The 114,018-nt window shown below is 37.6% G+C and overlaps 1 protein-coding gene, 1 long non-coding RNA gene and 1 pseudogene across 3 annotated transcripts; 2 read left to right on the forward strand and 1 right to left on the reverse strand.

The window, feature by feature from the left end:
* Window positions 1-11,727: 11,727 nt before the first annotated feature.
* On the forward strand, window positions 11,728-85,207 carry LOC148851924 (uncharacterized). The gene is made up of 3 exons (XR_016099627.1): window positions 11,728-12,396; window positions 66,986-67,049; window positions 84,781-85,207. It is a non-coding gene; the product is annotated as an uncharacterized LOC148851924 (long non-coding RNA).
* On the reverse strand, window positions 13,325-87,665 carry LOC148851925 (histone deacetylase 9). 2 transcript variants are annotated; one of them, XM_088946757.1, is made up of 14 exons: window positions 87,317-87,665; window positions 81,290-81,402; window positions 81,063-81,180; window positions 64,682-64,756; window positions 64,336-64,555; window positions 60,574-60,637; window positions 35,192-35,284; window positions 34,978-35,086; window positions 34,790-34,839; window positions 34,614-34,704; window positions 25,742-25,812; window positions 24,908-25,006; window positions 14,002-14,068; window positions 13,325-13,842 (listed from the first exon to the last, which is right to left on the reverse strand). In XM_088946757.1, exons 1-14 carry the CDS (start codon window positions 87,351-87,353, stop codon window positions 13,757-13,759), a joined length of 1,293 nt encoding a protein of 430 aa, XP_088802883.1. In that variant the 5' UTR covers window positions 87,354-87,665; the 3' UTR covers window positions 13,325-13,756. The 2 variants fall into 2 exon arrangements, with proteins under 2 accessions (XP_088802883.1, XP_088802884.1); XM_088946758.1 differs by having other exon boundaries at window positions 81,271-81,402; window positions 87,317-87,477.
* A 683-nt stretch (window positions 87,666-88,348) lies between these two features.
* Window positions 88,349-93,118, forward strand: LOC148851926 (putative disease resistance protein At1g61310; annotated as a pseudogene).
* Window positions 93,119-114,018: the final 20,900 nt, after the last annotated feature.

The raw sequence follows: 114,018 nt of genomic DNA on the forward strand, positions 1-114,018 counted from the left end.
CATGGTGCGTGGTAGAGAGAACAAGTAATAGAGAAGGATGTAAAAATAATACCCTTAAAATTATTCACACATTCACTCCCCATTTTGTGATTTTAATTAGGAAAATTACATGTACATAAAAGGGTACATTACAGAGATAAGTATCCTGAACTTTGGGGTAGTGACTAGTGACATAAGGGTCTGAACTTCCAAGTGCTACAGTCAAGTACCCAAAATTTTTAGATATTATATACACTAAATTCCAATTTTGTTATAACTTGTAAGGATATATACATAGGGGTGGTCATAGGGTGGTCATGAACTGAACTTTTCATGAGCTATTCAAGCTCGACTCGTGAAAATCTTGATTTGACTCAGCCTAAACTGAGCTTCAAGCCCAATAAAGATTATACGTATAGAAATAACTATTTTTTATAGTTCTTAATTTTTTATATGTCAAATAGAAAGTAATTTATATATTTTATCTTTATAAAACATTTGGCTCATAGTCGAGAAGCTGAGCCAAGCTTGAGCTTATGAACTTTTGACTCGAGCTCAAGTCTAATACTTTATTGGCGAGCCGAGCTTGAATAGTTACATATTCAATTTGGCTCGGCTCGAATCCACCCCTAGATATGCACAAAAAAAAAAGAAAATGAACCTCATTAATTGATGTAAATTGTTACATGACATTCTTGCTTTGAGTTGAAAGATCGCAGATCAAAACCCAAGGGGAAACCCATTCCATTGGCTTTCAGCTTATCAATTCTTCATAAAAGCCATCAAAATCTTCAATTTATCAATTCCATCAGCTCTTCAAGTCCTATACTTCAGGGGTAATGACATTCAAGGGCTGAACTTTCAAATGAACAAGGAGATCAATAGTATTAGAGGAATATTTAATAAGATAAATTGGATTATTTATAAGGTTAATTACTTATATATACTCTGTACATTTGAGAAACTACTTATATATACCCTTAATATAATTAACTTTCAAAGCCTATTTGTATATACTTTTTAATATGCCCCCACAACAGAAATAGGCCATCCGTTCCAGGAAGCGTTTAGGGCCACTTCATTTTCACATTAAATTCTTTTATTTTGGGTTTTACTTTTTTCTGCTTCTGATATTATTTTACTTCATTGGTTATTCATTCAAACAAAATAAGGTAAAATTAATTTAAAACAAAAACAAAAATAAATCAGAATTTGCATCAGTGCACTGAAACCAAACCAGGCCTAAGGATTCAAGCATCCTTCAAAGCATTTCACCGACAGATAGCCTGGAAAAAAGAACCAAGCCTACTAGGATGCTAGTAACATGTCCATCAACTGGGTGCTACATTTGCTGCACTCCCTTGCAACCCTCCAATTAAACATGGATACACCAGCTTTATATTAAAATTCGAATCATTACATGGTATGTTCTTTTATATCCAATACAAGGGAAAAACCAAATAACCATCACAAAAACTTTGATAGACAAGTTCATATGTTATTAGCCCTTTATGTTTATTCCTATAACACTAGATTGGTGTTCAGAATTCCCACACTTTTTCATTACACTTCCATTCTGCCTGTGTCTGTGATAGGTGTCCTACTACATGTGTGACCTCAGGAACTAGTAGGTAACCATACTGAGTAACTGAATAAGAATACTAACACCCATCAATATGTGGAGCCCAGTATTTAGGAGAAGTCTAAATGAGTGGGAGGTTGGTTCAATGGTGTTGCTGTTTCAGACATTTCAGAATGCTAACTTAAACAGGAATCAACAGGATGAAGGGTGTGGGGATGAGATGATTCAAAGATCTTCTCTGTGAAGTCTTTACAGGGGTTTGTCTCAAGATAGCAGTTTTCCTTGGTCAAGGATTTTGGTGCTCACTGATCCCTTCAAAACTCTCTTTCCTGCTTTGGGTGGCAGTGAAGAAAAGGTGCTTCATTCTGGAAAACTTATTGAAGAGAGGGGTGACTCCAAATTGTGACTTCTATGATAGCTGTAATAGAGACAGTTGATCACCTTTTCCTTAATTGCAAGTATGCTGGTGAGGCATGGGTGAAGGCATTGGATTTGTTTGGGGTTCAAACATGCTTCCCATAAACATAAGGATTTCTTGGAAGCTTGGCATTTAGGAAGTTTGAGTCGAAAGGGCAAAATTTTGTGGAAGATGGTCATTGCTGCACCTTTGTAGGCCATTTGGAGTAAGAGGAATGCTCATATATCTGATCACAAGAGTAGTGACTAGTGAGGAAGCAATGATGGTTAAGAAAATTATAGGGATGTTTTTAACTAGGGCATCCATGCACAAACTGTTTAAAGGGAGAACATACAATTCTTTTTTTATTCTGATACTTTATTTTTGTAAGAAAGGAAAGGCAAAACAGGTGTTCAGTTTTGTATATTCCCATTGTACAGATCCTTGGTATACATAATCTCTTTTTCTTCATAATAATGTAATTTCTATACTTCATCCTTGTCTCAGAAAATGTATGCTAAACGCCCAAAACTTGTCCCATAAATACTTCCAACCCCAGCCATGCAATGTCTTAAGCATGTTTGTGGAACAGGTGTCCACACATTTATTAAGTGCTCTCTCAGTGTACTTTCCAAGTTTGCCTACCAGTTCCAGTCTCCATTTACAGATTTACACACATGTGATGGGGCACCTGACTGAATGGAAGTGCAGAAAAAGAGAATGCATTGCATTAGATGACTATCTGCAATAAAATAAAACAAATTTACCACCAAGAGAGAGTTAGAAATTTTCTCCACTGGGGCAAAAAATAAGTATTCAACAAAATAAATGAAAGCTCTTGACTCTACAAGGAGGTCCAGTGTTTGTGAAAAAACAAGAATCCTGCTGGCTACCCAATGTTTCTCCATGTCCCCTTCCTTTTCATGGCATGTTTGAGCAGAGTAGGTCTATTACATTATTTTCCAACATTTTTTGATACACGAAATCAAAGAAAATCAAGGGATGTTCAAGGACCGTCAATCATGTAGGAGATGTGCAACATTATAATAACTCATGGGGCAGCTGACAGGGACAAGGTAGGGTTCCCTTTAGTGCAAGAGAAGAAAGATCATAGGGGGAGTTCAGTAAATGGAACAAAGCAATGGTGGCTTCTACCATCTAAAGTGTTTTTTTTTTTTCTTTTTTTGTCTGGTCGTCCATTTCTGGACAGAATCTTGGCTAGATAAAATCTAATCCAAAGGGACAGCTAGCCACTTATGCAGTGAAGTTCTAGAGACAGTTAGCATCTTACTGTTACATCTTAAGTTCTCTTACAGTATTTCGTAAAAAATGGTAGGACATTTTGCAGTCAAGGGTTGCTTCCCTTCCACAATTGCAGAATTCTTAAGAGGGTGGTAATTGAGAGAGATGAGTAAGCAAGGGGAAGTAGCATGGAGAGTGTTACTTGCAACAGCTTTTTGGTCTTTATGGAAAGAAAGAAACACTAAGATTTTCGAAAACAAAGTCAGTACTAATGATGTGATAATAAGCAGAACTACGGGTAAATGCTTTGAAAACAAAGTCAATGCTGAAGATGTGGAAATAAACAGAATTATGGGAAAACGGTTTTATTGGTTGGCAAGTCACAGGATGTTTAGAGGAAAGAATACAAATACTTTTTTTTCAATTTTGGAAATTGTAAATAAACAGGGCCTGATCTCTTAAATATATAGTGAATATGTATATTCCTTGACCACAGTAATCTGTTGTACATAGGTTTATAGGCTTTTTGAGTATTAATAAAATGCATTATTTTACCTTACTCAGAAAAGGGAAAAAAAAAAAAGTAATAGTGCTCTGGATGTGAGGCCAAGGCAAGATAGGGTCCCCTTATAACATGTTTACCATATAATGACATATGCCGATACTTGCTTGGCTCCATGTCCAGACCACCATTTTTTAGTTTTTATTCTTTTTTGATATATCAAGAACTATTCCATATGTCCAGACCACCGTTACTTAATTTACCTTAGTCCATTCATCCTGCAAACAAGGAAGCAGAGTACAAATTTAAAGGAGCTAGACAGAAGAACTGCTCATTTTATTGATTAATTGATTCGTTTACAAAGTGCAGATGATCAAAAGGAAAATGAAGGAAAAACTAAAAGAACTTCAAAGCTAAAATTCTGCAAAAATTGGAAAAAAAAAAGTCTTTCTTAAGTTTAGCCACGTAAAGAACTGCTACTATACAAATGTGAATTATAAAAAAATATGAATAACATATATAAGTGAACAATAAACAACTTATCTATACAGAACTGAGTCACCATCTGTGGCGTGGAATATCAACCATGATGGACCCCCAATAAACAAAAAAGAAGTTGTAGAATTACTTCAGAATAAACAAATATATACATTGCATGAAATATCGCCCTGACAGACGTTATCACTATTTCAGAAAGCTAACTCTAGGTATAATTGCAAATCCTGGAGCAATAGCATCTCTATTGCATCACGAGCAGGGATACCAGCAGAACATGAATCGGTCATGGCAATCATCTTCATGGGGTTCTCATCGGGCATTCCAGCCAGGTAGTTCGTTGAGTGAGATAGGTCGCTGCAGTTCTCGATCGGCAAGGATGTAGGTGTGGGCAAGACCTGATGGTGATGATCGAGAATGGGATGAATCTGATCAAACGGCTCCAATGGATCAACAGAGCAGTTTTGTTGCTGTGCTTCAGATGTAAATTCAGTCCTCAACTCGGTTTCCGTCAGATGAAGTCTTTTCTTTCGCTTCCTTTCATCCAAATCCTTCAGCATAGACCGCACTACTGATAGCTTCGAGTCCAATACAGCAGAAATCTCTGTTAGTTGTTCCGACGAAAACCCATCCATCTGATCGTCTATGGCACTCTGGACATCAGTAAGAAAGTCGGAGAAATCGACCTTCCTCAGTTTCCCGCCGCGATTGTCCCCTTCGTTGAGGCCCTTATACCGGTTTATAATACGTGTGATTTCACATGGACCCTCCGGCCATATCTGGGGCTTCTCCAGGTTTTCACCCTGGTAAGAAATCATCAGGGCATCAATACCGCACAGAGTAGACAACTCATATGTCTTCTTCTTTAAGCCCCGCGCTCTATTCAAAAACGTTGATGAATTTGTGGACACCATTTTCTGAAAATCGCAATCTAAATTTGGAGCAGAGCAACGAGAGCAACAAGAGCAACGTGAGCAACGATAGCAACGAGAGCGAGAGATGAAATGGTAGCAATTAAACTTACACAAGAACGAAAACGCGGTAGTAACCGACTTTTAAAGAAACTATCGGTACCCGTGCGATGTACGGGATTGGGTAAAAAAAGTAATATAATGCATTTATAAATACTTCTAATTAAATACTGTAATTAATAATATGAATTAATTAATTAATACTGTATTTCAATAACATATTAATATTATACTGTAATTAAAATTATGTTGTAATTAACTAAATGCAAAAATACTACAATTAATTAAATATATACTATATTAATTAATTAAATGAAATACTGTATTATTCTAATACTTTTAATTATTATTATTATTTTATTCATTTAAGAAACATGAAAAAGATGTTTAAATATTTATTTTTTATGTTTTAATAATAAGCACAAATTTCTAAAGTGGATAACTGCATCTTAGAATACAGTATCTCAAGATACATTGTTTCTGTATTTCTTTCTGGTTCTTTGTATTCACATGCTTATTTAACTTATTTCTTCCTAAAGATATTTGAGAATCCTACCATTCTAAAATTTCTTCATATGAGAATTGTTCTTTTTTCTTCTCATTCAGGTGGTTTAGTTTAATTATTGAACTTTTATATGTGTTCATGTTTCAAAGATATATTAGAATTTTGGGTCTGACCATTCTATACTATAGATGGATAGGGATATTTTTATCCTGTTCTATACATAATCAAGCAGGATTAAACCATAATTTATAGTTTTGGCCTTCTATTGATGACTAATTGCTGGATTATAATAAGAAATGGTGGTCAATGAAATGCTTTGAACCAGAAGTAATAAACAAAATTGTACCTTAATAGTTTGATTTATTTTTAGATTTAATAGGAAGAAAACAAATGATATTGGTAATAGAGTATTTCTTTCTTGACTATGAACAGCCTAGATGTGGCCTACTACTTTGTTTGTTGAAATGTCTTAATCTACAATTTGAAACCAATTTTCACGGATCATGTTTGATAAAGAGTACTTGTGATTGGTGTTTGGAGTTTAGGATTTGTTCTTTTATTAGTGTTGGGACCGGTTTAGGTTTCTTTTTTGACATTTGCCTGTAGCTCATATATGATATATATAGTATATCCATTTCCCTAGTTTTTGTCCCATCTTCCTTATTAGAATTATTGGCTCACTTATTCACTCTTCGAGTTGACTTAGGAGTGTAGATTACACTAAACTCTAGTTGGGTTGCATTTACTCAAAAGTGAATTAAGTGTTTGGGTCATATAGGACTAGCTAGGAGAGGTAGCAATAGGTTAGATCACATTCAATTTGGTCATGGATCCAATAGGAGGGAGGAGATGAAAATTTTGCTCTTTCTATTATTGCTCATAGTACTTTCTATCAATTGGTCATGAACCATTTGGTTGGTCCATACGAAAACTTACGGTATGGTTGAAAAAACTGGGCCCCACTTTTGTCAAAGTTGCAAAAAAGTGATTTTTTGTAACCATGCAACCCATTTGGTGGTATTCTATAACCTATTGCTTTTAGTTTTTTAAATTATGCGAACCCAAAAGAGAGTATCATGCTTGCATGAGTTTGGGTGTGGGCCAAGCAACTTGCCACCTGGGTATTATTATATAATACATAAAAAAAGCTTCTTAGTACCATAAAGCAGGGGAGATAATTGCAAGACCATGGGATTTGTGGTCCTGGAATCAGAACTTTGGAGGTTCCTGATTCCAATTAATCAATGCTTGCATTATGTTTTAGATCAGAACTTTGGAGGTTCCTAAAAGCTGTAATGGGGAAGCAAGATTCAAATTTGATTATCTATGTGGTCGCCTGGTAGTATGTCTGCCCCTGTATGATAAAAATAGTATTATAGTTAATCTAACTCTTATTTATCTTGATCTAATGAGTTATTTAAACATTGATCTTATAATTCTAGTGCTAATAGCAGTATTTTTGCTGCTAGTGAATGTTAATCCTTTTTCAAATTGTTTTGATCAGCATTCTTTTGTCAAATATTCCATTAGTATTGAATTTATGAGAAATTGTAGGACCCACCTAAATTAGATCAAAACTTTTAATAATTGGGAGCAATTTTTAGACCATGTCAGGAGATCTTCTAACTCAGATAGAAGATGTCTCTTGCATTGAGAGGATTTCAGGCGACTATGTAGCTAATCCCAAATAGTTTCTTATGGTGGCCATTAATTTTTTATGTTTTGGTTAGTTATGGTGGCCGACCAATCTTATTCTGGAATTCATAAATCTTGAAGCTGCAGACTTCAAGACTTCCATTACTTTTATATTGGTATTTGGAGCATTTCTTGCTCCCACCTTTGATCAGTTTTCATTCATTTGTTATTGCATTGATCATATCTTTAAATCCTTATGTTAGGGCTGTTCACGGGTCGGGTTGGGTCGGTTTAGTGAGATTTTTCCAATCGACCTAACCTGATTGGGTTACCTGAAATTTAAACCAAAACTGACCCTATGTTAAGTAAAACCGACCTGGTCAGTTTGAGTCAAGTTGGTTCGGTTTGGGTCGGTTTTGGCTCTAAGTTCAACCATGGTAATAAATTGGTAGATTGGGCATCAGAAAAGTAGCTAGCAACATCATCCAGCAAGGAAAGCACATAAATTAAGAGAAAACAGGCCAATAACTTTGTAAAGCACATACAAAGTTGAGTTTATGTATCAAGAAAATAGAAAATCAAACTGTATTAGAGAAAGAAGACTGAAATTTGTATATTTCAAGAAACCTTCTAATCTAAGTAAAAAAGGACACCTAATTCTAATTGTAATTAGTTGCATATTTGGTGTAAAAGACCATAGAAACTAGGATCATTTGATTCTTTACTTTAAACTTGTCCAAAAAAATTCCTTGTCTAGTTGTCTTACAATACTTGCCATTAATGTCAATCCTAACTAGAAGACTAGAAATTAAGTTAGGTTGTAACTAGGATAGAGACAACTTAGTTAAGTAGGAACTAAGTATGTTGTAACTACTAACTAGGAACTAACTACTAAGTCGGTTCGGGTCAGGTCGATTTCGGTTTTCACACATGAAAACCAAAACCGACCGGTGCTGAAGAAAACCCGATCGACTCGGATTGGGTTAGTTCAGGTTGGTCGGTTTGGTCAGTTTAGTCGGGTTGGGTCTTCTTATGAACAGCCCTACCTTGTGCTTTGAAACAAATAATGTGGTTGTGGACATGTGTTTTAGCATCTGTATTTACTTAGTAGTCATTTATTCATAATAGATGAAATGATACTTAGCCTTTTTAAGGGAGGAAATAGAGGAGCAGGAGTTGCTGCTAAAATTTCTTTTGCAGCTATAGCAAAGGAAACAAGAAGCTACTTATAAGCTACATGATACCATTTGTTATCTGTCTTTGACATTGACGAAGTTCTGAAGCAACAGAAGCTTAAGAAAAAAAAAGGAGGTTTATACCTAGATGTGAACAAGGATGTTTTTAGCTACAGGCTATGACAAAAATCCCTTTGTTTTTCTTTTTTTTACTTTTGAACCTTCTAAACTAGCTGCTTCATTTTCTGTCCATTGCTAGTATGCCTTTATGGATGCTACAAAATATTTTGAGTTACTTTTGATATTCCAATTAATTACTTAGAATTTGGCCCATGTAACTTTAGCTACTATTCCTTTGCAAGTTCAACCAATATGTTAAGTGGATTTGCATTGGAATATGTGCTACATTATTATAGAATTTGATTATTTTTTTTAAGTTCTTGTACTATTTATATTTCAATTGGATATTGTATTTGAACAATGTATTTGGGATACTTTAATATATAATCTTTGAATTAATAGATTTCATTTTAAATTGATTTTTTATCAAATGGTTTTTCTATATTAAATAGGTATGAAAATGCTAAATCAATAAACAATTCAGATATCACCAAATGTCAGAATTAACATGGTATAATTGTATAAATAAAAATGAGAAAAAAAAGAAATATAAGCTGACGGTCATGGAACCGCTTTACCCACAAACAACACCTAAGGTGGCGATCATTTAACACCTAAGCTGGCGGTTCAGACTGCCACCTAAGAATATAAGGGAATTTGGTAGAAATCTAAGGCAGCGATCTTTTGGTATCTAAGCCGGCGGTTAAAACCACCGCTTGATTAATGCTAAGCTGGCGGCTCGGTATGACCGCCGCTTCAGAGCAATTTCGACCGGCCATCTAAGGCGGCGGTCTTTTGCATCTAAGCCGGCGGTCCTAATATAGGGTGGCAGCTGATAAGGGGGCGGACACTTGACCACCGCCTTAGGTCTAAGTCGGCGGTCTAAGGGCCTAAACTGGCGGTCTAGGCTTTGACCGTTTTTCCTGTAGTGCCTACAGAAGAGTCTCTTGCTCCTCCCATCATTACTAAGGTAACAAGTCAGCCTTCCTCTAACCCATCTACTTTTTTCCCAGACCTTGATCTTCCTATTGCTCTCCGCAAGGGCAAGCGGAAGTGTACAACCCATTGTATCTCCAAATACTTGTCTTATAGCCTTCTATCTCCTACCTACTACTCTTTTCTTGCTTTTGTTTCTTCCCATGTGATACCCTGATCTGTACTAGAAGACTTATCTAAACCTAAATGGAGGGATGCTATGATAGATGAACTGGATGCTTTGCATAAGAACCATACCTGGGATATTGTTGACTTGCCTAAAGGGAAGGATCTAGTAGGTTGTAAATGGGTATTTGCCATTAAATATCACTCTGATGCTTCTATTGAGAGGTTTAAGGCCATGCTGGTTGCTAAAAGCTACAATCAGATGTATGGTATTGACCATTTAGAGACATTTGCTCCTGTGGCTAAGATGACCTCAGTCTGGGTTTTGTTATCTCTACCTGCTACTTTTGATTGACCTCTCCCCCATTTGATGTTAAAAATGCCTTTTTGAAGAAGATCTACATGAAGAGATCTATATGTCTTTACCTCCAGGGATGTATGGAAAGGAAATGCAGGGGAAGGTGTGTAAACTGTAGAAATCCATTTATGGTCTCAAACAGTTTCATCGGGCTTGGTTTGAAAGGTTTAGGGTTGCTCTTGTTTCCTTTGGTTATATACAAACTCAATCTGATCATACCCTGTTCTTGAAAAGAAGTGACTCTCTGGTGACTTTTCTGATAGTTTACGTTGATTATATTGGAAGATTGTGTGTACTTGTTTTGACTAAAACTTCTCATGACAAACTTATTTTTTGCTCTTAGGAGTTTTGAGCAGCTTAAACAATGGTTTTGGAACATATGCATGGATGGAGGAATGTAGATGAGCTTCACTTATCCTAATGAAAAGAAAGCTTAATCTTTGTACGGTGGGGACAAAACCCAATAATGAATGTAAATCCTTGGAGGGATTGCCCACCTTGCTACAAGTTCTTTCTTTTTTTTTTTTTTTGGAAAATGTAATGTAATTTTATTAGAAATAACAAGGTTGAAAAATAAAAGGGCAGGCTCAGCAAACTTAACCCAGCCCCAACAAATGTAACAACTCAATTACACCAAAGCTTTACAGACTATAGATAATCAAGATTGGCTGTTGAGCAAGGTCCCCTGTAACTACAGCCCAAAAACCCAATCTTCCAATAGCAGATCTGATCATCTCCTTAAACTGATGATGCTTGCCTTAGAAAACTCTCTTGTTCCTTTCAGTCCAAGCAGTCCACACCACTACTGTAGGAATCGGACCCCACAACATCTTTCCATTTTCACTTAAACCCCATGGGATACCAGCCAGTTAGGTTCTCTCTCAAGGTCCAGGGGGGTACCAAAGCCAAACTTACAGCTCCCAGGAAGTGCAGTGAGATCTCACACTGTAGGGCAATGGATATATAAATGATCCAAATTCTCTGGCACCTTCGCACAAAACTGACAAGGTTAGTCTTGTATCTGACTACCTCTCCTAAGCAGGCAATCCTTCATTAGACCCTTCCCAAGGGCAGCAGACCAAATAAGGTCTCCAAATCCACTTACAAGGAAACATGTCTTGGCCAGCAGAGAGTAAACTCTTAACATTGAACTAACGGAGAAATAGCCACTCTTCTCCCATTTCCAAAGCCACTCATCCTCCTGTCCCACCCTAATAACTCAATTGTTTGAAACTTGGAGCAGCTCCAGGACACTATCAATTCCGAATACTGAGGATTCGTTCAAAATCTGGGGTTTCAACCCACGATTCCATTCTGTCATGGATAAGACTGTTATGACTTATGAGTAATTCCTCTTGGACTAAGAGAAAAGACCAAATTAAGAAGCAATAAGTGGGTGGAGTTATTGTAAAGAGATTGGGCCGAATGGGCCCTAGTATCTTTTCTTGCAGTATGTTTTTATTTATTTGTTAGCTAATGGGCCTGTTATTTCCTTTTGCTAGTTCTTCTTATGTTACTGCCTAACTTGCGCCCATTCAAGAGTAAACTTGTAATTATGTTAATATTGATAGGTGGGTTTAGGTCACTACATATGGAAGGACTTTTCTCAAGATATGCTCGGCATTAGAAGCTTATTAATCTCTCTGTGAAAGATCAATGTTAATGTAGCATATTGATTCATCATTTCTTCTACTTGGCCTCCATCTCCTTCCAAGACAGAACCCAGTAATGAGGGTCGTGGCCTAAGTTAAAGAAATCCTAGCGATTGAAACATCGGAGACCTGAAACCCCTTGCACTACCTTTTGAGCACAGACACAGAATTATTACAAGCTTCAGGTTCTCCACCATCTCAGTTTAGGCGAGACTGAGAGAAAGCTTCGTTGTTGGGGAGACTATTTTGCAGATTCCCTCAAGAGCAAATGGGGTTCTTGCCTGAAAGGGACTTTGAGAGTTGGATGAGATTGGACATCATCCCAATGATCTCAAATGCTAAGACACCAGAAAGCTAACTCTAGGTATTGCCCTGACAGACGTTATCACCATTTCAGAAAGCTAACTCTAGGTATAATTGCAAATCCTGGAGCAATAGCATCTCAATTGGATCACGAGGAGGGATACCAGCAGAACATAAATCGGTCATGGCAGTCATCTTCATGGGGTTCTCATCAGGCATTCCAGCCAGGTAGTTCGTCGAGTGAGATAGGTCGCTGCAGTTCTCGATCGGCAAGGATGTAGGTGTGGGCAAGACCTGATGGTGATGATCGAGAATGGGATGAATCTGATCAAACGGTTCCAATGGATCAACAGAGCAGTTTTGTTGCTGTGCTTCAGAGGTAAATTCAGTCCTCAACTCGGTTTCCTTCAGATGAAGTCTTTTCTTTCGCTTCCTTTCATCCAAATCCTTCAGCATAGACCGCACTACTGATAGCTTCGAGTCCAATACAGCAGAAATCTCCGTTAGTTGTTCCGACGAAAACCCATCCATCTGATCGTCTATGGCACTCTGGACATCAGTAAGAAAGTCGGAGAAATCGACCTTCCTCAGTTTCCCGCCACGATTGTCCCTTTCATTGAGGCCCTTATACCGGTTTATAATACGTGTGATTTCACATGGATCCTCTGGCCATATCTGGGGCTTCTCCAGGTTTTCACCCTGGTAAGAAATCATCGGGGCATCAATACCGCATAGAGTAGACAACTCATATGTCTTCTTCTTTAAGCCCCGCGCTCTATTCAAAAACGTTGATGAATTTGTGGACACCATTTTCTGAAAATCGCAATCTAAATTTGGAGCAGAGCAACGAGAGCAACGAGAGCGAGAGCAACGAGAGTGAGAGATGAGATGGTAGCGATTAGACTTACAAGAACGAAAATGCGGGAGTAACCGACTTTTAATGAAACTATCGGGAACCGTACGATGTACGGGATTGGGTAAAAAATGTGAAATAATGCATTTATAAATGCTTCTAATTAAATACTGTAATTAATAATATGAATTAATTAATTAATACTGTATTACAATAACATATTAATATTATACTGTAATTAAAATTATGTTGTAATTAACTAAATACAAAAATACTACAATTAATTAAATATATACTATATTAATTAATTAAATGAAATACTGTATTATTCTAATACTGTTAATTATTATTATTATTTTATTTATTTAAAAAAATGAAAAAGATGTTTAAATATTTATTTTTTATTTTTTAATAAAAAACACAAATTTCTGAAGTGGATAACTGCATCTTAGAATTCAGTAATAAATATTTATTTTTTATTTACTTTGCATGCACGGAACAGGACTCCAGCTATGATACCGTAATCCAAGAAACTGATGACCAATCAACCAGGATCATCTAATTAGACAGTGTTACGTTGATCCCTGACTCATCCTCCCCTGATCGTTGTGGTCAAGAATATGGTCCACGCTTCATGTTCTCCCTAGGTATCCAAACTCTACCTTACATAAATATGGAAATAATTAAACTAAAATACAACACTGAAAACATTATCCATATTGCATTTGGAGGGAAGACCTTTTTTTTTTCTTGCACTAGAGTGTGTAACTGTATCCTTGGGAGATATAGCAACTTGGCTAGCGCATCTTGCATTTGGGAGAGGGTTTCTCTCTGTTCTGATTCTTTTTCATAAATTTCTCTGATCAATAAATAATACATGAAAAATTCATGCATCATCCATGCTTTGATCATTGTCATTGTCACCTTCATAATATTCATCATCTCGCTGGATTTTCTTGTCTTGTGTGTGCTCTGCAGCAGCATCAAAGTTTTTGAAGTTAAGAACAAACAAATTTGGGCAGTATGTTATATATGAACATGCAGTGGTATCCTTGCTTAATATATATTAATATACAGAAAAGAAACTATACTGAAGAATAGCAAAAGAATTTATTATGGGGTGTTACTTACGATCCACTCGTTCATCTGGGTTCTGCTCATCTTCATCAAAATCTGGGATATAGAAATCAGGTGGAACCTGCAACAATCATTATCATCATTCGTCAACTATGATCAGCCACATTCCATTTTATTCTTACACTTTTCACTGAGGTCTAGTTTTATTATAGCTGCCTTTTACTTGTGCTGGTCTGCAAATTAATGGAGAGAAAAAGAACATATACAATCTTGCAAAGACAAGGAGGGAAAAATAAAGATCTAGATCGTGTTAAATGCATCAAAAACAAAGATAAAATAGTTTTAAGTAAAGAATGAAGAGATTAACAAGTGAAGTTATTTTCAGGGATCATTGAATGAAGAGCATGGAGGACCAGGGTTGGGTTGCTCCATTGTGACCTGGGTGACCAGGATTCAAATCTTGGAAACAGCCTCTCTGTATGTGCAGGGATAAGGCTGCGTACATCTGTCCCTCCCCAGACCCTGCATTGGTGGGAGCCTGCACTGGGCTGCCCTTTTTTTATTGAATTAATAACATGTTCGGAGCAAAAACCTTTGTTTTTTTTTTGTTAAATTCAGAAACAAGGTTAATTAGTTTTTGTATTTTTGTTTTTTCCTGTTGTTGTACACTCCCCAAGTTGTTTAATAAGATTATCAAAACAATGAAAATGCTTTCTGAGTGGAGAAAAAGTAAAATGCTTCCTATATATAACAAAAAATGTGATGATACAAAGTTATAATAATATTTGAGGCATTAAGCTTATAAGACATACAATGAAATTTCGGGAGATGGTGTTTGAACCACAATTAATATATGAAGCTAGTGTATTAAAGATCTAATTTGGTTCCATGCTAAGGAGTTCAACAACGGAAGCATATGGTAGTTGAGTGTATTAAAGATCCTTTTTCTTAGGAGATTAATATTAATTTCAGGAAGAGGAAAGATCACTCAATGTTCATTGATTGAGAAAAAGCATATTATAGGGTCCTGTAAAGTAAATTAGTGAGTTTGAGGAAAGAAAGGGACTTCAAGTAGGTGCATTGATATCATTAGGGATATGTGTTAAGGGGTAATAACCAGTATGAAAACTCAGGAAAGGGAGACCAAAGATTTCCCAATCACAATTGGGTTACACTAAGGATCGGCACTTAGCTCCTATCTTTTGACATTATCCATGGATAAACTGACTAGGCATTTACAGAAAGTCTCATAGTGTATACTATTTGTTAATGATATAGTATTGATTTATATGATTAAAGATGGATTGAATTGAAATCCAAAACAATGACACATACACAGACTTATGACTCTTAATTTGGTTCCTAAATCACTATCTTATCTTGAAACCTTTTGATTTTAAAGCATATATCCATTGCTTTGGATTTGTGTGTGTGTACTTGTTTCGACTGAAACTTCTCATGACAGCCTTATTTTTTGCTCTTAGGAGTTTTCAGCAGCTTAAACAGTGGTTTTGGAACATACGCATGGATGGAGGAATGTAGATGAGCTTCACTTATCCTAATGAAAAAGAAGCTTAATCTTTGTACGGTGGGGACAAAACCCAATAAATAATGAATGTAAATCCTTTGAGGGATGGCCCACCTTGCTATAAGTTCTTTCTTTTTTTTTTCTTTTTTGGAAAATGTAATGTAATTTTATTAGAAATAACAAGGTTGAAAAATAAAAGGGCAGGCTCAGCAAACTTAACCCAGCCCCAACAAATGTAACAACTACTCAATTACACCAAAGCTTTACAGACTATAGATAATCAAGATTGGCTGTTGAGCAAGGTCCCTGTAACTATAGCCCAAGAACCCAATCTTCCAATAGCAGATCTGATCATCTCCTTAAACTGATGATGCTTGCCTTAGAAGACTCTCTTGTTCCTTTCAGTCCAAGCAGTCCACACCACCACTGTAGGAATCGGACCCCACAACAGCTTTCCATTTTCACTTAAATCCCATGGGATACCAGCCAGTTAGGTTCTCTCTCAAGGTCCAGGGGGGTACCAAAGCCAAACTTAACAGCTCCCAGGAAGTGCAGTGAGATCTCACACTGTAGGGCAATGGATATATAAGTGATCCAAATTCTCTGGCACCTTCGCACAAAACTGACAAGGTTAGTCTTGTATCTGAATACCTCTTCTAAGCAGGCAATCCTTCATTAGACCCTTCCCAAGGGCAGCAGACCAAATAAGGTCTCCAAATCCACTTACAAGGAAACATGTCTTGGCCAGCAGAGAGTAAACTCTTAACATTGAACTAACTGAGAAATAGCCACTCTTCTCCCATTTCCAAAGCCACTCATCCTCCTGTCCCACCCTAATAACCCAATTGTTTGAAACTTGGAGCAGCTCCAGGACACTATCAATTCCGAATACTGAGGATTTGTTCAAAATCTGGGGTTCCAACTCACGATTCCATTCTGTCATGGATAAGACTGTTATGAGTAATTCCTCTTGGACTAAGAGAAAAGACCAAATTAAGAAGCAATAAGTGGGTGGAGTTATTGTAAAGAGACTGGGCCGAATGGGACCTAGTATCTTTTCTTGTAGTATGTTTTTATTTATTTGTTAGTTAATGGGCCTGTTATTTCCTTTTGCTAGTTCTCCTTATGTTATTGCCTAGCTGGCCGCCCATTCAAGAGTATACTTGTAACTATGTTAATATTGATGTTTAGTAAAAGGATTAGAGAAGGGAGGGAAGAGACATTTGAACTCTTCTTCTTCCTCCTCTTTTCTCCATCTTCTTTCTCTTGTACTGCTATTCTCTTCTGTTCTTCCTTTTTTTCTCACTATTTTTTCCAAGTTTACATCAGTTTTAGAGGACTGATTCACATCTTGGTATTAGAGCAGGTTTCTTTCTTCCTTCTTTTCTTCTTTCTCTTTTCCCATACACCCTTCGATTAAGAGAGTGTATGGAGAGATAGATTCTCTTTACTTCAGAGGATCTTTTACCTAGTTGGTAGAGGGTTTAGAGAGTTTAAATCTGGCCAGATATTGCCAAGAAGTGGTGATGTACTGTTTCGGCCCAAAACCCTAGCCGATTAGAGATTTCTGAAGTTACAGGTAAAAGTGAAGCGTTGGGTGTGGCGCGCTGTGCTTGGGAGGTGTCTTTTGACATCTAAAAGAGGGCGGTTCAGGTTTGGAAAAGATTGGGAAGCTCTGGTAGGAGCGGCTGCATCTTCTCTCTTTCTCCCCAACAGCTGGACGCAGTGAAACCCTAGTTTTTAAGCATCTGGGTATTGGTTTGACTTCAAGTAAGTTTATAAAGACCAGATTTCTGGTTTTCTGATTTTCGTTTGATTAATTGAGCAATACGGAAGTGAGTTCAAGCAGGTTTCAGGTTTCGGGCTTGGCTCGGTAGATTCTGTTTTGACTGGTGTGACCACAATTAAGATAGATTGGACAAATTATCTTGCTTGGGCACAGTCTATAAAGATTTATGTCTGTAGTAGAGGAAAATTAGGGTACCTCACAAGCAGTAAAGTGAAACCCGAAGAGACAGACCCTGAATTTGAGAAATGGATGCAGGAGAACTATACTGTCATAAGATGGTTGGTCAAACTCTATGCAGCCTCATATAAGTCAACACTATCACTGGATGTCCTCGGCCAAGGAGATCTGGGACAATGTTATTGAAACTTATTCACAGAAGTTGAATGTGGCTAGAGTGTACAAGTTGAAAAGTGATGTGATCATGTGAAGAACCTAAGACAAGGGGAGAAGAGTGTGACAATCTACTATTCTACACTGAAATCCTTATGGTAGGAAATTGATGTTATGGAGACAGTTATATGGGAGAGTAAGAATGATGCAAAAATATTTAGAAAGCTGGTGGAAAGAATCGGGGTTTTGAATTTCTTACTGGACTCAACCCTAAGTTTGACATCATTAGGCAGAATATTCTGACCAAAGATGAGGTTACTCTTGCCCAGGCATATGCTATGGTGAGCAGGAGTAGGCGGTAGGTTCAGTTATAGAGTCCACCTATGGAACGCATTGCACATGTTGGAATAAAGTCGAAGGGTCCAAGTGAGAAGAAGGAGCAGGTATGTGAATATTGCAAGAAATCGAGGCATACGAAGGACACTTGTTGAAAGCTTCATCCTGATCTTCTTCCTGACCGGTTTAAGAACAACAACAATTTTAAGAAGGGCAGTCAGATAGGAAAGCCTAAGATAACTAATGTTGCCACAGTAATAGAAGGAAGAAGTAAGGAAAGTGAAGAGGAGTCAATCATTGAACAGTTAGCATCAATGAAGGCAGAATTTGAAAAGTATGAAAGGCTGTTAAATCACTTGGAGGCTACTGTTTCTACATCTCACTCTTCAGGCAACACATCATCATCAATAGCATTTGCTCACTCAAGTATTTGTGCTTTTGCAAACCATGCTTTAGTTTCAGGTAATTATAAAATCCCTTGGATCATTGATTCTGGTGCATCAAACCATATAACCAGCTTGTCTAACCTTTTCTGTTCATACCACCTTCTCTCTGGTAAAGAGAAAATATCCCTTCCTGATGGGTCATTTGCTCCCATTTCTGGCAAAGGGGATTTAAAGACGTCTGACACCCTTTATTTATCCTCTGTCCTTCATGTCCCTAAACTTAATACAAATCCTTTATCTATTAGTAGATTAACTAAATCCATGAATTGTAGCATAACCTTCTTTCCCAGTCATTGTGTTTTTCAGGACCTACAGTCTCGGAGGATGATTGGGAGTGGCCATGAGGCGAATGGAATATACTTGCTAGACACACCTGATAGAGCTCTTGGACCACCTCATGGAGTTGCCTTGGAGTCAATCTTGTTAGAGTTTGTTGACAAAGTCATGTTATGTCACTTTCGATTTCGTCATTTTTCTTTTTTTGCTTTGAGTCATTTATCTCCAGATATGTTTAAGGGAGTGTCTTTATCAAGTCTTCATTGTGAGTCGTGTGAACTGGCAAAGCATTGTAGACAATGTTATTAGTAAGCAATAAAAGATTTATTTCTCCTTTTTCATATTGTTCACTCTGATTTGTGGAGGCCATATCATTTGCCTACTATGGGGGGTTACAAGTACTTTATCCTTTTTATTGATGATTACTCTCGTTACACTTGGATTTATCTCATGAAATCCAAGGATGAAGTACCAACTATTGTGCAAAAATTTCATGAAATCATTCTTACCAGTTTAACACCCGGATCAAAGTATTATGTTCTGATAATGATAGAGTATTTTGAGAAAACCCTCTTAGCCTATCTTGAAACTTTTGGGGCTATTCATCAAAGTTATTGTTCCTACACTCTGCAACAGAATGGAGTGAAGGAAAGGAAGAATCGGCATGTGGTTGAAGTTGCTAGATCCCTCCTTTTTGCATCCCATGTTCCTACAAAATTTTGGGGAGATGTTGTCTTTACTGCTACCTTTTTTATTAACCGTATGCCTTCCCGGGTTCTTGGCTTCAAAACCCCCTTTAGCATTCTCTTTCCGGATGAGGAAATCTTCTCTCTTCCTCTCTATGTTTTTGGGTCCACTTGCTATGTGCATGTTCACAGCCATCAAAGGCACAAATTTGAACCTAAGGCTCGTAAATGTGTTTTTTTGGGATATGCCCCCACACAGAAGGGATATTGCTGTTTTGATCCGGTTAGTGCCACCCGCTTTGTATCTCGGGATGTCAAATTTGTTGAGTCTACTCCTTTCTTTAGTATTCCTCCTGAGGGGGAGAAATCTAAGGAACCCTTTGCTATGTCTCCAGCAGTTCCTCTTCCTGTTCCTTTTGAGTCATCTCATGAGGTGTCCACTTCTCCCACTGGGCCTACCTATAATATTCCTGTTCCTCCTCCTCCTCCACCTCATCCTCCTGTAATTCCTCCTCATCCTGTTCTCCAAAGGTGGTACCAAAGGCACAGATTCAGACATGGGCAAGTTGTTTCCTCTCCTACAAAAGAGCCTCTTGATCCTCCAATCGTTACTGAGGTAAACGGTCAGCCTTCCTCTGACCCATCTACTTCTTTCCAAGTCCTTGATCTTCCTATTGCTCTCCGCAAGGGCAAGCGGAAGTGTACAACCCATTGTATCTCCAAACACTTGTCTTATAGCCTTCTATCTCCTACCTACTACTCTTTTCTTGCTTATGTTTCTTTCCATGTGGTACCCAGGTATGTACCAGAAGCCTTATCTAAACCTGAATGGAGGGATGCTATGATGGCTGAATTGGATGCTTTGCATAAGAACCATACCTGAGATATTGTTAACTTGCTTGAAGGGAATGAACCAGGGGGTTGTAAATGGATATTTGCCATTAAATATCATTCTGATTGTTCTATTAAGAGGTTTAAGGCCATGCTGGTTGCTAAAGGCTACACTCAGATGTATGGTATTGACCATCTTGAGACATTTGCTCCTGTAGCTAAGATGACCTCAGTCCGGCTTTTGTTATCTCTACCTTCTACTTTTGATTGGCCTCTCCACCAGTTTGATGTTAAAAATGCCTTTTTGAATGGAGATCTACATGAAGAGGTCTATATGTCTTTGCCTCCAGGGATGTATGGAAAGGAAATGCAGGGGAAGGTGTGTAAACTGTAGAAATCCATTTATGGTCTCAAATAGTTTCCTCGGGCTTGGTTTGAGAGGTTCAGGGCTGCTCTTGTTTCCTTTGGTTATACACAAACTCAATCTAATCATACCTTGTTCTTGAAAAGAAGTGGCTCTATGGTGACCTTTCTAATAGTTTATGTTGATGATATCGTGGTCACAAGTAATGGCACCCGAGAGGTCAGTAAACTTAAAAGATTTCTTAACTCTGAATTTGAGATCAAGGATTTAGGAGATCTCCGATAATTTTTGGGCATTGAAGATGCTAGATCTAAGGACAGTATCTTCGTTTCTTAGTGCAAATATGTCCTTGACCTCCTTGCTGAGACTGGTAAACTTGGTGCTAAACCAGCCTCCACTCCTATTGATCCCAATCATAAGCTTTCTGCTACAGGTGGTGAACTTTTATCTGATAGGGGAGTGTTTCAGAGATTGCTTGGGAAGTTGTTATATCATTGCATGACTTGGCCGAACATTTCCTATGCAGTGAGTGTTATTAGTCAATTTATGCATTCTCCTAGAGATACTCATTTAGATGTTGTAGAAAGAGTTCTGTGTTATTTGAAAGGTACTCTAGGGAAAGGTATTCTATTTGCCAAACATGGACACATGAAACTGGAAGCATACACTAATCCTGATTGGGTAGGATGTATTGATGATAGGAGATCCACCTCGGGTTACTGTGCTTTGGTGGCAGGGAACATTGTTTCATGGAGGAGTAAGAAACAGTTTGTAGTTGTCAGATCCTCTACTGAAGCAGAATACAGGGCTATGGAACATGGTGTGTCAGAATTACTGTGGCTACGATCCCTTTTAGAAGAATTGGGGGGTTGACTATGAGAAGCCAATGATGCTCTACTGTGATAACCAAGCAGCTATCAATATTGCACATAATCTTGTTCAACATGATAGGACTATGCACATTGAGGTTGACAGACATTTTATACGGGAAAGAGTTTCCTCGGGATTAGTTTGTTTGTCATTCGTCACCTCAGAAGAGTAGTTGACTGACATTTTGACCAAGGGAGTTCCGAGAGGGAAGCTGACCCACTATATAAGCAAGCTGGGTATGATTGACATCTATGCTCAGCTTGAGGTGGAGTGTAAGCTAATGGGCCTGTTATTTCTTTTTGCTAGTTCTCCTTATGTTACTACCTAGCTGGCCGCTTGGCCCGCCCATTCAAGGGTATACTTGTAATTATGTTAATATTGAGGTTTAGTAAAAGGATTAGAGAAGGGAGGGAAGAGACATTCAAACTCTTCTTCTTCTTCTTCCTCTTTTCTCCATCTTCTTTCTCTTGTACTGCTGTTCTCTTCTTTTCTACCTTTTTTTCTCACTATTTTTTCCAACTTTACATCAGTTTTAGAGGACTGATTCACATCTGTTATGATTGAGATCAAAAGAGTCTTTTCCTTCCAGTGTGACCACTCAACACAAGTTTAAAAGGTAGCCCAATGCACGAGGCTCCCGCCAATGCAGGGCCTGGGGAGGGTAGATGTATGCAGCCTTACCCCTGCATATACAGACAGGCTGTTTCCAAGATTTGAACCCTGGTTACGCAGGTTGCAATGGAGCAATCCAACCATTGCTAAATGTTGTATTGAACCCTCAAAGACTTCAAAACCTGAACCAATAAGGAAGAACTTAAAATTTTGTCTAATCAACACTTCTTCTTCTTCTTCTTCTTCTTCTTCTACTACTACTACTACTACTACTTTTTTCTTTTCTTTTTTTCCTATAACAGGGTTCAGCCCCTATATTTTTCAAATTTACTTTTCCTTCTTTTTTTCTCTCAAGAATATGTTGATTTTCTATACTTTAACATGAACTCTATACTTTTCTTATGAAAATTATGAATGATTATTAAGGAAATATGGTTATGGTACCTAGGAAACTACCCTAGGATCTATGTTTTCTACATAAAAAATCCATCGCCTAGGCAACTAGGTGACAAGGCGCCCCCTAGTCGCCTAGCCTCACCTTGGCGCCTTGAAAACTATGGCAGCGACCTAACTTTGAATCATTTAAACTCAAGAGGTTTCCATCTACCATCATTTTCCTAATATGTAACAATCATGAAGAAGATACAATACATCTACTTACTGATTGGCAGTACAACAGAGTTTATTTGGCTTTTCTTCTTTACATTGTTTTAGGTCACAAAATCAATTCCATCCAACCAAAGGAAATATTCACCTTGTGGTCTAGAACAGAAGGTAGTAAAAAAGCAAAAGTATTAGGTTGGAACATCATCCCTTATCTTGTATGCCTGGGGTATTTGGAGAAAAAAGAATAGGTGCATCTTCGAAGGCAATGTTTAAGCTAGAAACAAATTAATTGCTGATATTGTGTCACTGGCCATGGACTGGGTGCTAGCACATTCAGAGTCCAAAGAAATGAAGAGGGATGATTTTATGGAATTTATTGGATATTTGTAAGAGACAACATGCTTTTTTTTTTTCTTTTGAAGAAAGAGAAAATTTTCATCAAGCAAAAAAGGGAGGGATGTACAGGAGAAGATGTACAAGATCAAAGGCCTTGAAAGATAAAAAGAGCAATGCTGACATTAAGCATTTGGAAAAGTATTTTCACTGTACAAAAAAATCCCTTCCCAACCCAGATTTAGCAAGACTATCTGGCAACCTATTTGAGTTCTCTGGGGATCCATCTGAAGCTGAAGTTGAGAGAAGAAACTAACTCAAGAATTTCCAGCAGAAAAGGGGAGAGATTCAAATGACCAGAAACTTAGGCAGTGGCCCAACTAATGACATCTCTTAAGTCCCCTTCCACTACTAAGGATGTAATCTGCTGATTTCTAGCAATTATAAGACCTTCCAGTAGAGCACAGATCTCAGCACCTGTGGCATCCAAGGCTGAGGTGGGGCCAATGAAAGCCCATAACAAGTCACCATTAGATCTACGCAAGAGGCTATCAGTTCCAGCTTTTAGGGGGCATCCTGATTTTTAGCAATTCTTAGACCTTCCAGTAGAGCACAGATCTCAGCACCTGTTGCATCCAAGGCTGAGGTGGGGCCACTGAAAGCCCATAATAAGCCACCATTACATCTATGCAAGAGACAATCAATTCCAGCTTTTGGGAGGCACCCTGAGGCCTTCTGAAGCTTCCATCAAAGTTTAGGATGGTCTTTATTCTTCCTTAGCAAGAGAGGAATACCAGGCTGGTGGCTAGAAGTGTATTATAACTCTACCCAGTTTCTCTGCAAGTCACCATGGTATACTTCAGCAAAAAGACTGTTGTTTACCATCCAAGAGTTGAGCAAGGTAAAGATGCAGGATCTTAGTGACTCCAAGGAGGATGAATTGTTTTCAAAAATGTTCCTATTTTGTAGTAGGCCGCTGGTAATTGTAAGTGGTTGGATATGAACCGATCTGGGTGTGAGTTAGAAGCTTAAGACCCAGAAACAACATGCTTAAAGTCTAATGTTTTTGCTTGATGTGGCTAAGATTGATGTCTTGCAGATCAGTGAAAAACTCTTAATCTGGATGTAATCTTTTTTCTTTTAATGAAACTTTCCTTATTATAAAAAATAGTTTGTGACGGTGACTAAGGATATTTACTGACAGGAACAATTTTTTAGCTCCATAAATTTTGCACATGGAATCCTGTTTTTATCAATGTTTTAAAACACGGAGGTGTGAAATGAGGTATTCGGCGTGAGGGGTAGTTCAGATTTGAGAATGTAAGATCCGTAAGCCACATTAAGAGGAGGGGATGAAGAGGAAGGGAAGGAGGATCTCATTTTTCTTTATTTTTAATAAAATATTTTATATTAAGAAGAATGAAGATGCATATCACTAGTTGAAAAGGGGGTCTGGGGGGCAGAGCTCCCAGCCCACTTTCTTTCCCCTTATCTTTTCTTCCCTTCTCTTCCCTTCCCTTTTCTTTTCCTTCTTTTTCTCTTTTTTCTTCTCTTTCTTCTTTTTCTTTCCCTTCCCTTTCTTTCCCTTTCCCTTTCCTTTTTTTTTTCTTTCTTTTTCTTTTTTCCGTCTTTTTATATGAGGTGTGCATGAGGCACATGACACATTCGACTCTAGCATGCCTCATGAAAAAAGCATGAGGCGTATGCTTCAGAGGTGTCAACGCCTCTGGCATACACCTCAGGGAATTTTGGGGGTGCCTTCGCCTGGAGGCGTGCCTCCAGGTGTAAGCCTCCCATGCCTTTTAAAACACTGGTTTTTATCTAACTGCATTACAACTCAGTATCAAAAGTAACACAATCAAACACAAATAGGAAAGGGGTATATTGCATAAGCAAGGACAGAGAAGAAAATTGGAAAAACCTGAAACTCCCATTCTTCACATTGTGACCTACCTCTTGCATTTGTACACTTGGAGCATGTTGGATGCAACGAAGATTTTCAAAGACTTGCATTTTGATTGTGCCAAGATAAGATTTGCTATTTAAATTTTCCTGCTCCAGAACAAACAAGTAAACAAATTAACGTGCCAGTAGTCAAAACTGTTGCTAGGCATCACAAACTATCTTAAAACAATGTTTATGAATTTAAATAAAACTGTGCAAAGTGAACCTTATTTCCAATTGAGCCAATAACCAACTTGATCAAGATTCATATTCTAAAATTTTCTTTAGGAGGAATTCTAACAATACGGGCTCTCAATCCTTTATTTGAATTCAGCATCTTCAATGCCATGAATATGGTATGACACATGGGGCCCAATGTATTGTCAATTTTGTGGACCAACATGATTTGCCAGATCAAAGTGATCAAGGCACCCATATTCATTTACAGTGTTGTAAGGATGGTAGGGCCATCTTTATGTTCCCATGGGCTGTTTGTAATGTGGGCCATTTCCTCTTACTTCTAATCCCATATGGGCCTGAGTTTGTGCGCTTAAGTTGTTATTTATATCTTTCTTTTGTGGGGACAACTTATGGGGGAATTTCTGTCTTTCTTTTTCTTGTGTAACATGCAAGGGTTTGATGTGGCTGGGGTCTAAGAAGCTGCTTCCACTTTCTTCTTTCTCTTCTACACTTTTCTCCCTTCTTTTCCTTTTATAGTTGCAGGCTAAAATTGTGTACATACAGATTGACCAACTCATGTCGATAGCATTGCTGATTCTTAAATATGAATGTAAACATGTAGAAGCAATTATTTCCAATAAAAAATAAAAAAAAATTGCCTACTAGGTTGCCATTTGGAATCTTCAATGAATAGTCTGGGGCGAAATATTTGATATACTCATTATCCGGTATTTCTGTAAGAAAGATGAAACATGCAAAATGAGTTTCCAGATCCAAACCAAAATTAAATGAAAAATGACAAACAAAATGAATTATGCATCAGCAGAAATAGTAATATGTCAGGAGCAGTTCTCAAGTGATAAATTCTTCACAAAAACACACAAAGAAGACAGAAAAAAGCAACTAGCTGATGGTCAATTATAAAAACTAATATAACAGAGAGAATGTGAAAGTGAAGCTAGTCTGCCTTAGAAGTGTAAAAAAAAAGAGGTGACCATAAAATTTCAATTGTAAGAAATCTACAAGAAAGAGACTCATGCAATTCAGGCAAAGGCCTCTCCTTGTACTGTTAGGTTGAATTTTACACCCATCCTTTTGTAATCTTCAAGCTTCATTAATAAAATTTCTTTTTACTGATTAAAAAAAAAAATCAGGCAAAGGCCTCCTAGTTCAACATTCCCAGATTTCTTCAATATTTCTATAGCTACAAATGCAATTGCATCTTCAATAGTCAAATTTGGCCCTAATGGTATTTCTTGTAAGTTGGAATCTACACTTCATTAGGAACTCGAGAGAGGTTAGTATGGCAGATTAGAAGCACTTAGCCTCATTTTCCTTCTCCTTTAGAATCTAAAATTAGGATTTAGATTCCGATGTGTCATTCATGGCTAGAAAAATCTGGTTCTTAACTGATATTCTTGGATCCAAAGTATCAATGCCCTGAATCACTCAATATGTGATTTTTCATTATCAAGCATATTGATACTTTGAACCATAGTTGAGAATGAACAGTATAGGTGCTTGGAAGTATAGACCGTAGTTTTGAAGGCGCCAAGGTGAGGCTAGGCGACAGGGGGGCACCTTGTCACCTAGGCGATGGATTTTTTATGTAGAAGACGTAGATCCTAGGGTAGTTCCCTAGGTACCGTAACCATATTTCCTTAATAGTTATTCATCATTTTCATAAAAAAAGTATAGAGTTCATGTTAAAGTATAGAAAATCAACATATTAATGAGGAGAAAAAGAAGGAAAAAAAAATCCAAAAAATATAGGGGCTGAAGCCTTATTTTTGTTATAGGAAAAGAAGAAAAGAAAAAGTAGTAGTAGTAGTAGTAGTAGTAGTGATAAGACAATTTTAAGTTCTTCCTTACTTATTGGTTCAATTTCTAAAGTCTTTGAGGGTTCAATACAGCATTTACCAATGTTTGTATTTATTAAACCCTAACAAATAAGAAAATAATAAAAAGAAATTAGTATATAAACACAAAATGAATATTTTAGTTTAATAGTGCCTATTTTATAATTATAATGTCAAAAAATAAAAAATAAAAAAGTATTTTATGATACATAGTACAAAACTGCTTGGCGATTAGCGAGACGAATCACAAAGGGCGCCTTGTCGCCTACGCATCACCTTGACAACTATGGTATAGGCATCATGAGGGAAGTCAAATTTTTGGCTGGGAGATAACAACAACAATTGGACTCAGCAGTCAGCCAACAGTATGGCTTATGCCTTGCCAACAGTATGGTTGATTGTACCCGCACAGGTGCATCTTATGTAAGGAGAATGGCGAGAGCTGCTATCACTTATTAGTTTCCTGTCTTTTCGTATCAGAAATCTGGTGTTCGTTTTTCTCTCTTTTTGGTTGCAGGTGGCCCTCCCCTCCAAGTGTACAGAGCTTGTTTAACTCTACTTCACTAAGGGGTTTTAAAAAAAAAGAGGTAAACTTTTGTGGAGATGTGTAAGAGCAGCTGTATGCTGGACAGTGTGGGAGGAAAGAAATCAAAGAACCTTCCATGAAAAAGAAACAAACAAGGAAGCCATCATTGAATTAATCTCTGTTAGGGTGGTTCATTGGGTCAAGACTATGAAGCTCTTTGAAGGTTATTCAGCAGGAGATATCATTAGAAATTGGAAAGAAGTGGCTTGGTCTGCTCCCTTGAATACTTCCCCTATTCCAGCTTGGACTCCTCCAGCTATGGGGTTCACTAAATTGAACTTTGATGGCAGCGGCGAAGGAAACCCAGGCCCTTCAGGTATAGGTGGAGTTTTCAGGGATGAAGGTCAAATTATTGCCATGTTTTCAGGCCCTATAGGTTGGGGGGATTATCTGAGAGCTGTAATTTTGGCAGTTTTGGAAGGGATTAAAAGAACCCAGCAGCTGAATATTAGAAAACTGCTGGTGGAAGGCGACTCTAGGCTGGTTCTTAGTTGGCTGCAGAAGGAAGATTTCGGTCTGTGGAAGTTCTCAAATATAAAAAAAAAAAAAAAAAAAAAAATTAACCAGCTAACTCAATACATGGAAATTCAGGTTCAGTGGTCCAAGAGGAGTGCTAAACCTCTGGCAGACTCTTTGGCCAAACAAGGGGTGGGAAGAGCTAATTTCTTTTGGGCATTGTTGTAATTTGATCTCTACTTTTAGGGAGGGTTAAGAGAGTTTACCCCTCCCTTCCTATTGTATCTCTCTCTTCTATTCCTCTTAATAAAAGTTTCTCTTATTGATCAAAAAAAAAAAACATAAAATATGATACAAACCAGATGTATTGGGCACAAGTGCATAGGTAGCAGGTGCTATCCTTTTAAAAGGGGTGATTGGCACAGTCTCAAATTTGCACCTCATTCTTTTCTAACAAACTTATTACAAAAATAGCCAATTACACCGTCCAGATTAGATATGTAATGTCATGGATGCATACTCTCCAAATCAGAATTCAGAAATCAGAAGTAATTCGTGAGACATACATTTTTTCTTCCTAGTTATAAATAGTAGGCGATCAAGACTACAATCAGCCTTGAACTCTAATAGATTTTAGATTAGGAACGGTAGAAGAAAAGTAAGAGAAAGAAAGAAAAGAGAGAAGAATTGGAGAACACAAAGGTTTGAAAGAAGGGACAGATTCTAATTGATCTGCCGCCGCCACTCTCTTAGTATTTATAGGTTATGTTCAGTACATAGGGGAAAAGGACAGATCTGCCCTTAGTACTTAGATGACAAATAATGCAAATAAAAAACTGAAATAAATAACAACTGAAATAACAAACTGACCACCAACTAACACTAACATGACTGAAACAAATAATTACACATTCTGTCCTACAAACACAGTGGGGACCACAGCTGTGGGGCCCACATCAGTGTTCTCTACTCTCCCCCTCAAGTTGGGAATAGATATTTATCATTCCCAACTTGGATAGGTCTGCCTCTAACTTCTTCCTTGGTACAGCCTTGGTGAGGATATCTGCGAGCTGCATGTTGGATGTGATATACGGGAGACACACTTCTTGTGATGAGACCCTCTCTCGCGCAAAATGTCGATCAACTTCAATATGCTTAGTTCTGTCATGCTGCACCGGATTGTGGGTTATATTAATAGCCGCCTGATTATCACAATACAGCATCAAGGGCTTCTCATAATCAATACCCAACTCTTCAAGTAGTGATCTCAGCCATAGGATTTCAGCCACTCCGTTAGCCATTGACCTGTATTTAGCTTCAGCACTAGAGCGGGAAACAACACTCTGTTTCTTACTCCTCCAAGAGACAAGGTTACCTCCCACAAGGGCACAATATCCAAAGGTAGACCTCCTGTCATCAGCACTCCCAGCCCAATCGGCATTTGTATAGACCTCCACCTTCATGTGATTATTGTTCTTGAACAGTATACCTCTACCCGGGCATCTCTTCAAGTATGCTAATATTCTCTCTGCCGCAAGAAGATGAGTAGTTCTAGGAGAATGCATGTACTGGCTGACAACACTAACTGCATAACTGATATCTGGCAGAGTGAGGCAGAGATATAGGAGCTTTCCAACCAACCGTTGGAACATAACTTTGTCTTCAAGAGGCTCCCCGCCCTCTGCACTAATCTTGTGATTCTGTTCAATGGGTGTATCAGCAGGTTTAACACCTAACTTTCCAGTTTCCGCCAACAGATCTATAACATATTTTCTCTGAGAGATAAAGATCCCTTGTTTAGATCTAGCAACCTCAATACCCAAAAAGTACCGTAGTGCACCAAGATCTTTCACCTCAAACTCTTGATGAAGGAGCTGTTTGAGGGACTCAATCTCACTACTATTATTTCCTGTCACTACAATATCATCCACATATACAGCAAGCAGGGTCAAAGAGGAGTCCACCCTTTTAATGAACAGCGTATGATCTGACTGGGCCTGTACATAACCGAATTTTCCAAGGGCTAGCCTGAATCTATCAAACCAAGCTCTAGGTGACTGCTTCAAACCATACAATGCCTTATTCAGTCGGCAAAACTTCTTACCTGTCTCTGTATCATAGAATCCAGGAAGCAATTGCATGTAGACCTCTTCCTGTAAGTCTCCATTCAGAAAAGCATTTTTAACATCCATCTGGAACAAGGGCCAAGAATGACTTGCTGCAAGGGATAATAAAACTCGGATGGTGGTCATCTTGGCTACTGGGGCAAAGGTCTCCAAGTAGTCTATACCATAAGTCTGGGTGAACCCCTTTGCAACCAGTCGGGCTTTGTACCTTTCAATGGAGCCATCAACATTATGCTTCACAGTAAATACCCATCTACATCCAACTGGTTTCTTTCCTTTGGGTAGGTCAACTAACTCCCAAGTATTATTTTTCAACAGGGCATCCATTTCAACTTGCATTGCATCTTTCCACTCTGGAACTGATAAGGCTTCTTGCACTGTTCTTGGAATAGGGACATTGGCAATGGAAGTGAGATAGGACCGGTAAGAGGGAGATAGGCGACCATAGGATAAAAACAAGGAAATGCAGTGAGCTGTAGATGTGGTGCAATGTCGTTTCCCTTTACGGACGGCAATAGGGAGGTCAAGGTCATCCGCAGGAGGGGAAGTGGCAACAGTGGAAGGTGTCTCAATGGGCCCTAGGACTATAATACCTGGATCTGGAGCCACAGAAGAAACTGGAGCTGGCCTGGACTGTCGATGACTGGGATCAACCTGCCTGCATCGCCTGTGATAGACTCTCAATTCCTGATCCCTCTGACCACCCTCACCATTACAGCCTTCATCACCCAATGGAATAGGTAAAGGAACAGCCCCACTCCCACTGCGCTTCCCCTGAGGAAAGAGACCCAAATCCCCACTCTCACTACTCTCCCCCTAAGGAGAAACCCTAGAATAATAGGGTGTCTCCTCAAAGAAGGTGACATCCATGGAGACAAACTTCTTCCCTGAAACAGGATCATAGCAGCAATAACCCTTTTGAGTTTGTGCATAACCGAGGAAAATGCATTTGGAGGCCTTAGGTTCAAACTTGGAATGATGGGGCCCGAGAAGCTGAACGAAACAGGTACAACCAAAGGTTTTAAGGGGAACGGTAAACAACTCCTCGTCTGGGTATAAAAGGGAAAAAGGGGTTTTCATATCAAGAACCCGAGAAGGAACCCGATTAATGAGATATACTACCATGAGGATAGCATCACCCCAGAAGCGAATAGGTACATTGGGGGTAAACATAATGCTTCTAGCCACCTCCAAGATGTGCCTATTCTTCCTTTCGGCAACCCCATTCTGCTGTGGTGTATGAGGGCAAGTGCTCTGGTGAATAACTCCATGATTAAAGAGGTAAGAGGTCAATGGCTTAGCAAAGTATTTCTTTGCATTATCAGATCTAAGAACTTTGATTTTGGCCCCAAACTGGGTTAGAATCATCTGATGAAAGTTTTGGGTCAGATTGGGAACCTCATCTCGAGAATGCATAAGATAGACCCAAGAAAAACGGGTATGGTCATCAACAAACAACAAAAAATATATGTACCCACCCATAGAAGGGATGTGATATGGCCCCCAAACATCAGTATGCACAATATCAAAAGAATTATTACTCCTTTTATTACTCAAAGAATAAGATGTTCTACAATGTTTGGCAAACTCACAATTCTCACATCTCAACTTTGACAACTCAACAGACTCAAATAAAGCAGGAAACAGACTCTTCAAGGACCGGAAAGATAAATGACCTAATCGATTATGCCAAAGCATAACCAGACTCACAAATTGAGAAACAGAGGACTTCTCATCCACTGCCTCTTCCCAACGAGAACTCTCTCCGAGCAGATAGATCCCATTCGTCTCACGGCCAGTCCCAATCACCTTCCTCGTCTCCAAGTCCTGAAAAACACATCGGTCAGGGAAGAAGGTTACTGAACAGTTCATATGTTTGGTAATACTACTGACTGAAAGTAGGTTAGTATCAAGCTTAGGAACATGCAAGACAGAAGATAAAGAGATAGTATCCGATAACTTGGTGTCACCCTTGCCAGAAATGGGAACAAGAGAGCCATCAACAATGGATACTTTATCTCTACCTGAGGACAAGTGATAAGTAGTGAACAATGATGGCAAGCTAGTCATATGGTCGGATGCACCTGAATCTATTACCCAACAGTGTTCAGTATTACCTGGAGCTGAAGCATGGTAGGCTGAGGCTCGAGTACCTGAATGTGCAAATGCAAATGTGGCAAGGATTGATGGTGACTGAGATGGCTGAGTTGAACTCCCAACTTCCTTTTCCAACTGTATTAGGGTAGCCCGAACCGCGGCTAAGGTCTCTAGGGGTGTGCCTTTTGTGCTTGACGAGGATGCTGAATCAGTATTCACAGCCACATGAGCATTATCCTTCTTATTTCTCAATTTTGCTAGGACCAAATGAGGATGCAGCTTCCAACAAGTATCTTTTGTGTGCTTGGGTTTCTTGCAATGTTCACATACCATGTCCCGTTTATCTTCCTTCTTCCTGTCCCTTCTGGATCACCCCTGACTTAGGTTTAACAGCTGCCAGGGCTGGGGAAAGGGGTTGAGGTCGCATCATGACTTTCCTCCTGGTCTCTTCACTATGCACCAAGGAGTATGCTTGAGAGAGGGTCACACTATCTCTGGTCAGTATCTGTTGCCTCACAATGTCATAATCTGAATTCAGGTCAGCTAGAAATTCAAATACCCTATTTGTCTCGACTTGCTTTCTGTGAGTCTGTGCATCTTTGGGACTCTCCCACTCAAGAGTCTCTAGATGATCAATTTCATGCCACAGGCATTTCAAGGTAGAGAAGTAGACAGAAACTGGTTTCTCTCCTTGTTTAAGACTATTCACTTCACACTTCAGTTCATAGGCTCTAGCAACATTAAGGGGTTGGGAATAGGTTTCTTTCATAACATCCCATATCTCCTTGGCTATCTTTGCCCACAAGTAATTTCGGCTGATATGTGGCTGCATAGAATTACACAGCCATGTCATAACCAAGTAGTTCTCTTGAACCCACTTGGTATGCATTGGGTCCTCCTTGGAAGGTTCTTTCAAATCTCCCAAGAGGTAGCCTAGTTTTCCCCTTCCCCCAATAGCCATCATGGCTGCTTGGGCCCATTCCAAGTAGTTTGACCCATCAAATCTCACAATTGTAATCTAAAACCCAGTTTCAGATATACTACCATAAATGTTGTTCCCAAAACTACCTTCTCCCTGATTTTTAAACTCCATTTTTGGTCAAGAATCAGTAGTTACGAACTGTTAGGGTTACTACAACAGAAAACAGCACTTGGACAGTCGATCACAATCATAAATCAGTATGGAATCAATGCAGGTCTGATCTGAAACCAATCTGTAATCACGGTATATGCATGAAATTAGTGCAGATCTGATCTGAAACCAATCGGCAATCACAGTATATGCATGAAACCAGTGTAAATCTGATCTAAAACCAATCGGCAATCACAGTACCAAGTAGTCCGTACAAGTTTTTCACCCCCTAAAAGAGCTCGAAACCAAAAAATAGGTCTGAAACCAGCTTAGAGAGCAACCTGAGATGCTGGAACAGAATTAGGGTTTTAATCGTAGGTCTGAAATAAGTGCTCAGCCGCACTTTCCAAGCAGTCCGTACAGTTAGGTCTTGTCGTAGGGTCAATGTGAAACCCTGAAATTGATCACCTTTGAGAGAAAACCCTAAAACAAGCACTTTCCAAGAAGATAAAAGAGTTCGGCCCAACAATTAGGTTTGCCGCAAGGTTAATGTCAAACCCTAGAATAGAGAGAAAACCCTAAAACAGTTCGGCCGCTCCTTCTAGATAAGTCCAACCTATCTTGACTGGTAGCAATCTCTAGAAAATAAATAAGACTTACCCAGAGAATGTTGTTCGCTACCTTCCAAGGTTACCTGAACCCTAGCCTTCTCTGATTCTTCCTGATTACCAACACTCTGCAAGCCGTTGCAAGTCTTCAACAGCTGCTAAACTCTTCTGGTAACCTCCAAGAATCAGCCAATGAACACTTCTTCATAAACTTCCAGCCCTAGATAGTTCTCATGTGATCAGCTGGACTAGGCTCACATGAGAAACCCTACATAGGCTCTGATACCAAGTAGGCGATCAAGACTACAATCAGCCTTGAACTCTAATAGATTTCAGATTAGGACTGGAGAACACAAAGGTTTGAAAGAAGAAGAACTGGAGAACACAAAGGTTTGAAAGAAGGGACAGATTCTAATTGATCTGCCGCCGCCACTCTCTTAGTATTTATAGGTTATGTTCAGTACATAGGGGAAAAGGACAGATCTGCCCTTAGTACTTACAAGACAAATAAAGCAAATAAATAACTGAAATAAATAACAACTGAAATAACAAACTGACCACCAACTAACACTAACATGACTGAAACAAATAATTACACATACTGTCCTACGAACACAGTGGGGGCCACAGCTGTGGGGCCCACATCAGTGTTGTTTACATAAATGAAAAAAAAAATCATTGGAACACCATCCAGATTAGAAGACAAATTAAATATAGTAATGTTATCATACCATTAGGAAGCTCTGTATCTAAAAGAGCACCAGTTTCAACAGCCCAGCAACGAGCCACATTCTCTTTTGTGTACCCTCCACCTCCAGTAACCTGAAATAAGAAAGTTCTACTCTTTATTCCCAATGGAACACACATCTGAATAGTAACAAGGGAGTTGTACAAAGCACAAACTTACCAATAAAGGCAAATTAAATTTCTTAACGAACCTTACACATTCAGAATGCCCTGCAGAAATATAAGGATGGCACCATCATGTTAATATCAAAAACTTAAAAAGAAGAATTTCAACAGTTACAGCACAAATTAGACATATTATCTAAAGGCTATGGTAACAAAGAGAACAAATTACAAGGAGAATAGCACCATCAATGGAGAGATTGAAGCAGCCTAAGCGGTCTCCAGCAAGTGAATCAGCTCCACATTGAAGAACAATAACACCTGGTAGATATGTTTCAACAACCTTGGCAATAATCTACATAATTGAAGTATTGTAAGGAAAAGACCATAACTATTCCACAAATACTGAACTAAAATCATGTATTAACCCATAGCTAAGATGTTCTGAATCACAACTTACTGTTTTAAAGAGTCGAGTGAAGCTTGAATCATCTATTCCATCCTTCAGTGGGACATTTATAGCATAGTACTTTCCTTCTCTTTCTCCTATTTCCTTTGAAACAAAGATAATCTCAATGATCAGATTGTTGTTTCAAATATTAGCAAGCCAATATGAAGATAAATTGAGAGAAAACATGGAAAACATGTGTGCATACAAAGAGGACTAGGGTTTTCCCATAGAACATCTAGCAGTTTGGGTTACACTTTATACTCCTTTGTTCTTTTTATTTTTTGATGAATAACGAGAAGTTTTATTAATAGAAATACACAGATAAGGTTCCTAAAAAGAGGTGTGAGATACAGCCTCAAATCAGAACAGAGAATTACAGCTGAGGCAAAAACATGAGTCCTATGCACTCCTTGTTTAGCTAGTGAGTCTGCTAACCCATTTGCAGATCTTCTTTCCCATTGGAAATGGACAGACATGTTTGTAGTTAGCCATCTGAATCTTTGAAAAACCCCTTTATAGGACCAGGCTGCTGTTTCTGGCTCTTTTAACCACTGGATCTGCTAACCCATTTGCAGATCTGCTGTTTCCTTGTAACACTGCCTGAATTTATGCATTAACTGAATTCTCTACTTCTATAGGGCTAGAAAAAAGAGCGATGATGAGCCCCTCTGCATTTCTAAACACTCCCCCAATACTGGAGGGTCCTGGATTGCCTAGGCTGCTACTATCAAAGTTGAGCTGAATGATACCCTACTCAAGAGGTTTCCATTCTACTAACAGCTTGCTTTTCACACTAGAACTTTTGGCAATTGCTTCCCAATTTCTCCATAAGTCATCAAAAGAAAAAGGAGAAAAGAATTCCAAAGTCTTCACCCAGTTGATGGCTCTATTAAGTAAGCACTCCCAAACATTGACCTCATTATTTTCCTTCTCATAAAAAATTCTTGAATTCCTTTGCTCCCAAACAGTCCAAACCAGTGCAACTCTAACACACCTCCACATCACCCTACCTCTTTTCGTAGGCCACCTAAAGGTTGTAGTTTCAAATAGATTGCTAATCTGCAACAGCAATGTCCACCTGGACCCAAAGAGACTAAAAAGCTTTTCCTAGAGACCTACACCAAAGGACAGGATATTATTAGATGGTAACAACTTTCTCCATTTACTTTGCAAAGGACACACCAATTGGGGGATATACAAAGACAAGGTCTTCTCTTTTGCAGGTTGTCCAAAGTGTTTAGTTTCTCAAAAGAGACCTCCATAGTCCCAACAGAGAGCTCCCACTTTAGGAGGAATGGGTTTAGACCAAATCTCTTTGCATGGGAAAGACTGAGAGCTAAGGTCAAAGCACAAGGAGGAGAAGAATGAGGTACAAGAGAAGGTACCCAAAGAGTTAGGGGACCAAATACGTGCATTTGGTTTAGAAGGGTCCAAGCAAATAGGATCAAGCAAACTAAGTAACTGAGCGGTCTGGTCAAGCTCAAAATCTCTCAAATCTCTCCTGAAACCCAAATCCCAGCTGAATCCAGAAGACAAAAAAAATGGGACAAACCTTTGAGCTGGTTCACTTTTAAAGCAAGAGAGGAAATACAAGGAAGGAAAAAGGTCCTTGAGGGTTGAGTTACTTATCCATATATCCTCCCATAAAATAACCCTATCCCTGGCACAAATGTCATACCTGATTAAGTTTAAGAAATGGGGAAGAATGCCATAGATTGCCTTCCAAGGAGAATTCAACATAGCCCTTCGAGAAATGCCAGCATCCCAACCATTGCCTTCTGCTCCATGTATACTTCCTACAACTTTACACCAAAGTCTTTCCCTTTCCAAAGGCCATCTCCAAAGCCATTTCTCAATAGGGCTGAGTTTTTCTTCCCTAGGTTACCCAATTCCAGACCCCCTTGCTCCTTTCTCTTGCATACTAATTCCCATATAACCAAATGATCCTTCCTTCTTTCTTCGGGCTTCCACAAGAAGTCTTTCATCATCTTTTCTACTTTCACCACCTCCCTTTGTGGCATCCTAAAAACAAAAGGATAGTAAACCGGGAGATTCACTAGGGTGGATTGGATTAAAGTGATTCGACCCCAAGGGACACATAATTTCTCTTCCAGACCGCCAATTTCCTAGAACAACTTTCCATCACTGGTTCAAAAAACTTCCCTCCCTAGGGTTGGCTCCTAAAGGTAAACCCAAATATCTCAAAGACCAACTAGATGTCAAACAACCTAACGCCTCAGCTATCTCACCCAATTCCTCCTCCAGATTCAGCCCTACTACACAACTCTTTTGAAGGTTGATTTTTAACTTTGACAAAACCTCAAACAGCTTTAACCTTTCAACTTACTTGCTAACCGAGGGTCCCCAAACTCACAAAAGAGGATAGTGTCATCTGCAAATTGTAGATGTGTAACAATGACAACCTCTCTTCCAATCCTCCATCCTCTAATCAAATTCAACCTATCCTCTCTCAAGATAAGTCTATTGAAAACATTTATTATCAAAATAAAAAGGAAGGGAGAGAGGGGATCACCTTGTCTGAGTCCTCTAGTAGCTGGAAAGAAATCTCTAATCACTCCATTAACCAGCACTGAGTAATGAACATTTGTCAAACAACCTTCAATCCAACCACACCACCTATATCCGAAACCAAAATTCCTCAAGGTTTCCATCAAGAATGACCAATCTAGTAAATCGTAAGCCTTCTCCTGATCTAATTTACGAACAAAGCCTTTCTTTCCCCTTCTCCTGGAATCCTCTACACATTCATTAGCTATTAGGACTTGATCAGTGATTTGTCTACCTTGGATGAAAGCCCCTTGCGATTGAGTTATTAGAGAAGGCAAAGCTACTTTTAACCTCAAGGAAACCACTTTGGCCATAATCTTATCAGCAATGGAATTTTCTTTCATTAAATGAGAAATAAAATCATTAGAATTGATTCTGGACATCAATCCAGCATCCCATTCATTTTGTATTTAGAGACGGAACCTCCTGAAAGCAAAAATCATGCACATGCCCTAAGAGCATGGCATCCATCCATACATCGAGAATATATCCCCATGAATTTAACATACAAGTATTGGAGGTACTCCCAATGTGCAGCTGAATGCTGTGCACTCAGGGTATGTGCACGATTTTTTTCTTTCAGGAGATCTGGACTCTTGTATTTAGCCCATACTACAGTTCTGCCTAAAAGAGCAGTTTCCTGTAAACCCTTTGCTGTGCTAGGGTGTCAGCTAATCCATTTGCAGTTCTTTTCACCCATCTGAATGTAACTTCCAATTCTCTAGATATCTTGGGTAGTCTGCATTACTTTGGATGCAATCAATATCTGAACTATCAAAGCTGAGACATATGCTCATGCATACAAAGATAGAAAGAAATGGACAAGCAAAGATCAGTAAATATCAGGAAATAGTGACCAGAAGATTAAAACAGAACAGATAGATATAAGTGCATGTATGTTAACTTGCTAATTGAAGTGTATATATTGGCAGAAGCACATATTTACATTTGGAGGGTGGGGAGTTGACTAATTCCATTAGGATTAGGACATGCTTCTAAAAAATATAAAACACAGGTTGAGTTAATTTTCACTCTCAAGTTGCTAATCCAAAACTCGAACACCAGTGCATCACCCCAACTTGATGGTTTGGGCACCAAGCAGCATAATAATATCTTTACTTTAATTCATACAAGATATCTGTTACTTAACAGAAAAAAAAAAAATAAAAGGAACATAATATCTTAATAAAATCCAAATACAATATAAGAAACCTACTAAAGCTCTCTTACCTACTCTTATTTGGAAAGAATTAATAAAAGCCAACAAAGCCAAAGAGACAATCCTAAAAGATTCAAATACAGGGAAATATTTCTAAATATGTTGAAAATCATAATCTAATAATATAAAAGGAACATCTCAAGTCAGTGTCATCAATTGATAGTCTGGATCATTTCTAAAGGAACATAATATTTCTAAATACGTTGAAGATCATAATCTAATAATTACCTCAAAGGATGCCCCAAACTATCACTCCTCCACTAATGTGGGAATTGGAGGATCAGAGTAAAACTATCCCTCCAAGGTTTACTCCGCGGGTTTACTCCAAACCTCCACGGTTACCTTTTCCTGTGCCTCATTCTTCAAGGCATTAATTCAACCCTTTGATAGTCTGGGTCATTTGTACCCAGTAAAGGAGGTTTGGAGTAAACCTATCCCTCCAAGGATTGGAAGTTTCTATTAGGAAGTCTTCCTGTAAAGAATAAATACGTGTGATCTATTCCAAAGAAAATGACCAAATTGGTGCTTATCCCCACACTGGTGTGTTCTGTGCAAGGCTAATGGAGAAACTTGCTTTCATTTATTAATCTCTTGCCCCTATGTAATCTATATTTGGGAATGATTTTTCTCGTTGTTTGGGTGTAGGTGGACTCCCCTGCCTAATGTGCAAAGCTTGTTTGCCTCTACTTTCTTTAGTTGGCCAAACAAAAGGGGACGAATAATGTGGAAAAGCTTAGGCTTCTTTGAGATGGACCATATGGGAAGAAAAGAATTCAAGAATTTTTTTCAAATAAGGAAAGAATCAGAGAGGCAATAATGGAAAATGACATGATTAGAGTGATTCAATGGGTAAAATCTTTGAAGATCTTTGTTGATTTCTCATCAGGTGGTTTTATGAAAAACTGGAAGGAAGTGGCTTGTTCAGACCATCATAAGTCTACTACAAGGCTCCTTATGGTCTCCACCTGTTAGACAGTTATGCCCTTTAGCTCCAATCAGATTGATGTACCTTTTTGACATTTATTGTAAATGAATAAAGTACATAATTGATTCATATCATTGTGGTGTGTTTCTGTGCAATACCCTTAAACTGGATACTTATGAGACTCGTGTTAGTTTAGAATCTTCACAGTCGTTGGATAGATCTGGGGAGATTTATCCTGCCAAGGCTGACAATGATGTACCGCCGAGTTGGTTGGGGTGGCTTGTCTCAGCTACCAGGGTGAGACCTGAGGTACATGCAGTGTGGGTTTTCTTGAAACCCTGAACCGGACCAAAATTCCAGAATTGCCCTAGACCTTGGAGATAGATGGGCAAAACTGGAATGTTACACCTAACCCCTAGACTCGATTATGATACTGCATTAGGTGTCGGATTGGGCTATCTTTGATATGCCAATTAGTGAAATCCTTAGAAGGGGTCAAAACCTGAGTATGTTGGGACAATCCGAGAATTCACCTGAGTGGGTGATCATAGTGACAGGATCAGCCCCTTTGTCAAACAAAGTGAATGATTGGGGATGCACTCTCTCTAATGGAAACCTAAACTGCCGGCAATTGATTTCAACTGTTGAAATTGGTTTTGCAAAATATATTTATATAAAGATATACATATTGTTGGAAAACGTGGGATTACTAGTGTAGATGTATATTTGGTAGTTAGCATTTATATTTGGTAGTTGTGTAAAAATAGAATTGTGTGAACATGTATTCCTAGGATTGTGGAAAAATATAATCCCTTAAATATGGGGATTCAAATAGTTAGTCCCTTAATTATAAGGATTGATTTAGAAAGTTTTTTTCTATTTATTGCAGCAGCTTACTGTATAAATATACCGATTGGCAATGGAGTGAAAGCAGATCAGCTTTCTACCATTTCAAACATGGTATCAGAGCTCTAGGTTTGCCAACCTTGAGATTTTTTTTTGGCCTTCATTGCCAGTTTTTTTCTCTTCGTGTTTTTTCTGGTCTTCAGTGTTGATCTATAACCAGAAGTGTTTCTTTATTCTCCTTTATTCTGGTCAGTTCTTCCCTTCTTTATTCTCCTTTCCTGCTGGCCTTATTCTTCCTCCATTAACAATGTCCGACGTGACTGCAACAAGTGCTCCCGTCCAAAGCCGTCGTGGAATCATGCTTGAGCCTAAAGATCCCAAAGGTTCAGCCATGGTGGCAAGGGGAGGAAATTACAGTGGTTCAAAGGGTGAGAACAATCACAACTTGGCTCGTGACACAACCACCCGTGACTCTAACGATAACCTCTGGTGCACCTATTGCAAGAAGCCCAGACACACAAAAGATCGCTGCTGGAAACTTCATGGGAAACCTCCCACATCCAGCAAGGAATGGGGAAATCGAGGAGTTTTGAAAGCAGTTCAACAGGCCCATAATGTCTCCACAATCCCGCAGCAAGAACACTCAAGTCAGGGGCCATTTAATGATGAAGAAATTGAAAGGCTAAGGAGTTTCCTGAAATCCTTGAAACCAGGAAGTGATTCTACCTCTCTTGCTCTCTCAGGTGAGTCTTTATCTCTAGGATTATATGTCTCGGCTAGTGTTTTTCCATGGATTCTTGATTCTGGAGCTACTGACCACATGACACCCTCTTCACTACATTTTCTCACCTATACACCCTGTCCTAGTAATAGAAAAATTTCTATTGTCGATGGTTCTTTCACCACAGTGGAAAGGATTGGGAATATTCAAATTACTCCATCCCTATTACTTAAAAATGTGCTTCATGTTCCTAAGTTATCCACTAGCCTTATCTCTATACATAAACTCACCCAGGATGTGAACTGCAATGTTGTGTTCTTTCCTTCTTACTGTGTATTTCAGGACCAGGTTTCGGGGAAGAATATTGGACTTGCTAAGGAAAGGGATGGACTCTACTACCTTGAAGCAACCAGCAAACCATCTCACACTGTTATGCATGTCACACACGAGTCATTCTTATCTACCTCCAATAAAGATTTAATTTGGCGTCATCACTTTCGTTTCGGTCATCCTTCATTTCCTGTTTTAAAAACAATGCTTCCCTCCTTGTTTAAAGGGATTGATGTTGAAACCTTTCATTGTGATGTTTGTGAACTTGCTAAGCACAAAAGGGTTTCTTTCCCAATCAGCAATAAAAGATCTTCAACTCCTTTTTATTTGATTCATTCGGATATATGGGGCCCTTCTCAAATTCCCAACATTACTGGTTCTAGATGGTTTGTCACCTTTATTGACGATTGCACTAGGGTCACATGGATCTTTCTTCTTAAGTCTAAATCTGATGTGGGTACCATTCTTCCCAACTTTCATAATATGGTCCAAACTAAGTTTTGTGTGAGAATTAAAAGGTTTCGATTTGATAATGCTACAGATTATTTTAATCAGAATTTGTCCCCATTTTTTCAGAAAGAAGGCATTGTGCATGAATCCTCCTGTGTTAACACTCCCCAACAGAATGGGATAGCTGAGAGGAAAAATGGCCATCTTTTGCAAACAACCCGAGCCTTTCTCTTTCAAAACCGGGTACCAAAACAATATTGGGGGTAAGCTGTCCTTACTGTTGCATACACCATAAATAGACTACCATCTAAAGTTCTTGACAACCGAAGCCCAATACAAGTCCTTTCTCAATTCTACCCTGATATTCGAACCTCAAATAATCTCACACCAAGAATTTTTGGCTGCACTGCCTTTGTTCATGTCCATAATAAGGGAAAATTGGATCCACGAGCAATCAGGTGTGTCTTCTTGGGATATTCCCCAACTTAGAAAGGTTATAAATGTTATCATCCAGCCACCAAAAAATTCTACACCTCCATCAATGTCACATTTGAGGAGGGACAATCCTTTTTCACTCAACCTTATCTTCAGGGGGAGCCCTCATTAATGGAAGATAAGGCCTCGGATCTACTCTCCCTAGATGTATTACCTTCCTCACAGTCATCCAACCGTCAAGAATCACATCCCTCTGAGTCACAATCCTCTGAGCCCCACATTCTCGAGTCTCAACAAGAGTCAAACAACCCGACCATTGAACCAAATTCAGACACTGTTAACCCCACCAATGATGTGCATGATGATGTGAGATATATGTAGGTTTACTCTAGGAGAAGAAATCCAGATCCTCAACTTGTGCAAGTCCAAGATTCAACTCCTAATCCTAGAACTGAGGGATATTCAGAACCTGAACCTGCACCTTCACAATCTGAGTATGAGTATGACCTACCTATTGCACTGAGAAAAGGAACCAGAGAATGTACCAAACGCCCATTGTACCCTTTAGCCAAACCTGTGTCATTCCAAAGATTCTCTAAATCCCATAAAAGTTTTCTAGCCAGCCTTAACACCATTCCAATTCCTAATACTCTAGCCGAGGCACTTTCTAATAAGGAGTGGAGAAAAGCCATGAGAGTGGAAATGGAGGCACTAGAAAAGAACAACACATGGGAAGTTGTGGATCTACCAAGAAACAAGAAGATTGTAGGTTGTAAATGGTGTTCACAATTAAGTACAAATCTGATGGGTCGTTAGAAAGGTACAAAGCACGACTAGTAGCCAAGGGATATACACAGACTCATGGGGTAGATTATCAAGAGACTTTTGCCCCAGTAGCTAAAATGAATACATTAAGGGTGTTGTTGTCTTTGGCTGCCAACTATAATTGGGATTTGCAACAGTTTGATGTAAAGAATGCATTTCTCCATGGTGATCTAGAAGAGGAGATATACATGGACATTCCACCGGGTTTTGGAGAAGGCTATTAAGGGGAACAAAGTTTGTAGATTGACGAAAGCACTATACGGTCTCAAACAATATCCGAGAGCATGGTTTGGAAGGTTTACAAAGGTGATGCTTAGTACAGGTTACAAGCAAAGTCTAGGTGACCACACATTGTTTATCAAACACACTGCCTCAGGGGGAGTTAATGCACTATTAGTCTATGTGGACGATATAATCATTACTGGGAATGATAAAAAGGAGAATGAAGCATTGAAAAACTGCCTTGGCAGAGAATTTGAGATAAAAGACTTGGGGAGACTAAAGTATTTTCTCGGAATTGAAGTTGCACATTCTAAACAAGGCATCTTTATCTCTCAACAAAAGTATGTTGTTGATCTTTTGAGAGAAACAGGAAATATGGCATGTAAACCAGCTTCCACGCCTATAGATCCCAATCATAAACTTGGAGAAGCTAGCGAGAATGCAAGTGTAGACAAAGAGATGTTCCAAAGACTGGTTGGAAAACTCATTTATCTTGCACATACACGGCTAGACATTGCATATGCTATAAGTGTAATAAGTCAGTTTATGCATAATCCTAAAGAAGTTCATCTGCAGATTGCTCATCGAATTCTGCACTATTTGAAAGCTAATCCAAGGAAAGGAATTTTATTCAGAAGAAATGGGGGACTGGCTCTTGAAGCATATACAGATGCCGATTATGCAGAATCTCCAGTAGATAGACGGTCCACTTCTGGTTACTGTACCTTCTTGGGAGGAAACTTAGTAACTTGGAGGAGTAAGAAGCAAAATGTAGTTGCTCGGTCAAGTGCAGAGGCAGAATTCAGGGCTATGGCACAAGGAGTGTGTGAATTACTCTGGTTGAAGATAATTTTAGAAGACCTGAAGATTCCACGAGAAGAGCCTATGAAACTATATTGTGACAACAGTCATCAATATTGCTCACAATCCTATTCAACATGATAGGACGAAGCGCATCGAAATTGACCGACACTTTATAAAAGAGAAACTAGACAGCACGTTGATTTGCACTCCCTATGTATCTACAAAAGGACAACTGGCCGATGTACTTACTAAAGGGCTCAATAGTACAGACTTTCGAAGAATTATAGCCAAGAAGGGAATAGAGGATCTCTATTCACCAGCTTGAGGGGGAGTGTTGGAAAACGTGGGATTACTGGTGTAAATGTATATTTAGTAGTTACCATTTATATTTGGTAGTTGTGTAAAAATAGAATTGTGTGAATATGTATTCCTAGGATTGTGGAAAAATATAATCCCTTAAATATGGGGATTAAAATAGTTAGTCCCTTAATTATAGGGATTGATTCCCTTAATTATAGGGATTGATTTAGATAGTTTTTTTCTATTTATTGCAACAGCTTACTGTATAAATATGCCGATTGGCAATGGAATGAAAGCATATCAGTTTTCTACCATTTCAAAAACATATATATATTATGGTTTCAAAATGTTGCAAAAATGTTTTAATTCTCGGGATCCATGTGAGTAGAGAGTGTAGCACTGTACCTTGCAGCCGAGGGAGAGGTCCTCTCTTGTCGAGCAGTGTTTGATCATTATGGGCTGAGAGGTTAAGTTTAAGACCATTGAGGGTAATACCTGATGGGATAACCTTGCATCTGCCCACAGTCCTTGGGTTTTCATAAGGTGGCTGGACCCAAGGACCATTTAGTGTAAATGTTGGGCCCATTAAGAGCCCATGGTGATGGACTCAGGGGTTCACTATCTCCTACAGTGAATTCGGCCAGGCCTTGTAACAAAGGTTGGGCTAAACCCGTGTGGCTGATGTGTAGATCAATGTTTGGGTCCCACGCCATACAAGGATAGCCAACTGGGCAGCAGGTTAAGAGGACTAGTGAGCACATAGACCTAATGGGCCTAAAGCACATTCGGACTAGCTTAACAAGATTAATTAAATAAGGAGCGGTTCTGGGACTTGGATCAACTGATAGGATAAGGGATTATCCCTATCCACTCAAAGAGTCCAAATCCAAATAAAGATTTGGATCAGGAAACTCCTAATTTGATTAGGAAGGTTGATCTTTATCTGCATATAAGATAAGGGATTATCCTTATCTCTTAAAGAGAGTCCAGATCCAAATATAAGATTTGGATTAGGAAACTCCTAATAGGATTAGAAGAAGCTCTCTTTAAGGCTATAAATAGGAGAGCAGGGCGGACTTCCAAAAAGACTCACAGTCTGCTGAATAAAGAGAGAAGACAACTCACAGTTTGACTGCTCCTATCTTCTGCTCTTTTCTTCCTATTCTTGCCGCCCCTACCCAATTCGATATCCACCTGTGGGAGTGATTAAGAACCGTTATTGATATTGCTTCTTGCTAGAAGAGGCAATCTGAAGTTATGCTCACCAGCCCTTTACTACATTCTTGCTGAAGAATTCGGTTCTTGTTGAAGAGTCATCTTGTTGATTCTGCTTCACCTCACACTGTGTCATCTTCAATGGGAGAAGATTTTGGTTTTCTCCTTGGGCGTGAACACCTTCGTTGGGAGTTACTGTTACTCTGTATCAGGTATATCCCTCTCCTCCCTTTTGGTTTTAGATCTGGTCTGGTTGGTTTCAAGATTGATCCTTGAAAATGCAATTTTCTAAAATAGGTAATGTGATTCCCAAATGGGAGAGAGAAATTTTTTAAATTTTCGCCCAACCTTCCTGCAGGGTTCGGCCATCCATATGATGGATCTCTCATCCCTTCAGTGGTATAAGAGCTAGGTTCAAATCTTGAACCAAATTAAACCAGATCCGGATCTACGCAAATGGGCAGAAGGCGTTCTACCCGATTTGCGCAGTTAACGTATTTATGGGAAATTGGTTCCCAGTTTTGGGCGATTGATCTGAAATTAAATTGTTGACAGGTGTATTATATGTATTGTACACAGGTTTAGTGCCCGCAGGGGTATTTTTGTAATTTCTGTAGACCTCTTGTGTTGTACGGCCAGTATGGTATAAATACAATGCTTCACTTGACTGAAGCACCATCTTTTGAGGCCTTAACTCAGTAGCCTCCTCTTCTTCTCTTCTTCTTCCTTCTTTCCTTTCTTCTTCTCCTTCTCCCGCTCAACATGGTATCAGAGCAGGACCGTCCAGGCCTAGAAAACATCCAGTTGTGGTCTCTCTCCATTGCTGCGTAGGAGCTATAGTCCTGATGCTCGAAGACAAGGAAGAGGAAGCATCCTCTAGTGCTACGGTTAGTCTCCACTGCCGAGTAGGGTTCTGCTACAAGAAAGCTGGTTGTTCAACTTCCTAGCGCAGAAAAGGGTTCTGCAACAAGTTTTTTGTGCTGGTAACTAGAGTTGCTCGGCTAAGAAGATTGTAGAAAACCATCCCAGATGTACGGAGGAGGGTTCTGACCTAAAGAGAAGTTTGAGTCCATGACTGTACTGCCTATTCACAATTCGGGTGACCTAGGTACTGAACTGATTTTTTTTTTTTTCTGTTATGGTTCTCTTCTTGCACTTTTTTCGATGGACTGTTAATGTCCCAAAATCTGAGTAGGGACTGTCCCCCTTGCTCCGATTGAGTGTTGCTCTATTCAGCTCTCTAAGGGACTGTTGATGAACCCTAAACCCTAAGTGACTGTTCGGCTGCCCTGGAAAGTGGATATCAGCCGATTAGGTGTGGTGAACCACCACTCGTATTGTTGTTCCTACTGAGTTTTTTTTCAGCTGAGAAGCTGCATTAAAGTTGTAAAACTGTAGATCATTCAGACCTGGTTACACTGCAAGTGCAGTTCGTATATTGTTTTGTGGACTCCTACAAAGTGTAGGTGATACAACCTAGTACTGTAGCTGCAGTGTTTATGCTTGGTTCTCTGTGAAACCGAAAATCAGCAAGTGCCCAGTTGTGGACTATAGCAGCTCTGTAAGGCAGTGTGCTTTTTGGTTGTGTACTTTTAAACCTAGAATCATGAATAGTGAAGATTCAGCTACATCTGGAATCTCCACAACGCTGAATGGAATGAGTGGGAGCAGTGACCTATCCTTCCCTATGGTTGTTGTTCCTCTTGATGGGTTAAACTACCTAGAGTGGTCAAGGGGGATCAAGCTATACATAACTGCAAGGGGAAAAATAGGCTACATAAATGGAAGAATCAAAGAACCACCTTCTGGAAATGCAGAACATGATAGATGGGATCAGGAGAACAGTATGGTTATGTCATGGCTTTTGATCTTCATGCAACCGCAAATAAGGAAGAACTTCATGTGGACTGAAACTGCAAATGAGATTTGGAAACAGGCAAAATCCACATATTCTGAACTTTGACACTATGCCAAGATTTATCAACTACAAGCAGTTTCATCTACTTGTAAACAGGGGGAGAGGAGTTTATCAGTTTATTACTCTGACTTGACAACTGTTTGGAAGGAGTTGGACCATTACCAGAATATTGATTAGAAGTGTGATGAAGATGCAAAATTGTATAAGAAACTTGTCTCACAGCAAAGAGTGTTTGCTTTTTTACATGGTCTCAATCCTATCTATGAATCCATCAGAGTACAAATTCTAAGTTCTAAGGATCTTCCTTCAATTCAGGAGGTCTATGCTCTTGTCCAGTCTGAAGAGAGCAAAAGAAACTTGATGAACAGCACCGGAGGGGATGCAATTGTGTTGGCGGCAAAGGGGGGTTCCTCTACTAGTGGTGGACCTTCTTCCAAGAGAGGGGATTTCCAGAAGAAAGCAGAAGATAAAGAAAAATTGTGGTGCACTAATTGTCAGAAGCCCCGGCATACCAAAGATACTTGTTGGGATCTCCATGGGAAACCAAAGTGGGCTCAGGATTTACCTAAAAAGCAAGGCTCAGATGTAATTAGAAGACCCGGGCAACAAGGTACCAAAAAACACCACATGGCCAACATGGTTACTCGGGAGAATCAGCCCTCCACTTCTGCTGTGACTCAAACACCACATGGCCAACATAACTACTCTGGATCAGACCCAAGGGAGGATATTGTAAACTCCTTCCGTGACCATTTGGAGCTTTATGGTAGAGCAATTCGCCAGTTGGATGCTCCTCCCACCACCTCTTTTGCATCCACATCAGGTAATCCTGCCACAGCTTTCCATGTTGCTTCTCACGACCTTGACTCTCCATGGATCATTGATTCTGGAGCGTCAAAACACATGACTGGTATGTCCTCTTACTTTCAAACTTATCACCCTCTTTCTGGAAGAGATAAAGTGAGACTAGCTAATGGATCATACACTTCCATAGCTGGTCAAGGAATACGGCTGGCCTTCATGTTACAGAGTCTATGAATCGGTTCAGAAAGAGTAAAATGTATTTGTGGCATTGTCGTCTGGGTCATTTGTCCTTTGAGTCCTTGAAAGTTGTTTTCCCAAAACTGTGTAAGTCAGTGTCTGCTTCTAATTTTTCTTATCAAATGTGTCAGTTAAGCAAGCATTGTAGAACTCAATTTCCTCAAAGAAATAGTAAATCTGAGTTTCCTTTTCACATTGTCTATTCTGATGTGTGGGGCCCTGTTACTTTACCTTCTGAGAGTGGCTACAAGTACTTCATTACCTTCATTGACGATTATTCTAGATACACTTGGGTATATCAAATGCGAACCCGTGAGGAAGTACCAAAAATTATCCAAGATTTCCAGCGGATGGTCTTCACCCAATTTCAGACCGAAATTCAAATATTTCAATCAGACAATGCAAAAGAATTTTTTCATAGTGACCTCACGGAGTTCTTTGCTTCACATGGCTCACTTCACCGGAGCTCCTGTGCCCGCACGCCATAACAAAATGGTGTGGCTGAACGGAAGAACCGACACCTTCTTGATGTGGCACGGGGTTTACTACTCCACATGAATGTTCCCAAACGATTTTAGCTTGAGGTTGTCCTTTGTTCTACATACCTCATTAACCGAATGCCCTCTCGTTGGTTAGAGTACAAAGCCCCACATCAGCTTCACTTTCCTAAGGCCCCTCTTCTTTCTATTCCTCCTCGTGTTTTTGGTTGTCGGTGCTTTGTCCAAAACCTATCTCCCACCCGGGGGAAATTGGACTCTCGTGCTATCCCGTGCATATTTCTTGGCTACTCATTCTCAGAAAGGGTATCGTTGCTTTGGTCATGTTTCTCGAAAATTCTATGTCTCCATGGATGTTACCTTCTTTGAGGATGAGCCCTTCTTTCCTGTTTCTCCTCAGGGGGAGTGTAGGCATGAGGAGAAACTGGTTCATCTTCCTCCTCTTCCTACTCCTTCTCCTTCTCCCCCTTCTCCTTCTGATCCTCCACCTTTCCATGTTTTTTCTCGTCGTCGTAAAGGCCAACCAGGTTCAAGTGTTGTGGAGAATCCAGAAGCCGTACCTCAAATGCCATCAAATTCCTTGGGGAAAGATCATACTCACGCAGGTAACTTGACTCCCAACCTCCCTGTTGCTAATGATCTTGACCTTCCCATTGCCCACAGGAAAGGTGTTAGGTCGTGCACCACTAAGCACCCCATTTTCAACTTTGTTTCCTATGAGAACATCTCACCTTCATTTCGTGCTTTTCTTACCTCCATTAACAGTATCACTATTCCTAAGAATGTGGCAGAAGCTCTCTCAGTACTAGAATGGACGAAGGCCATGAAGGAAGAAATTGATGCTCTTCATAAGAATGGCATGTGGGAACTTGTTGATCTCCCTAAGGGAAAGGATCCAGTTGGATGTAAATGGGTGTTCACTGTTAAGCATGGGGCTGATGGAACCGTGGAGAGGTATAAAGCTCGTTTAGTGGCAAAGGGTTTTACTCAAGTATATGGAGTTGATTATGCAGAAACCTTTGCCCCTGTTGCCAAAATAAACTCTATTAGAGTACTTTTTTCTCTTGCTGCCAATCTGAATTGGGATCTACATCAGCTCGACATCAAGAATGCCTTCTTGAATGGTGACCTTGAAGATGAAGTTTATATGGTTCAACCCCCCGGTTTTTTGGCTCAAGGAAGTGAACAAAAGGTGTGCAAGTTGAAGAAGTCTTTATATGGGCTGAAGCAATCACCAAGAGCTTGGTTCAGCAGATTTCATATTGCAGTTCAGTAGAGGGGATACAAGCAATGTCAGTCAAATCACACACTGTTTGTAAAAAGAGTAGAAGGCAAAATGGCTGCCCTAATAGTATATGTGGATGACATAATTGTTACTGGTTACTGGAATGATGAAATTCAAAGTTTGAAGGGCTTCCTTGCCACTCAGTTCGAAGTGAAAGATCTAGGACCCGCCAAATACTTCATTGGAATTGAGGTTGCCCGATCAAAAAGGGGTATCTTCATCTCCCAAAGGAAATATGACTTAGATTTGCTTAATGACACTGGAAAGTTTGGGGTTAAACCAGCTGACTCTCCCATTGACCCCAACCATAAGTTAAGTGACAGCCAAGGTGAACCTCTTAAGGATGTGAAGCAATTTCAGAGGCTTGTAGGGAGATTGTTGTACCTCTCTATGACTCGTCCAGACATAGCATATATTGTTGGTGTCCTCATCCAGTTCATGCATGCACCTAGGTCCACTCATCTTGAAGCAGCGGAGAGAATACTGCGGTATCTTAAGAAGTTCCCGGGTGCTGGCTTATTATTCCAGAAACATGGACATTTGAGAGTTGAAATTTACACAGATGCGGATTGGGCTGGATCTCAAAGTGACAGAAGGTCTACTAGTGGTTACTGCACCTTTGTAGGGGGAACCTTGTTACTTGGAGGAGTAAGAAGCAAGCCGTGGTAACTAGATCCAGTGCTGAAGCTGAGTACCGTGCAATGGCACACGGAGTAGCCGAAGGTATGTGGATAAATAATCTATTAGGGGAGTTGGGTTTTTCAGTAGATAAAGCCATGACTCTACTCTGTGACAACAAGGCAGCTATAAGTATCGTTGCCAACCCGGTACTACATGATAGAACAAAGCACATTGAAGTTGACAAGCACTTTATCAGAGACAATCATCATAGGCGAAGTATGCACTCCATACATCAGCTCTGAAGACCAACTAGCAGACATCTTTACAAAAGGGCTAAACCATTCCAGACACCAAGGTCTCTGTGACAAGTTGGGCATGATTGATATCTATGCCCCAACTTGAGGGGGAGTGTTGACAGGTGTATTATATGTACTATACACAGGTTTAGTGCCCGCAGAGGTATTTTTGTAATTTTTGTAGACCTCTTGTGCTATACGGCTAGTATAGTATAAATACAATGCTTCACTCGACTGAAGCACCATTTTTTTAGGCCTTAACTCAGTAGCCTCCTCTTCTTCTCTTCTTCTTCTTCCTTCTTTCCTTTCTTCTTCTCCTTCTTCTCTTGCTCAACATAAATCTTTATAAATCTGATTAATGTTTAGAACTGTTCTATATGTTTTCTTGATTTTTGGGTTGTTTGTATGGTCGAGATCGAATTCTATAATGGCGCAAGAAATCTGCGCACCTGCTGTTCTATTCATTCTTGGTTTGTAATTAATTATTTTTTAATTTTTAGACGGAATGTATAGGAATTTAAATCTGATGTAATATTAATAGAAAAATAGGTTTTCTATTTTATTTCATTCGATGATGAAGCAGAAAGTGCAGAGGAGAAATTTTCGCGGATTTGGGTTCAGCCATCTGCGATTTGCAGTTTCGGAAACTGCATACTGCGATCTAATCTTTGTTTTGCAGGGTAGCAGTCTTACGAACAGCCCTTCTACTGATTCTTGATTGTCTTGTATCAGTTATTTAATTTCAAATCATCATTCTTGAATTGAATCTTGAATTAAACATCAAACCCTAGACCCATTCGAACCAGATTGGACTAAACTGGTTGGACCGAATCTATGGTTCGATGGGGGCCGTTCTCAGCCCTAAATTTTCATATATGGGTCCAAAAGTTGATTAATTGCAAGATGCAATTCGGCTCACATCTGTAAAACCCTGTTTTAATCAATTAAAACTGCTTTATCCCAATTCAGCATAAATACTATATGGGCCGAACTGCTCTTTGCAGTTTAGCCCATATACCTAGATAATATTATTTGATAATATTATGGGCTTTACATATGGGTTTTACGGTTATTTAATTGATTGGATCAATTATGGATTTCATGCATGTGATGTATGGATGTATGATGTGCTACGTTCATGGGCCATAAACACTTAGCCCATGCTGATTCGATAGTGGCTCTTACGCACACCATGGCTGAATGCATATCATTGCCATGGTGTCCTTAAGATCATTGGATGATCTCCCTGCATGGTGGGCCCCACACCAACTTCCTCCCCAAGAGGAACCGTGCGGAACCCTATCCGTTAAGGGCCCATCTAAATCTGGCTTTATGAAAGCCAGTGGGAGCCACTTTGGTTTGACTTAAATTAAACTAGGGCATAATTATTCGTTCCCTCCTGAAAATATAAGTGCATGTGATAGGGAGATTCATATGATGAATTCTCTAAAGGCCTTCCATCATTACTATGAAGGTTGACTGTATTGATGGGTGGGGATGCACCATAAAATTGGGCTATCCATCTGCTAATGCAGTTGGCTAGATTGCTTCATGAGATGATAGGGGCGTCATAGACTGATGTGGGAGGGGCCTATCCTAAAATGGAAGGCTCTCACGGTACCTTAGCGTTCACGAACATGATGGGTGAGCACTTACTGGACAAAAAGGTTTAACCTAAAATGGCTATGAACCTTGCCTGACAGCGGCCAAAGGGAAAACTCATAAGATGAGTGGATAAGATCCTTCACAAAAGGTGGTGGGGTTATGTAGCTGAAACAGTTGGCTCCATGCACCCTATGTGATTTCCCACATTTCCATAGACACGACTGTCTCCGTCACTGAGATTGGAGGGAATCTCAGAGATGCCCAAAATGGAAATGGAACATAGATTAAAAGCCATATCTATGTGATGACATGAATCAATTAGGTTGTGGACTTACAAATCTGCGTTGCCTTTACCAGAAATGGCAAACGGAAACTTCACGAAGCTGTTGGATGACAACAAACTCAAGGGCCCCAATTATGCTGACTGGTTCTGAAACCTTATGCTGGTCCTAACGTCCGAGAAATTGGACAAAATTGCTAAAAACCCTGCGCTGGATCTTCCGGGTCACAGGGCTTCTGAGGCCAGACGAAGAGAGTATCAAGAATGGGAAGAGAAAAATTCTCTTGCCCGGTGTTATATTATAGCCTCTTTAGATAATCCGATACAACGACAATTCGATAAGATCAAAGTGTCCAAGGACATATTGGATAGTCTAAAGACTATGTATGAGGAGCAGAACCGTTCTACTCGTCAGGTCTTAAAATTGTTTATGACCGCACAGATGACCGAGAACCAACAGGTTCATGACCATTGTCTAAAGATGATGGGTTATATCAATGAACTAGAGGCTCCCAGGTCAGGCTAGACCATGACACCAAAATTGATGCTGTCCTCAATTCTCTGCCTCCCTCCAATCAGCTCATCACGAACTATAACATGAACAAGCTAAACGTTAGCCTTCAGGAACTCAGCAATATGTTGCAGAGGGCTGAAGAACTGACTAAGAAGGATAAGCTAATAGCCATGCTTGTTGAAGGTGGAAAATCAAGCAAGAGAAAGCGGAAGGCTATAGGGAAGGCTCAGAAGAAAAGTAGCAAAGCTAAGAAGCAGAAGAAGGATAAGGCATCGGATGCCTGTCACTTCTACAAACAGGCCGGCCACTGGAAGAGGAACTGTCCTCAATATCTAGAGACTAAGAAGAAAGGTAATTTTGAATCTTTTATCATAGAGACCAATTTGTTGGTCACTTCTGCTTCTTGGTGTGTTGACTCCGGGGCTTCAACTCATGCGTGTAACTCACTGCATGGATTCAAGATAAGCAGAAGACTGAGTGACGGAGAAGTGACACTGTACTTGGGGACTTCTGCAACAGTTGCAGTTACAGTCATAGGAACTGTAGAATTAGTTTTCAGAGAAGGAACTATTGTACTTAAAGATTGTCTTTTCGTACCCAATTTAAGAAGAATTTTGATTTCTGTCTCAAAATTGTACGTGGATGGTTATTTTATCCTATTCAATAATGTGATTACTATTAAACGGAACAAAAAATCCCTCGCATATGGAGAACTTGAGAACGGTCTCTATGTTCTCCATCATTCTCTTGAAACAAACCTTACCAAAACTACGTCGGAAATAATCCCCAAGAAGAGGACTCGTGATACAGTTAATCCCATGTGCCTGTGGCATTACCGACTTGGCAACATTAATGCAGATCGTATCACAAGGTTGGTAAAGGATGGTCCTTTGGATTTTCTGACTGTAGAAGATCTTCCAACCTGTGAACCTTGCCTTCAGGGTAAGATGACGAAACGGCCATTTATCGGTAAGCCTGAAAGATCTACAGGCACACTTGACCTTATACATACTGATGTATGTGGTCCCCTGAATGTTAGGACACGTAATTAGCATGTTTATTTCATAACCTTTACCGATGATTACTCACGGTATAGTTATGTGTACCTAATGAGACATAAGTTTGAATCTTTTGAAAAGTTCAAAGAATTCAGACAAGAAGTCGAGAAACAGTTAGGGAGAGAAATTAAGTCCCTTCGATCAGATCGAGGTGGCGAGTATCTCTCCGACAAATTCAGGGACTACTTAAAGGACAATGGGATAGTATCACAACTAGCTCCTCCTGCTACACCACAGTTAAACGGTGTCAGAAAGGAGGAACCGGACCTTGTTGGATATGGTCCGATCAAGTACCCACATCCTTTTAGGATTACGCATTAGAGACTGCGATTTACATGCTGAACCAGGTTCCAACCAAATCCGTTCCTAAGACTCCATACGAGCTACGGACCGGTAAGACACTAAATGTAAGACACTTGAAGATTTGGGGTTGTCCGGCACATGTTAAAAGAACGAGTGCTGACAAATTGGAATCCAAGGCCAGTCGTTGCCTATTTATAGGCTACCCCAAAGGCTCTGTGAGTCACTTATTCTATGATTCAAAAGAGCAAAAGGTGTTTTGCAGTCAAAATGCCCACTTCTTAGAAGAAGATAACATCCTGGATAATCATCATCAGGAAGTTGTTCTTGATGAGGAGAGCCCAGGGGTAGTGGGAGATGTTCCACCAGCTCCAAAAAATAACCAACCTAGGAGATCTAGACGGGTTTCCAGGCCTCCAGTTCGTTTCGGCAATGACCAAGAAAGTTACTTGGTTGAAGTCACAACTAGTGAGGAGGATCCCGTGACTTATACGGAAGCTATGTTGGACATAGATTCCTTGAAGTGGGTAGATGCCATGAGAGCTGAGGTGGACTCAATGGAGACCAATGGAGTCTGGACTCTAGAAGATCCGCCCCCTAGGGTAAAGGCAATTGGTTGCAAATGGATCTATAAGAGGAAGAAGGGCCCCGATGGTAAAGTTGAGACCTACAAGGCTCGTCTTGTGGCGAAAGGGTACACTCAGAAAGAGGGAATCGATTATGAGGAAACCTTCTCGCCTGTGGCCATACTTAAATCCATTAGAATCCTGCTAGCTGTAGCAGCGTTCTATGTCTACGAGATTTGGCAAATGGATGTCAAAACTGTGTTCCTGAATGGAGACCTTATTGAAGATATCTATATGCAGCAACCGCAAGGTTTCATAACTGTAGGTCAGGAACACATGGTATGTAAACTCAACCGATCCATATATGGAATTAAGCAAGCTTCTAGGAGTTGGAACATCCGGTTTGACTCTACAGTCAAACAGTTTGACTTTGAGCAAAATCCGGATGAGCCCTGTGTTTACAGGAAGACCAGTGGTGATAAGGTTACGTTCTTGGTTCTGTATGTAGATGACATTCTACTCATTGGGAATGATGTAGGAATGTTAACTACGGTGAAAGTGTGGCTTTCACAACAATTCTCCATGAAAGATCTTGGAGAAGCCTCCTACATATTAGCTCTTCGACTCTATAGAGATAGATCAAAGAGGATAATAGGATTATCCCAGTCTGTTTACATTGTCAAAATAGTCAAGAGATACAGCATGGAGAAATCCAAGAAATGAAATGTTCCTTTCAGGCATGGAGTCAATCTCTCCAAGGGTATGTCTCCCAAGACTCCCGAAGAGATTGAAGGCATGAAAGAGGTTCCCTATGCCTCAGCCGTAGGGAGCATCATGTATGTCATACTGTGCACTCGTCCTGACATTTCTTAGGCAGTGAGTGGTAAGCAGATACCAATATAACCCGGGGCAGGAGCATTGGACCGCTGTGAAAAACATACTAAAATACCTTCGAAGGACAAAAGAGTTTTGTCTAGTATTCAATGGTAGTTTACCACAGATCCAGGGGTATACTGATGCCGATTTCTAGTCAGATCCAGATGGTAGAATGAATACATCTGGTTACATCTTCACAATGGGGTCCTGAGTAGTAAGAAGAACAGTCCACAACCCAAGCCGAACACATTGTCGTAAGTGAGGCTGCCTAAAGAATGAAGGTGTTCATTCTGGAATTTGGAATTCAGCACATCACCCATTCCACTGTTGTGTGACAACACTGGATCTACGGGAGATTGATGTTAAAAAGGTAGCATCAGCAGAGAATGTGACAGACCAATTGACTAAGCCACTAACATAGAAAGTGTTTGAGAAACACGTGGAAAGTCTGGGACTTCGGCTTGTACCCGATTGGACCTAAGTGCAAGTGGGAGCTATTAGACAGTTATGCCCTCTAGCTCCAATCAGATTGATGTACCTTTTTGACATTTATTGTAAATGAATAAAATACATAATTGATCCAAATCATTGTGGTGTTTTTCTATGTAATACCCTAAAATTGGACACTTATGAGACTCATGCTAATTTAGAATCTTCACAGTCGTTGGATAGATCTGGGGAGATTTATCCTACCAAGGCTGACACTGATGTACCGCCAAGTTGCTTGGGGTGTCTTGTCTCAGCTGCCAGGGTGAGACCTGAGGTACATGCAGTGTGGGTTTTCTTGAAACCCTGAACCAGACCAAAATTCCATAATTGCCCTGGACCTTGGAGATAGATGGGCAAAACTAGAATGTTACACCTGACCCCTAGACTCGATTATGATACTGCACTAGGTGTCGGATTGGGTTGTCTTTGATATGCCAATTAGTGAGATCCTTAGAAGGGGTCAAAACTTGAGTATGTTGGGACAATCCGAGAATTCACCTAAGTGAGTGATCATAGTGACAGGATCAGCCCCTTTGTCGGACAAAGTGAATGATCGATGATGCACTCTCTCTGATGGAAACCTAAACTGTCGGCAATTGATTTCAACCGTTGAAATTTGCAAAATATATTTATATAAAGATATACATATATATATATATATATATATATATATATATATATATATATTATGGTTTCAAAATGTTTGCAAAAATGTTTTAATTCCCGGGATCCATGTGAGTACAGAGTGCAGCACTGTACCTTGCAGCCGAGGGAGAGGTCATCTCTTGTCGGGCAGTGTTTGATCATTATGGGGTGAGAAGTTAAGTGTAAGACCATTGAGGGTAATACCTGATGGGATAATCTTGCATCTGCCCACAGTCCTTGGGTTTTCATAAGGTGACTGGACCCAAGGACCATTTAGTGTAAATGTTGGGTCCATTAAGAGCCCATGGTGATGGACTCAGGGGTTCACTGTCTCCTACAGTGAATTCGGCCAGGCCTTGTAACAAAGGTTGGGCTGAACCCATGTGGTTGATGTGTAGATCAATGTTTGGGTCCCACGCCATACAAGGATAGCCAACTGGGCAGCAGGTTAAGAGGACTAGTGAGCAGATAGACTTAATGGGCCTAAAGCCCATTCGAACTAGCTTAATAAGACTAATTAAATAAGGGGGCGGTTCTGGGATTTGGATCAGCTGATAGGATAAGAGATTATCCCTATCCACTCAAAGAGTCCAGATCCAAATAAAGATTTGGATCAGGAAACTCCTAATTTGATTAGGAAGGTTGATCTTTATCTACAGATAAGATAAGGGATTATCCTTATCTCTTAAAGAGAGTCCAAATCCAAATATAAGATTTGGATTAGGAAACTCCTAATAGGATTAGGAGAAGCTCTCTTTATGACTATAAATTGGAGAGCAGGGCAGATTTCCAAAAAGACTCACAGTCTGCTAAATAAAGAGAGAAGACAACTCATAGTTTGACTGCTCCTGTCTTCTGCTCTTTTCTTCTTGTTCTTGCCGCCCCTACCCAGTTCAATCTCCACCTGTGGGAGTGATCAAGAAACGTTCTTGATATTGCTTCTTGCTAGAAGAGGCAATCTGAAGTTGTGCTCACCAGCCCTTTACTAAATTCTTGCTGAAGAATTCGGTTCTTGTTGAAGAACCGTCCTGCTGATTCTGCTTCACCTCACATTGTGTCATCTTCAGTGGGAGCAGATTTTGGTTTTCTCCTTGGGCGTGAACACCTTCGTTGGGAGTTACTGTTACTCCGTATTAGGTATATCCCTCTCCTCCCTTTCGGTTTCAGATTTGGTTCGGTTTGTTTCAAGATTGATCCTTGAAAATGCAGTTTTCTAAAATAGGGAATGTGATTCCCAGATGGGAGAGATAGAAATTTTTGAAATTTCGCCCAACCTTCCTGCAAGGTTCGGCCATCCATATGATGGATCTCTCATCCCTTCACCACCAGCTAATGACAAGATTAAGCTTAACTTTGATGGGAGTAGTTCAAGTAACCCAGGTCCTTCCAGCAGTAGAGGTGTTAAATGGTGAAGGCAGAAATATTGGTTTATTCTCAGGTCCAATTGGTGTAGGGGACTCTTTAAGGGATGAAATTGTGGTCGTTATGGAGGGAATTAAAAGGGCAAAGGATATAAACTTAAGTAAGCTGATTATAGAAAGTGATTCAAAGCTGGTAGTGGAATGGCTGTGAACAGAAGAAGCGGGACTCAGGAATTACAATAGTGAAAAAAGGAAATTCAAGTGGCTGACACAAGATATGGACGTGAGACTTAGACTGCATTTGGCATTCCTTATTTTAAGGACTTATCTCCTTTTTGCAATTAAAAACTCAGTGTTAATAGGAACATTTTAACAGCAAAAAGGTGATAATTCCTTAAAGTAAGGAATGCCAAATGCAACCTTAGTTGGGTTAAAAGAAGTCAATTGTTTTGGGCTCAATTGTAATTTCTTAAGCTTTTGAGAGTTTAGAAAGTCTACCTCTCCTCTTTTATGTATTCATTGTACTCTGATTTATATTTGCTGTTATTGATCAAAAAAAAAAAATTACCTCAAAGATGATAAAGATATCAGTTACAATAAAAACACCTCAATGGTCACCTAAAGCAGAATGTCCACAGAATTTGCACTGTCTACGATGTGTGAAGTAAGAAAAGGGTTGGGGCAAAAGCAAGTTAGCATCCACCATGCTGTAATAGGAGATTTAATTATGCTATAACTTTATTATTTGGGCTACTGCATAGGATCATCAAAAATCAAGAAAAAATAAATAATAAAAAGTGGATTCATTGATGACAATTTCCAATGCATTCATAAAATGGTTTCTTGGTGAAAACTTATGAAAACAAGAATTTCAAAAGTTTATAGCATATCCAACACCTTACATTTCTTTTTTAACTTTTTAATGGGCAATAGGTCAGTGTTCATCTGTCAGTGGTTAGGGTTGATAAATGATAAGGAGAGGTTGATCCCAGGACTCAGGTTCAATTCCTCCAAGACCTTGATACCATCATCAACTAGCATCTTATGAATTAACAAAAGCTTTACAACTAAAGAAGAATGATACATTAAATAGAACATAAAATAGACATTGATTTGTGCACATATCACTATTATGGTTTTATCAAGAAACAGTGAAACCACCCAAGTGTAAAATCTAACCTTAACATCACCTGTTCCAGGAAAGAATTTGTCCCCATATTTGTGAAAACTAACAGTCATCACCCTGTCATGTAGAACTGTGTTAATCCAAACCAGAGAGACGGCAAGGGGGAAAAATGAAATCCTCTCATACTTCAAAAAAAAAACTACATAAATAAAATCATATTCATTCATGAGAATCATAGATTAGGGAAAAAATATTCTTTTTGACAGAATGCAGATATGATGAACAGCTAGCAAACATTTGGATGTGCCAATTAGAGGACTTTTAGTCTATTTCCAACAATAGTGTCCCTGATGTAAGACAGAAAGAAGAAACATCCTATTAGGGTGAACATGGTGGATAAACAGGAAGAATTAGGGACCTTAATCATGAGAGAGAGAGAGAGACCTGGCCACAATTAGAAATCATTAAAGAAAACATTTATTCATCAAAGAAACTCTTCTAAATTTTGGTTCGTATGATAGTGGGAGCTGGGAGCTCTATTCCAAAGAAGGCAGAAATTGTGGCCGGCAAAGTCTTATATTTAGTTAGGATCTGGCCGGAAAAGCTGCCGTCAGCTTGTAGATGGAAGCAAGAATTCCCAGGAGGAGAACAATACTATTGAAAGGCCAAAGGTTCAGAGATCTCGAGAACAATAGTCCTTGAAGAAGAAGGAGAAAACTTTGCTTCAAAGGATAGCAGAAGGAACTGCTCAGTCAGCCTCCTGTCCCCTAGAGAGATGCAGGTCAGAACGCCTCCTACCAGGACTGCCAGAGAAGGAGAGAATGATGGGGGAAACAGAAGCATTGATAGCCATCCGATTGATCTTCAGTTGAATGGCCAGGATTCGAGAGGACAAACAAAGCCCAAAGAAAGTTTTCAAAATTCAAATTGGTTTAGGGAAGAGGGTTTTGCTGTCAAGAAGTTAAAGCTGCTAGTTAAAGAATGCCTGGCAAAATTACAGGTGGCAACCCCAGGGGCAGACAACCAAAAGGAAAAGGAGGATGCCTGGGTGGGGCCAGGCCAGGTGATTCTTCTTGCACGCCTAAGAGTTCGGGGAAACGGATGGTGGATACACACGCCCAGGCAAACAACCCAAATTGTTTCCCATGTTGTCTCCTTTTCCCCTTACTCCCAGAGTTTTTGGATGCGTGTGTTTCGTTCATAATCTTGGGCCTAGAATGGACAAGTTAGAAGCTAGATCCACTAAGTGTGTCTTTCTTGGCTATTCCAGGACTCAAAAAGGGTATAAGTGTTATAACCCTCATTCTCGACGTTCTTTTGTGTGTTCTGATGTTACATTTTTTGAGTCTATTCCTTTCTTCTCCAAGTCGGATACTTCTCCTCTGTTGCCATCACCCCCTCTTCCAGTTCCGGTTGAGGATCCCGATCCTCTTGTTCCGGTTGACCCAGTCTTCGCCTCCAGTGCAGCTACCTGAGAGATAACCACATATCCGGCAAGTGTATACACATCGTCAGGCATCAGCTCTTCCCCTAGCTTCGTCACCATCAACAGATCCGGCAATTGATCCCACCCCAGCCCCAACCCCAAGTTTTGACCTTGATCTTCCTATCGCTTTGCGGAAAGGTAAACGTAATTGCACTCTCTATCCCATTTCCAATTATGTTTTTGTATCTCACCTTTCGGCTTCCCATCGATAGTTTGTTTCTATGTTATCCTCTGCCTCTATTCCCAAGGATGTCCAGGAAGCCCTCACTTCTCTAGGGTGGCTCCAAGCAATGGAAGAAAAACTCTTGGCCCTGACTCATACTCATACATGGGACCTCACCACTCTTCCTCCTAGTAAGCATGTGGTCGGATGTAAGTGGGTGTACATGGTTAAATACTTACCTGATGGGAGTGTTGAACGGTTGAAAGCTCGGTTAGTTGCCAAGGTTATTCACAGCAGTATGGTATTGATTACATAGGCACCTTCTCTCTGGTTGCCAAAATTAGGTCAGTTCGTGTTCTGATTTCTCTTGCTGCTATGTTTGATTGGTCTTTGTTTCAGCTTGACATCAAAAATGCCTTTTTACATGGTGATCTTCTTGAGGAGGTGTACATGGAACAACCACCAGGGTGTGTTGCTCAGGGAGAGGATGAGAAGGTATGTAAACTTAAGAAGGCTATTCATGGATTTAAATAATCTCCCCGTGCATGGTTTGGGAGATTTAGTGAAGTGGTGAAGAAGTTTGGAATGAAACAGTGTCAGGTTGACCATTCCGTATTCAGCTATGAATCAAATGCTGGGAAGATTATCTTGGTGGTATATGTAGATGACATTGTTATCACAGGCAGTGACAGACCAGGAATTGACAGGTTGAAGACTTACTTGCATGATCACTTCCAAACAAAGGATCTTGGCAAATTAAGATACTTACTAGGGATAGAGGTTGCAAGGTCCAAGAGTGGTATTAATCTGTGCCAAAGGAAATATGTTCTTGATTTGCTAGAAGAAACAGGGTTGTTGGGTGCCAGACAAGCTAAAACACCTATGGAACTAAATGTTAGATTGGGTAGTGATACGGGTGAGGAGTTTGAGGATCCGGGAAGGTACAGAAGGCTAGTGGGTAAGCTTAATTACCTAACCATCACTCGACCTGATATCTCATTTGCGGTCAGTGTAGTGAGTCAATTTATGCAGAATCCTAGAATCCCGCACTGGGAGGCAGTCCTAAGGATTGTGAGGTATTTGAAGGGTGCTCCAGGTCGTGGTTTGTTGTATAAGAGTGGAGGAAGCCTTGAGATAGAGGGATACACGAATGTTGATTGGCCTAGGTGCATATCTGACAGAAGGTCCACTACAGGGTATTGCACTTTTCTTGGTGGTAACTTAGTGACATGGAAGAGTAAGAAGCAGATAGTGGTAGCAAGAAGCAGTGCAGAGGCTGAATATAGGGCTATGGCTCACACGACATGCGAACTAGTGTGGTTGAAGCGTCTACTAGAGGAGATGGGATACTCGATTGACACTCCTATGAAGCTGCAGTTCGTATCTCCTCTAATCCAGTGTTTCATGAAAGGACGAAGCACATAGAAGTGGATTGCCACTATGTATGTGAGAAGGTGCTTAGTGGAGTGATAAGTACAGCATATGTGAACACAGGAAATCAATGGGCAGATCTGTTTACCAAAGGGTTGAATCGGGGAAGAGTGGACTACATATGTAATAAGCTGGGACTATATGAAAAATACTGACCAGCTTGGGGGGAGTGTTAGAGCCGGCTGTACAAGGGTAGTACAGTCCTTTTATGTTTAGTTATATATGTACTGCTCAGCTGATGTGGCTCTCACTTAAGTGAGGGCACAATGGTAATCCTTGTATATCTTAGAAGAGTATAAATAAAAGAAGGGCCGACTAGAGGGATTTAATTTTTGCTCTCTAGTTCGGCTGTGACCTTTTCTCCTTTTTCTTCTCTTTCTTCTTCTCCTTCTCTCTCTCTCTCTTCCTTCTCTTTCTTCTGATCTGAACATATATGAACATCTAATCTGAGTTTTATCAGAACACCTTGCATCATGCTTCCACGTTTTAAAACATTGGTCCTCACACCATAGTTGCTACCTTGCTGAAGTGCAGACCACACAATTTAGTTGTCAACAGAAACTGGTTTATTATATTGAGAATGGTGTTTTCTTGGTTGCTTATATTGACAAAGCTTGAACTTTGGACATCCTAGATTAATATGTCTACCATGTCATTCATTAACTCTAGTCCAAATTCTTGCATGTTTCTTCAACTCCACTCAATCCTGCGAACAAAACAAGCAACTTCCAGTACCTGTCAGTGAAATAGAATGCTTCTTCAACTCCATCACCATGATGCACATCAATATCAATATATAGAACCCGTGCATGATATTTAAGAAGTTCCAGAATACCCAAGACTAAGTCATTCATGTAACAAAAACCAGATGCTCCACACTTCTTTGCATGGTGTAGACCACCAGCCCAGTTTATGGCAATGTCACAAAGTTGATTATTCAATCTGCGTGCAGCATCTGCTTGCAACATTAAATGAGTGTTAAGAAAATCCAAGCATAACCTTTTTTGAAGTTTGCTACTTTTTTCCAATTTGAAACATGCAATAAATTCTTAAATCAATTTGGTGTCAAGTTATACTTCACCTATTGTTCCTCCTGCATAAATTTGACAGAACTCAAACAAGTTGTCAAAAACTGGGCAATCATCTCCAAGATTATCTGAAGGAATAGAACAAAAGGAAAAAATGGTTTTGTTGATAATTATAGAGGACCAAAAGGGAAAAAGACTATAATTTATCAAAAAATTTGTAATTTAACTGGATAAATCAACACCCAAATTGATCCAAGAAGACAGGTTGGCTCACATATGAACTCCAAAAAAACAAAAGAAAAAATAGAAGAGCAAAGTAATTACAAACGCTTAGCAAAAGATTAGGTAATAGAAGTATGCAAGTAACTAGATATAATGAAGCAAGAATGTCTACATAAAAGAAATGGATATGTTCCTCCAACCACAAGGCAGTCTCTTTCCTCCATGCACAAGGAGCTCTCTTCCGTTGCATACAACACAACTGAACAAAGCCTTATTCCAACAATGGAGAAATTGAATGATCAACTAGAATAGGTTTAAAAGATTTCTCTCCCTCTATGGCAATACATTTACATTTCTGTTTATCAGAAAAGAAAGAAAAAAAAAAAAAACTATAGGAGTTTCCAAATTTTTTATCTATTTTACAATTTTGAGGTGGTATTATTATATTTCAGTCATTTTGCACATTGTATGTGGTTCATGCCTTAGGATTCACTTAGTGGGTCAAATTAGAACAATATATTAGACATTTTGGCTTTTTGTTTAGGGTTGTTGGTTCCAAGAACACTTGTCCCTTAAATGTGTTAGAGTTTTAGTTTCGTCCCCTTTTGGTTTTGTTTGGTTGTAAGAAAGTGACTTCTAAGTAGGTGACAAATAGGTGAATGCATATATAGTCATCCTTATATACATTAAGGAAATTATAAACAGATGCCAAGTAGGTGAGAAGAAAATGATAAGCTAAATGTTTAATTTGAGTAGATGACAGGCAATTGAAATGAGTAGAACAAGGACAAGCAACAAGTAGGTCATAAAAGTGGAATAGGCAACAAACAGATTACATAAGTAAATGAGACACTAAACAGGTGACAAAAATTGAAAAAATTACTTGCTTATGAAGATATCTCTTAGTCCAAGTCTATATATAATCTTGAACTGTGTTCTTCGAGAAAAATCATTTAATGAATTTGATGATTCCCAAATCCTAGTGAATTCTATCCCTGCCCCCAAAACCCTGGTTGAGTGATTCCAGGTTTTCTCTCTTCTCTAGTTCCCTCATTCTTGCAGGAATACATCCTCTTAAGATTTGGAGAAGTGGATTAATCTGCACCATAGACCCGGAAATCCATTCATCATTTACAAGTAAGACTCACCATTTACTTCTAATCCCTAAAATCCATTCATTAACCTTCCTACCACTAGACAACATTCTTTTCGGTAATAAATAAGAAGAAAATTTATTAAGAAGAGAAGATAATACAAGAAAGGTGATAAGATATCACTCAAATGCAAAGAAAAGAAAAAATAGGTTTCTCTACCCAATCTTATCAAAGCTCCCAATAGGGACAACAGCTCCAATCAAAGCACACAAGAAAAAACTTAAAACTCTACCCCCCAGTCTTATATGTACCAACCCACATCCAACGATAGCAAGGCCATCAATCACCCAACAGATTACTCAATCAATCAACATTCCTGGACTCTCAATTCCATGCCTCTTTACTTCTCTTACTAACTTTCTTTGTTTTTTTTTTTACCTTTTTAATGGACCCAGCCCCAAATAGTCCCATCTTTAACCTAGACAACATCCTAAACCCCTACCTTTGTTTAAACCTTAGATTTCCCGAATTTTCTATACTTCTCCTTTGACCCTAGACCAGCTATACTTTGCTAAGATTCCCCAGCAATCCTACCCCACCCAACTATCTGGACTTTGCTACATGAATCCTGCTCGGTCATCAACTAGTCAATTGAGGACCATACTGACTGCTTCACTAACTACTCGATCAATACTCACAATGTAGTCACTTAGTTATACTAAGCATTGACTAGGTCAACCTAGTCAAACATAAAGTTTTTTAAAACATCATTTGCTGTTTTTGATAAGCAACATTATTTGCTTGTTTATCAGTATTTATTTAACATAGTATCACATGTACTTTTTTTCAGTACATTCATGCTAGTTGCTTTTAGCATTTGTGGTCATACATGATTGGTTGATACTATTTAAATAGAAATAAGGTATGTAATAAAAGAAGATGGTGGAGTTTTTGAAGAATACAGCTTTGTTATGGCATGAGGTTATAGCTAGTGATCATGGTCACTCAAATAATGGCTGGGATGCTGGTGCTTTTTGACAGGCTACTTTTACAACTCATTGGAAAGCGATTCATACATCCTTCCCCAATTTCTTAATCTTGTCAGGTATGATGTTTGCTCAGGGAATTCTGTTCTCTTTTGGGAAGATGTCTGGGTGGGAAATTCAGCCTTAAAAGACCTTTTCCCTTCTCTCTACTCTATTTACTTGTTTAAGAATAAAAGACATTTGTCTTTAAATTGGGATTTTGGCTTCCGTTGGGGCTTGAGGGCATAGTTGCCTAGGCGCCCACCTAGGCAACAAAAATGACAAGGCAGGCGCCTTTTATATTATCATGTATATTGACATTCTTATTAATGTATGCGTTAATACATTTTATTATATTCTATATATATATATATATATATATATATATATATATATATATATATATATTCAATTATACTTTGTTTTAATGTTTTACTATTGAAATTTAAAAAAGATCAAAGGATTTTGAGAGAAAAAGAAAGAAAGAAAGAATAGAATAATAAAGTTAATAGCCTTCTTTAGCTGCTAATTGATAGGTGTTGAATAACTTAGTTTATTTTTCAGTTTAGTGCCGCAAGGGCACATTTGTAATTACACCTTTTTTTATTTCTGTTCGGTAGCCCTGGTATAAATATTAAAAAGGCTGGCACCACCAGCTGACTTTTTTTCTCTTTTCTCTCTTCTCTCTTCTCTCTTCTCCTCTTCTCACTACTCTGGAATCGCACTACCTCTTCACCAAGAAAACATGGTATCAGAGCAGCAGATCCAATCTTAGGAGCAGGGCGGCAGATCCAATCTTCCTTTTTTGTCTATTGGTGATCAAATCAAAGAGAAAAGATCTCTGGTGGACGTGTGAGGGAGCTTACTGCGATTTTTTTCTCTTTTGGCCGTGAGCCCAAAAATCATCAAGGGGGAGAGAAGCCGAATGCTGTGAGTTAGTTTTTTCTTCTTTCTTCCTCAGTTTTGTGGATCGAACTGATCCTTTTGTACCCAGGTGAGTAGGTTATGTGGGTCTAATGACCTGCGGCTGGTGTGAGAGTGTCTTCTCTCAATGTATGTGGATCGAGTCGTCCTCCTTATGCCCTGAAAGGTGGGTTTTTCAGGTCTGCAAATCTGTAACTTCTGTGACAGCAGTTTGTTTCCTTCTTCTGTTCATATTGAACCTAAGTTGATGTGTGAAAGTTGATGATTTATTGCTGGAGGGACTGGTCAGACCTGTTTTTTGATATGCTTTGCACATCTGAACTGGTTTAGTACGGCCGAAATCTGAGAACAGTAATGGTGTGTGATCAGTTTTGATTACTCTGTGTGAGAACAAGTTTCTTGTGTCCAGAATTGGCTGAACTAAGACTTCAACCTGTTTAACTGTACTGTGAGTCTGGACTGAACTGAAAACTTGTTCTCTAGCTGGGTTGCGACTGAACCGAATTCAGATTCTATATCTTCTGAGGATTCTGGTATGTCTAGTGTAACCTCTAGTCAGAGTGGGATGAGTGGAGGTTTTGACATGAGTTTCCCCATGGCTGTGATTCCCTTTGATGGCCTCAACTACCTAGAATGGTCAAGGGGAACCAAGCTCTACAAAACTGCAAGGGAAAAGTGGGGTAATATCAATGGTAGAATCAAAGAACCCCAGTCTAGTGGCGTGGAACATGATAGGTTTCAATTTGGAAGGAACTAGATCACTATCAGAATATAGACTGGAAATGTGATGTAGATGCCAAAGCATACAAGTCTCTGGTTTCCCAGCAACAAGTGTTTGCCTTTCTCTTAGGGCTGAATTCCACATATGAATCTATCGAGGTTCAGATATTGGGGAGTAAAGATCTCCCATCAGTACAAGAAGTATATGCTCTAGTACAGTCAGAAGAGAGCAGAAGGAATGTGATGAATAATCCTGAGGGAAAGCATATTGCATTAGCAACTAAAGGGAGTGTTGCTACGGGTGGTGGAAATTCCTTCAAGAAGAGTGACTTCCAGGAGAAAGTTGATGAGAAAGATAAACTATGGTGTACACATTGTCAAAAGTCTAGACATACTCGGGAGACATGTTGGGAGCTTCATGGAAAGCCAAAGTGGGCTCAGGAACTGAGTAAAAAGCCAGATCAAAATAAGAAGCCAGGATAGCAAGGTTAAAGGAAGTTTAATGCAGCAAACTTAGCCTCTCAAGAGCCTCAATCATCTACCACTACTATAAGTCCTTCCGTGACTGATCCGATGGAAGATATCATTAATTCTTTCTGTGACCATTTGGAGCTATATGGGAGGGCAATCCGCCAGATAGATTCTGCTTCTCCCCCCTCGACTTCCTTTGCATCTACATCAGGTAACGGTAATTTTTCCACAGCTTTCCATGTGTCCTCTCATCCCTCAAACTCTCCTTGGATGATAGATTCTGGAGCCTCGAACCATATGACAGGTAAGTCCAATTATTTTCAATCTTATCATCTATTATATGGTCGAGATAAGGTGAGACTTGCTGATGGTTCTTTCTCCACCATAGTTGGTCAAGGAACCATCTCCCTTCCCCTTGGACTCACCCTCTCTGATGTTCTCTGTTGAGAATGTAAGGGCATTTATGTCCTTTCGTTCTTTTTTGTATTTGGATGTCTATTCAAGGGCTCATTTGTAATTTTCTTAAAAAAGTTAAAAAGGCTCTTCAGGTGTGAACAGTAACACACCTGATTTCTTCGACAGACTCTTCTTCCTCTCTTCTTCTTCTTCATCTCCACCTTCTCTTCTTCTTCTCAAATCTCAAGTACTTTAACTTGGTATCAAAGCATCAGAAGATCAAGGAGAGCATCCGCCACTGGTCGTGACTAGCAGACGAACCTGCTGACGTCAGCATAGTGCCAGTTGACGTCAGTAGTCCATACAGTCGGCGGCATTCATTTGCGGTTTTGACACCCCTTGATGCGCCTCATTTTTAGAGGAATTTTAATATACATTTCATGGAGGTTTGAAGCTCTTTTACATTTTTCTTCGATTTTTTAGATAAAATTGGCGAAAATTACAGATTTGGAGTTTAGGGTTTGCATGCTCGCATGGTGGGCTGGTTGCTGTTAAACCCACTTGCATTTGAAGTGCAGTGATTTTCTGAGATTACAGGAAGCAGTCTTATATTTTTTGGAGCCCTAAAATTATTTTTGGGAATTTTTTTCTTCCCCTATTTTGCCACCAGCACCTTCTTTTTCTCTGTTTATTGTTGTAGCCCGTGCTTAACTTTCAAAGAAAGGTGTTTGGGTGTTCAGCTAGTGTTGGGAGATTGTGGTGTTGGTGAGAAAAATGTTTTTAGACTGGTGGTGATCAATGGATTCACACAAGGATGTGTACGTACCTACCTATGTCCTCCCGGGAAGTAATGACAGTGCTAGAGGGCAAATTACTACTGTAAAACTTGATGGAAAAAAATTTCTTGAATGGTCTCAATCAGCTAAGCTCACAATCGGAGGAAGAGGTAAGCTTGGGTTTATTACCAGCAAGGAAGCTAAGCCGAATCTTAAAGATCCAAATTATTCCAAATGGGAGCAAGATAATTTGTTGGTTATGTCATGGCTAGTATGCTCTATGCAGCCTCACATTGCCCGCAACTATATATTCCTTCCAACAGCTAAGGAAATTTGGGATAGGTTAACTTCAACTTATTCTCAAGCGAAGAACACGGCTAGAATTTATCAGTTGCGGAGAGAAGCATGTAATATGCGACAGGGGGAGAAATTGGTGGCCATGTATTTCTCTTCCTTACAATCAGTTTGGGAAGAAATGGACCATTTAGAAGCTTTGAAGTGGAAGGATCCTATTGATGCTGAACAATATAGGAAGTGCATTGACAAAAACCGAATCTTTGAATTTCTTGCTGGACTAAATGTCGATTATGATTTCACCAGGCAACACATCCTTAGTGCTGATATTTTGTCACTCTCCACGGCATATTCTTTGGTGTAGAATGAAAAGAGTAGGAGGATTGCCATGATGCAAGTTCCTGTCAGTGAGCACACAGCTCTTGTGTCTACAAAACCCAAACAGAGTTCTAGTAAACCTGAAAATGTAATTTGTGAATTTTGCAAGAAGCCAAGACACACCAAGGATAGGTGTTGGAAACTAAACCCTCACCTAAAGCCTAAGAAGTTTAAAACCGGAAAGAAGGTAAATGCTCATGTTGCTACAGCTAGTCATAATTCTCAGACTCACATGCTTGAGGGAAGTTCTTCTGCTCAGGCATCTACTCATGACACCTCTGATGTGATGGAAAAATTGAGAGGCATCTTGCTCCATCTTGAAAAGAGTGGGTTGCCTACATTTGCTGGTTCACATACACCTTTCAATGCCTTTGCAAAATCAGGTACTGCACTTGCATGTCATGCTTCATCCTCAAGCTCTTGGATAATTGACACAAGAGCCAGTGATCATATGACTGGTATGCCTTCTTACTTTACCATGTATAAAATTTTTTCAGGGAAAGGTAAGATTACTGTTGTTGATGGATCTCAGACCCCAATCTCAGGTTTGGGTGAAGTTAAACTTACCAGCAGCCTTTCTCTGATCAATTCTCCATGTCCCACCACTACATAAAAATCTCTTATCTGTTAGCTCTCTTACAAAGTCTCACAATTGTTCTGTAACATTCTTTCCATCTTATTGTGTCTTCCAGGATCTGAGTACGGGGAAGACAATTGGTAGTGGACATGAAGCCGATGGAGTTTATCTTCTTGATCAGTCTCCAAAGTTTGGGTTAATGTTTCAGTTTGAGTCCTATCATGATGAAAAACTAAGTCAATTGAAATTGTGGCATCACCGTCTTGGGCATGTATCTTTTGGTTCATTGAAGTTTTTGTTTCCTAGTCTGTTTGAGTCCTTGTCTAGTTCTGGTCTACAATGTGAAGTCTATCAACTATCAAAACAATGTAGAACCACAGATTTTGCAAGTAACAAGAGAAGTAATGTTGCTTTCCATTTAATACATACTAATGTTTGGGGACCTTATTCTATTCCATGTATGGATGGTTATAAATATTTTATTCTCTTTGTTGATGACTACTCTCGATATACCTGGCTGTATTTGATGAAGAGCTGAGATGAAGTTCCTTCAATTATAAAAGGCTTTTTTAATATGGTGGAGACACAATTTGAAAAGAAAATTAAGATTATTAGATCTGACAATGCCAAGGAATACTTTGAGAAGCACTTACAAACTTTCCTTGAAGAGAGAGGAACAATTCACCAAAGTTCATGTCCTCATACCCCCCAACAAAATGGGGTATCAGAGAGGAAAAACAAACATGTAGTTGAAGTTGCAAAGGGATTGTTATTCCAGATGCATGTGCCAAGTCGGTTTTGGGGGGATGCTTTACAAACAGCTGTATATCTTATTAACAGACTTCCTTCGCGGATCCTTCATCTCCAATCTCCTCATCAGCTCCTTTTTCTCGATGAGGATACCTTCCATCTTCCTCCTAAGGTCTTTGGGTGTGTTTGTTTCGTCCATGACATGAGTCCTTCTAGGTTGAAATTTGATCCAAAGTCTATTAAGTGTGTCTTCTTGGGATATTCTTCAATCCAAAAAGGGTACCATTGTTATGACCCTCACTCTGAAAAAAGGTATGTGTCCAAAGATGTTACATTCTTTGAGTCTACTCCCTTCTTTCCCTCTTCTCGTCCTTCTCTTCAAGGGGAGAATGCTAGTGAAAATCGGACTCCTTTCTGTATGTCGATTCCTGCTCCAATTGTAACCGGTATAGTTGATCCTTCTCCTTCTCCTCTTCCTCCTTGTGGTGGTAGTAATACTCCTCCTGTGCCTCCTCCTCTACCTCGGTCTTGGCACCAATGGATCGTTAGACGAAAAAAGAGGATGACTCCAAAGATTGAATATCCATTACAATCTGACTTCCCAGACTCAAGTAATCTAGATTCTGAGCCTCTTCTTGTTTCTAATACTTGCGGTGAACCTGTTACTGAGCCTCCTAGTGTGGTTTCTGACCTTAACCTTCCTATTGTGGTTCGTAAAGAAAAAAGGGCATGTGCTAAATATCCTATCTCAAATTATGTCTCTTATAATACCTTACCTCCCTCTTATTGTGCCTATATCTCTTCCATTGCTTCTATTTTTATCCCTCACAGTGTTACTGAGGCAGTGCAGTTCCCTCATCGGAAGGATTCTATGAACCAGGAAATGGACGCGCTTGAGAAAAATCAGACATGGGAAATTGTTTCTCTTCCAGTGGGCAAAGTTCCTATTGGCTGCAAGTGGGTTTACACAGTGATTATCAGGAAACCTTTGCTCTAGTAGCCAAGATGAACTCAATTCGAGTTATCATATCTCTTGCTGCCCATTATTCTTGGCCCTTGTATCAAATGGATGTTAAGAATGCATTCCTTAATGGCGACCTTCAGGAAGAAGTTTACATGGAACTTCCTCCTGGAGTGACCATCCCTAGAAGTGAAGGAAAGGTTTGTCGTTTGAAGAAATCCCTTTATGGCCTTAAACAGTCCCCTAGAGATTGGTTTGACAAATTCAAAAGAGCTATCTTAAAAATTGGTTTTTCTCAATCTCAAGCTAACCATACCTTGTTTATCAGGAGAGCGAATGGAAAAGTGACTATGTTGAAAGTATATGTTGATGACATTGTTATTACAGGGGACGATATCGCTGGAATTGCTGAACTAAAGTCTTTTGTTGCTACTGAATTTGAAATTAAAGATCTTGGAAATCTTCGGTATTTCCTAGGGATTGAGGTCGCAAGGTCAAAGAGGGGCATTTATATTTCTCAGAGGAAATATGTCCTTGATCTGCTTCAGAAAGTAGGGAAATTGGATTGTAAACCAGCTGAAACTCCAATTGATCCCAATCATAAGTTGGGAGTTGATGATGGAGATGTCCTTCTTGAGAAAGTTGTGTATTAAAGACTTGACAGTCGCCTTCTCTACTTGTGGTTGACTAGACCAGATATATCATATGCTGTAAGTGTGGTTAGCCAATATATGCACAAGCCTAGATCATCTCATATGCAAGCAGTGAATAGAATACTAGCCTATTTAAAAGGATGTCCAGGAAAAGGGATGTTGTATTCTAATCATGGGCATCTCAAGGTAGAGGCTTATTCTGATGCTGACTGGGTAGGTTCTATTGATGATAGGCAGTCTACTTCTGGCTATTGTACCTTGGTGGGTGGTAATGTCGTATCTTGGAGAAGTAAGAAACAATCAATTGTGCCTCGATCTAGTGCAGAGGCAGAGTACAAAGCTATGGCTCATGGAGTTTCCGAATTGTTATCGCTGAAGAACTTGTTAACAGAAATGGGACTGCAAATTGGTACTCCAATGATATTATATTGTGACAATCAAGCAGCCATAAACATAGCCCACAATCCTGTTCAACATGACCGTACAAAGCATATAGAGGTTGGTCGACATTTCATTAGAGAAAGAGTTGCCAATGGAGAGATTTGTTTACCTTTTGTGAGGTCTGAAGATCAATTGGCCGATTGTCTTACTAAAGGTGTCTCCAAATCAAAGCTTGACAACAATTTGAACAAGCTGGGCATGACAAATATCTATGCTCAGCTTGAGGGGGAGTGTTGAGAATGTAAGGGCATTTATGTCCTTACTGGGCAGCAGTTTGGAAGCATACTGAGCACTTAGACTTCATGAGCCTAAAGCCCATTTCGAACTGGGCTGATATGATCAGTTAAATAAGGGCGGATCTGGGATTTAGATCAGCAGATAGGATAGGGAGTTATCCCTATCCACTCAGAGAGTCTAGATCTAAATAAGATTTAGATCTGAAAACCTCCTAATGAGATTAGGAGAGAGCTGATCTAATCTGCAGATAAGATAAGGACTTATCATTATCTCTTAAAGAGAACTCCTTATCCAAATACAGATTTGGATTAGGAAACTCCTAATGAGATTAGGAGCTCTCTTTATGGCTATAAAAGGAGGAGGGGGCGAACCATTCAGTCAATCCCAAGCTCTCAGATATCAGATCTCAGATCACCAAGAGAGAAGACAGCTTCGCCATCTTCTGCTCTTGCGTTCTCCTCCAGTTGCCGCCACACTGCCAGTTCGATCTCCACTGTAGGAGCGATCAAGAAGGGTCTTGATATCAGCCTTTGGAGAAAGGCTGATCTGAAGTTGTGCTCATAGCCTCCAACGAATTCTTGCGAAGGGTTCGGTTCGTCGGATGAACATTGCTGATTCTACTCCACCATTCACTGTGTCATCTTCAGTGGGAGCAGTCTTTGGAGTCTTTTTGGGCGTGAACACCTTCGTTGGGAGATATTGTTTCTCCATATCAGGTATATCCCTCTCCTACTCTTGGTTCAGATCTGGTTCGACTTAGGGTTCAAGATTGATCCTTGAAAATGCAGATTTTCTAAAATAGGGAATGTGATTCCCAGATGAAGGGAGAGGAAACTTTTGAAATTTCGCCCAACCTTCCTGCAGGGTTCGGCCATCCATATGATGGATCTCTCATTCCTTCAAGTGTATTCTTTGCAAAGCTAATGGTGATGACTGATTCCACTTACTAAGTTCCTGCCACCACTCAGACTACATTTAGTAGCCAACCCATTGATCCATTTTCTTTGACATACTTGTTCTTCACTTTGGGCCATCCCCCAATTACGCAATACATTTGCGCCCTACTAGTCATGCTACAGCATTGGACTCTCATGAGTCATGTCCTCTACTAAAATATATTTATTTTGATCATTTCTCATTTCTTCAATCCATGCCTTGCATGGTCATCCCTTTGTATTCTCTTGTTTAGTTCTATTGTATATGTCCCAAAAACCATGTCTGAGTATCCAAGTGATAATACTTCTTTAGATCATTTACTATTAACTTTTTGAACAAGTGTACTACATTAGTGGAGGAGATCCTTGACATGTAGCAATAGTTGTCAAGAAGGTAAGGGAATGGAGTTCGTGCAGGCAGGTCAGTGGAGGAGATCCTTGAAGATAGAAGCAAAAAGCTTCCTGTTCGAAGAGATGAGAATCAAGGGGAAGGTAAGCCTAAAGGTAAGGGAAGCGAAAAAGGGTACAATATTGCTAGAAAGATTAGAAGTGATCGAGTGGCTAAGAGAGTTCATAGCTGGAGCCTATTCAAAAGGTAAGCAGATAAACTGGCAGGATTTTAGTACATTATAAGGGAGAAGATATGCTGTTGAATGTAAGAGGAATAGAAAAGGCTTCTTCATAGCTTTGTCTGAATTTTTTGGTAAGAAACGAAGGCAACTGGTGTGTCTACCAACAGGAAAACAAAGCCAAGGATGGGGGGAAGTTGACTGGTTGCTCAAAGAGTTTTTAGCTCAAAGAGTAGTAAATGATAAAAAAGCCTCCATAAGGGAGGAGAAGGCATATCTCAGCAACAGCAGGGTAGAACAAGGGCCAGTGGTCATGGCAAAAACAAAAGGCCAATGCAGAATGGTGGGAGGTCTAGAGAAAGAAGAGTGGGAGTGTAAGTTTGTGATACAAGCCAAGGAAAAGGTTAATGATTGGAGGAGGGTAGCTGACTTACTGGCAACCAGGTTGAAGCTGAAGAGTGTCTTCATAGTAACCCCCTTTGATAACTGTAAAGCCCTCCTAGATCCAGTAGAGAATGAATTGGAAATATCAGCTATCAATATTCAGGCTGATTTCAGATCATTCACAGTCTTTAAATGGAATCCAACATCCAACTCCAAGGATTTCTTTGTCGAAGATGGTGTGGTGGTGCATGTAATAGGCTTGCCATTTCATCTGTGGAAACAAGAAGTAGCAGAGTCTATAGCAGTATTGTGTGGAGGAATCTTGAAAGGAGCTTTCTGGGATGATCTTTATTCAGTAGCAATCCTGCTAAGTGGTGTGAAACCAGAAGACATTCCACGAAAGGTAGAGGTACGAACAGAGGGGAGTTTTGTCTCTGTGTGGCTAGCATCCTCCATTGAAGCAGGGCTGTGGAAGGAGGCTCGTATGGTAGGAGGGGAGAAGGAGGAAGAAGAAGCATTACGTGGACTTGTGAGATTGGTTAATTCAAATGGGAAGGAATGTTTCACTAAACAGGGCCAACAAATTCTGGGAAGCCAAAAAGCATTGGGGCAGATGGAAGGTCAAACCTATAGAAAGCAAGAAAAGGCTATGACAAATGGCAGATCTTTTGCACAGGTGGTGTCAAGGGAAAAAGACAAAAATATACCAGTGTTTAAAGGGAGAGGGCTGAACCAGCAACCTCAGACGGATACAAAAGGGAGGGTTGCTGGTTCGACCATTAAAACAGAGGGGTGTGACTTGTTAAGAGGTCACATGGGAGGAAAAGACTTAGAAAATGGGCCCAGTCGAGTGGATCCCTTTTCTGGTGGGCCAGAGAAGGCAACTCAAGTAAAGGTTTTAAAGCTGGGTTCTTATGTTACAAGTTTTGAGCGCAAGGCCCATTACAAGACAAATGGGCCAAGGGACCCTTTAAGTAAGCATGTGACTGGGAGGAGGGATGAGCTGATAGACGAGATTAAGCGTCTATCTTCTTCTACCTCGAATCCCTCCTTTCGGTCGAATAGTTCAAGCACAAAATCTCAAGACTCTCAGTCTCGAGGCTCTCTACAGTGGGTCCCATCCAACCTGGCGAACCGTCTCTTACCAGATAGGCGCAACCCGAGATACCTGAAGCCTAGTGATTTGAACAGAACAGGGATTGAAGATTGGTTGAGTGAACAAAACAGCAGTGACGATTCTGATAGAGATGAAACTGTAAGTCTGGGAAGTCTGTCTCTGAAAAGCAACAATGATTTACTTGAAATAGAAATTTTGCATGCAGAGTTGTTGTTTTTAGAGGAAGAGATTGAAGAGGCAGGTGGCGGGAAGACTAGGAATGGCGAAGAAAATGGTCCTAAAGCTGTGAAAACTCCTCTTCCCTTCGTCGAGGGAGCTGACCCTAAGTCTAATGAATTACAGGATGTTGGTGGAGAGGGACAAGAATCGGCCGTGAGGATGGATGTGGGTATTCCAGTGTCAAAAACAAAGAGAAAGGATTTCCAAGTGGGTAGGTTGTCAAGAAGTGATTCTTTCACTATGTCTACTTCACAACTTTGTCCAAAAAGGGGAAAGGCCTTAAAACCATTTTCACCTGTCAGCAACTCAATTCCAGTGATTCTAGTTTTACCCCCGTCCTACCAGGTATGGGTGTCAATTCTTTTTTAGGTACTGACTTGTGTGGTATGCCTGTAACAGATATTCCAGCTTCCCATCCAGGAGGTTCTAAAGCAAGAGAGAGGGTGATAGTGGAAGGAGGAGAGAGGGTGATGGAAGGAAGTAGTAAGGGGGAGGTGGATAGAATTTGGAAGTTGATCCGTACAATGATGGAGGAACTAAAAAAAAGGAAGGATTCTTAGAGAGATGTTGTAGCCAAATTAAGTGTGAGCAGGGTAAAATTCTTCTTCAGACATTAGCTGGAAAGGATGGAGAAAAGAAAGAGGATGATTGTTGTATTAGGAGGGGGGGAAAGGAACAAAGAAGAAAAAAAGATCTGAAGTGGAAAGGCTAATCTTAGACATTGAGGGAGATTTAGAATTTAGTGGTAGAGGGGATAGGAGGAAGGGCCTAAAATGAGGAGATTATGGCCTTCTCATGGGTGTTTTTGCTATTTTGTCTCGATTACAATTATTATTTGGAATGTAAGAGGGTTAGGGAGTGCAAGAAAGAGAAGGGTGATCAAAGACCTATTCCGAAGGGAAAAACTTGATATTGTGTTGTTACAAGAATCCAAAATGATGGAATTAGATAGGAGATGGGTGAGGAGTTTTTGAAGGTCTAGAGGTTTAGGTTGGAGTTCGTCTCCTTCTTGGGGAGCCTCAAGGGGGATCGCAACACTGTGGAGGGAGGATGTGGTGGAAGTAGTGGAAGAATTGATAGGCAGATTCTCAGTTTCCATTAAGTGTAAGAATGTAGAGGATGGGTGTGTATGGGTCTTAACCAATGTTTATGGCCCTAATTCCTATAGAGAGAGTAATGAGATGTGGGAGGAACTATATGCAATCAAGGGGCTATAAAGGATTTGTTCCCTTTGCTACCTTCAGTTTCTTTGTACAAAAAAGAGGTGATCTCAAAATTTGCCTCACCTTTAGGAACACCCTTAGATCCTACTTGGGATTTTGGATTTCGTAGAGGACTTAGGGATGACGAAATTGAATCTCTTTCTGTCTTGCTTGGTTGTCTTAATCAGTTTTGTTTGGATCCCTCCAAGCCAAATAAGAGGGTATGGACTCCTAGACCCAATGGAACCTTCACTTGTGCTTCTTTCTTCAAGTCCATCTCTCAACTTTCTACTCACCAACCCTTTCCATCAAAAGAAATTTGGTGCAGGCCAATTCCCTCAAAAATTATGGCGTTTTGTTGGGAAGTATTCCATGGGAAAGTAAACACTCTAGATAACCTACAAAAGAGAAGACCTTTCCTCTGTATTTCTCCTAGTTGGTGTATCCTCTGTAGAGCTCACGGTGAGGATCGTTACCACCTATTAATATCTTGTCCCTCTTCTGCGGACCTTTGGGCTTGGCTACTTTCGTTGTTTGGGAGTAGTTGGAGTCTACTAGCAGAAGTTCACATGCTCTTCAACCATTCTACCTTTTATTGGCCTACAAAAATAGGGAGAATTATGTGGAGATGTGCTCGTGCTGCCTTGATTTGGACTCTTTGGGAAGAAAGGAATGCTAGAATTTTTCAAGAAAAGGAAATGAGCAGTGAGGAATTGAAAGACTGTGTGCTGAATAGGGCAATACCTTGGCTGAAGACCTTGGAAATCTTTCATCAATTCTCCTTTAATGACCTTTGGAGAAATTGGTCAGCAGTAGCGAGGTGTTCATCCCTAAAGGACAAATCAATTACAAGTTGGTCTCCTCCATCCAAAAGCTCACTGAAGTTGAACTTTGATGGAAGTAGCATGGGTAATCCAGGATTATCCGGAATGGGGGTGCTTTGAGAAATGAGAAGGGAGAGATTTTGTTGCTCTACTCAGGCCCCTTAGGGATTGGGAACTCCATCAGGGCAAAACTATTAGCTGCAATACAAGGGGTGCAATTTGCAAACCAGCTGGGGGTACAACACCTAACAATCGAGGGGGATTCCAAAGTGGTGGTGGGTTGGTTGAAAAATCCTGAAGAGGCTATGTGGCGTTACAAGAATGAAATGAAGAAATTTAGTTGGTTGACAAGGAATATGTTGGTCACTGTACAGTGGGTGGGGAGATCAGAAAATACTTTGTCAGATGTGTTAGACAAGCAAGGGGTAAATAGGGAAGAATTGTTTTGGGCTCAGTTGTGATTCTTGCTTTTCTTTCCTAGTTTACTAGTAAGATTCAAGGAGGGGCTGCATCTCGCGCCTCTCCCTAGGATGTTGTATGAATTCACTCTAAATTTGCTTCTGAATTAATAAATTTATTATCATTCATAAAAAAAAAAAAAACAAGTTTACTACATTTTTGTGGATATTCAATCAAAAAAAAAATTTGACACATCATACAATAGTGCATCCCCATCAATCAAATAGTTTAATATCAATGTGTAGAGCCGCAGAAGGGATAATATAGCATAAAGTAGTAATGTAGTATTAATAAAGTTTTTGTTCTTTTTTTGCTGATAAAAAAGAATATAGCATAAAGTATAAGGGTCAGGGAAGAATAAATCATTCTTAAGTTTAAAAATGTTGGCCAAAACAAGGTTTAAAAGCAATAAATAGAAAAATAATTGAGAATTTGGTTTCAGCATATGGTCTACCCAATCATTAGCACTGACCAGGCATTTGTGAAGATGAACAGATTGATATGGAAAACTATTATCTTTTTTATCAATAGATATAGACAACTATGAGAAAAGGACAAACATGATCAAAACTATTTATCTCCAAATAGAGAGTTACAGAAGTCATTATTCTTTCTTTCTTTCTTTCTTTGGGGTCAATCAAAGAAGAGAGGAAGGGGTTTGAGAGAGAGAAGACGCATTCACACAGCATAAATCTCTTAAAATTGAACCATGCAATTTTTCATATATTAGATGTTATGTTGTGTTAGCAATGATAAAAGTGAGAAAAAAAATTAAAACAAAATACACTGGGTGGACTTAAACATACATTTTTCCAGTTCATTGGTGAACAGATGTTGAGTTTCAGGAGTTATCCGGTGCAAGAACTCAATGTAATCTTCTGAATGGAACTGAGCAAGCTCGACAGGGTATGCCTTGTGAGGCCGCTTCATTGGTAAAAAATAAATAAATTAATAGATATAAAAACAACTAGCAACTACTGCTTATTAATTATTTTCAAAATAAATAAGACATACTGGTTTCTGAATAACTAACATATATTTCCATCTTCTTGTGGAGCTCATATGAGAGGACAAGATGGTGTGTCATACAAAGACGATGTGGCTTCATCGGATGATTTGGGCCAAAATAAACACTGCCCACATCTCCTGCAACACAACCCATGAGGAAGCTTTCTATAAGCCTTTAGTGAAAGAAACTAATGCCTAACTAACAAATTATTTTCTACAAACATACAAATTTGACAAGCTAGGACCATAAGTACCTCAAATGTTGGAGCACTAATTTGATGTATTTTTGTATCAAGATTTTCATAGATTTCAGGACACAACCTGAAGTAGAGCTCCTCTTGGAACTGTTCTACTAGCTTGTAATCACCATGAGTCCACCAGTACACCCACATCTATTTTGTTGTTCAAATTTTATGCATTTTGATCCTTAAATAAACTTTTTCTTTTTAGTGGATGTTCATTGGGGTGATTATGGGTTGGGTCAAGCCTAAGTCTTTTATATATAAAATATTACCTATATAATACTTTATATTAAATGGCATATAATATCAATATGCATATAATTTTTTTGATGCCTTATATAATATAAAATATTATATATAATATATATTATGTCATATTATAATATTTATATATAAAATACATATATTTAAATATATGGGTTGGGCCAACCTCAAAAGAAAACCCAATCTCAAACCTGGAATTTCCAAGTTGGGCCAAGCCAAGATGATCACCCCTAGATATTTGTCAATAAATGCTAAAATTGATTATTAAATTTTATATATTAGCAAATATTAAGACAAATTATTTTGATTTCCTAAAAATCAAGGTAAGGTATTTATGCACATATTTTAGTTTTTCTGTCATTTTTATGAAGTTAGCAATTGTGTCCTCATCTCTCACACTACATTTAAACCATTAAAGCAAGGTTTTCATGTTTAAATAACTTATTTATTGTCATATATACCTTGTGCTTATTGTTATTAATATATCTTTAGGATTCATTTGAGTTTCATAGTGTATCCATCCATATCTTGGTTTTTTGTTTGCATCTATAGATATCCAAAGCGTATCCAGATACGTCTCTTAAAATTGTGTTTTTGATACTTTGAACCTTGCTTTAAATCATGCATCTTTTTTTAGTTTTTTTCAAAATTTCATTTTTATAGATATTTTTATATTATTTAATAAATAAAATAAAGGGTTTCCTGAAAACACCTTTAAACAGGTGTATCAGAACCCTCACAGTATAATATGATACGCCCAATACAGGGCATATTGGATTGATACATTGAACCTTGGTTTCTGCTATATAAGTTTTCACACCACAATGCCTGCTCTTGGTCGTGACTGGCAAGAGCAACAGTGACGATATTATTCCATTTTTAAAGACATTGGTTGACTTGCCAATGGCCATTGGATTTATGTTCATGCACATGAAGCTTGCCAATGTTTTGTCAAAGGAAGCTCTTGATAATGATGGTGGAGCATAACCCAGAAATCTTCAACAAGATAAGGACAATTTTGTCCAAAAAGAAACTTTATTTTCTAAACTCACTGATTTTAACATTTAACATTTTTTCCAAAGCATCACCAATTTTTTCAATAAATGAAACTTTTTTTGTAAAAATCCCTAGAATAAATATAAATTGAGAAAAAAATAGTAATCTTCTTTAGTAAGAAAATTAACTTTCTAATAAAAGCATGATAAATCATCATGTCTAAAAGAAATTTGCATTTTATATCCATTAATGTCATATCATACTAATAAAAATTTTAAGAAAGAAAGTAATGAATAGGGAAAAGGAACAAGGGACTGCACGTCTGCACCCTGTTTTATTTAATATAAGAGAATGAAAGAGTAGTTTTAGGAAAAAGAAAAAAAAATACCCTTTTTTCATTCTTTCTTTTCTCTTTTCAAAACCCTTGGATAACTTTGATACGGATACGGATACGGATACGCTTTGGAAATGCATCCAAAGCGTATCCGTATCAAAGTATCAGTATTGAGTATCGTATCAAATAACTTGGATACGAATACGGATACGCTTTGGAAACACATGGATGCGGACGAAAGAACATGCAAATGCTTAGATACAATGAGGAAGCACATACAAATTCCACAAATATATTAATAACACTAAATTTAAAATCAAATGATCACAAATAATGTATAAATACATAGGAAATGTACATTTTAATGGCATATATGATAAAATATGTTACAATTAATATAGCAGGATGCATAAATACCACAAAATTAAATTTTTACATTAACAAAAAAGTCAACCAAATATTAAATTCTCAAATCTAAATTAAAATATCAATTAATAATTTATAAAAAATATAAATTTCAATACATACATAATTATTACATTATTGATAGTTTTGTTTCTATATTTTTTCTAAAATTAAAAACCATTTTTGGTATAAATTTTGATTAGTAGAGTTGATAGATTCTATTTAATATTATACTTTCAAATATTTTCTAAACATTTTTTATTTTTCTAAATATTTAATACGTTGTTATTTAATGTAATGTAAATTAAAATATTAAATGATAATTCAAATATATATTAATTTAAGTATTAAAATAATTATTTTATTATTAATGTTTTGTTTGCATAATTTTCTTGAGATTAAAATTATATTTTGATTTTAATGTAGATTTGATAGATTATTTATTCCATTGGTTTACAAAATATCAATTTTGAATATTGTTCTAGTTAAAATTGTTGAACATAAATATATTATTTATTTGGATTACATATAATATGTAAATTCTATATGTAATAAAAGTTATTTTATTTCAATTATTTATACAAGAACTAAATTGGCTTAATGGTTTACGAGTTGTGTTAAGATGAAGGCGCATGGCATGCTAGGAGACCCAGGTTCGAGTTGCCCTAGTGTTTATCTTTAATAAACAAGCTCGCGTGTATCGGTCCGTATCGCATGGTATAAGACCGATACGCATTGATACAAGGCGATATGCGCCCGTATCGGCCCGATACGCACAACTAGCAAGATATACACCTCCAGTCATATCGTATCATGTGCCAAGCAAGGCCGATATTGTGATCTTTGTTACCTAGGCAGGTGCCTAGCTGCCTGTATAAGCACCTTTTCCTTATATACATCATGGCATTCAGGCTAAGCACCCGTCCAGCCTTGACAGGTATGCTTCAAAGACTATGAAATGTTTCCAAGAGTGGAACTTATTTTTTGAGAAGGCAAAGTGATAAATATTAAATATTAATTGTATTACACAAAAACTATAAAAAAAAAAACATGATCAAAAGAACCAACATGCAACATGGAGCCATTAGGGAGACAATATGTGCCAGAGATACACAAGATATACTATCATGATTTATGTATGAAGAAAGAAATGGAATTCTAAGCCTTTATTAAGATGGAGTATTGCAAAAAACTATCTAGCATAGGTACATATTCACCCAGAAGAAGAAACAAAAGTATTTTACATTCTTGACTTATTTTTGCAATCATCTACAGATGTAACAGAGTTGCTTAACAGCCATGGTCAAAACAGGATAAATAGAGACAAGCAAGTAGGGAAAAGTTGAGGAATGGCATCCAGTAAGAAGTAGCAACAGCTTCAACTGATGTCATGGTAAAGCTAACAGCAGTGTAAAAGACACACTAACTACCACTGTACTATGCTATGCTTGGATTGAAGGCAGGAGTACAAAAGCAGGAAATTATCCATGATTTGGTGGATTCTACAATGAAAGCCCCCATTGTCATTTTAACATCCATTGAATTGATGAAAAATGTAACACTATATTCATTACATTCTGTATGTTGTACTTTCTCATTTTTCAATCTAAATCTCAGAAGACGGAAAATAGCAGTTCAGGAATCCTTTCCTTTCTTGCTGTTCCATTTCCACCTCAATCCAAAAACAGCTTTATGGAATCAAACTGTCTGTTTATTTTGTTTACAAACTTTTGTTTATCTATGTAGTTTAAGAGATTAAAAAATTATTACGAAAAGAAAACAAAAGGAAACAGTATGCAACTCCCCTAGGGGGACTAAAAATAACCCTCATGACAACATCTTCCTTAAAAGAGTCATTCATCATGAAAAATGTCCAAACTTCAGGTAACAGTTACCAAGCCAAGCCTGGGCAACTCAAACTGGAAAAAGGAAAAGTTTGGAAACAGGTAGGCTAGAAAAATGTGCATCCAAATCAACCTTCCTCAGATGGAGAAGACACCTCTGGGTTGGATCTTTCTGGTTCAGTAATGCAAAATGTTGCAAAAGATACCATAATGTTCAGACTGAGGTGCCGTAGATCCATATATGGTCTCTATGTAGGTGAAGTTGTTAACACCATGGTACCAATCTGTAAACCGGAACTCTGGCCATGTAACATGGCTCAGTTTGCCAATTTGTCATTTATAGAGCCTTTAAATAATCCAACAGCACACATCATCAAACCTGAAGAAAAGAGCAACCCTCTGAATTTCAAATGCATCTGAGCAATTTTCTCTCAACCAAATCCTAAGACTACAGAATGGTTGACAGGGCTCTCCATTTAATTTGGATGGGAAATTTCTATAAAAAAGTTGTAAGACCAACTATATTGTATGGAGCAGAGTGCTAGGCAATTAAGAAACAGCATTTCCAAAAAAAGAGTGATAGAAATGTGTATGCTTAGATGGATGAGTGGTAAAAACTAGGAATGATAGGATCAGAAATGAAGTCACATGAAGGAACCACAGAGTAGCTCCAATAGGTGATAAAATGAGAGAAAGTAGACTGAGGTGGTTTAGTCACATGCATAGAAGACCATCTACAGCACCCGTTAGAAGAAGTTATTGGTTACAAGTTAAAGGGGCTAGAAGAGACAGGGGCAGACCAGGACTTGGGTGGAAGTAGTAATAAATGGTTTAAGTATCCATTATTTGAAAATGGATATGACATTGAACAGAATAGATTGGCAAAACAGGATTCATGTAGTCAATCCCATATAGTCAGAACAAGGCTCAGATGATAATGATGATGATAGACAACATATACAACTTTTTACCCAACCTTTATGCACACCAAATTATAAGTAAGTAAAAAACATGCAACTAAGCCACTGGCAGGATGAACTTTCAGTCCCTTGTTCAACCCACCATTCTTAAGATTATTGAAATACAATATTTTTTAGTCTCATTGTGATTGGTATGAGAACAAGGAAGGACATGACCAGAAAGGATACGTAGCAAGGGAAGACAAAACTCAAAAAAAAACAAGTGATGCAATATAATAAAACCAGAACGACAAAATCCATCCCTTGGAAGCTGAGCCACAATATAATTTGAATGACATGCTAACTCTCCTATTCAAACCATATGCCAAAGAATCTGCTAACCAATAGACCCGTTTGGATAATATATTCACTCTGGCAGAAAAAGATCTAGCAACTCTTGTGTGATACATCAATAGCCAGGGGCATCACTTCTATCTCAATATGAGTTGGGGCTATAGATATACCTCCTTTAACAACCATTCTCATGATAGATTTCAAGCTTGCCAACATTCTCACAATGAGTTCCAAATTGACAACAACTAGAATATGGACAAATGTGCATCAATTTTTTCGTTTAGTAGAAGGGTAAGATAGGAAAGAATAGGCAGGCTCCATATGACGTCTTCCCTTGATAGTCTCTCTGAAGCACTATAACAAGCATCTGGTGTCAACAAACCCATTATTAATAAAATATTTGCAGCAGAAACCATCATTATAAATCCATAAATGTGAGGTAGAATAAGCACTAAGGTAAGGACGACCGGGAAAGACAGAGACACTGTTGAGCACAACCAGGTCAAACAAAGTGAACAATTGTCTCTGGTCTATTTTGTCTAACAGCGCCTGGCGCGAGAGAAGAATGCCTGAGAGTCAGAACCTAATTAAACAGATCAAGGGTTTTTGTTCCAAGTGACCAGATGAGAATTACAACTGAATTTAGATTGAGAGCTGGAGTACTTGAAACCTACTACTAATAACATGCGAATTGGAATGGAAAGAGCAGTTTACCATCGTAGAAGTAAGATATCCGGTCCTTCGAGCGCATTCTGGAGAATGACAAATAACGAGATTTTACTGGAACTTCGTCATTGGCGGGTTCCGAGCTGCGAGCTACCGGAGGAAATCAGAGAATCAATGAAGACGAAAGGTAGCGTCAAACCGTCAACGATGATGATGGATTAACCCAGACAAACTGGGTTTGGGCGTTGTGATTTGGGCCTACTTGGGCTAACATTGGGCCTAATCACGGCCCAAATCTGACAAAACTGTGTTTTAAATGACTCTCCTCCGATTTTGGGTTGGATACCATCCAAATCAAAGTCAATTTGAACGGAGTGGATACCAATAAGATATATTGAATTAGACCGGTCCGAATTTAACGCTCCAAAGTATTTATTGGAGTGGATTGAACCCGATCCAATTCAAAGCATTGATGGATTGTATACAAATCCATCCTTATCTGATCCAATAAAGACTTTGATTAAAGAAAAAGCAACAAAAGTTTTTTTTTTTTTTTGGGTGTAAAAATTATGGGATATAGCTTCGGCCGGTTCTAAAGGGGACACAACCATGAGCTACCAAAAGTACAAAATACTGTCATTAAAAATTGCTTATTTTAACTATTATCAAAGCTACCCTTACTATTGAAGAATTTATTGACACTCCAAAAGTGTTAAAAAAAAAATTATTTTGGGGTTGACTAGTTATGAAACAAATTATTTGGGGCATTGGGAGGCATAGATTATGTATGATCCTAAGGCTCAGTTTGGAAGGAGTATAAATACAAATATGTATTGTATAAATACATATAAAATAATATAAAATAAAAGGTTTTGTGCTCTATATATTTGTATTTGTACTCCGAAATGGAGCCTAGCTTTTGATATTTTTTCACAAGCATGAAGCAGCTGCCCTCAAATTCAAACTCGCATTCTTTTATTTGTCAGCCAAGTTTTTATCAATATTATACCAAGTGATTGTTCTTACACTTGGTATATGTTTGGCATCGATGCTACATATACACCACTGTTTTTTTAGAAAATGGTGTCTTTTGTTTGCTTGGAAATGTTGATGCCAAGTAGGACGTTTCCTGGGGCAACGGTAACACCTTCTATTTGATTCCAATGTTCCATATCTATTTTCAGCATTGGTACCCATTATAAGAAATCCACATCATGTCCTCATTGGCAGCAACCAGCCCCTTTTCAAATTTCAAAGCATGGTTTGAAATACCACTTTTATGGAAAAATGATTTCAAACATGTTATCGTTTTCTGAAGAACCGATTTTTCCAACATGGTGCTGATGTGTCACTATTTTTTGAAACAACGGCATCAATACCAATACCAAACACCACCTTTAATTGTTCACTATCCATATTTAGATATCATATTAGCGCCCAACATCTCCCCATGACAATATGGGTGATGTTCCCAATGCACATTAATATGTGCACATTGGCAAGGACCTATGCAATGCATGGGATTTATTAAGCAAAAGCTAAATAATATAAAGGGTCATTTACTAAAATACCCCTTATGGTTTCATGGATTTACTCAATCTTCCATTAGATGACAGTGGAAAATGATAGTGTTGACCCTAATGTTCATTTAAATAAATTTAATCAAAAGCAAATAAAAATAAAAATAACATTTTTGCCCTTAATAAGACACAAGCAACCACTCTATTGGTTATATTTGGTCAATTTTGTTTTCTGTACAAAAAAGTGTTAATGGTATTTTTTGGAATAAAAAATCATGGGCCTAACGGCAAAACAAACACTCCTTAATGAAAGGTTGGTTAAGTAAATAAGTTGTAAAATATATGGGATGTTTTAGTAAAATGAAAACTATAAGGCAAGTTTAAGTAAATATGTAAAACTATAAGGTGTGTTCTACTAAATGACCCTAATAGAAACACATAAGAGTATATAATTGTTTTATATTTTCAACTTTTTAAATAATTAATAATTATTCATATTTTATATACTACTTTTAATAAACTTTTTATAATACAAAAATAACAACAATTAATTTCAGTTAGGTTTATTCATTAAACTAATGAAACTGACCAACCCGATCAATACGACCAGAGTTGGTCAGTTTTCTAGTATTTTAGGTTGAATTTGGTTCAAAATTTTCCCAATTTGACCAAGTTGGATCAATTTCACTTTGGCCATTCGTAAACCGACCAAAACTGAATGACCTAACCATGGAATATATATATATATATTATTTTAAATATAATTTTTAATATGCAAAGTGGGAAATATCCCATATTTCTTACTCTAAAATGTTTTATATCATAAATCTAATTTTTTAATAATTGCAAAATAATTTTAAAATTTTAATTTAATTTTTAAGTTTAAATATTTAGAATCAACTAACCAAACCAAAAAATCAACCCAAACCGGTACAACTTGAGTGGGTCGGTTTTCACAAAAGGTCAATCGGTTTTAGTTGACCAACTCCCCAACCTGACCAGGTCTATTTGGTTGGCCAAATAGACTACAACTAAACCGAACCAACTCATGAACACTTATAATTTCAACTAAATTAATAGTCTCATTTCTAATAATTAAAAATAGTTTAATCTCCAAGAATTGTTAAAAATTTATAGCAAAAATACACAATTACTCAAAATATATTGATAATGAAAAAACACAATAACTACAAAAATACAATAAGTACTAATAATATATTAACTTAGTCAATAAATATAATATCAAACAATAGTTTAATCTCTAAAAAATATTAACCAATTTAAAATTTTCAATAATAGTAGTTTAATCTCCAATTATTATTGAATTTTTTTGTTAAATAACAAAATAAAATATTTTTATACATAATCATTGAAAATGCATTTATCAAAAAAATAATAAATAATTACAGAAATAAAATAAATATTAAATTTAGTATATATAATTATATAATAAATATATATTAAGAGTTTAAATTTATTATTAATAAATATTAATTTTTTGAAAGTTATTTTCTCGAATTATTACTTGATATAAGTGAAATTAGTTATTTATATTAAATTATTATTCATTTCAATATTATGTTATAATATGTAAAATCATAATTTATACTATTATTACATAGTTTCATTATTAATTTTGTAAAATATTAAATTATTATTAATTTAAATATTCTGTTATAATTACTTTTCTAATTTGAAGAAAATTTTTAAATTTATTACATAATTTCATTATTTTAACTATTTAAAATCTAGTTATGATAAATAGTTAGTTATTTAAACATTTACATTTTTGTTATTTAAATTTTATTTATTTAAATCTATTACATATTGTTAAATATTTGAAAACATTTAAATTAATAATCCAAAAAACATAATTTAAATTTTTAGTACATAATTTTGTAAAAATATAAAATTATTTTTTGTATTTTTAATAAATATTTTAAAGTTATTATATAAATTTTTAGATTATTTAAATAATTCTTAAATTTTTAATCCAAACTTTCTTTAGATAGATACGGATAAAAAGTAGGGGAGAGGATAAATAGGAATTAGAGATAACTTAGGAGAAAAATTCTCTACTAAATTAGAGATAATTTTGGAGATAAATAGGAATTAGAGATATTTTAGATGATAAATAGGAATTAGAGATGATTTTAGAGAAAGTGGGGGATTGTGGGGGGACGTAGTTTAGGAGAAATTTTAGGAGAAGAGATTATTTAGGTTATTGGGAAAGTGTATCTCATGAGTTGTTTTGAAAATGATATGGAATAAAAAATAAAAAATTCAAAAAAGTGAGAAAATTTCTTAACCGCCTTGTTTTAATATATACTAGTTACGCTCTCTCAGTACATGCATCCTTCCTGAAATTCCTCACCTGTGTATGAGCAAAACCTTTACACACATCCTTGCTTCATCTCAAATGACCAAAAGAAAGTAGTACATACGCGAAAGGTGGTCAAATAATCTCATAGTGGCAGTTGGAACGGTCATCAAAGAGATAAGTACATTGTGAATCCTTTCATTTCCTTCTCAAAGATCCTACTCTATTGCTTTAATTAGTTGTAGTTAAACCTTTGTTTCTATTTTTCTACCACCTTAGTTCCTTCTTAAAATCTAGTGAGTCAAAAAAGAAAAAAAAATCAATTATTTGTAGCTTCTTAGTTGTTTCCAATTCTCCATATCATAAATGAATGTGATTTCATATTTGAGTAGTTTGGTTCAACCAATTATCGACGGGGGAAGGTGTATGAGGAAGGAGATTGGTTATTTGTTCACTATAAAGAAAATATCGATGATCTTAACAAACAAATGGAAACTTTAATGGCAAAAAGGAGGGGTTTACAAAAGTTTGTGGATGTAGCTCGTATGAAAGGAGAGGAGATTCAAGTAGTGGAAATTTGGATGAAAATGTAGATTTGATTGAAGAAGAAACAAAAAGGTGGTTTGATCATGATTATGAATCTGTACAGAATAATAGAAGGTGTTGTATTGGATGTTGTCCTACTCGATACGTTTTGAGTAAACAAGCTAAACAGAAGTTAACAGAGATTGATGGGCTTACAAAGCAAGCAACACAATTGAACGGTGTCTCAATTCCTCCACCTCCTCCCAGTTTTATATCAACCCTAATTGGAGATATCTTGCCTTGTGAATCAAAGATACTGGATGGAGAGAGAGTAATGGAGGCATTAAAAGATGAGAGAATCAATGTGGTTGGGGTATAAGGTATGGGGGGAGTTGGCAAAACTACCCTCATAAAACAAGTTGGTAAGCAAGCTCAAGAAGATAGAATTTTTTATCATGTTGTGATGGTTGTTGTCTCCGAGACTCCTAAATTGGAAAGTATTTAGGGGTCCATTTGCTGAGATGCTAGGTCTAGATTTGAACCAAAGTGATTCTATAGAAATAAGGACAAACAAGTTATGTGAAAGGTTAAGGATGGAGAAGAGCATGTTAGGAATCTTGGATGACATTTGGGAGAGACTAGACTTATCTCGTGTAGGAAATCCCTATGGAAGTGAGCACAAAGGTTGCAAGATTCTACTCGCCACAAGAGACCAAAATGTGTGCCATGTTATGGGTAGTGGGGATAGTGAATCTAGAAAGATGATTGAGTTGGGCATCTTATCAAAGAAAGAGAGTTGGGCTTTGTTTAGATGGAGTGTAGGTGAGATTGTTGAGTCCCCTAAGCTCATCATCGTAGCAAGTGAGTTAGCTACAGAATGTGGGGGTTTACCTCTAGCACTAGTCACACTTGGAAGGGCATTGTGTGGTAAGCAGGACATAAGAGTGGAAACAGGCAGCCATGGAACTAAAGAAGTCCAAAGCTACAAACATCAGAGGCATGGATAAAAAAGTGTATTCATGTATAAAGTGGAGTTATGATCAGGTACCAAATGAGGAAACCAAGCAATTGTTCTTACTGTGTTGCTTGTTTCCTGAGGATCATAATATTAGTATAAAGCAATTGGTGGAAGATGGGGTGGGAGGACTCTTGGAAAATGTGGATACATTGAAAGAATCAAGGGAGAAAGCCCATGTGATTATCAACAACTTAAAGGATTATTGCTTGTTGTTAAAAGGAGAAAGCCCTCACAATATTAATACTGTTGGTGATGGGGAGTATAATTATGTGAGAATGCATGACATTGTTCATGATATGGGTATTTCAATTTTATCAACATCATCTATAATAAGATTTGGACAAGAATCGGAGGAGTGGCCAAGGAGTAACACAAGGGAGCTTGAAGATAACAACATTAGAAGAATCTCACTAATGCACATTCAAATAAGGGAGCTCCCCAACCACTTGAAATATCCACAACTCTAGACCTTATTGATGCAAGACAAGTTTAGAGGGAGAAAAGTTATGTTAACAACCATGACAATCCCATATGCCTTTTTTGAAGGAATGCCCATACTAAGAGTTTTGGATCTATATTTTAGAAGCATTGGTCTAGTTTTACCTATATCATTCTTTTCCTTGACCAACCTCCAAACACCCTGTGTACACCTGGAGCTGTCTCAACAAGGGGATAGCCTAGATCAACTTGGCCAGTTAAGGGGACTCCAAATACTTCAAATTTTTTTTTTTTTTTTTTGTGTGAATGAGGAGCTACTGCTGCCAAAAGTGTTGGGACAACTAACCAACTTAAGATTGTTGGAGATTGAAGGCTACCCGTGTTCCTTTACAATTCCATCCAAAGTGATATCAAATTTGTCAATGCTCGAAGAACTAATGATCAATTCTTGGAAGAATATCTGGGGGCATGATGAAAGTAGTAGGTTTGGTGAGGTAACAAGATTGTTTTGTTTAAGTGCTTTAGACGTCCATTTGGATGATGTAAAATCCTTACCTCAACATGTCCATCCTCTACCCATCTGGACAACATTTGACATACATATACGCTTCTATCATTCTAGCAACACACGCAAGTATGGTGTTTCTCACCCCTATACTAAATCGGAACTTTGAGATCCTTGATACTTGGAAGAACAATGATCAACACCTTACTAAGTTGGTTTAGAAATGCAGTGTTACCAAAGGCCGAAATGCTATGGCATCTTTATTCTGACAACAAGGATGCAGAGAATATATTTGAAGAATCTGATTATCAACACTTATTACCAAAATGTGATCTCAAGATACTCGTTGTTGATGGATATCTGAGGGCAAAATGTCTCTTGAACTTGAATGTGGTGGGATGGGAACCAGAAAAATCAAAAAACGACATTGTATTGTTGAATAATTTGGAAGAATTGTATCTAGGACTATTGAAAAATTTAAGGCATATCTACGTTGGGAAACTACCCAATGGGTCATTGATGAAATTAAGATCCCTTTATCATAAAAAATGTGACGAATTAAAGTGTGCACTTCCATTCAATCTGTTGCAAAGTGTACCAAATCTACAAGAGATTCAAATCAGTAGCTATGACGAGTTACAAGTGGTGTTTGAATTTGAGGGAAGTGATGAAGTTCAGTTTTTCAATTTAAGAAATTAGACTAAGTTATTTACCTAAACTCAAGAGCATATGAAGGGGCCAACCTCCGCTCAAGCTTTTACACAACCTTCAGCATCTCAGTGTTTCAGATTGAAAAATCTCTTCTCCCTTGCTCTAGCTCGAAGTTGTTCTCAATTAGAAGAAATATATGTATTCAGTTGCAACACATTAAAAGAAATTGTTGGAAAAGAGGAAGAAATGGTGGAAAAAGAAAAGATTATTGTATTCCCCCAATTGAAGACTGTAAGAGTAAATTATTCCTCAAAGATGATGAGTGTCTACCTTGGAAGTGCGCCCATCAAATGCCCTTTGCCGAAAGAAGTGTGCATGCTACAATGTCTAAAGATGAGGACTTTTGCTTCCGGGATTCAAAACACACCATTGCTCAAGTTATTTAGAGGAGCACATGATGGATGGGTACGAAATCAATGTGATGTAAATGCTACCATTTGATGCCAATATGAGGTACATCCCCATTCACTCTCCTATATATCAACATGCATTTATTTATTAGAAAAATATATGTTTTGTAAATTTATGTAGTTTTGTTTTTAGGGTAAGGTCTCTTGCCCCCTCCTTGTTTTAACTATTAATAAAATTTTATTTTCTTAAAAAAAGCAGAAAAAAAATTTAAACTTCACTCTACACTCACATCAATTCAGAACTTCCAATACCCCACTTTAACATTATTTTCTCATTTTGACTATTCACAATAGTACATGAAAATTAAAAATTTGCTAGCTAGTGTAAGTGATACTTTGGCCCCTTTCATTTTTTGAAAGTTATTTATCTAGGTAAACCGGTTCTGGATAAGTGCATTTATCCATGTTCTTTTATTTTCCAATTAAATAAGGTATTGATTGTTGGGGCAATTTTGTCCCATCTAATTATTGATCATAACCTTCCCCCGGGTGAAAAAATTAGGTGCTGGTTAGATAGATTTCTACTTTTGTGCTTTTAATAGTAACAGTATAAAGTATCATAAAATGTTTTTACTTTGGTACTTTTGCTTTGAAAACCATTTGGGTAAAAAAAATTGTGAAGTATGCTTTCCAAAACAAAAGAATCATTCTCTATTTGGTAAAAGCATGTTTGTTCATGCTTCCAATGATAGTTTTCGGTGGTTTGGTGGCTAAGATCGTTGATGACAGTCTAACTCCAATAGCGGCAAGCAGAGGTAGGGTCAAAAATTGTATAGAAGGGTGGTCACACGTGACACGAAAATGAAAGTATTATTTCATCAAAAGCATGAAGTAACGACTTGGGGGTTTTCATACTTTCAAAAAGTATGAAAGCAGAAGCACAAAGTATTCAATACAAGCACTATATCATACTTTTCATACTTTTGTACTTTCAAAAGTATGAAAGTACTTTATAAGGGTCTATCCAAACAGGGCCTTACTTACCCACCAATTGGGAGATGGGTATCACTTATCAGGGCAAGTGATACTCATGGAAAATTTATTTCCCATAAGCCCTACATAAATCTATAAATAGAATATGAGTATCTTGATCAATGGGAACCAAAATGCCTTTGACCAAATTTCACCCATACGTCTCAAAGTCCAAAAAATGAGTGTGGTTCTTCAACTTAAATTATTTTAATTATCTTTATGTTATATAGTGTAGTATTAACTATGATCCTTTTCCCATCATCAGCTCCTATATGTTGGGAGATTATTTTATCCATTGGAAGCACATCTGAGGCATAAAACGATGAATACCATTGGTCAAGGAAGAGCCATAACCTATATAAATAAATACTGGGAACTGGACCATGATATCGCACTTAGACCTGTTCATGGGTCGGGTCGGGCCGGGCTCGGGCTAGGCTTTCACTCTGTATTAACAGATTTTTCTAAGGCCTAAGCCCGAGCCCGAGCCCAGCTCGACCATCGAGCCTACAACTTGGGCCCGAGCCCAACCCTCATAAAAAGCTCGAAGCCTGGGCCTGGGCCTGAGCCCGAAATTTAGCCCATACTATTACTACTGCTGAAGCGGCTGAATAGAGAGAGAGAGAGAGAGAGAGAGAGAGAGAGAGATTATAAAGAAAAGAATAAAAAATGTATATATTAAATTATAAATATATATATTTAATAAATATTATATTATTTATATATTTTATATAATATATAAAATACATATTATATATTTTATAAAATATATAATGCTGAGTCAGGCCGGGCCAGGCTTTTTTGACAAATCCCGAGCCTGACACGAAACACAATTGGGCTTATTGTGTTAGGTCCGAGGTAGGCCCGCATGCCTAATTACATGACCAAGCCCGATCGGGGTGCGGGCCGGGCCATCGGGCTACTCGGCCCATGAATAGGTCTAATCGCACTGGACCTCGAGATTGCAGAGTTATTAAGTTGTCAGGAGATGAAGAAGCCTTATAGGCCAAAACATGGAGCATTGCAAAACGTTGGCTAGCTGAGTTGGAGCGTGATATCAGCTACCTTTTTATTACCGATCAAATCCCGGAGTACAACATTGAAGTAATATATTTTGATGGAATTTGGATTCAGTCACCACACAACCATACTCACACCATGGTAAGTACATGTTTACTAGTTATATATAAAAGTGTGGATGGTGGAAGCTTTTTTTTACCAAAAATATCCTCTAGTTTTTTGGTTGATAAAGAAATAAAGGAAAGTGATATGGAATAAATCAATGCTATAAATGGTGGGTCCCATTCTTATACAGTTATATTGTTTTCTTTATTATACATTTATACTAGAGTACTAAGTACGGGGTAAATAAATGTGTGTATAATTTAGTTATCAAAAATTAAATTAAAAAAAAAACTAATATGGGTCTTGCATCTTTGTAATTGACAATCTATTCTAACCTATTTTATTTGAAACCCACTATTAATTTATGTTTTTTTAATTTGACTTAAGATATTAAATGAGATCTTATTGGTAAACAATAACCCACTTTACTTGGTATTTACTATTTATCTAATAAATCTATTTTGAGTTATTTATTTTTAAAAGTTAAATTAGGTTGCTTCCTAAAATTTACATCAAGTTTGTAATTAATAAAGTACATTCTTTTTGAAAATATTCATTTAAAAACAAACGTGGACTTATGGTAATCTTTTAATGGGCCCCAGCATTTGTATTTAATAGACTATGGATAGACATGTGTTAAACTAATAAATAACTATCTATTTCTTGAATCTTATTAATAGGATGCCACGTGTTTGAATGGTGGTAGTGGCATGTGGGTTTTAGTCGCAATTTATTAGAAAATGCTACATGTCTAGCTTTCCAAAAAAATGAGAATGCCACATGTCTGAATTAGGGGTGCTCACGGTTCAATTAACCAAACTATGGGCCTTTTTTGTAACCGAACCGTTACTACTGGTTTTTGGAAAACTGGTAATCGAAACCAAACTAAAGCCAATTAGTTAACCAGTTGACCGGTTCAGTTAACCATCGGTTCGGTTTGTTGGTTTTTTAGTTTTTTTATTTTTACAATATATATTATACAAATATATAAATATAATAAAAAATTATAAATGTATAATATTATACTTTAAAAAATAAATAATATATCATGAATATATATTTATATATAATGCATATTTATTAATTTATAATATATAAAAATATTAAATATATATAATATACATAAATATATATAAAATATATAGAAATATATTATACCGGTCAGTTTGGTTAAGCACTGATTTTCTGTATTGGTTAACCGAAACCCAACCAACTGGTTCAATTAACTGATTTTTCTGTTTGGTTTCAGTCCGTTCGACTTTTCGGTTTTTTTTTTCACCCCTAATCTGAATGGTGGGGGGCTATAGCATAGTAGTGGGTTGTAGGCTTTAGCAAAAATTTATCAAAAATTTCCATGTGTCTAACTTTCTAGAAAATGAGAAGGCCACTTGTCTGAATGGTGGTAGTGGGTTATGAGCTTTAACAACTTCTCAGAAAATGCCACGTATTTAGATTTTTCTAGAAAAATGAGAAGGCCACGTGTTTGAATGGTGGGGGGCTGTAGCCCGAAGACCTTCTTTAATATATATATATATATATTAGATATCTCACACTACACATCTCATACATGGTGGGTCTCAGTTTCATGGTGCCCATCTGAACCAACCAACCATTCTGAGTTTTCATTTTCTTTTCTTTTTAATTCTTATTTCAACTGTCAAATCGATGAACCAGATGGGCAAACCTTTCACAGACATCATAAAAGTGGTAACTAATCAGGTAGATTTTCACCAAAATTCACAAGAGAGGGGGGGGGTGTTGTAGATTTTTTCCTTGACAAATAAGACAATGTTTGGTTGAAATTTTATTCTAAATAATGGCTATGATAATGAGTTTTGATCCAAAAGTGAGTTTTTTAAAGATTCTTTTTTTTTACCTCCAAGAATGAATTTTGAGCCTGAAAAAGCTTTAATTACAACAATTTTAAAATATCCGAATTTAAAATTGACTCTTAAAATCCAAAAATTCATCAGAATTTGTCATCTGAAAGCATGCCAAACGCAACATTTAATCAAATAATGATTTACAACTTAATCATGTTTGATCGCCTTAATTAAATTCTCTCCATCGGTAACTACAACACGTGTGCTTTCAATTCTTGCGAACAATGAGATTATATGATAGATTGACAAAACCTCTCAAGAATTATCTGGACAGAAGAAAGATGTGGGATTCCGAACTAGAATGAAGCCTGAGTGAATTCCTTAAGGAACTCTTAAACCGTTGGTTAGTGGACCCTAACCTTATGTCATTAAGTTCCTCGCCAACATAAGGGTTTAAAGAACAAAAGCGGAAGATAGCAAAACGTTGGCAAGCTAAGATGGAGCGTCAAGGCATTAAGCTTGGACTGTTACCAGCTAGAGGCACTCCATAGCACATCAAGCAAGTAAGTCATCAGTTGCCACAAATCTAACCATTAAAAAATTGTTCAACTTAAAAGCTTGAGTTGTTAAGTGAAGTCTCTGAATAGTTTTTATTCTTTAATTGATATATCCCTTCAGCCTTCATGCGAAAGTCCATCGGGGTTGAAGAGTGAATAAATACAGGTCCACTCATACTTTGTGCTGATATTTAATCAATTATAATGTGATTGGCAATGATTGAACATTAGACTACTTGATCAAACGGACCCTAATACCATATGACTTTATTCTCTGACATGAACATGAAGGCTGAGTTTGAAAGTAATACAAATACAAATATGCACAATGTTAATACATGCAAAATAATATAAAATACAAGGTTTTACACTCTACAAATTTATATTTGTAATCCTTTCAAATTGAACCTAATATACATACATTTAAGGGGGAAGAGATACAGCACAAAAATACCCATTAAAAATTTCTAACATATGGACATTTGATAGAGACCTACCATTACTAAGGAGGCCTCACCATTTGAGATTGATCGAGATAGTAACATTGTAATCATTTAAAGGTTGTTTGGTACTATAGCTGTTTTTTTAATAAACGTTTTGTAAAGGATTTATCTTGAAAAACAAAAAAAATAAGTAGTTGATAAACATTTGTTTGGTGTTATTTGACAGTGAGGCTCCATTGGTTGCCATTAGGTGCCCCATTAATTAGATAAATAGTAAATAAACTGTTTATTGTTGGAGGGAAACATTAAAAATAGTATTTCCCCTAATGGTTGGCTCTCACACTCAGAAGATACTTATTTAATAAACAATCTTATCAAATAGCATTTTAGGATAAATGCCTAGTTGGCATGGTTTTAAAAAACAACCTAGAAATAGAATCGTTTTAGCTACCGGTTTTTGGGTTGACGGTTTGACCGTCTGATTTGAATGAACGACTCATTCTGACAAAAAAATAAAAAATAATAATTAAAAAAAAATAAAGGCTAAAAATCATTGAATAGATCGATGATTCGACTGACCGAATCAACGGATCATTAATTGATTCAATGGTTTTTGACCAAAGACTAAATTTGAGATAAAACCGAACGGTGGCCTGAACGGTTCCTGTGCCAAACGGTTCGAACATGATGTTAATCAGTTCATAACCGATTATCCCATCCCACCATTTTCAAATGCTTTTATATACATTGCTTTGTCTTCATTTAATCAGTTCCATTTTAATTTCTTGAGGACTAAATATGCTCCATGTGCTTTCAGTTCCTGCAGGTTTTGGAATTATTACAATCAACAATGAGCTATTTTTCAAAATATGCTTTCGAAGTATTCTCGACCGAACCAAGAAATGTGGAGAAAAACTCCTGAAATAGTGGGAAATCGATCCTGAGCTTATCACTTTAAGCTTATTGCCAGATGAAGACTTACAAAAGTTGATGAGACGACGAGGCATAGCAAAACGTTGGAAAGCTGAGCTTAAGCTTGAGCTTGAGAAGCTGCAGAATGACCTTCGTAGCTCAGGCCATTTAGAGTCACAGGAGACATTATACTTGGGGTATATGGTACGCCATTTAATTTGCCGCCCTAGCTATCATTTGATGTTTTTTTTTTTCTTGATCATTTGATGAATAAACTAAGATATTATCTTTGATTTTCGGGTTTATGCTTTTCATTGGTAGGAAAATCATATTGAAGCTTTCTAAAGTAATATATAAAATCATATTTCTTAGCTTGCAAAAAATGTAAAGAAACAAACTTATATAAATATATATATATATATATATATATATATATATATATATATATAAAGTGACCCAGATAATAGAATGTAAGACCAGTTTGGGTTAGACCTGTCAATGATATTTAAAATTCTGTGGACCTACTGATTTTATCTGATTTGATTATCTTAGATTTAAATGAATCATATACAATTTTGATTGGATTTCAATAGAGACAGTAAGATTGGATTCAAATGTACCTCCATTCAATTCGATAAAAATCTGATTTCAATATAATTATATATAATATATTATTTATAATGTATTAGTATTAAAATATATAATTATATATAATATAATATATTAAAGACTTATTTTGAATAAAAATTTAAAAGGTTTCATATATTTAGTACATTATTGGATTTTGAACAATAAAAAATTAAAATTAAAGAATTTTTTCACACATCCAATTTAGCTGAATACGACCGATTACAAGCCTAGTTTGGGTTGAAGCTTTAATTGGGTACAAGAGTTTAGTCATCATGTTCTAAAAATGACATTATATCCGTCGATCTCTGGTCAGCATCGTTTATGGTTGAGACTAGGACGGTATCTGATAGACTTCGAGCCCCAATTTTCATTCTTGATTAATGAAAATATCCTTGGCAAATGCTTTCGCAATGGTTTGTCTTTCATAAATTCAATAATTTCACCTCTGACTATGAAATACGAATGCCCTTGACTGTCCATGTTAATTATTACTCCGATCCCGAAGATCAACATAATAGGATCGAAATCCATGATGTTATATCATATTAATGTATCCAGAGCATAGACTTGCTTTGAGTATTTTAATTTCTTTAAAATAACAGCATCGCAGACACGACCCGACTAATTAAGGTGAATAACGCATCACCGTGCACTGCCTCTCTAATTTACGAAACAATTGATTAAGGGCCAATTCCCAATTAACAGAAGAGAAGACTGATGACAAAAGAGTATAAAAGAGGGAGAGGATTAGGAACGCTGATTATTCATTGTTGAGGAAGATTGCTTCTTCCTAATATCCTAACTTTGTATTTTATATATACGTATAATATATAAAAGGAAGCATGTATATAGTTGGTAAGGGACCCACGTGGCACGTGGCTGGTCTGGTATCGGCAACAGTCTGGATTCTGAATTCTAATTCTGTAGGTGGCCGAAAACATGTTATTGCTGGACGTCAAGCTTGGACTCGAGCTGGAATGTACAGAGATTTTGACAAGGAAAAGGAACCCTCAACAAATGTTCCTCTCCTAATCGTCATCGTCATTATCTTCGTCTTAGAACGAGACACGTGGAATGATGTTTTGGGAAGAACAGAATAACGTGGAAGATAATGTGGTGTACCACCCCAATCCGAGCATGTAGGGACAGGACCACACACTACACGAACAAGTATGGGATCAGATTTTTATTGAATCGAATGGAGGTACATCTGAATCCAATCCTACTGTCTCTATTGAAATCCAATCAAAATTGTATATGATTGATTCATTTGAATCTAAGATAACCAAATCAGATAAAATCAACAGGCCACAGAATTTCAAATATCATTGACAGTTCTAACCCAAACCGGTCTTACATTCTATTATCTGGGTATATATAAGTTTGTTTCTTTACATTTTTTTGCAAGCTAAGAAATACGATTTTATATATTACTTTAGAAAGCTTCAATATGATTTTCCTACCAATGAAAAGCATAAACCCGAAAATCAAAGATAATATCTTAGTTTATTCATCAAATGATCAAGAAAAAAAATCATCAAATGATAGTTGGGGCGGCAAATTAAATGGCGTACCATATACCCCAAGTATAATGTCTCCTGTGACTCTAAATGTATATCAATTTTCTCTTGTTAGTATTATATCAACCAGAAAATTAGAAAATTAGAAAAGAAAGGAAACCATTAATCGATGACTGATATTAATGTTTGTAATATTAATAAAATTTTATAAAATTTAAGATAAAAAAATATTTCATTAACTATTAAAATTAATATGTTTTTAGTTCATGAGATTATTTTGGTTTCTTAAGCCATATATCCATATTACAATTCTTCTACTAGTTCCCAGTATTACATAAATACACATACATCCAAATTATTAAAAGCTTCACATAAGCTATTAAATTATGCTTTTCCATAGCATACCTACATGCATCTAAATCTTTCCAACATGTTCATGCACGTTCAAAGTGTATCATAATACAAATCTTATAATTGCCTTCCTAGCTAATACTCTGTTAAATCACTAGTTTAAACCTTTAACCAAACCATCCATTAAATAGGGGACTTATCAGATTTGCCACATGTTAACTCCAACAATCCATGTCAGCAATGTATTCCACCCTCTATTTGTAATTTTTACAATTAATATTAACTCTTCAAAGTTTCATTATTTAATATAAAACATATTTATGAAGTTGGGCTTATTTTGCACATTTGGCAAAAGCATTGGAGCTGTTTTTTTTTTCATGAAAAGAGGTGGATAGAGAAATCCATACTCTTTTAGAGCTCCAAACTAATTATATTTGTCTTGTAGAAGTATCCTTAGGCTGTGTTTGGTTTGAAGGAAAAAGTAGGGAAAGGAAAAGAAAGATAGGAAGAAAATCCTTACAAATCTTGTTTGGTTTTCCTATATTTCCCTTTCTTTCCCTACCTTTTCTTTCAAACCAAACATAATCTTAAGGAACCCTATAAAATGATTGAACCAGAAAATACAGTTATTCATTTTTTCGTAATAACATAGTGACAACAATTAATTAGATTTCTTAGGGCCTAATGGAGGCTTGTGAACTTTACTAAAATTTCTCTCTTATCTTGTGTTGAATTTATTGAATTCAGTTCAACTTTTCAATCACTGCATTTCACACATCTCTAGAAAGTATCCCCCGATGTTATGAAGTAATAATGATGAAAAATGCATCATGAACACATTTGCTGCAACTGTTATTATAGTATTCCCATGTGACCCCCAAATGAAACACAAACAGTCCAATTTCAAGATTAACAAACTGCGAAACCTACTTGGATTATCTCTAATTTCTATGCAATTTTGATTAGAAAATATGTATTCACTTGATAATAAAAGTAGAAAGAACAAAAGTGTAATATATGTATATATTTTTTATATTCTACATAGGATGATGATGATGATGATAATGATGATGATGATTATTAGAAGCCATAGCATTCATGGAGGTTTTGATAATTCCTTTTATGTTTTTTTTTTTTCCTTTTAAACTCTTACATGTATATGCTTTGAAAATAAAAAGGATAAAAGACTTAAACCTTCCTTTATATATGTTTTCTCTAAATACTGAATTCTCCCATCTTTCTTAAATTGGACTAAGACATTCCCAATCAGAGTTATATCTAACAGAAACATGAAAAGTCTCTTTTACCCTTGTTAATTCTTCAAAAATTTAAAATAAAGACAAAGAACATGCATCAAATCCCATATTGAGTTCAATTACCATGGTAGTTAGTAGACCTCCCTCTGTTATCAAGATCGCGGTTTTATCCTGTCAATCTTTGCCTCATTAAATTCAAATCTGAGGGAGCATTCCTCTGGTCAGGATTGTCATGAGAATCCAAACCAAAGAAATCCAAGGATTCAATTCTCTCATGCTAGATGAATATAAACGCTCCATTATTCTCTTATTCTTTGGGAAAAAAAAAAGAAGAATGGGTATTTGTATTGGAGAAACATGATAGAGGACAGAACTAGAAAAGCTTAGAAAGCTGTAGATAATGCAATTAATTATATTATGGTTGTTGGAACATAGTAGTAGGTACCATACTCTCCTATTTCATCCTTTCTTCTCCGAAATTGGAGGAAAGATGATGTTCCAGCGAATTGGTTTCGACCTATTAGGATCTGAGATTGAATGTTGCAACATTGAGGAGAGGTAGGAAATTCAAATCGGGTCCTAATATGACAATTTTTGCGGGGATGCAAGCTTGGGGCATTTGCTCATGAGAACCATGGATTCTATAAAAGGATTGGCTTTGCTTAAAGAGAGAGAGAGTTGTTTAGATGCCATGTATTGAATTATGAAGGTAACATTACCAAAAATTGATTTTTTTTCTATTGCTGTAAGAACTATTTCTCTCTCAACTTTCAACAAACAATATTAGTTTTTGATATTGTCAGTTCATCTGTATACTGGTATTTAACAAAACTGAATAAATCCCAAGAGAAAAGTTGGGCTAATTTTGACAACTGTCATGCTTGAGATGAGAAACTATGGTTCATCATTGCTCTTACCAATTCATATATTAAACAAAAATACTATTTCTTTTTACACTTTTCGTTTTTTGGATTTTGAAAAGGAAAAAATTGGTCAATAGGATTGTGGTTTCTATCAACCAACTTACCCATTTTCTTTTTCAGAAATGTGTGGAACCCAAAGCAAAATTGATTTTTCTAGTATCACTAAACTAGATAAGTGATACACTTTTCAGACTTGGATAAATTGATCTTGAAGAAGGGAATCTTTCTCTCTGAATTCTTCCTAGGGTGTCATTATTAAATGAAACCTATTTTTCAGGTGCAGTCTCACCTTCTATAATTTCTTTGTTTATATCAAATAGGGTAGGTAATTGTTTATTATCCTCAATTTGGTCCTCTAGAAAAACATATATGCTTTCTATTAATTCAATTATTCCATCAGATTTATGATTAATAATTCTATACCCTTTGCTATTTTTACTGTACCCTATAAAGGTACACCTTAGACTCTTGTTATCTAACTTACTTTTTTGCTCACTTGGCACTCTTACATAGGAACTAGCCCCCCCAAATTTTGAAGTCAGTCATGTCTGATTTTCTACCAATCCACATTTCATGGGATGTTAAGCTATTAACTTTAGTTAGAACCTTGTTTAGAATATATACAACAATACCTAAGGTTTCTCTCCAAAAGTGTATTCCTAGACTTGAGTGAGATAACATTGATCTCACCATATCCAACAAAGTCCTATTTCTCTGTTCAGCCACTCCATTCTGTTGTGGCATGAAGGACATGGTTAATTAGTGTACGATTCCATTTTGTGTACAAAAGTCACTAAATCAATTAGAAATATATTCTCCACCTTTATCACTTCTAAGAGTTTTCATTTTTCTACCCAATTGGTTTTTTACAAGTGTTTTATATTCTTTAAATTTCTCTAACACTTATTATTTTCTCTTAATCAAATACACAAAGCCAAATCTAGAGAAATCATCTACAAAAGTTACAAAGTATTCCATACCCCTATGTGTTTTTACATTCAAAGGGCCATAAACATCAGAGTGTATTATTGCTAATAATTCCTCTGATTTCTTTCCTTTCTTAAAAGGAAGTATAGACATTTTTTCACTAAGGCATGATTCACAATAATTGAAATTGATCTCTATTTTTGAGAATAAATCCATTGGACCTCATTCTCATCATTATGTCTTTGTTTATGTGAATTTCATATGCCAAATATATGCATTTTCATCCACATGATAAACACAATCATAATTAGAAAGAGCATCAACTTTATTAATAGTCAAATGATATAATCCATCAGACATATTCCCAAACATCAAAACTCTACAATGCTTCCCTATGGTCACTTTTCCTCCCCGTAAAGGCTAAAACGTACAACAAAACCCTTCTCATCTAACAGAGATACAGACAATAAATTTCTCCTAAAATTAGGTGCATACAGCACATTAGTAAGAATTAAATTCATGTTCTCATTTATGGGGATCTTCACTTTTCCGATTCCAAGTACATCAGTGTAGGTGTTGTTTTCCATAAAAATTTTGTGTTCTCTTGTCCTCATTTCCTTTAGTTCCAATAACATCTCTTTAGTTTTGCTAATTTCTTAGAGGAGCTAGAATCTATGCACCAATAAGAAAAATCGGAATCAATAAGTAGGATTCAAAGACTACACAGACTATGTCTTTCTTTTTAGTTTTTTCCTTTTCATTATTTGATTTATTCATCTTGCATTCAGGGTAATTAAATTTTGTATAGCCTTGTTTTCCACAATTAGAGCAATGTTTGCCCTTAGTTTTTTTGAAACCTTTTGAGAATTTAAAATTTTTATTGAATTTCTTCCCATTATTATTTTTGAAAAATTTGCCCTTAGGCTTTTCAGCCACTTGGGAAGTTTCAACTGGTTTGGGAGTAACCATTAAGGATGAAGGTTGGGATTTCTTCCTCTTCCTTTCAACCTCTAAGCCTAGTAAAGTAGGTAAGTTCTTTATGCTAACTTCTCTTTCAGATAGATTCAAAGTTGTTACTATAGAATTCTAGGAGGATGCATGGGAGGCTATTAAGAATGGTGGAGACCTGAATTTTCTTAGGAATGGGGTTCCCAGTGGCTGCCAACTCTTTGGCAATCACATTCGTTTTACTAACATGGTCCACCACAAAATCTTCCTCTCTCATTTCAAGGCCATAATATTTCTCAATTAGTAGTTGAACATAGGTTTCAGTTATTTTTTCATAACATGTCTCTAGCATTAATAAATTCATCAAAAACAACCTCTATATCAGGCTCCATAAAAGTCAACAAGCAATTTCTAGCCTTCCTATTATCCTTTTCCCATTTTTGATATTCACGAATCACAGTTAATGAATCATCATCAGTAGGCTTAGCAAGAACAAATTTATCTAAGACACAATCAACATTTTCCTCATTAAGTATCCTTCTAATCCTACGTTTCTAGAGAGCATAATTGCTGCCATTCAGTTTCTCAGTTTTATTGAGTTCTTGGGATAAGGCAGTAGTAGACATTTTTCAAAATAATAAGAGTATTCAAAAAATAAATAAAGCAAATGCATATATTAGTTGGTTGTATTTTATGAGACTATCATTCAAGTTCGAAGGCTAAAAAAATAAAGTAAATGAAGATAGAGTACTTAGTTGTTTACGCAAAAAAAAAAATTGCTAATCCATAGCTCAATTTATTTGGTTTGGCTCAAGTACTATGATCAACAAGTAGATTTAATTTGTCTAGCTCCCATTGCTCCTTTTAATTCAGCAACAGATTGTGCATTTGGCAATGATGCTTCTAAGAGGTTTGGAGCCTAAAAAAGGTTATCCTAAAAAAATGACAGTAAATAATTAATAAGATGTAGGAATTGGCGATTGCAAAATCAAACAAAAAATTGAAAGAGGAGAAATAAACAAATAAATAAAACTCTAATACTCGATTTGAGATGTTTGGGTTAAGCTCACTAGTCGAATTTGCCTTATCTAACAATTTTTTTTTGTAGTGAATGAAAACAGTAAAAGCCCTAAATTTATTTAGGGTTTCTTGCTTCAGATCTGAGTTTTAAGTTTATTGTTGAGATGACTGAGGTTACTGACTGTGATCAATCAAAATTTCATATGCGCAATTCCTTGAGTAGCAGATATGTTAATCTATGTGTGAAAACTCAAATAGGTTTCTCTCTTGAATGAAAAACAGTTGAAGAAACCCAATCTAGGGCTTAAAGTCATCGGAGCCTGAAGTCGGCATGGTTGGAGTTGCCGAAGTCGGCTATTCATTTGGAGATGAAAGGAAAAAACTCAAACTGGCTTCTGCTCTTGAATATGGAGGAAGACTATCACGACGAAGCTGATGAAGCTTTACTAATTTCTCGACAAAGAAGAAGAAGACCCGAAAATAGGGTTTCGGTGGAGGATGAGAAGAAGCCTTCAGACTCTCTTTTCTGATTTCTAAATCTTAAAACAAGGGTCGTGATTCAGTGTAGCAGCCCTATACTACCAGAATTATGCCAGTCAATGTTGTGCTCTGATACCAGTGAAGAACCGAATAGATGCAGAGATGGATGGCTAAGACTTGGGTGCTCCAAACTTGCATATAGGAACAATTGCCACACAATATGGGATCCGAGACACGTATTTCTCAAATAAAGAGCAAGAGAGAACTGCTGAATCTAATTAGAGTTGGAGCAACAGAGAGGATCTTTTCGTTTCTCAATAATGAGCTTATTTCTTGTGTATGAAGCAATTGGGAGTGACTCCTTGTATAGCCTTCTTCTCCAACGTTAAATTCCCAGTTATTAGGAACAAACATTAACCAAAATAATCAATTGAGATAAGTGCACCTCAACGGTAAAAATTCACGCTCCATCAGATTTGAGACAAGTGTCTCATGTTGACCAAGGATCTAACCAGTTGGTCATCTAGTCTACACTGGGTCAAATGGATATCCATTGACCTAGTAAGAGCTGGAATTAGGATCCATAAAAACCCAATATATCTCTATGAATAAAACATTTTCCAGTAAACAATCAAATAAAATTTCTTTTATAGAAAATAAATAAATAGATAATAATTTAAAGAAAAGTTGAATGATTGTGTGTGATGGTGTTGCATAGAGATATCCATAAAACAGTCATCTTCCATCAACATGTGGCTTGTCACATGGCCATTGGATATTCCAACATGTTGAGGATCAAACTAGGGCCTATGGCCACTCAACCATCAAATTCGTACTCTATCTTTAGAGTCAGTGGTGCTATGTTTCTGCTTGGGTTCAAGGTTGCAATCGAACAAGTGAGAGGAGGGTTATTTAAAGGAAGAAGAAGAAGAAAGAGAGGGAGCGAATAGGGCGAGTTAGATCATCCGTGATCTAGTTCACCAAGGAATTCCAAGGCTTGAGATGGTGGTGTAGGCACTGGTGGTCACGGGCGAATAGGTGGCCAATGTAGTTGCAATCCATCCTACTAGGTCCATCTGGTGTCACTACAGCAAAGCCATTGTCAAGTCTAGTGGAGTTAAGGTTAGGGCATCAATGGCAATGGTGGCCACCACCGTTGTCCTTGCCATCATTGTTAGAGGGGGCAAGTAGGAAAAGCATTGCAAAGCATGGGGGATGACTCTGATGTTCTTGTGAAGAGAAGGGAATTTGAGCCACTTGATTTCCATAGACCTATCTTGGTTTACACTAGGAACCATGATTTTGAAGTTTTTCTTCAACCCACTCCTCAATCCTAGTGCAACGACTTGGTTTTCCTCAACAATGCGATGCTTCGGCCATGACTTAAAGTAGAGGCTTTTGTTAAAAGAACTTTATAGATGTTAGAGCAGAATTTCCTTTCCTTTTGGTGGTTATATAAGGGAGATAGGTATGCTAATTTTTTGTTGCCTACTATTACCTTCACTTCCAAGTTGTGATTAGCATTTCCCCTTCAATTATTTTTATCTTTTTTAACATGATTTCTATTTTTTTATTAATCGTTTTATTGTGTCTAAATTTTTTATTCTTAAAATATTTTATATTATTTTATTGTTTAATATTATTTCTTATTTTTATCAATATTTTTTATGTATCTTTTAATATTATTTATTAACTATTTTATTATTTTTAAAATTTTTATTTTATTATCTTTATTCTTTTATGATATTTTCTATAATATATTAATATTTTAATCATTTTCATTTTTTTAAACAATAGTTTGAAGAGTAAAAGATGAAAAGCAAATTTTCCATGGATTGCTTTTAGAGATTTTTTTTTTCTTTTGCTTTTCAGATTTCAAACTTCAGATTTCTTGAACTATTTAGGGGAAGAAAGTTTGGATTAGAAGTGGTTTGGTTTGGACCAAAGTATACTGCATCGGTAGTTAATATGCCTAGAAAAAATTTGTATCATAAGACTTTATTACAATTGACAAGCCTTTAGCATGTTAATTTGACAATAAACCTATTAATTCTTGGGCCGAAGCTTCAACTCTATACAAAATCGAGAGGATATTTTCATGTCAACTATGTTGTCCCTTTTTATATTTTCTCTCAAATAAACTCTCTTAATTAGTAGAAATTTTTGGTGAGGGTATTTGACAATGTTTTCAACTTGTCTTTAATCGGAGAATGGTTGAAGCGTTTATAGTGTTAATCCCATTTGAAAACTAAAAATTGACAAAAAAAAACCATTAACCCATTTGATCTTGTTAATGGGTCACGAGTTACACACTACATGTATATCTAAATTTTTGGAGGCCTTAGCTTTGCATTTAATTATTTAATTGGGTTATTTTAGTAAATGTTTTGATATCTATACATTCTAAGGATCCCAAGGAACATCACCTTGCTACTTTTGCCAAAGAAACCCTTTTAACCTCAAATCCTCATTTTTAGCATTTCTTCATTTATAAAATAAAAAATATAAAAGTTAGACTAAATTAAAAATAAGTCAGTTTAGCCCATAGTGGACCGACTTCATGCCATGTCAATGGCCCATGGGTTGCGCTTGTATGATCCACTTTGTCATGTCATGCTATGTTAGCCTGTAGGCTTCAAAACCCAAGCCCGGAATGGTCCATTCTAACAAATAGGCATCTTGGTCCAGCCATTACTATTCCCTCAGTTATCTCCAGCATCTGAAAGAAGTCACTTTTGTAGTAGCTCTATAGTAGTTATTTGTAATTTTACTAGACATGGTAACGTGGTTAACAATAGAGCTGCTCATGGTTTGCTTTAACTGAACTGTGAGCCTATTTTCCAAATCGAACTAGTAGCATCGGTTTTTGGAAAACCGGTAATCAAAGCTGGTCAATTAACGCTAACCACCAGTTTATTAGTTCATCAGTTTTTTATTTTTATAATATATATCATAAATAAATAATTTAATATATAAATATATATAATGTATAAATTAGGGTCCTGTTTAGTGTATTTTTTTGGGAAAATCTTTTGGTAGTTCTGACAGTTAAAAGACACATTAAGCTTTTGTAAGAAGATCTGAACAGCCCAAAGCACGTTTGGAAGATACACGTCTTTCCATGTATTTTTCCATGTGAGAATAAAATATGAAAGACACAAGAAACTTTATTTGGAGCTTCCCTAAATCAGCTCAAAATGGGCTTTTTCGTGTTTTTTCGGCGTTCCATCTTTTGGCAGTTAAATGGAAATACACTAAAAATCGGTCTTCCCGACATGTAAACAGCCGAAAGACCATACAGAAAGATGCACCAATGGCAGCCTAAGGCTTGCTCTCTCATTTGCACAATCACATTCTTCTTTTTGGCTCATAGTTTATGAAATTTATCTTAATAAAATGGGCATATTACGGATTATTACACTATATTTTGTAGTAGTGACATAAGGTGATATTAAGAAAATCATAAGTTGATATTGAATTTTGAGGATGATTTGCTCTTTTACTCTTTCCATGTTGTGGTGGACGTTTAGTTTTAAAGACCATGCTAAATCCTCGGTTAATTATGTTGAAGGCTCTTTCTGTTTCTCCATGAACTACTGCATATGTAACGATGTTTCAAATAATGTTTTAACGTTCTAAAACTCTAATCCAATTATTTGAATATTTTGGCAGCATTACAGGCTTTTCCTTTCTCTACTTTGCACTTTTGTGATACGAGAAATGGTGAAGCAAATTCAAGAATTGGGAGCTCTTGGCAAGGCTTTTTGTCGATCTTCTAAAAAACCCATGTTTTGTCTTGTAGCAAGTACTTTCACTTGAAAAGAAAGAAACAATCTCAATGGTTTGCTTTCATCTAGAGAGATATTTTACCTATTGTATTCCATTACCTTGCACACACACATACAGTCAAGAGTCGAAAGCCAATGGTGTAGATATAGATAAAAGATTCAAAGATGGATACAATCTTGATGCGAGAACTGGATTTCCTGACTATAATATCTATTTCATTAATAAGCAACAATAAGCTGCTTCACTTGCTTTTCTGACAACTAAGAATACTACTTACTTTTTCTATGTACAAAGTGTTTTTTTTTGTGAAAGGATGGAATTCCTTTCCATTCCCTTTGTTTAGTTCATGTAGTATTTATGTGTGAGCTGCATGTCAACTACATGTATCATTAATGACGGAAAAATGACCCTCCATCCCTGATCATTGATGGAGATGGGTTCCGACCCGAATGGCCAAATCCTTAAGATTTTTAAATTATTTTTTTTTAGAAATTTGATTTATATAAATAATAAGGAATATTTTTAAAATATAAAAATATTTTCAATATATTTTAATATATAATCTAAATAATACTATATATATATATATATATAGTATTATAGATATATATATATATATATAATATAATTGGGGTGAGAATGGGGCAAGGAGTTCAATCCCCATCCCTAGTTGAATATCACTATCAATCTCCATCTCCTAAGGCAATCTCTATCCTTGACCTTGATCCCATTAGGTCGGGGAAGTCAGGTACTTGGCGAGGATAGGAAAAATTTCCATCCCTACCTCAAACTCAATGGTAAATTAATAAAATATCCCCTACATTTAATGCTAATTTCTAAAATATCTTTGAGTTTCACCTAAATTCCTAAAACCCTAGGATGATATAATTCTATTTCTAAAATACTCCCAAATCATCATATCCAATTCCAAAAACACCCCTAGATTCCTATAATCCTATTTCTAAAATACCCCCAAATTAGATGTATTTTTAGGTCGTTGCCTTAGGACAGAGAAAATTTAAGGTTTGCCCGTCTCCAAGGAGTGTGCTCTGCCCCAAACTCGCCCTACCACCAGGAATAGTGTAGTGGTAGAGTATCTTAACTATGGAGCATGGATGGAGCGGGGGTGCCCAGTCCAATTGCCAATCATACTTTAGATAACTACTAGCGGGAACCCATGTGATGCACGGGATTTGTTAAGTTAAAGATAAACAATAGAAACATGTAAGAGTATACAATTGTTTTAGATAATAGTTAATAATCATTTATATTTTATATATTACTTTTAATATTTTTTTTATAATACAAAAATAATAATAATTAATTTTAGATAGGGTTGTTTATCAAACTTAGCCCCCCTAGAGATGGGGAAATTTTCATCTCTATTCGCAGGAATGGTGTGGGAACGAGGAGATCATTCCCTGCCCCACGTGGACCTCGATTCCCGCACCATGGGATCCTTGCTAATATAGATGTATATATATGCATATGTTTATATTTGTATACATGTACAAGACATATGTTGATCTTTTTAAAAATATGGTTGAATATATTTGAATCTTTCTAATAAGATTGTAAATTTTAATTATTTTATTTTTATTTTTGAAATAAAATAAAAATAAAAACA

The sequence above is a fragment of the Nelumbo lutea genome, chromosome 5 (genome assembly GCF_056320005.1).
Source record: "Nelumbo lutea isolate HS-2025 chromosome 5, American lotus-T2T, whole genome shotgun sequence".
Taxonomy (NCBI): Eukaryota; Viridiplantae; Streptophyta; class Magnoliopsida; order Proteales; family Nelumbonaceae; genus Nelumbo; species Nelumbo lutea.

What these genes read in the sequence shown, in the direction of transcription:
- LOC148851925 (XM_088946757.1), bottom strand. Translation starts at nt 87,353, where the DNA reads ATGCGCTCGAAGGACCGGATATCTTACTTCTACGATG. An exon ending in AGATTCCAAATGGCAACCTA is followed by an intron (nt 25,007 to 25,741) that starts GTAGGCAATTTT and finishes GTTCTGGAGCAG; the next exon opens with GAAAATTTAAATAGCAAATC. An exon ending in CCCAGATGAACGAGTGGATC is followed by an intron (nt 13,843 to 14,001) that starts GTAAGTAACACC and finishes ATGCTGCTGCAG; the next exon opens with AGCACACACAAGACAAGAAA.